The sequence below is a fragment of the Bombus fervidus genome, chromosome 7 (genome assembly GCF_041682495.2).
Source record: "Bombus fervidus isolate BK054 chromosome 7, iyBomFerv1, whole genome shotgun sequence".
Classification (NCBI taxonomy): Eukaryota; Metazoa; Arthropoda; class Insecta; order Hymenoptera; family Apidae; genus Bombus; species Bombus fervidus.
This window is the reverse complement of record NC_091523.1, coordinates 7,552,611-7,696,789: the sequence shown is the minus strand read 5'-3', so window position 1 is coordinate 7,696,789 and position 144,179 is coordinate 7,552,611. Positions and strand designations below refer to the sequence as shown.

At 42.7% G+C, this 144,179-nt stretch overlaps 1 protein-coding gene and 1 long non-coding RNA gene across 2 annotated transcripts; both read right to left on the bottom strand.

Annotated features, from left to right (window-relative positions):
- Positions 1–43,650: 43,650 nt before the first annotated feature.
- On the bottom strand, positions 43,651–80,901 carry LOC139989174 (uncharacterized). The gene is made up of 2 exons (XR_011800278.1): positions 80,660–80,901; positions 43,651–45,872 (listed from the first exon to the last, which is right to left on the bottom strand). It is a non-coding gene; the product is annotated as an uncharacterized lncRNA (long non-coding RNA).
- Positions 65,044–66,784, bottom strand: Sgf29 (SAGA-associated factor 29). The gene is made up of 2 exons (XM_072006476.1): positions 66,624–66,784; positions 65,044–66,145 (listed from the first exon to the last, which is right to left on the bottom strand). Exon 2 carries the CDS (start codon positions 66,056–66,058, stop codon positions 65,183–65,185), a length of 876 nt encoding a protein of 291 aa, XP_071862577.1. The 5' UTR covers positions 66,059–66,145; positions 66,624–66,784; the 3' UTR covers positions 65,044–65,182.
- Positions 80,902–144,179: the final 63,278 nt, after the last annotated feature.

Below are 144,179 nucleotides of genomic sequence, written 5' to 3'. Positions count from 1 at the left end.
TGACATGACGAGATCCTCAATTAAAACGTCAAATAGCAACATTGATTGGTACATGAATAGCCTTTGCTTCTTTCAATACATATATTTCATGTACCTTTACTTGTTATTCCAAATTTTTATTTTCTGTGATTTTGGTAAAGCAGCTTAAAAATATACAATTTTACTACTGAACATACAATTCCGCTATACCTTTTCCAACAAGTATATTAAAATTTCTTGCTTGTTAAAATTCGTCCCATAATGGTAGAGAGGTGGGATGATGCAGCATATGCAATGATCAGTATACATCACGTGTGCAGATCACGGACCTAAAGATAACAAGAATTAAGTCTCTATGCATACTTATGTACCTTATTACAGAATATTCGACTCAAATACGGTGCACTTGCAATCAGATGGTATTTCAAGTTAAGTATCACTTGCTGAGTTTCATGGAAGAATGGGAATTACTACTGATATTCTTCACCGGCATTCTAATTAATTTTAACGCATTAATTGCTTGAAGTGCCGTAATAGTTGGAAAATCTAAAGCTAGTCAACTATCCCTTGACCGATCGACTATCTGTTGTGAATACTATCCACCCCACGGGTCAGTCAATAGTTAATTAGCGGTCAGTCAGTGGTCACTCTGTCTAAAATGATTTTTGTTGATCGATTGACAAATATATGCATTTCTTAGGGATCTTCCGGTTTTAATTCCTATCATGGACGATGCTTATCTCGAAAAGGCTTCAATTAATTTATCAACTTACATATGATATTGTGACAAAATTGATATTTAAAAGAAATTCTATATTCTTCTTTCAATAAAGAAAGAATTCCTATAAGGAATAAAAAACAACGAGAGAGCTCTAAAAAGAAGCTTTATGAATAAAAAAAAGCAATGTAAAAATACCAAAAGGGGATTCTATCAATAATAAAATAATTTTGATACCAGAAGAAAATTCTATCAATAATAAATAACGTTTTAAAAATATAAGAAGAGGAATTTCAGTACAAAATATAATGAAAGTGCACTGCTCTAAAAAAAGTTCACGTAATACAGTCGAAGAATTCAAAGGAAAAAATTCGAAAAAGAAAACAAAAGGGGCAACCCCTGGGAGTCGACACGCGAGGGAAATTCTGATTGACGCGAGACCACGTTCCAGCGGGCCCCGTACGCGTCTTGTAATTTTAAGTATCAGCGCACTTTCTCTCTCCGTCTCCTGGCTCTCCCTCCTTTCTGTCGCTGGAACATCGTGCGAGCCGCGAAACCCCTTTGCGACCGGTTGACATCAGTCTACCGAGTTCCAGTTGTGACTTGAATTCGAAATTGCACGGTCGGTCTACTCGAAATCGACACATTAACGATTTATTTCGCGAATCACGCCGGACGAACTGCGACCGTCCAGCTGCATCGTAAATACAGTCACGCCCGGTCGTTTTCTTCTTCCCCGTCAACTTCCCCGCTACGTAATGGTAACGATGCGGTTGAGACGAACCGATTGTCGATTCTATAGGCGATGATTCCTCGATCACCTGGACCTAAAATTTTCCAGAGGCGAGGCTTCGTCCTACACACCACTCCGATGGACTTATCCGAGAACATTGTACTGTAACTTTGTTTGAAAAATCTTTGCCGTTGTTTTTACCTTCTACTTATTGTCAATCTAGTTAATGGGTTGCACCTTGGGAGTTTTATTTCTCTTCTTCTTGTTTCGAATAAAAAGTTGTAAAGGAGAAAATACTAGTAAGCTTGAGCGAGATAAACTAAATATATAGCAACAGATACGATCGGGTTTTTACACGAATGTTTTTGTTCCTTCTGCTGTGTCGAACTTTTATTTTCCTGCGCGAAAATAAAAAAAGAAGCAGATGAGAAAAATATCTAAACATCCTGTTTGTTGTTCGGTCAAGCCCCGATAAAACGGCGGGATCCTCGAAACAAGTCGCGTTCACATCCCCCTGGTAAATCAACGCCAGACAAGCGGCAGACTGTAGTAGGTCGTGGACTGGTAGTAGATCCGGCAACCCGCTCGAATGCAAAATCTACGGCGTATAATAGAGGGAATTCAAGCTTCCCCTCCCCCCTAACATTCGCAGTCCCTCTCTCTCTCCTGTCCGTCCTATGTCGTCGTCTCTCTGTTCGTCCCTCGCGTTGCTAGCAACGCGTGCACACACGTACGCGCATCGAACCAACCGCTCTGAACTCTTCTCGCTTCCGCGTTATAGCTTTGTGTTCTCTTTCTCCCTTTTTCGTCTCCCTCTCCCCCTTCTATATGCCTCTCCCTGTCACCTATCCTCCCCCTCACCCCTGACACTAGGTTCTGCACCCTCGACCAACCTTCCGCTCGCACCTTTTGTTGCAGCGAGAACAAAACGCGTGTAAATTGGCACACCCACCAATACACCCGGGAGAGACACCCCGTCACACGCATGTACACACGCGTCTTTGCCTTCTCTCTCTCCGTTACCCTTCCTTACGCCTATCTCCCACCGTTTCTTTCTCACGTTCTTTCGCCCCTCCCCCGCGCGTTCTTTCTCCTTCGGTCCACTTAGTCTCTGTTTCCATGCTCCTTTTCTCCTGTTCGCTCACTTTTCTATGTGACGACGTGTGTACGTGGCCGAGAGTGCGAACGGGGGTGTGAATTCAGCCTGCTCGCTTCAACCCTTGGCCATTGCCAAGCATTCTGCGCAGCGTGCATACAGGCATCCCGTCGTCGGTGCACTCCTCTTCCTCCCGCGCCTCTTTCGAATCGCGCCGCTCCAGCAACCTGAGACGACGCGCCTTTGTCGGAGCCCTCCTTCGAATAATTTTTGCACGGGAAATACCTGGGATTAGAAAGAGAGAGACGGGGAGAGATTCACTCTGGCGTGTATAATTCGTAGGATTCGTAAAAATTTACTTGGTTTTTTTCTCTCTTTTAGATGTAGTATACTTGAAGAAAGTTTTAGCGAACATTGGAAAAGTTTATTTTAGATGAATTTCGTTGTCGTGACTTTTACAATGAGATGTAGGTTCTCGTATGTTTACTTCTAGGGTTTACCAGTTCTCTTCGTTTCCCTAAAGTGTAAAACGAAATTTCGGATGTAAGAACAGAGGAAGCCCGCAGGGTTCGAGCAGGGTGGCTTAAGCCGCGTCCAATTGTTTTGAGTGGTTTCAATTATGCAAATCAGATGGCACACCGCCGAATTACGGGCCAAGAATCCACTTAGTTCCTGAGGATTCCCCGTTCGAAATACAGGGATCTAGTTTCCAAGTCTCCTTCCTTACGAGAAAAATCATCTTTCCGTCTTTATGATCGTCATATACATGATGTTCTTTAAATTTGAAAATCCACGCTGGACGAAACGCGTGTAGCATTTCCAAAAGAGTATCGCATTTTAATAAAGAGACTGTTCGTTAACATTCCCGTATAACGTATACAGAAGCGATATGACAGTGATATTGAATATCAAACTGACAATTTTTATTCATGTGACACTTTTGCTTGGTGAAACATAGTTTAGAACAAATCCTCGAACATCCTCGTTAGTGTGACGACACTGTATGACCAGTATTCACCGATTTTGCGCGTAGCAGGGCAGAGTAAAAAATATTTAATTCGACCCTGCATGTCCATCAGGACGTCTAAATTAAAATTTTTGACGAACGACGGACAAGAGGAGCACGGAAAATGAAATATACATCGTTCCCCGTATCATTTCAATATTTGAGTGCGCGACCGCACCGGTTATTTTGGAAAGTAGCCGGGAGGAGTATATTTGAAAGCCAGATGGATGGCCGGACACGCAGTGAAAAAACGTATTCATTATCGAGGATATCGAAACGGAATAGCGAAAGGACAAATATTTACCTGACGTTTCATTGCTTTGTTGCAGATGTACTATTTTTCCGCGATTAATTCGTCTCTCGCCAATGATTCGAAAGTAAACGAAAAGGGGACTGTTTGACATCTGTCCGGAAACCAGATCGTTCCGTTTTATTAATCGACCATCCTGTTTTTCATTATTGTCAATATATCTCGTATTTTTTTTTTTTTTTTTTTTTTTGCAGATTCAAGCGTGAAAACAGAATGAGTTAGAATATCATCGAAAACGATTTTTTACCTTGTAAAATTATTCGTTTAAATCGAGAGAAGTTCACGCGACACGCATTCGAATAAACCGAATTTTTCTGGTCGTAAAGCGGACAACAGAAATAAGGAATTTCTTTTCGCTGGTCGAAGATGAAGCATCCATTGTATTCGCAAGACCTTGTTTGCCGTGACTCTTTCCCGTTTTCAAAACTAAGAAGTATCATAAAGGGAACTTACTTTTACGACGTGTACGACGTATAGATAAGGACGACTAAGAAGTTTCGTGAAAAATGTTAGCCAGTAATGTTACCAACAAAAAGGGGATGAAGAAACTGTTCTTTCAATTCTGCAATTTCTATGTTGTTACTACAATACATACTTTATTTATCTTATACTTTACAATTCTCGTTTGTTATTCGACCATTGTTATCGATTGTCATCGACATACAGACCGAAAAATTTATCTCAACTATAATAGTATATTATGATGGTAAATTGTTAGTTAATCTCGAGGTGTATCGTTAACAAAGTTGCCTAGTCACATAATTCCAGCAAGGCTTTAACAACGCCGACGTTGCCGCGAAATCATCGTTGCCGCTGATATTATCGACAGTGTTCGTGAAACTTCGTAAATTTCGTATTAACCGGGCCTCTTTAAGGAAAGTTCGGAAATCACTTGAAAGACTCCGGCACCAAAGTTTAAATCATTTGGCCTGGAACAATGTAGTCAGTTCGACGAGCCGATGAATTCATAGAAATTTCACAGTGGAAACGTTTTATCGATTCGACTAAGGAAATTTTCATGTATTTCATCGTTACCATCGATCTCAGGGATCGCGGTGACGTTTTCGAACAATTTTCGACCCTCGCCAACTCGTTGCGCGTTCTGAGAACCCGTTTAGAGCTGGTAACCATCGCGACAGCATTATGTCAGAATCGTAGCCATCACGAGGAAAGACCGACAAGTTTATTGTCATGTGAATTCGCCACTTCCACGGACGTCTGCAAGTTGCCTCTTGCGGAAGCAATTTCTCGTGGAGGACATAATTGAATTGAGTCAGCTATCTACTATAAATACCACCGAATTTCAATTTCTTTCATAATTCTGTGGGAATATATTCTATTAATCAATGTTTTGGAATTTCGTTTAAATACAGTATATATATAAATACAGTATACAGTATATATAACAATTTTATTTTTCTGTATAAAGAAAGAGATTGGATGAGTGAAAAGCTAGTGGATAGAAGCGGAAGAGTGTAAAGAGAGATTAACACGGAGAATAAACGCTATCCGAAGCGTCAAAATCCATTTGGTTGGTGTGGCATCGATAAATGGGATAAATAACAAAAGCAAAAATAGAAGAGAATAGAAGCTTTCACAAGAGATATACAAAACTTCTGAATGTTTACTGTTATTGCGATTATTCCATCATCCATTGAATTTGATTGTTTTTAGAGATATAAATGAAACATTTAATTTTTAATCGATGGAGAGTATTCAAATTTCAAACGATACAAGAATCGTATTCTACGCGAATTTAGGAAGTCTCGCGGAACGACGGAGCAAATGAAATTTTCCAAAGTACCGGAAAATGGCAGCTCCCTACGAAACCTCAGAGGACCCTTTTCGAAATACCGTGCACACCCACCCACGCTCTGATTTCAACCGTTCGAGTCTGCTCGCTAACGAGCCATAGATTTTCCTTTATTCTCTTTACTCACGAATTACGAGAAGTTCCAATGAAATTAGCTTTCCCCGATGGGGAATCTTACATACTTGGTTATTTGAATGAAAAATGCTCAGATGTCTATGCTTCGAGCCATATAATAATTGATAAGCGAAGCAAGTATATGAAATCTACCGAACGAATATTATTTTTGCTTTTGTTACATTTTCTCTAAATTCGAGATAGAAATGTAGCATAGTAGAAACGATAGTTTGCAAACGTACGACACGGTTTCTACGAACGGTTTTCAAACGGAATATGCTTTTTAATCGAGTCTCCGCGAAAACCGATACGTGACTGATAGTTCCAAATATCGAGCATCTGAAGTAATCGCAATGAATACACGGAGTAATTAGAGAAGCAAAAAACGTGGAGGATGAAACAGCACAAATCGTAAATCAGAAGGGAGAGGCTGGATCATCAACGATAAACATAGACAAACAAACAAACGGAGGAAGAAATCAATTGCGGGTGTCAAGGAGGTATAGGAGAGATCACTGGTGTCAAAGAACTCCCGATAATTACAGGTCGGCCGAGAAGAGAAACCAGTGAGTTCCATTTTCTCCCGGGCTAACCCAGGATGATCAACCAGCATGCGCGATCGCTTCTGGAACGCCGCCCTCTCGTCCATCGATATAATATATCGCGCGCCACGTTTCGCGTCATATGTGTACACGTCATGTATATAAACGCGCACACATGAAATTCACACCAAGAACAATTGACGCACGCATGCATTTTTATTTTGTCGGGGTAGGCCGCTGCATCACCCTTCGCCAGCACCTCTCTCACCTCTGACTATTCCCTCTCCTCTTATTCTCTACGGCCTTTGCCACTCTTCTTCCCTCTCGCTGCCTCTCTATACGTTGCTCCTGTTCTACGCTATGGTACTGCCAATCCCTGGTGCGTGGTTCGTTCACGTCGTCGTCGTCGTCGTCGTCGTCGTCTCGTTTCGCACGGTCCCGCACTCTTTCACACCCTCCAGATATTCTCCTCCGCGTATGCACATATGGTTCTCTCAGTGCACTCTCGTCTACCCTCCCTCTCTCTTTCTCTCTCTCTCCTTTCTTTCTCTTTCTTTCTTTGGTTCAAGCGACGTGGCGACATCAGCCTGCTCGATCCAGCAGCCCCTGCGTCGCATACGAGATTCCCACACGTTTGTATATTTGTGTGAGGGTGTACGCATACGTGGCAGTCGTTTTCGATGAATAGGTATACACATGGTCGTAGCGAGCCGTTCGTTCGACAACGATGGCGACGACGATGACGACGAGTAACGCAAGTGATGTAGACGACGACGGTAACGACAGGCAACGATGACTGCAGGACCGCGTCGAGGAGTACAGGGTTCGGTGACCCCGTAACGACCGCACGAATTAACACCTTGCTTTTCACTCTCGCCAGGGCTGATGGTTAATACGTAAGAACTTGACGTATACCTATTTCCGTAGCAAGAGAACTATTAGTTCAACGGCGGCCGTTCTCATTTACTCCGATACGACTGACGTCGGGTGAAATCCAAGCCCGACGGGGATTACTAACGGAGGAGGGCTCCCCCGAAAAGTTTCCGTAATGGGTTCACGATTAGCAAACAACGTAACGTTTGCTTATGTGCGTAATTTAATTGATGGACGTGGCGTGTTCCTTCTCTACACATTGGGAGTTAGAGGGGTGATTTTTGGCTTTATCTTTTGGGAGAAGATCGATGCTTTTTCAAGAAGGTTTCTTGCCAAATGGATAACTTCGAGGGTATACCTTTTAGTGGGATGAATGACATGAGGTACATTAAAAGCAGATTGAGTGTTTGACGAATATGTGGTATGGAGAAAAAAAATTGTTGAAAAATTGTATGAATATCATAAATCTGCAAATTGACCGGAATGAATATATAGAGAATTTATTCGGTTCTGTACAAACGCATAAATCAATCGACGTCGACATTTTTCAAATGAGTCAGTTTCTTTTCAAGCGATATTTGTTTCGATTCGTTTATTTTTTTCTTTTTTTTTTTTTTTTTTTTTTTGACATGAATAGTTTCGAATATAATCGGGGATATACGTATATTTGCGAGTACGAATTTAAATAAAACTTATTCAACGAGTTGACGCGAGCGCTCATCCCTGAAAACCTGTGCCTGATGTTTATTAACAAACCAACTATTTTTATTCACGGTTCATCATCGAAATAACAGGAGTGTTATAAACTCATATCTCTCGTTGTCTCGACAAATGATCCTGCAGGTGCATATAGGCAATTTTGAAAACGGCCTAGCGCTATAGCAATCGATGGGGACGGACAACTTCTGTTTCCATAACAGTAATCCCATTGTGATTATACAAATTTTAAACTGTACCCCTGGAATATAATGCGAAACAGAATAACATCTATCGTGTTTCCATTATTGCAGAACGGAATTTACCATACCAAAATTTATTGTATCGTATTTGTGCCAAACTCCTTTTTTAATATCGCAAAATATTAATATATATATAAATCTCTGCTATAATGATCCATAATATCACGATATTAAACCATTAAACGTTACAACTTTTTGAATTGTTATATGTACTATATCTTAGCATAGAAAAGAAAAATGTCGAACAAAGAATATACTTCATAATTATAACGTAGATAGTACGTATCTATTATTCTGGACGGCAACATGATCTAAAACGAGTATGATAGATATCCTTTTCATTTCCATTATCCCCCATGGCTTTTAATGATAAAGAGATCACGGGGAAAGCGTACCAGTTCGCGGGAAATATGTCGGGGTAATTAAACAAAGTTTGCGGCTACCTAAAGCTAGGGGTTGCAGATAGAGGGATGAAAAGGGCGGCATTGTTGGGATACAGACCAAGGGCGTCATCCAGTCGAGATTTGTTTTGCCATCGAAATTATGCGGAACTAGTTTCTGAGGGTAGTTTCCAATTTGCGTCGCCTCGGATGGGATCGAATCCCGATTAATTTCGCGCCGGCCGCCTACAATATACGTCGGAAGGCTGTCGCACAGAAATTGTGACACAAGCCTACCCGGACAGGCAGCGCTGCCCATTCCGGGACGATTTAATCGGAAAGAAACGTGAACATCCGTGGTCCATGGCGTTGATTGGCTGAAACACATTTATTCTCTCCGATCGGACCCTCCCCGTAGTCGGCCTCCGATCGACATTCTCTCCTTTCCTCTACTGCTACTCTGTTCACTCTGATATTCGCACCGTTGAAACTCCATTAACCGCCAAAAATAGATCGACTAACAATGGCGGCTCGATGAACCGGACTATCGCATTATTTTCAGCAGATATATCAAAAGTGAAATAGCATGTTTCTAATAAACATTGGGGGACACTCGAACAAATTGGTACTGAAGAAGAATAGCTACGAGAAACGGTATGGTAACAAAGTTAAAAATCCAATCATCAAGACAGCCATTTGTATATATATATACAGCTATATATATACCATAGTAAATTTTGAAGTTTTCTCAGTGTTACGTCTAAATTTCGATAGAGCAGATTCTACTTAAAAATTTTCATAGAATCTTGTCCACTGGACCTGGGAAAACCAAATTTATCAATATGTGAATTCTTCAAGATTTAAGAATTCCAAGAAAATCCGTTTCTTGTAACCACAATATCGTCATTCAATGATATACAGTACATTAACTAAAAGACGCGGAAACATCAAACGAAGCGTAGATTCATTTTCAAAACGAATGCGCAGCTGTCGCTAGTCATTCGAATGACACGAAGTCGCGGGAATTCGAATTCATTAAAATTAAAACGTCATTAGTGGCCGTGGGGTTAGGGGCAGCATTAATGCTCTGCCGATGATGTTTCCCATGGAGCCAGGGAGCCAGGGAGCCGCGCGCGATCGTTAATTAAAAATAATGATACGCGCGGTTCGACGCTCGGGAACGTTAACAATGCAGCTTCAAGATGCCCACTGTCTGCGAAATAATTTCGCGGGAAGGAAGACGGGACTTGGCGCGAGCGAGTCGCATGGTTACGGTTAGACTACGCGTGAATCCACGTGGCAGGGAGAGATAGGCAGTATCCTTTCGCCACGTGAGGACAAACGTGTTGGGCAAAGGGGTGACTCCAACAAGGGAGGGGATCGAGTTGAACGGAGGGCGCAATTCTGCTCATTAAAACTCCGGTAATTAACGGGCGCAGCCCCACGATCTGGCACCCCACATGCTCGCTCGTTTGTCTCTTTTAAAGCAAGAGGGTTGCCGATGGGAACGGTCAAGGGTTAAGGCAGCGAAACGAGAAAAAAGTCGGGGATCGAGAATCGTAAAAAGGAAACCAGAAGACTTTTGATTTCGTTATGACGTAAGACCAAAGTTTCGAGGAATTTGTACCTACAGAGTAGTTGGGGAATTCTCGGATCAATGTTGAAGATCGAGGAATTGAGAGATAAAAATCTTGATCAACTTTAAGTGTCGAATTTGCATCGGGCGTGCCCTTTAATTGACCGATATTTAATGAACGCGATTGGATTATTAGATTGATTTCGGTCTGATTATTTATTGAATGGATAATGGCCCTATTAAATTTCGATTGCGATAGTCACGATGCCGCGGCGTGTAACGCGCAGACGCGCGTGCGCGAAACACGTTTACCGGTAATCACGTCATTTGCCGATGAGTTACTTATTAAAAACCGTCATCGGCATATTCCAACGTAATCGCATTAAACGGTGATTAACATGGCGCGCAGTCGGCTCCGTGGCTGGAATGATTATTCGAACAACGGAGTTCAATTGCTTTCGTTGTACCGACGAAATAGAATTAAAATTCAGATCTACGTCAATCATAAGGACATAAATAAAATACAATATGTATTCCGATGTAAACGAATCTTCACGAAGTAATCCTCCTTTCAATAATCGTTATAATGTGAATGGAACTGAAATTGTATCTATGTAATCAATGGTATCTGAAATCGTAAATGACTTCACGATGCCTAATGTGCAATTGTCACGGTAGTGGCAACGTTTCTCCAACCATGTGCTAATTACCATCGATTACGAAGGCGTAACCAGCTCCCGCTATCCTAAAGCCGGTTAATACGGAGGTCTAATTAAAAGAGAGGGAGAGCCGATGATGAAGCAATAATTAACACGATGATGAAGCAATAAACCAGGACCAGGCGAGCCCTCCAATCTCAAAGTTGCTTTTCCGTGCCAGGTCCGTTCAACCCCCTTATAATTCGTCGGACCAAGAGGGGTTGTGACTTGTAAGAAGCGATTTGCCGTCAAGAACAGATTCTCTAAACTGTTGCGAAGTTATTAATCGATTCAAGCTCCCCCTTGTTCAAAAAGTAACATTCGACCCCCCTCCTTCGTTCCGAATGATGCAAAATGAACAGGATTACGCAGGATATAAATGGCAGTGGTACCCTGTTCTTGGACTTCCTCTTCATACAACGTATAGTGGTGCGATTCGTTCAGGAGCAACCCCTCATTATTGGACCGGTACTCAACCAATGACTGGAACCAACGAGAGAAGTCTCGGACATGGTATCTATTAATCGACGCTCGGACTTCCCTTTAATTAGCGATCGGCCCCTAGATAGATAGTGTAACGACGCTCGTTGACTCGCATCTTTTCCGTCCTTGGTTTCATTGGCAGAAGAGATTTCAGAATCGTCGGTCCAGAACGAAATGGGAAGAAAGGGAGGGACGTTGGAGGAGCTATATAACGATCTATGTTATCCACTGGTCGAACGACGTAAAATTAAAACCGTTTCAACCGCGTCCGAAGCGAAACCATCAATTTCACCGCTTGCAATTAACGTGTAACTAGCGGGAAACGCGTTTGCGGTACGAATAAGTAAAGAGGCCAGCGCCGGAACGGCGTGGCTAGTTACCGGAGCAGCCATTCCGCGCTTCCCTCGTCCCTGGTGCTACTTGATAGTACGTTTTTTAGCGTGATCCTGGGTCGGTTATTATCATGCTATTCGCCTTCGTCCCGTATGCGATGAATCTCGTATATTCGGATCAACACGTGGAAATATTTGCCAATCTTCATCGGAAAATTTATTTGTTAATTGTTGTAGATATATCTTAAATGTATTCAAGGTCAGTCTTGAATTACGATCAAAAACAGGATTTTTGTATCTCGCATATTTCTCTCTTATTATCACGCACTCGCTAAATTGAGATTACTGTTAGTATCAGATCTGAATGTTTCTTCGACTGAAACACAACGCGAACGAGTGTTTTCCTAATACCTGGAAAATATAACACGAAAGATAGAGGAACACGATTAGCCAGCACGATCTCTTCCCTTGGTTCTCTTTCAATTATTTGTATTAGCTTAGCTAACCGACTGTTTCTTTTCTATTTTCAGGTAAGTAGTTCGGCCAGAGGTTGGCTCTCAACTCCGTCCCAAGGTGGTCGTCCTGATGCTGCGTGCTATCACGGTACCCTCGAACCACAGCATCGTGCCCTCCCCATCGGCTGGTTCACCCTCGTCGTCCTTTTTCGAACGTCTATATTCCCCTCTCGACTTCTTCCTTCGCCCCTAATGCTCCTCTCACTTATCCGACCGCCCGTTTTCCCTGCAGCTCCCTCGAAAGTCTGGCCATAGTCGACTGGTAAGTTTACCTTTCAATTAATCGGCCGCCATACCGAGGCCAGGCTAACTGCCAACTATCCGGCCATTATCCACTAGAAGAGTAATTGGGATTGGAAGCCGGTAGGCCTTACACCGCGTACACAGTCGCGAATAAGGACGGAAAGCGGCGAATACACGCGATATTTCTGAGCTCTTTGATCCAAGATTTATTTTCTACCCTCCAAAGCTGCTGTTCTGCTTCCCAGTTTGTTCCGCTTCTTTATGGTTTTATTTTTTATGGCAGCAGGATGAAAGACGACGATGACAATGGTGACGGTGCGGTGTAACGAAGTTAATAAGGTTAATGAGGATAGCGTAACGTTACGCGATTAAAGCAGCCAGTTTTTAGTTGAAGTTTATTAAGGAAGTGGTAACGTTATCAGGTTCATAGACGCCGGTGTCACGAAAAATTCTTCTTCCTCCCGACGGGACCAACTTCCCGCCAAGAAATATTAATTATTCCGTCGTTTAATATATAATGATAACGATACCACCGTGAGCGCGTGCTACAGCTAGTTTTCATCTCGAGGAATTTCAGGAAAAAATTAATGGCACAGCATGTATCGCACATTTCAAGCTGTCTCATGTGCCAACATGTTGATTAGGATTTGTCGCATAGTGAAATGTGGACGTTTTTAATCAGACATTTCGGTTCCTAGGAACACATGCGCTCTTGACATATTGCGAAAAGTCGCAAACACAAATCGCAATATAGTTCGAAATTGACGTAACTCCTCGTATATTCGATAATTAAAACTAATTGTGCTACCGATGAAAATATTAACTAGAAGATACTTATCTTTTATTTTTCAATTTTTTCACTCTATCGAGATAAAATACAAGTCATGTGTGTTAATACACCACCGGCCATAAATATTAAGACACTTAATACAAATTGAATGCATTTCATAGCTTTAGTTATTATCTTATTTCATTTATATTATATGTGCTTTATAATGTGAAATACATTATCAAAGAAGATAAAATTTACTGCAAACGAGTCTGAATACTTATGATCAACAGTGTAGCTATATAAAACACCAATTTGTTTATGATAGAGATCTCACAAATGGATTTTGCTGGTATCATCGAAAATGACAATTTTAATTAGTAATCAAGCTGCATCGATATTGTTCAAATACAAATAATTATTAATTACACCAGCTAATTCTCACACTATGACGCTGTCTTTCTCCCTCTCTTTCGTTTATTTTCCTCTATCTATCACTGTTTTCATTTTAACCTAGTCCATGGACCAATCGATTGGTTAAAAGAGCCGAGGGGTTAGTTTATTAACTAACCCCGTTTAATTATACCTAATTATGTTTCTGGCAAATCAGTGAAACACGCCGCGAACACAACTGTCACAGAGATATTATCAAATCGCTAAGTAGATATAGTTGATAAATAAACAGCGGGAATTAATGGACACGAATGTTCGATGCAGTTTAATACATCTATATTACTTTGGCGAATTTCAAATGTAGATTTCAAGGAAATAATCGATTCGCGACTATCGCCTGCAGCTACGCGAAATGTTATGCACTGTCCATTCTTGAAAATTGTGAAAAGAATCTTTGATAGACATTGTGAACATAATTTAATGATACTCGATAGCCTGATGAAATGTGATTAACACAGATTTTTTATTTCCGCGATAAAAGTTTTTCGATAGTCGCGCGTTAACTTACGTCCGCTGGGACACTTATCGGAAACTCTATTTCTCGGGGAAATTGAAATTTCGCGATGATTAGAACCAGGTCGATTACGATCGGAATTACCAACCAATTAAACGTACTTCCCCAGCTGTTCACTGCAGCGGGAAGTATTCGCCGCGGTTAATAACTCGTAATAGATTATAAGGAGACTCATAAATATGAGATGCGGATTTTACAACTGTGAGCCGCGGACGTGACGGATCTTTTCTCTTTCCTCAACACTCGTTGGTATCCGAATAAAAAGTGGAACGCAAAAAAATGATGGAAGAAAAGGTGCTTCCAGGACGAAAGGGTCTAGGGAAGAATGAATCATTTATCTTCCTTTGATTTCTTCGACGTTTCTCGGTAAAGCTCGCAAACCCTCTCCTCGTTCCACTTTATTCTTTTTCCTTGCACGAACTTCAGTTCGCCTTTAGCAGCTCGAACTCGTTTGATTGTAAAAAAAAGAGAAGCATCAAGAAGGGTGGAAAGTGGTTGAAACAAAATCAAGCCCATGAATGGGGGAGGAGGAAAGAGGTAGGAGAAGCCTGGCGGCCTTCATTATTATCATAATCTTATTCAGCAACGAAAATCAGTCGCGTGTCCCGTGAACTTGCCTGAGAGTAGATACACAATGGGGGTCGTTCTTCTATTGTGAGCCTACCCCTTTCGTTCTTTCGCGTTCTTTTCAGGCATTGGCCTGTCCGCCCATTATTCGTGGCCAGGCAGCGTCAAATTATTTTATCAGCGCCTCTGCGGGTGCCGATAAACGCCGAAGGATCGATCCCTTCAGTTTCGGTCGGCCGAGCACGTGTATCGCATTGTCCTCGCCAAAGTATTGTCAACTACTTCCTCCACGATATTTTCCACGCTCGAACGAAAAATTCGACTGCATCGAACGTTTTTCACGCTGTTTCCTATCTACAAGCAATCGGGTATTCTTATTGTATTGCGTTTTCCACAAGAATCGTGATCGAACTCTATCGGAAGCTCGTCTCGTTTCTCAAACATTTCCTTTTAAACCAAAGCGATTATCCAGAATAATACGAAGAGTTTTTGTAAAGATCATATTTATTACTGGACGGAGAACGTACTTCATTGTCAATTCGTCCAAGTGTACGGCAGACGAAGACGGAATACGTATCTATATGCTCGGTTCAAACAAATATCGAGAACATTGTTGGTCGATAAGACGCAACAACGCCGACGAGGCAACTGTTTAATGGGGTCAATAAGATCTCCCGAGAGCGTACCAGTGATGTAAACGGATCTAGGGGATCCTCGGGCGAATTTCACGAGTAAAATGTAAATATGATCGGAGAAGGCGATGCCAGCTGAGAAAGTCGGAGAAAAGGACTATCCCGCTCGGGGCTGCACGTCAGTTCCTCTTGCTTCTTCGTTTCTCTCTCCGACGCGCACATGCACACGCTATCTCGTTTCGATCCTCCGTTGGCCCCTAGGAATTCCTTCGTCGGTTCTTTCGTCTCGTAGTTTCTGCCTTAGCAGCCTGCCCGGAGCATTTACCGCCACTTGATTTCAACCCGATTTGCCTTTCTACTCCCACAAACCCCGCCGGATATTTGCTTGGTTCGCTTGCTGAAAATTTCCTTTCCGATCGGTTGCAGAGGTTCGGTTTTTTTAAAAGACGATTTGAGATACGCTTTCTTCTGTTCTAGCGTTAACTCGCTTTTTGTGTCTCTTGTACCGAACCTCTCTACTATTCAAATTACCCGAGTGTTTATGCAAATTCATATTTTTATAAACATACATAGAGGAATGGAATTTGAGTATGGATATGCCCTCTAAATACTACAACAAGTATTTTACTTTGACTATTTTGTATAATTTTGCATATCGCATACGTTCTGTACATTTTTACACATTTAAATTTCCCATACATGCATAAACAGCCGTAGTACATTAATCACTTTTTACTACCTATGAACTATCATCTACGTACACTCTTGTTGTTTGAACAAAATTTCACCTACACTGCCAGTATTTTCCGCATAGAAGTTTCTTAACAGTCCACGACTGGCCTACACTAATGTACGCAATAGACTTGCACTTCGTGCTGCAAGATATATTTCAGGCCGCTTTATCACGGCCGGTAATACGACGGATCGGACATTGAAAGCCTCGTGAACGTTCCTCTTCATCCCCTACGGCTATCGTCCAGCCTGATATATCGAAGAAACGTAACCGTAGGAAGTCCTTAGTAGAGAATCCATCCTCTAACTTTCCCGCTAGCAGCCAGCTATCGCAACGAGACGGACAGGTGGGTGGACGTCGGTATAACCAGGCGTGAAGGGAGATTCTTGAGGCTTAACGTATCCGCGTAATCCTTTCATCCCTTTTCCCATTGCCACCGTCGTCCTTGGACGGTTCCTACGTGAGCTGTACTCAACCGCACGAGGACTGATTTCGAAGCTGTTGCTCAATTCAAACGCTCTATTTCCATCTCTGACCAGAATAATATACCTGCTCGCATCGGTCAGCTAAAATCAAGCTAATGAAGCGACGATTAAATACAGTCCACTTCGAAACAATGGTCGTTCCTCTTCATCATTTTTTCGCGTGAAAGCGCCCGTCGCGGCCAAACACCGTCCAACCAACTGGACCTTCGATCAGCTCGTTATTAACAGCATATCGCCACATTTATCTTTCACACGCGTTTAAAAACTGTTGACACTGCGCTCGAACGCACCGCACGTTAACATTTCACATGCGCATATTGCACTGAATAATGCAACGACCACGTCTAGAGCACCGACCACCAACGATTCATAACAGCCGGCCGGTTATTTTTCTCCGCTTTTCGCTGCTTTTGCGTGTGTTCAACCACTTTTTCCTGCTCCTCGATGTCTCTTCCCTGTCCCGCTCAGGGAAGATACCGGTTTGATTCATCCACATCGATTATTTATTATTTCGTGGTTTGCTGTTGTTTGTAGTTTCTGTCTCTCTCTCTTTAATTTATTTATGGCCTTCTCGGTATAATAATTTGACTTCTACGTCAAGTTATAAATCCAAATAGCTAATCCAATATTTCTATTAAATTTGACAGTATACGGAGATCGAAACACAACCGGAACTGTTTTCAATTTACTTGATCCATCATTGACATCTAACTATCTCTAGGTAATAGTCCCTTGAATGAAAGGTGTCGCTATTACGGCTTGCAGCAGAGATACTCATCTATTATTTCATTAACGATGACAGAGACCGGCGCCGCCACGGTTCAAAAACAGTCATCACCTAGTCAGAGCGTTAGCATAATATAATACACGCTATATTGGACACGAGGAATGGCACGCGATTCATGTAATGGCGCGGCCATTGTGGGCTCGATCAATGCGCCAATTGATTAATATCGTGTTGGGTTACGCGAACGTATGCATACGCGTGCACGCGTGGAACTGTTCACGTTCACGAATTTCAGCTACATTGTCTTGTTGTCAAATCGCTCCACGCATTCAATGAACAGGGATGAAAAATATAGGATATCAGGAATGCAGGGAAGAAGATAAGATTTGAAGGGATGGCAGAAAAGAGAAAAAAAGAAATTTTGAAGAGTGCAAATTTGTTCATCGAAGAGAATGAAATATTTATTTGACGGAGATTTGATAGATTCAATATCAACGTAATTGAAAAAATATGTAACTGTATGCGTTGTTAATAAAACGGGTATTACGATCAATATTCAATTGGCCATTCAACATTCATTGAAACTTAATATTTGTGTATCTAATTGCGCTTGACCTTCAACCGTTCGATGCTGCTAGGTTTTTATGATTGGAAAAGCGTACCTATGTTTACTATACTTACACAGAGTGGAATTCAATTTTTATATTTCTCCGATAACTTTTGACCAGTACTGTATTTAATATTATTCCAAGTAATATTACTCGTGACTCTGGAATCAAGAAACAACCTTAATCAAATAAATTTCTGGTTCAAGATTGTGAAACAACGAGAAATAAATTTCATTCGTTCACGTGCCGGTCAAAGGATCACGGAATGCTAGATATATCAAAGCTGAACTAGTCAGAACGGCGTTAAGACGTTGAAATGTTACGATTAAAATTCCAGCAAGGTTTCTATAACAATCGACTTCTTTTGTCGAGCTTCATGTCGGCTGGCATCGGCTTATTTTCTAGTCACGAACGTTCTATAACGAACAGCCTTATTCCGGAGTTCATTAAAAGCAGAGAATTGCCTAGTTCATACACATCCCTGGAAACTATTAAAACTATGAAAGCTATTAAAATCGCTGGAAGCGGAACAATATTCTTCTCTTTCTATTTTCAATATCAAAGAAACGAGACCGGGAGAAAATTGCTTGTGTTATATCTACTGTTATTCTGCCAATCGTACCTGGTAAACGAGCTCATTCACCAGAAATAAGTGAGATTTTTTCGTGGAAATAGACATATCGTTTATGACTTACGGAGGCAGAAAAAGAACGTATATTAAGTCCATACTCTCTTCCTTGTCCTTTCTACAGAATAATCAAGTGTTACGCCTACCGAATATTTATTACTTTTACTGTGCCGAATAACTCACGACAGAATTAAATGTGCAATTGACAGGCGGCCTACTGTTAAAGAAGGCGCTTGTGAGGCCACCGGCAGGGTAACCCTTGTAACGAAAGCGACCGAAAACTTGGCCCATTCGCAACGGGTGGTACGTCGCACGTGCTTAAAATTCGTACACACTTCGTCGTTCACTCGCGTTCAAATAACAATTCACTTCCCCTCGATAATAACACGACGCACGTTGTCGTCTCTTCAAGCAGTATCATTTGATTTCTAACGAAGGATCAGATCTGTATGGTGGGAAACATCGGACAAAATGGGTAGGAGATTAATCGTGATGAAACGACTCGAGACTATCGTGATGTTCTCGACTTGCCATGTCGTCGTTTTATCTCTGGTTCCTTGATTTCCTCTTGTCGAGATCGTCTACCGGAAACGCGTATCAGAACCGACGACTTGTTACATGAGAATTCGATCGACGTTTATCACGGTAGGAAGTATCTCGATCTCGAGGTGAAAATCTAACGTCGGTGGATTCGTGGCACGTTTATCGAGTCTGCGAAACCTTCGTGTTTCCCTCGGCGCAGACAATGCAAACATTCTATTCACGCAAGTCACTCGATTCCGGCTGAACCCGGGGAGCTCGTAAATGTCTTCATTAAGGCGTCACTTTGTAATCAAGTTGTCTGCTCTGTAATTAAGATAAGCGTTGATGCCCTAGATGTTTGCTGAACGTTATTAAGTTCGGTAGCGAGTCTATCAGCGAGATGCCACACTTCGCGCCTCATAAATTTATTCAGGGACGTGAACGCAGTCATTGCGACGGAGGTTTGCATAATGCGACAGCTTCCCCCGAAAATAAAACGAACGAACTCGATGCGATGAGGACCGACCGAACCCTTGGGGATAATTGAATTGTTCGGTATTCGTGATCGTTCAAATTCGTTTGCGATAGCGGAAATTTTCTCTTTTAATCTTTTTTTTATCAAATGTGATATACGCTTATTGAAGAATAATATGACGTACAATAAATACGATACGCGTGACAAAAAATTTTCCGCTCTAAAGGTTTGAAAACACATATAAATTCCAGTTTTATGGTGAACTAAAAACAAAGACCATTTTTATTGTACAACTGCTTAACAATGATGTATTGTAATCTATTTAATCGTCAGACTCGAAAGTCGTACTTTGAAAAAGAATTAGGTAAACGAGTGTTTAATTCGTATCGATATTTTCCAAAATTCCTTTCTTCTTGTTCCACACATTGCAAACATTACAATTAATAATAATTCTCCATTTCTCTAAGATTATACTACATATAAAAACATTTGATCCAACAGCTTGAGGTGGATATTATTATTAAACATGTTGGTTGGTTTATTAACGAGACGAGTGATAAAATTGTAAAATGATTATATTAAAATCACTTTAAGTACAAGTACAGAGATAGGATATGTCGGTTGTGATCGTTGCTCGCTCAATGCTATTGTTCAACTCTACGCTCGCTATTCGACTGTATGCCTCGCTGTATGATGACTGTCCTAGAGAGCACGTTCGTCTATTTGTATCGACCGGTGTTATTACAAAAAGTTCAAATGTAACTCCGGTTGACGATTACAAATAGCGGCGACAATGTTTTGTCCGGAGTTCGTTTACCTTTGAACCTAGCAAACCAAAACAATTGGATTGAACAATACAATGGAACCTTCCATTGACTGATGTGCCGCTACAAACTTCTATATAATTTAGTATTATTAACAAATTGTAATAATGAGTAATTAGTATAATTTACTGTTAAATTGGAATAATTTAATTATCCAATTATAATACTTTTTAGTTTACATCTTATATCCTCCTACATTTGTAACTACTAAACAACCAGCAACTAGGCAAACATTCACGTATGCGGTAAGACACAGGATATAAGACAACACACGGGAGGACCTGTTCCGCAGGTAACCGGCAACAGGAAGCCGGTATTAACGACGTGCCCCGCGGAGCCATCGAATTAATATCATTATTTATGCTCGGAACATAAATGTGCTTCGTGACATTATCACTGGCGTCGTTAGTTCGATTCGGTTATCATTACGCGATCATTATGCCGACCATGCTGTTTATCACGCGACGAGAACTCGTTATTTTCATAGGGTTCAACGGCCTACGGATTCTTCTTCTCGGATTACTCCGGATCTTGTTTCTGATCGAGATCGAGCAGCTGACGCGGTCATCGTTCGCACTTAATAAGCTGGAAAACGTTGATTTCGGAGAAGAGCGAGCAGAACGCATTGAAATTATTCTTCGCTGGTGTCGCAGCGTGTCATCATGAAAGATACGTCTGACCATTTTGAGGCGCTACAGAGCTTGCTTCTTGTTGCCGACTAGAGATACAAGATCGTTTAACGAGCTTGTTGTAAGAGACTCGCCGACTCCTTTTTGGGAAAATGCCTTCTTCCTTTGTGTTTGCTTTATGGAAATCGCGTTTTGTGTTAACAAGTAAACGTGATGGTGTTTCTAAGCTGCAGTGATGTAATTTTGATATATATAGTATGTTCTATGTGACCCATAAAATATCTAGTGTTCAAGGAATTAAGTAGATATTTATATCGAATTAACTTAGATAGATTTGGAACATACATATTTCGACAGAGATAAACGTAACTTGAGTGTAACTAGAAATTTCGAATTATAAATTTTTTCTCCTAATATTTTACTATTATACTACTAGAAAGCATTTACGTTTCTATTTTGTATCTTTAATCGAACATTTCGAGAAGTATGGTATCTATTTTCAATCGATATTGGAATCCGCCTGTTCGTGATTCTTGTCGAGAAGCGAGCATCTCAAGCGTGTTTTTATTTTCCCGCCACGCGTTGTAATTTATGCATTGAATTTCAAATTGGCTTGTACTTCTTCGATAGAATCCACCCGATGCTTCGACAGGCCGTTAGATTTCATGACTAACAAATGTTTTATTGGTTGGCTGTGTTGCATCTATAGATGCCAACGAACTTCCACGTAACAATTCACTGCTCAATAGCGTCTGAACTGTTCCGGGGAAATAAATGATGCTCTCTCCCCTTACCTTGTAGGCTTAATATCTTTATGATCTTAATCGAAACTTTAATCCAGACATCAAACGATATTTTAATATTAATTTCATAGGAGGAATATCTATTTTTCTTACTTTAACGAATATTCAAGGTATTTTTCATTTCAAAGTTAAAGGTAGAGAAAAGAATATTCATACGCTGTTCACATATTTCTATACTCTGTGCACAAAATTTCTAGAGTTACTTAAACCGTTGAAGGAAAAAATCCTGCATATTATACATCGACACTGCGTTCGCAGACAATTTTCCAGTCTATCCAGAAATCCGTTTTCATATCAGCGCAACGGATCCGAGCCGGATGTTTCTCTCATGAATGGAGATAAGATAAAACGTCCGGAAAAAAGAAGGTTCGATCGAGGTTGGAATTCCCAGGGGACGTGTAAGGAACCGTGAAGCTTTGAGGTGAATAAAAAATCGGTGGTTGGTGGCCGACGTCGAACGTCTCGCTCAAATATGCACCCCACGATTCTTCACGGGTCGTCACTAGCGTGGGACCTCTTATAATTTTCAAACGAAGGATTAATCGACTGGCAGAAACATTAACTCTCTCCGAAACCGTCGGGTCACCCTCGCATAAATAATAAATGTCTCTTTTCGTTCCAGGTCGCTTTTAAAAAAGCTATGAGAAAAACGCTCCTCGCGACTACAGCCTCCTCTTGTCCGCCTTGTATCTAATGCATGAAAGAGTTATTACGCGAGTCTAACAAACACGCAACCGAACTGACGCATTGCTGCTACATTTAACGGGACGATATATAATTCATTCTATCGTTAATCTTCCTATTTTCGAATATCTTACGAATGAAATGTATTGATTTTCATCTAGTACACTTATTTAACAACCCTGTTTATTCTCCTATAAAATCCAGTCGACCCCTATACACGAAACATGGGGTTTCTAGAAATTTCATACGCGTAATCTTGTATGTAATTTAGGCAAATGAAGCCGTGGAATGAAGCTTTCATCGTTACCGGAGGACACGTAATGCGGCCCATTTCGACGGGATTTAGCTCGTCGCTTAACGAGGTATATTCTATTCCACGCGAATGAAATTACTCGTACTCCGTCTAATAAAACACCGCGTAACCCACAGCGCCTGTTTTAATCGCCACGTCAGACGGCACCGAAATTACCGTCGGCGAGCTAAGGATTGCCCTTGAATTGGATCAACGACACGACACGCGCACACCACCGCGTGGCTGCACGCTGGAATCGTAGCCAGAAGCTTGAAACGTATCAGTTTCGCGTATCTGTATTCATTTAATTTGAAATCCCCGCCGGAGAAGGTCAAACGCAAGGGAAAAGGGTGGGGTGCGAGCATAAGGGGTTGAAATCTGAATTGCAGATGGCCGGTTGCTCCGTCCTTTCTTCGATTCGACTCTGTTTCCTTTTCCCTCTTTCCCACATTCACCACGCTATGCATCTTCGTTCCGTCCGTTTGACAACCCTCTTTGCTCGTTCGTTTCCCCCGCGCGTCTCGCTCCGTTTAAATCAGTTCCACTTCAAGTTAGAACCATCATTTACTCGTCGAGCCGTGGACTGACAGCCGGATGAATCTCTAGCAATAATCGATTCAATTTACGCATTTATTACGGGTACAGGGAACGTTAATGGTATATTCATAAGGCAATATTTTGCCAATGCTAATGACAAATAGGTAATGAACTCGTTCGGTATAATGGTGTAATAATTCTTTGACCGCAGTCCGCGGCAGGGCTGGTTACATTGTGCCGTGAACGCAAACTTTCGATGCACCTCCGGGCTATCAGTTGATAAAGTAGCTCCGATATATCATGCGATTTTGTTCGAACCGCGAATTGACCAACGCGCCATGCGTGACGCGCTGTCCCACTCGTCTCGCCTGGGATTGACCCCTTCTTGCTAATTTAATTACATTCTCTGCTTCAACATCCGTGCCCTGTGATTTTCCATGAACTAAGAATAACATCGCCAATTTGTGAAATTAAAGCTTTGCCTTCCTGGTGTCTTGTCCCTTGTGTAATTGCTAAATGCAACATAAAACAGTAAGAAAATAAACTGATGCTTCTAATTCTAGAATAAACTAGTTCCATGTGTAGGAGACTGTTTGGTTATCCTCGTTCAAACGTATAAAGTCTGCATAATGGAAGATTATCCCGTTTCTAAAAGCTCGACTACGTTCTACGCTATTACACTTCCAACAATGGGCGATATTCCAGTGTCTGTTCATTCATCAAAGCTATTTTACACGGTGTTCTTGCAAATCAAATTTTTACTATTGCAGGATAAGAGGTAGAAACTTCTCTCAGCTGTGTTGGTCTTTTATTCAATGGTTCTACGTCTACAGAGAACAGACTTTGTCTGAGGACACATTCATCGTCGCGAAACGAAAACTATTCCCCGTGGCTCGCGAGCCACTTTCGATCTCTGGCGCGTACAAGCGCGGGAAAAGCTCAAGGGAACAGAGATGAAGTCGAGCGAACGATCGTGCGAAACGTAGCACGTGCACTGCTCGTTTCGAATTTCCATAGACTGCGCTGATAGAGAGGTCTCGCCGCGGGACCCAGGTCTCGTGTGTCGTGAAAACGATTTCGCAAAAATGTCCGGATTAAAGTAGCCGGTCACGTGCGAATGGCCACGTAACGAGGATGGAGATCTCGAGCGGATCGCCTCGAGCTTTCATGATATTCTCAGGTTCGATGATTGAAATTGACCACTATGTTTTTCGTGTTAAGCGATTTTCTGATTGCTGACGTTGCTTTATAAGATTTTTCAGCGACGGCTTTCATGTTGCATAATTTAGTAATTCTTGAAATTTTGCATCGTTTCTTCCTGTGTTTGGAAGAATTTATTGAAAAGTATTCGAATGAAAAACTAACTATAAATATCGCAATATAACTTGCTCTGTTTTTCAAATTGAATAACAAAGATACAACACTCGTTGTCTAACAAATGATATACTTAAATAAAAATAGATCACTCGTATGTAAAAGTAGAAATTCATCTAATATCTCGTGTTTTAGACGATTTTTTAGCTACAATATATATTTAACATCCAAATTAATAATCAATATTTCAAAGAAGAAATTATCTAATAAAAGATCGCAATTATTAGATTTGATATTCTCTTTAAAATTATTTTTTACAAATATTCTTCTCTTCCATAACACGGATCCTATTTCCTCGAAAAAAGGAAGTGGAACCTTTTTCCTATTTTTCCTGGCATCTTGGCAGAATTTTATACAACGCAGAGACGATAATTCGCATCAGATAGGCAGCCCTAGTCAAGGCGATAGGATCGACCGAGAATAAAAAGGAAAAGTCGAAATGACAAGAGACATATGCACCCATACAGATAGGACGTGTCCACAGACGCGTTCGAGTGGCGGAAAGGAGCGGGATAAGGTCTCCGGAACGTAATCCAACTTCAGGGATATTTCCCTTATCTGTCGGAAGCCACTGTAAGGGTGAAGGAACTCGCCCACGGCCAGCTGCGAGAACGAGGAAAGGGTGAGACGGTACTCTGGGTATCGAGTAAATTTAAATTTTAAATAGCGATGTTTACTGGCGAGAGGGAGTGGGGGCAACCAATCCAACATTTACCAGCTACGGGATTAGCCTTTCCTTGAGCTTGTTCCGTAACGTTTTCGTCCCCTTCTATTCGTGAGAGAATGGGAATCTTGATAAGAGGGTGTCTTGTGTTTATAAAGTGGTGTCGTTGGGAAATTAGGATGGATCGTAACAAAATTCCATAGAATATATTTTTAAGAGAAAGATTTATAATCGAGAATTCGATAATTAAATTTCACGTTATCTAAGATGTAGTTCTGTTCTTAAGTGACGTTGAGTTTAAAAAATGTAAACGCGAGTACAGAATCCGAGGTGTTAACTCTGCATAAACATCATTAAAACTTTGAGAACCACTTCTGCTTAGCGTCTACTTACAATTAGCGAAGCTGAGTAAGTACGAATACACTTTCGTGTTGTTATCTGTCTTACAAGCGAACGCGTGACATGAAAAAAGTGATGTACTTATTATTTTCTAACGAATATAAATTTTATTTTACTTTATCTTTATTAATGGTAATTATCATTGTTATCGTATTAACTCGTGATATCGAAAAATAAACTACCCGTAGCAAAGCAGTATTCAGTTCCTTACCGTAATCTGATTTACACCGCATCGCTCTGGTCGGTTATCAATTACCCGAGAATCCGCTTAACCTAGAACCGAGGTAGCAGCTTGTGACGTAAATCAGTCATCGGATTTCCCGGCGATCCTCCCCTAAATGTACGATGCTTCGAGGAGTCGTGAAACCAGCAGCGTGTTCGCGTCGACGTGGACGGGCTAGAAAAACATTGGGTTGGTGAGGCAAATGGCAGAGGTGAATAGGCAACAGAGAAGAGCATTAATCCCATTGCATCCCCTTGTCGTGATTGGAATCCGCAGGAAGGAACACGTAATCGGTATCGATAGGTGGAACGAACCTGACCACAGGTTAGAAAACTAGCAAAGCCAGATATCGCGTCGGTTTTTGGATGCCAAGATTCACCGCACGTATTTCCCCCTGACGAATCCTCCCCGTTGGTCCACGTGTTGTCGTTGTCGTAGTTGTTGTCATTATTGTTGCCTCTCTCGTATAAACGCGCCTCTCGTTCGACAAAGATACGTCTGTATGTATTTATACGTACGTATACGCATCCTTTAACGTGTTCGTTTATCCATGGCATCCTACACCACCGTCGAACTGAACGTGTGTATCTAAAGGGGTGGAAAGAAAGGGTAGTGAGTATAGAGGTGAACAGAAATGGTCCGCAGCTAGCTACAAATAGAATTCAGCCTCTCTCGAATGGAAGGATACACCATGCACCATGATACAGCGAAGTTTGACCGTGAGTGGAATCGGGGAAAAGTTGGAGGATGGATACGTGTATTAGCCAATCGTCGAGTCATTCGATATCACAATGCGGTTCGTGTAAGAGATGGAACAAAGATATCTACGTCTGTTTGCAGACGAATGTAGAGGTGACATAATTGCAAGATTTTGGTTTGCTATTCTCCTTGTAAGGGTTGGTAATACGCGGTGCTGCAAATATTAGTACGTGTTGAAGTGATCGATACTTCTGAGAAAACTCTACATCTGGTCTTCGGCTTTCACAAGGCGCCGATGTCGTCGATAGCGCATAGACAAAAGAATATCGTCGACGACAGACGATAAGCGGCACACGTGCGACGTCTTTTTTCGGCGTTCCTTTAGTCTTAGGGTAACACTGCTAGCGTGCGGATCTGGACCAGCTTACATATATATTCCTACTTGTATTTACGCTTCTATATTAAATTATATTTTCTACCTTACAATCTATCCACACGTTTCTTTGTTCACACATCTAATAACCTCAACAGTACGTACTCGAGCTTATCACGAAAAGTGGAATAGGCGGAGAATCATCATCGACAATCGACACACATCACCAGGAACGATTATGTGTCAAATTTTCCACTTGACCTAGCTCTCGGAAACCAAGTGAATAGTCCACCGGCAAACTTGTTCGGACCCTTCATTATGACGATAACGAGGGATCGATACGGGGATAGTCATCGAAATTTGGGTCAGCCTAGTCACGCAGTCATCGACTCTCGCCCTGTCGCTTTTAACACTGACGCACACTGCGAGACACACTGTATAAATCTGCATCTGTTTGAAGGGTCATTTAGTCAATAATTATCGGGATCGCGTAATTCTTTGAAATTTTATAGCCTGCCTGACATGCGAGTTAATATCATCGCGCCTCCGTTCCTGCAAATATTTTCAACGTTTGATCATAAAACGCAATGACGCGTTCCTCCTCGATGTAATTAATGACCATTTTTCTCCCCTTTTTTATTTACGTTGCTTCTTGTTTCTTTTCTAATGAATGTTTACTAGTTTCGACACGATATAAAAACATCCAATGGCTGAACATTGGTTCTGTCAAACAAAGGAAAAAAAAAAACGAACATCAAAGCACAATGAGGCGCAGAATTTTTTACTCTACCTTTATTCGATGCGCGTTGCATTCACGACGAGATCAGTAACCATCACAGTACATGTAAAATCATATCAAATTCGTTGCAACGTCAAATTAACTGTCCCACGCTCGAAACTCTATACGTATATCAAAAATCCGTATTCGTTAATTTTCTATCAATTTTTGTTTTGAGATTAAATACGACAAGACGCGAACAAAAAGAGAATATATATTTGGATATGTGGAAAAAATAGTTTGACAGAAAGAGGAAGAAAAAAACAGTATGAAACAACAAAAACTGAAAGAGGAAAGAATCGAGGCGAGTCTAGCGAAAAGATCGATGGAAATTTATTACTTTCCTGTTTATTGGCGGCGGCCGCTTCGCAAATCCACGTGTTTAGTCCTCGCAATAATTTTCAAAGGGAAACAAAGCCCGCCAGAGTCACTTTATTGTTAACGTAGTTGGTGCTTTTATCTAGGACCGTTATTGCACGAACAATGAAAAAATAAAGAATGCGGGTTAATATTTGAACGAATATTACTCACATACGGTGGCCATTGTTGTCCGCGCCAAACTCATTTATTGTCCGGCGCTCGGTATTTTCCCTCCGGTGCCGCGGCGGGGACGCCATTATTAATATTTTTAATTAAAGCCTCAACAAAGAGAAAACGTACGCACGCAACCCAGGTGAAGGGTCGCTAAGCGGAATGAGATCTACGCGTGTTCTCGCTTCATATCTTCCTAAATACCGAATTTCATGCGTGGCCGGATGCGAATTTCATGGCGGAAACTCGGATCCATGCGCTACAAAAAGAGCGACCAATTTCGTGCAAACGGAGTTTAATCAGCGAATATTGACCAAAGGACGAGGAGCGCACAAAAGTAAACGCGGACAATATTATCGGACATTCCTTTGCTTTGCACCGACCTTCCGTTTTCACCGTACGACTTAATAATCCATTTCCTCAGACAATCCCATCGGACTGACCGATACAATTTATAAACAATTTTTAGTAATACATCTTTTTTCCTTTATACCCGAATATAAGATTAGATAGATAACAGACCTTAATTAAAAATATCAAAGTAAAATTTCAGAATTCTCCTTTACGTTACCAATATTCTATTCGTAACACGAAATGAAGAACATCATGAGATGGTCTGTTACTATTGATAAATAAGAAGATCGTTCATTGTCGTGAGATACCAATGCAGCTAACATACAAGCTCTGTACATAACAAGACCGGTCTCTTCGAGCTTAGAAGCGCTATTACTGGACGTTAATGGAATGTAGTTCCATATTAACGGGTCCCGATTTCGGATCTTCCGTATAGGCTACGAAACAGCCGTTCCGTCGTTGAAACGAGATCGCGCGAAGGACCTGGCATTAATGGGACAGAGACCAAGAGAGATCTGCGAATGATACTGTAACGCGGCTGGGATTATAACGTGGCCTGTAGGTTATAATGAGGTGCGTGGTAGTCTCATGGCTGGCCACGAGAGATAGCGGCCTGCTGCCCACTTAATTGGCCTCGACCTTCCTACCCGTTCTCGCGTTTCCACCCCCGTCACCGACCCCTACTTGAGCACCGCGATAAATCCTGCGAGAGCTCAGTGACGTTTACTGAATTCTGAATTCTCCGTCGCTTCTAGCTTTCCTCCTCTCTTCCCTTGGCCTATTTAGTCCGAGATCGTCTGGTACTCGAATACGGAAAGCTTCGAAGGTTTAAAATGGAGGAATCATTTTTTGATCTTTCCATCTCGATCGTGGCAAATTACACAGATCTGAAAGGAAATCGTAATGAGTTAGGTGATGAATTATCATTGCAATAAATGCGTGTTCAGATGAATTAGCACTCTGAATGAAATATTTGAGAAACAAAATGTATTCATTCATAGGAATCTATATATATATTTGGTTGCTCTGATATGCATCCACTGTAACCACAGCCTTAGATTCATCTCAATCTCACATGTATTTTTGACCGAAATGCTAGTTGCATCTACCAATTGAGTCGTCCGATGAATGAAGCAATTTTCCTTGCTTCTATGTTTCTCTGCTAGTCTTCTTTCCATAGTCTTCTTTCCTATGCATAGTACGAGTTCGTTTGCATGAAATAACAACAGGGAAAATTAATTCAAATAAAAATCGAGTGCTCCTTCCAGAATTTCTGGGGACAGAGAAATTGCTTTTCGTTCGATACGTGGTAACTGGAATCCACTAAATGAATCGTTTGGTCAAAAACCGACGTGGAATTCCGTTGGAAAACACAGTATGAACAGCGGAGCTCGTATCCGATATAGAAATACCGCGCTGCGTTTTCGATTGGTTCGAACTATCGGTAATACAGGATGGAGTTTGTTCATTTTCTCTGTAAGGGCGTGCAGAGTTTTTCGAGGGTGTTTTAGGGAAGACTTTACATCAAGAATGAATATTCGAAGAAGTAAGTTGATAAGAGGGGATGCGGGTAGGGAAAAGAAGGAACAAGCAGGCGAGTTCGTGCTCCTGTCGACGACAACATCGGAATGCATGCATCTCCCGCTTTCTTTGCGGCTCTTGCCTCAGGAAAGAGGAGAAAACGCGAACAAAGCAACGAGCAAAAGGCCGAAACTGCGGGGTAAAAATAAAAATGTTCGTCGCCGGACGAAACCGCATTCCGGATTGCCGGGTCGCCGGACAAAGCGGCTCGCTGCTCGTCGTTCGCTTGGCTCACGACTCGAATTCTCATCCTCCAACGAGCAGTCCAGCTTCTATTCGATGCGCTCCTCATCGCCCCTTTCGTTCGTTCGCCGGCGTCTTTCTTCTTCATCTCATTCGATTTCCTCCCTCTTCTTTAGTTCCGCTATGCTTTTCGTCGAGAATCTCTCTCTGTTATCAATCGTTAACGATCCTATTCTGTCTCGCTGTAATCGAATCGTTATTTTTCTTTGAATATATGCAAGTCTAAGAATCTCTCTCTCACACATACATACAGCATAAGTCAATGAAACACTTGTTGTTTTTATAAAATAGTGTTCTACGTTTATTATTGTAAAAAGTTACATTTTTCCATGAAAACGTTTTGTGGTAGAAAGTACTGATGATACATTCAAAAGTTAGAATATGTGATTATATTGAACTTCTTAAAACCTTGACTCACACCACTATGATTTTCTGCCCGCCATTTGTTAATTTCGTAAAGGTATGAAATACAGGTGAGATGATTTAAAATAGGAATACAGAGTAAATAGGAACATTTCAAGACGCTCCCTTCTGCTTAAATTATTTCCTACGTATTCTACATTCTTTACATTTTTTCTCAAGGTTTATCGTTTTCGTTTTACCGTTCCATTATACTTGCCGGACCATAAAGCTGTTTCGCGCCTTTCAAGCGTAACACCAGCCCCGTTTCAACATCCAACACCGCGCTTATTAACATTTCAGCTACATTAATGTGGCCAAAGGTTATTATACCCTTTATAACATAGAGTATCGCTTACAGCGTACATGTGCCGTGTATAACATGAAAGTTTTACATTCTCGCGTGAAAATCTTCTCGCCGTAACCATCGAGCAACCCGTATCCTCTCGATCGTCAAATGTTCTCGTTTCTTTCATTTACTCGCTGCCTGAACTACTCCCAGCTTGACACCAGCTTTTCCTCTCTTCTTCCTTTATATAATACATTATCTATTTCGTTTTCGACGTCGATCGATCACGAAATCGCGAGACGTTGTTCGCTGTATTCGAGCGTGGTCGATCGATACTCGCGTTCGAGTACCAATCAGCTCGTTTCCGCACGAATCGGAGAATTATTCGAGCGACGAGCAGAACGTTCTTCGTAGGGTAACGATTGAGGCTCCGAGCGAAGCTTTCCAGCGTTCGAGACGCGCAAACGGTCGAATCCGTCGGTCGTCGAGAATCAAGCGGGAAAGGAAGATGGAGGAGTGGGAAGGAAATGACGTAGAAGGAAAAAAAGCGTGAAGGAAGTAAGCGAAACGAGAGGACGAACAGGAGCATACGGGCTCGAAGATTTTCGCTTCGTCGCCTCGTTGAATCAGCGACCGAGTCTTGATATTTATTCGTCGATAGCATGCTCGATCGTAGAATTTCGAGGCGAGAGGTGGTGAAAAACTCTCGAGGTACGTAGGCTTATCGTCGTCGTTTTCTCACCCCTGTAGGCTAGGCCTCCCCGGAGGATTGGAATCTTCTCTGGAATTAAATCTGTTCCCCCGATAATACAAACCATCCTCGGGTAGTTCCAATTGCGAACAGTTTACTTCGAGAGTACGTACAAACGTGGCTTCCTATTGCATCCGCTGATCGGGGTAATCCGTTCACTCGCGCGACTGAACGGTTATCGTATTTCTTTACAGGATCGAGTATTGGCAAGGATCACGTATAAAACGATTTATATAACGTTACGACTGCGTTGTTACGGAATACTTTTTGTATAACTGATAGCGGTATTTCTTAATTATCAGTACTTGTACTTTTAAATCTAGTTCAATTTCTTTTTTAATATTAGTACTTTAAATACAAATCACTTAACACATTTGAAATTTAGTGATTTGATCTTTTAACTATAGTTTTTTATAGAGTGAAGATCTATTTTTTATGAAATGTACAATATATACGTTATATACATCAAACTTTCCGCGTTCTTCGGGTCATTTATACGAGAGATGTTTTAAAAATATTAAGTGTTTTTATTGGCGGAAACACTAACGAGATTGGAATATAAAAATTCGAGAAACGCAGTTGAGTGAAGAAATCAATATTTAATATACGATTACAAGATTATTAATTATATTTTACAAAAGCTTATACAATTAAGAACAAAGATCTCCTGCAACGAAGTCAACTCACCGAACGCCATCGATTCGACGAATCCGTCGAGCCATAAAAATAATTTTTCACCCTCGTGTCCAACAGAGTCAGCGCTTCTAAAAAACGCACTCCGTAACCGCATCTCAAAGTTGCACAAAGCAAGGCGATATTTACGACGTCGTCGACTACGAGCCGTGAACGAGAAGCCGTTCTCCTCGGTACGCTTTCGCAACCCCCTCGCTCGCAATCTCGAGGGTTGTACCCTCGAACGAGCACAGCTCGGGTCCCGTCTGGCCGCGACAGAGTAACAGCTCCAATTAATCCTTCGAACTGGAGTTACGAGCCAACGAAATGAGTCGTTATATAATACGGAGGTTTTAGCCGTGGCGCACTTCGTGCGTAGAAGCGGCTTTCGCGGCGTGTTTGCGCTCGGCGAAGCCACGCATTAGGCCCCACGGCCGGCATTGTTCGCGCTTCTGCGCTCCCGTCGATCGTAAAATCTCGACGAGGCCTCGCCAGAGCTTGGGATATCTCTCGGGGGTGATTTAATGGAATTTGTCGAAAACGATTGCCGGGACGTAAGAAGGCTGACGCGAGGGCGAGCCGGTTAAACGGTCTCCCTCGTAAAATTTACCACCGCGCTGGGCATAAAGTGTATCGCGAGCGGTCGCAATTATTTGTCCAATAATTTATTTTCAGACAAAAAGGGGGTCGAGCGGCGCGGAGGCGAGCGCAACGTTTACACTGCCAGCAAAGTAATGCACGGTCGATGTAACGGTGATTTAGTGGTAAACGAGCAGGGTATAAAGAAAAGAAGTCGTCGTCGAGAAGAGAGAAGAGAAGGGGAGAGGGAGAGGACACACGACGAGAACGGAGTTTTGGCCGGTGCTCAAAGCGCGTATCACGTTCACTCGGGAAAGCAGCCTTTCTCTTGGAAAGGCTCCCCGGTCTGGCTGGCAAAAGTGCAACGAGCGTGTAATGCACCTCCTGCGGTTTCTACGGGATTAAGTATCCAGATGATTCGGTTTGCTTCGCTTTCGTCCGGCTGACGCGCCTCATCTTCGCCGCTCGTCGAGCAGAATTTAGGCGCACGAGCACGAAGTTGCTCGCAGTCACCGGCTACGTTCCACTGGCTTCGTTTGTTCCTCTGACCATGCCACCGTTACTTGATGCTGTGTCCAAAAGTTCCTAATCGAATATAGCACGGTTCTCCGAGATATGATAATTAACGCTTCGATGCGAAATTAATTCAGCTTCAAATAAACGGAGTTAATTTTAAGAGCAAGCCAAAATGTTTTGGCTGCGAACTATCCAACCAAATCCTTTTTCAAAGGAAACCCCATTTTCAGGAACCTCTAACTCCGTTTTATTTGAAAATTCACGAATATTTCGATTCTAATTGCCCTCCGTATTCAGAATGCTAGCATGAATACGAAATGCAGAGAAAGGATCCCTTAAGCCAAGTACGATTCAGAACAACCGAAACACGTGGCTATATCGCGTTCAAAGTCGCATGTACTATCGAGGGAAGAAAATCGGTAACGGGTATCAGGATTCGCGGACCAGGAACCTTGTAGACAAGCTGGTATTTCGACTCTCCTGGGTATGGACCACTCTATTGCATACTTTGAATTCAAACGTCTCGCCCATACATTCATGGATGCCGTATGCAAAACACCGATTCGACCAGCTAGGTCGGCTGCAAGGCGATGGAGGCAGGAAGTTTAAAGTAGGTACAGAGAGAGTGCGGGATTTCAGGGGTTGGAGCGCGGCAGGGGGGTGCATTTAGCGCTTAATTCAGGCCACGATGGTTGGTTTCCCGATGTGATTCAGTGGAACTGCGCCGCCCCTAGCCGACGCCTAATGAAGACACATGCTTCGAGCGGTGCAAGCCAAATGATACCTGCCCGTGCATACGTTCCGCATGTCGTTGCGTTCGGTTCCGTTCCATTGTACACGTTAATGGCGTTCCGCGTACAGCTCGGTTGCCTGAAAATTCAAGGGGTTTCGACGAACGAGTCGCTTTGGTGTACTAAGTGCACCGTAAGAAATGACAAAAAAATTGCACAAATTTTTTATTCCGGGGTAGAATATAATATCGCGTACGTTCCTTTCATATATTTACCTGCGAGCATGAATATCTCCGAGAAAAATGTACTATATCATTAAATTTGTTTATAATACGAGGTAGCGGAGAACGCTAATTTCCGGAAAGGAATACCTGAGTTCAAAGTTTTTTACGAAGCTGCTTCTCTATTCTTAATGTAGCATTAAGGATTAATCAGTAGCAATTGCGGCTTTAAAGCAACGAAAGATCTGTTTGGCTCTATTATACTTCTTAAGAGCGAATCTTTCGGTTGTGGTTCCAACCCCCGTGGAAGGATACGAACGACACGCAGTCAGACACAATCGGAGGGTGGTTTAATTTACAGCGCGAGGGATCTGAGATTCTACGGGGGATTACCACCAGGGAATTTCGCACTCTCAGAATATACGAATCGAGAGTATTGGGTATTAGATAAACGTTTCGGGACAGACCACATCGAGATTCCAAGGGGTTCATTTAGTTCGGACACGCTCGAGTCTACGAAACGGTAAATCCTGATTGCCAAATGAGAGACGAAGATACGAGAAACCTATAAATACCAGGGGTGATGTCTGACAAATTTTCTGTGTCTCTAGTTCCCCAAGGCTTATCGGCCGTATTTACATCATTTGACCAGAGACCGTTTATCTGACTTTGTCAGACTTAATCTACTTCAACAGCTTTAACTTCTCCGAAGTTCCAGTTAAATTGGCTCGTCAGGAATTTTCAGAATATTATTTTCTATCTCTCGTAGGAAAAAATATCTCGAACTTAGCGTCCAAGTACATATCCTGAAGTACATTTTCTTTCTCAATTTCGCAAGAACATTTTCCTTAACTTCTGTATCAACAAATGATCCCAGAATGTTAACCCTTTCATGTTATATATTGTGTATACGTAATGTTATATATATTTTTTTGTAAACAAGTTTTTGGTAAAATCTTGTCTTCAATTCTAGTGTATTACATCATCTATCTAAAAATACTAGAACGAATTTGTGTTTGTTACGAATTCTCAACTAATTAGCGATCAATCAGGTTGCAACTGATCGGTTGATATCGCGTACCATAAACGAGATTAACGCTCATGGTGGAATTAAATTAAAGATGCAGAGTAGTAGTATGTTTAGTTTATTTATTTTCACTCTTTAGTATATACAAAAAGAATGACTAACAAGTTAAAACGCAGAATAATATTATGTTTAATTAATTTAATTGCACTGTTGAGTTAAACGAAAAATATGACGCTCTGATGAAGACTATTTTAAGACTGCCTCAAGAAGCTACGCCTGATCCTTATATACTAACTTTCCGTCCCCGGGGTTTCCTTCTAAACTAAAAATGATTTTTATAGGACGAGAATCTATTAATTAAACCAAAACTTGTAATTATATACTCTAATGAGCGCATATCCTCTGATATTATTGATTCATAGCAGATGTTTACTTTAGACCTGACGCATCGGGCACTTAGGGTGTTTATTAACCTCTTAATGAGGTCTTAATGAGGTTTACAACTTGGCAGGTAGGAAATTCGGTCTTCCCCAAAGAAGACAGATATGTTGTCCGAGTCATAAATAGACTGCCACTTCAAATCCCGAACAGTATTTCTTATCAATAAATAATAAAAGGATGTATCTTAAAACAAATTCAATGCTTGAATAGTTAAATTCATAATGAACTCTTCGATTTAATAATTGCCATTATATCACAATACCATGATCTATACTGTGAAATGCTTACTACGTTCATATCTATATGTATGTCCTGCAGTCTGTCATTGACCTCGCGCCTCGAAAGGTCACGCGAGATCGTTAACGACAAGGAAGGAACGTAAACGTGACACGGGGGACTGTCCAGCGAACTGGACGAAGTCGCGACGCAAAGAGTTAATCGGATGCAACGGTCAGTTTCAATTTGGCGCAAGTGGCACCCGTGGGAGGTAGTCGCGGAACAGGTCTGCGACTTCATCGAGCGTCCCTTTCGCGATACAAACAACAACCATGGTTCGACGATATATCGAGAGTGGTAGTTGGAATGATAGCACCCGCGAGACTTCAGGCTTCTCAGGAAATCACAATATTCAGCGGTCGGTGGGCGCATCGTCGAACGCGGCACCGGAGGCAGCGTAGTCGGAGCCCGCATCCGGTAATATCTCACGATACGGAAGCGTGATAAGGTATCACGAGGAGCGTGCTGCTCGATGCACGATTCTCTCTTCCCGCAACGTTACGTGGCCTCTTTCGTCCTTCCGGATTTCCCGTATTTCTTTGTCGCCGGCTTTATAAAAATTTATAGGCCCGGCCAGATTCGCCTGGATTAAGCGATCGATTCGGGATCCAGGTCACCGAGTGACGTAAAGTTCCAGTAAATTATAATACACCAGAAGAACCATGGCTTATCTTCGAAGTTGAGAATTCGTGCATAAGAAGATTTCGATAGAAATTTTTTACTTTGTTTTCGATATCGAGGTCGATCATTCTTGTCGAGCCAGTAGAGAATTATCATCTTGCGGGAAAGGAAATTGAACTTACGATCTTCCGGTTTTCAAAAAGAGATTCATTCTTCTGTAAGAATTTCCTATTTAGGTAATCCAATGATGCATGGTCTATAAATTATATTACACTGTTCAATTTCCTTGTATGCACGTTGGAAATTCAAGAGGATTTATATATGTACATTTGACGAAGTATATCCAGAAAAATGCCGTGCTTCTAAAGCTTGTCGAACACCGGTAAGCCGCACGAAGGATAGCATCGATCGTATTCCATAATGCGACACCCCGCTGCGCGTTATTTCGTCCATGACGTGCTGCCTTTCGCGCACCTTGACCTCTCATCCATCAAAGCACGTCTCCGTGCATCTACTTTTAACTTCATACATCACAATTACGCTGGCTTCCTTTCGGGTCGGCCATTTGCATGTCGAGTCGCCGCCCGTTCCACGGAATCGGCCCAGCGGAGAAATTATTGCCCTCCGTTGGAAACGCGGAAACGTAATTGAGAATCGGTCGAGATTCATCCTGCGCTCCTAATGCACACCGCTCCGAATGCCAGTTATATGACGAGCTCGGTCAGTTGGATTTATTTATTACCAGGAATAATTAAAATAATCTCTGCTAGCCAGGCGCCATTGATAAGGAACATTAATCGCGGTAGTGCGTTCTCGCGTGGTATGCCGAGCGGAGGTTCGCAAACGGCTGATGCACGGATTGCCCAGGTAGCCCCGTCCATTCGAATAAATCATCCTTGTCCGAAATCTGCGCGGGAGAAAGTGGAGGAGTCCATCTTGAAATACAGCTCCCTTGGGCGGCTCTGTCGGACCTTGGAGAGCTCCTTCGTACTGCACGTACATTTTTATTCGAGCGTGGCTAACTGCGAAACGCGACGGTGCACACAGGAGAGAAGCTACGAAAAAGAAAAGACGACTCGTCGTCGACTGGTAAATGAGAAAGAAACAAAGAGGAACGGGAAACGAGGTTACGTCCAGCGTAAAGAGAGAGGCAATGGCTGCCACCGTTCTTTCTTCGGTTCTTTCTGAAGCATCTCGCGCGTGACGGAAGCTTCAAACGAAATTTACTTAACCCGTCTGCCTCGCGTCTGCTACAAAGAGCACGAGGACACGATTTAATCGAATCGGGACACGGTGCTCGAGCAGAGCCAGCAACGCCGGACAACTCGTCAGCTCGAGTGCTCCGGTGCTCCCTTTTGCCTATCACTTGGGAGAACGCGAGCGTACTTCTATTCGGGAAAAAGGGCCTCCACTCCGTTTCGCGAGGGCTCCCCTTCTCTCTTTCTCCCGCTACGATAACGACGTAATCAATCTTATTCTCGGAGAGATATATTCCGGCTGATACATTAAGCGCTCAAACTTCAAGTAGCAGAAGAAAAATTCACGACGTGCATTCAGATTCTTCCCCGTCCCGATCGTTAAGGTTGCCCGATTCAAACCGGTTTAATAGGATTTCTGGCGAACGCTGAAAAGAACATTTTAATACGGCTACTCTCTTCTTCTTTTTCGCTTATTTTCTTTTTCGCCTTCCACCGCGGAGAAGTACACCGCTCGTACGGCAAACATCTTCCTTTTAAAAAGGGAACCGTACGCGTGGCATCTATTGAGCTTTGTACGTTCGAGAATGGAAATCTTGGCGCGTAATGTCGCCTTGTCTGGATATATATTGATATTCGATACTGTGTTTCTTACAGAAACATTAAAAAACATTACAAGCCGTTTTTTCCGGGTATCGAAGGCCAAGGATGAATACGCTTAACGAGAACATGAAACGAACGTTTCGTATTCAGAAGCCACGACCATCGTGGAGCACAGAGTCAAGAGGATTTCGACGTGAAGTGACACGACGGAAGTGCGAATCGAAAGCTAGGGATGAATACATTTAAGGACGTTATCGTGACGGTTATACCTTCGAGGGAAATTCCTTCTAGCTTGCCGAGAAGTCAGATATATACGCATCCTATGTACATACCGTATACATATGAGAAATACATCGAACGACGGTGTATTATCGCTTTTCAGAGTTGATATATCGTGCATCGCGTGTCGAACGAACATAGAGCGCAACCTTTAGCATTGTACTATGATTACGAAGAATTTTCTGTTAATTAAAAGTCGCGAAAAGATATTCGATTGTTACTTGGATATACACGGAGAAAATAATAAGCTCTAAAAGGTGAGGAGGAAAATAATTAACCGCAGGGAAAATAGGTATTTTCTTAATTGTTCTCGATTACGAATATCGGGTAGATCTACGTAAATTCTAGGTTCACTGACGCGTACCGATCAACGTCTATCGATCATAGCGTAGATGGAAATTATGACGGAATACGTGTCTGCTTGAAACAGGTCAAAGGGACCTTTAATTGCACCTTATCCGATTCTCGATTCCTACCCAACCCTATTATTACGTAATACAGCCTTATTAGATAAGCTTTAGATCCATTACCAGCTAATATGTACAAGGACCTGCAGAGATCCCCTCCATCCGTTAGATTGAGGAGCCAGGAATGTCGATAATTGCGGTATGAACTGCCGATTACCGGCACTCGATGATGCCGCATGTCATGAATTTCACTTTGAAGTCCATTTGATCCGCCCTGTCTGTCAGTCTTTCGAGACCGAACGTCCGTCGACGTCTCTTCCCGTGGTCAACACCTAGGAATCTAAACACTCGATCTCCCGATGAAAATTCGTCTCGCACAAAAGAAAAGACCCTGTCACCCCGTGCATTGAATTAAATCGCTTTTAAACAGATCTGTCCATCACAGCATGATTGGCCGTTCGTTCGTTCGTTCGTGCATTACTGGAGCCTGGCTCTAGCTAACTCTATTGAAACCCCTTTAAAAGGAACCAAAGATTTCCGACAATCTGCAGGCGTGCCTCTCTTTCTCTTTCTCTTCCCCTTCGTTCCTTTCCTCGTTTTCTGCTTCCGTTCTCTCGTCTTCCGGAATTTTTTTCTTTCGTTCCTTTGCCTTGCCTCACTATGGTTTTGCATTTGTAATTCTCTCTTTTATACCTACCTATTAGCTTTTTAATCGCTTCGCAGTCGAACTTTATTCGACGTCTTCTTCCTTGTTCTCTCTTTCCTCCCTCCTCATTTTTCACTCCCATTCCGTCTGTTTTTTCATTACCGCCCATCCCTTACGTCGCTTCTCGTCTTTTTTAAATTCTACCCTCTACTGGTTAAAATTCTCTACTGACTTTTCCTCATTCACGTCCTTCGTTCCCTCTTTTCTTCTTCGTTCTTCGCTAGAAAAAAAGAATTCCTTTCTTCTTCACGCTCTCATTCTCCCTTCCATTTGCATTCTAGCTCCTAGCAATCGTTCCACTGTCCAACTGGCTTCCTTCTCGATCAATCGGTACACCCTTTGCTCGTTCTTCGCTTCGAAATTCATTCCACTGCTCGCTTCGTTCCTTTTCAACTCCCGCTCCCCTATTGGACTCTATTTTTATACCCTCCGCCTCTCTCCTTCTTCCTTTATTCGCTTAGCCAATATTTATCGCTGTTTATTCTATTTTGCCCTTACGTATTAGCCCTTCGATCCTTTCGTTACCCATTTTGTACTTCCACCGTTTCTCGCTCGTTCTTTACTTTAAATTCTATCCACCTTCCTCCACTCCTCCTCTCTTCTGGTCACCGCTTCTTTTGAACTCAACCCCATCTCGTCGAGTTCCTCTCTTGTCCTTCCCTTTTTCACATTCTCCCCCTCCTTTCTTGCTGTATCTGCTTCTGTTGCTGTCTCTGCGCCTCTTTGTCCGCCTCTCCCACGTTCGTACCTATTCGGCCAGCTTTACTTACTTAGTTACTTACTTGTTCGCTTCTATCGAGACTCGGTTTGCCGTACGTGCCGCCCGGTCGGTGACTGGCCTCCAAGAGTGGCGGCTTGTCTCCACCAAAGGAGCACAAAACCGACCGACGACGGTCCCGCCGCGCGACTAGTCGGTCCGGCTAATTGGAATTGCATTAATTCCTTTCTTCGCCGGTTGCTTGCGCGTTAGCCTAATAAGATTGTGCCTCTCAGTATGCGCGACAGATATCCTTCGTGAAAATCTCTGTCGCTTCCGCGTCCCTGGCATTCCGCGGGTCTTTCGATTGGTGAGAGCCGATCCACTCTCCTCCAGTTACTTGAAGATCTCGCGATCTCAAATTAAAGGCCAGCGATCAATTTGCGTTTATCGAAGCTCGAGAAATAATCAGGTAGCTTTTGCCGGTGAGTAGAGCGCGGTAGAGAAGAAACAAGGGTGAAACGGGTTCACGGAAATTGACGTCGTTAATAAAGTTACGCAGAAAATTGGCTTCACGCGATCTCGTGCTTAACCGACTGCTGGGCATGCTAATATTTGTTGCTCCCTCGATTGATTAATGCTATCGATAAAGCATCTTTTTTGGTCTAGATCGTATCTATCGTTTCTCTGTTACGATTTTAATTAATTATCCAACGCAGCGAAAATTAATAGCAAAAGATCAATATGTTAGATTTATTGAAAAATTATTTCGACGTTGAGGCAAGGATCAGAAAGTTCATCACACTGGCTTCCAATGAACGAAACTTCCGACGACTCTCGACGCTTGTGTATACACCGCGTCCCGTTTCAAAGGGGCCGTATTCTCGGCCGCTTTATCCCGCAGAAACGTATTACGATTCCGAATGCTTTCGAAGAGGCTTTTGTCATCTCTTCAGGAACTTGCTCTTTCATTAAGATTTCTCGGAGCGTGTTTGCGATTCTCTTTCTTCCGATGAATTCTCTTCTCTCCCTTGAATACGTGCCATTTAACCGCCGCCTAAGAACGACGTACAATGTACATGGTACCGTTCGTCCTTGTATTTTTCCCTGTTACATCGTTCCGTTTCTCGTATGACCTGGTTTTAATGTTTCAATAAATTCTTCGAAATCTAAAGATAAGAATTTTCTTGGAGAATGAGCGTTTGCTTGAAAAGACAAACGTTGACGTTTTAAGGAACGTATGCGAAATCTTTTTGTTAATCGTTGTGACCTGATTGCACGTATAATGTGATTCGAATAATGTGGTTACGGAAATGTTACCTACTTTCCTCGTTCTGGAAAAGGAATATCACAGAAACGTGGTGAGTTTTGGCATTTTATTTAAACGAGACTTTGCAACAATGCGTCGTCTTTTACACGAACAATATCTTAAAGCGAATGAATGTTTTAATTCCGTTTAAATTCCAATAATCCGTGCAGATAATGAAAGTTGAATTTATGCTTTGCTAGGTCACATTTTTTTATTATTTCTATCTCATATCAAGTAACATGTTCGGTTAATTTACAGAAAGTCAGAAAATAAGGTTTGAATAATCTATAAGTCCTTTAGTAATGCTGTCTATAAATTATTTAAAAATTCATATTGGAATATACTTCATTGTCATACAACATCGAGGACATTAAATAATTATCAAAGATACAACGCAATGATAAATTTGAATAAAATAGCTTGTAATAAAAAAAATTGTTCGTTGCATATACCGTTTCATTCCATCGCTACCTGTCCCACACTCAGCCAATTCAAATGGGCTTTGAGGCTTCCCTGTGTCTCGCTGTTCTATTTTCCTCTCCATTTTCTCTAAACGAAGAAACATTGCACCTAGACCACGCACTTTAAAAATACAAGACCTCGATCACGGCAATTTAGCTTCTCGCCTCCACGACTATCCGTGCACATTAAAAAAATGTACAGGCCGCTCAATTCGCTGATCTATCTACAAAACCGAATCTTCAAAACTAATCGAAAACCATTTTTAACACCTTCGAGAGGCTTATAATTATATGTATGGTACTTTAATTTAACACAGATATAGCCCAAAGTAATACTTAAGAAGATTTATTCCCCGGGTGCTACTATCGGGCCAGTTGATCGGAGATTGTCATCCAAGTGCACCAGTTGCACATACTGTAACACGATTTCCTTGCTCCTCGTACGGCATCCTCCTCGAATCGGCTGAAAATCGGTACCATTATCGCGATAAGATCGACCGCCTCAACGGACGATTTATTCGTCCCGCAATTGATTCACGCTCCGTACACCGTGAGGCGTAACCAAGTCCATTTTCATTGCGATTTAATCACTCGGTCAAACATAATAAATCCGCTCGGCCGGGTTAATAAATTCCCCGTCTAAAATCTCGCGCCTATAACCAATTATGCCGGCGTTTAATTATTTATCGCGCTCTCCGGAGCCGGAGATTCCCCGTAGGCTTTGCAAATATCGGCCGCACACCAGATGCCCTGAACGCGAGACAGCCTCGCGGTATTTAATGCCTGGATCCATATTTAATTACGCGATATATTTGTACGAATTATTGCTACAGAATTAAAATTCCCACATCATTAGTACGAGTACATTAATCGATGACCGGACATTAGTTCGGGGCGTTTGCATTTCCTGCACGTGCTCGCTCCTGTCGACACTTTGATTCTATCATCGCTATTCGCGGAAGAAAAACGATTTGGAAAAAAGTGGACTGTACCGTTCGTTTATCGCAATTTATCATAGAAGAATGTGGTAGATTCCACGCGATAATTCTTCAATGGTGACTTGTTATATGTCGCTTCACTGATGTGAGCTTCATTCAATTTGACCGCGCGATACAAACCTTGAATTGCTTGACGATTATAGGGAAGATCATATTATTAGACAACAAACTGCAATATACAGGTTGTGATGCAAGATATAAACGTATGTGTAGATGCATAAGCAATTGATGTGAATGTTGGATTAACCAACATACACGTAGATCATAACTACGCTATTGACGTTATTTTTTTAATATTACGTTTCTGATTGATAATACTTTAAATGCTGCTGCATCTATCGGTTTTATACACAGACTCACGAAAGAATTTGAGCACCTATCGTAGAAAATTTATAGTCTATATTGTATGCACTTCGTATAAAAAACAATATATTCACATATATTCATAAACGGTATGTACAAGTGTTCGAATACTTTCGTGAGTCAGTGTATATTTCTTCAACTACGAAGATTGGACATGCTTCTACCTAGCAAATGCTTTGTCACTATTTTGGTACGGAAAATGAACATTGGTTAGAAGAAGATCTTTCCTTACTATTGTGTCATTAAGCACGCATTCGCATTAATTGTATAGATAATACGTCCTAGCCACTAGGTTGAGAGACAGCTCAGCTAATGGACCGTCTCTCTCTTCTTCTCTCTCATCAACGACGGCTATTGTTGACTTCACGCGTCAGCCACCGTGACGGCACCTACGCGAATCGTACCATGCACGTCGTCAGCTTGTATCCTCGCATTTCCGCTAGAATCGTCGCAAACTCTTGTTGGAAATTCCTTTTATTAATGTAGTCGCATTGGCGCCGACCTGGCCGAGTCGATATGCTCGTGTAACGCTTTTCTGCTTGACTAGGGCGAGGAGAATATGCTGAATGGAATTGCGTAGATTACGAGGCTGTATTACGAGAAATCAACTGATTGGAGAATCACACGTAAAGTGGGTTACATGCAGACATTTCTGGTGCACATGAACCTTCTTTACTGTCTCGATGTCTAGAATCGTTCCTGTAAACAGTGTTCATATATTATTTAACAACCTATACAGCAGATTAGTATAACATTTGATCATTAAAACGAAATTCAATATCTGTCATAAACAATAACACTGACATATGAGCTGTTTAGAAACCACATTGATCAACGTCATTGATAGATTCATATTTGACAACCGTGCTAAACAACCAAGGTTCGTCTAATTATCGTCCAACTATACGTCCATTTCCTCAGCAATAACAACAATATTCTACAACAACGAATCACTATGATGTAGTAGCTATCTTCTTGGACAAAGCCGAGTTTCTTGGTGCTGCTCTTCCACGACTGCTTCACCGAGCCCGCTAACACTCTAGATACGTTTGCATGGCCAACAATGGTATGTCAATTTACTCAAGCGAGAGGTCATTCACCTTGCAGCGGAAAGCCGTCTGTTTCCCCTAAAATCCAACTAAAATTACAAGCCATTGAATCGCGTTGGTTCCCCGACTCGCGTAGCATCCTCGCCTTGCAATATCTCACTCCTCCGGTGACCTTTCCTCTTTTTCTCTCTACGTTTTGCTCTTCGTTTCTTCTTTCCGCCACGCCGGCAAACAGCAACGACGTTACGTGACGTGGCTACGTTTTAGAAAGGGAAAAAGATCGGTGTTGCAGCGTCGCGGCTGGAGATGCGTGAATATAATGATAGAGCGAGGGAGAGAGGGCTAGAGCCGTGCGGATGGCGCTCGAGGGTCGTGGAGGAAGGACGAGGGTGGAGAACACGGTAGACGAGGGGAAAAGAGTTGGACAGGCGGAGAGGCGGACGCGAGCGAGGGTAATGTACTGTTCTCACCTCCGACAGGCCCTGCGGGCTTCCTCGGCTATCCTTCGCTGGCATACCGAACCGAGCTAGCGTGCACGCCCGTGTACTCTGCACCACCCCGTGTATGCATGCACTTGCACACATGCTCTAATCGACAGCGTACGTGGATGCACGGACGCATGCAACGCGTAGAATCGCGGTACGTGCGATTGAAACGCTCACCTTGGTATCTGTTCATCGGTGTTCCTATCATATCCAGGCGATAGAGCAAGAGAGCCACTTGCCGCCGCTTCTATGAAACACCCTTTTTTCTTCTCGTTCGCGCAACTGGATTTTCTAATACCTAGAAAACCCGTGGTTCGAGTCTGATCTAAAAAAGAAACAGTGAGAATTCGCAGATATTGTTGAGATTATTAGATGTATGTGAACAAAGGAACGCATGGATAAATTGTAAGGTAAAAAATATATATTTTAAATACTGAAGTGTAAATATAAATCGGAATATAATTGAGCTGATCCAGATCCGCATGCTAGCAGTGTTACCCTATGACTGAAAACCCCGAAGCCAACGTTGCCTGTGTACTGTTTATCTGCCTTCGACCCAGTCTTTCATCAAATGGCTTCAGTGCTTGAGAAAACTCAAAGACCAAATGTAGAGTTTTCTTAGAAGTGATGACCACTTCAACAGATATTCGTGTTATTTCGCCTGTTTGATAGATACCTAATTTCCTTCTTTCGAGTCATATAGGTTTTGGAATTACAGCAGTTTTGTAATTATCGATGCATATTGATTTGATCAGTCGATCTGTATGACTATGTATATGTTCACTTATATTAAAGAATACAAGAAATTAGAAAACGATTTTAGTAGCCCGGTTAACGTACAGAGACACAGATACCGTGTCGTTAGTATGCTATATATATGGTTCACAAATTGGAAGGTTATTTTCGACCTAGATTGCTGCCATTTTTATTCCACGTACTGCTCTGTTTCCAAAATATCCGAAGGAATGGTAGTTGCAGTCAATTGGATCATACATGCAATGTAGAACGAGTCAGGCGAGACACTCTCCTGCTTGCTAACTATTCGAAAACGTTGAGATATCGGGGAGAATTCTCTCGATTCCTCGTCAAGATACGGGTTATGTGTGGAGAGTTCGCTCTTGAAGAATACATTAGTGCACTTCGGCGAATACAATTTGATGGCACGAGAGTTTCGAGTCGTTCCACTTAGACTTTATCTACATCGAAGTAGAACAAGTCAGATAATAACTACGCACGGGCAAATTCATGGTCTCTTCCACTTTTATTAGATTATAAAAATACTATTGTCGGGTACTAAAATAATGTTAAAATTGGTAGGTAATTACGTAACTTTCTAGACCTAATTTATTAAACCGCTGAAAGCGTAATCACCGGATTTAGTGCAGAGAAAAATTATAGATTATAAAATCAATCGGCATATTTTCAGGTTGCAAAATTCGTAGCATGATTCTTATACAAGACGTATAACACTGTATTACAATATTGTAGGTAATACTATGTACAATAAATGTATGATAACAATACATATAATTTAATTAATAAATTTAAATCCTTTAACAAATGTCTGCTTCGTATATGTTATATTGTGTCGCAATTTTGCGCGAATACAAAATTCTGATTGATTACTCGTTTCTTTGGTATTTTAAATTAATCGTCACGTTGATGTCCTAATGCTTATGAATGAGAGTAAATGTAGGTATACATATACATGGGTATTCGTGAATTATAGCAATCAAAATCATACATTCACCAGACAAAGTTGATGCGAAGGCGGACGACGGAAAGAAAGAGACGAGCAGATGCCAGTTCATCCAGAGCGGCAAACAAGGGGGATGAAGAAGAGAGAAAAGGGCTGCTGACAGACAGTGACGGGTACCACTTTATCCGCGACACGATTCTGCGCTTACCACAGCCCACCCATTCACCATCGGCGTCACCGATGCCACCCACGACCGATCTGATCTGATCTGAACCTACTCGATCCGATCCTTTACTCGCGCGCTCCGTATATCTGCCGCCTTCTTCTTCGATCTTCGTCCTCTCTTCCTTTCCCTCGTTACACAACACGAGTCTCTGTTTACGCAGCGCTCGTGTTGCTTATTTTTACCGAGAAGACAGACACGTTCACGTTCCAGCGAAAGAGAGGCACAACTACGATTTGGGAATAGAACACCGATCCGACCTTATTGTAGACCGATCGTACTTAAAAGATACACAACACCTATGGAAGTTTCCTGTAAATTCGGGGTTAATAGGAATCGATGGTACATTTATCGATGGGAAAAGTGTTTTACCACGAACGAGATAAAGCGATATAACACGCGATGTACTTTTACGTTACTTCGATTTATAGAAGAGTAAGATAGCTTGTTAACTAATCGAATTAAAGTTAATGCAAATGTGACGGAAGAACATCACAATAGTTCCTTTGTATCTGAACAGTTAAATTATCGAAATAAATCATTTTTATCATTATCATTCGGACAGAAATAACGAAGCTAATAATACAAAAGCATAAATTCAGAAACCTGTGAATTTTAATTAAGAATTCACATTTTATTATATATATATTATACAATAGAATAATTCGCATATTGTCTAAATTTTATTTAAAACCAACATCTCTAAACATTCAATAATGTATGATCCTCAATGAGAATATTGAAAAATTGAAATATTTATTTCATACCATATTTACGATTAATTCTCCATTCAATAGATTTAAATCTCCCATTTATGAATTTTACGATATACATTTTTGATTATTTTCCGCAATATTTCGAAAAAGTTTTATCGTCATCATTATTTGTTATTATTATTTTTTATTATCATTTCTAGCAGAAATAAGCACTGCAAATTCACGAAGGGTTCAATTTCGATTTTGCATATTTGTGTACATTTCTCGCCGGTGGAAATGCGTTGCATGAATTTTTGCCAGCAACTTTCGAGTCAATTTCCGCGCAAGAAGTAATCCGATGCATGGTAACATGTATCACGCGTGCCGCTCTATATCCTTCCACGAGGATTATGGATTTCTGAATCTCTCGGAGCGAACACACGTGCAATGTGTATACTATATGGTCCCTTGCATCCGTAAATGGTATGTGCATCACTGCTCCTTCTTGACGCATCGACGTGAATGGATAATAAGTGAGATACGAGCGAATCTATTCTCCGTGAATTTTAACGAAAAAAACCCATAAAATGTCGTCGATCTCTGTAACTAAATATTTTCACCTTATGATTTTTAATGCTTGTTTGATCAAAGATTTACACAGATTATTGGATAATATACAAATTTGTATTCTTGTCAGAGATCGAGTCAAGACTCATAAATGCCGCGTTTCTCTTGTATTCTGAATAAGCTCGAGCTTCTAGATTCGATGAATACTTCAGCCAAGATTGATGGTACCAATCTGATTCATGCTCTTGATGAGTTGAAAAACTTTTTCTCGGCGTTCTTTCGCAATTGCGATTAACGTTGAGGCACTATCAGCAAAATGAAACGTCAAAGCTAATTCGAATCATGACGAGGTATTCGAGTGAAATCTACCGAGAGAAAAATGGTTTCGAGCTTACAGTCCAATATCTTGGCCCAGCCCGTCCGCCTGATTAAACTTCCCTGATTTTTACCTCTACAGCTTTTCATGTAGGCCGCGGCTTTCCATTTTATGATCCAACTTGAGAATTTGATTCTCCGCATAATGTCCAGGACAGAGTATATTTTACTCATGTAAATGTGAACTATTCCATGAATCTTTGTCACCGATGGCAATTCACAGTGGAACTTTATAAATGTAATGATACTTTATAAAGAATCGTTTTACAATTTTTACTTAAAGATATTTCGTTTTACCTTCACAGAAATAAATCAAGCGCAGCGTACCGTGATTTCACAGGAAAATACCGAAATGTTCACGGGTCACAGATTGATTCCGTTCAAATAAAACCAATATGACATAGGCAACACAGCGTTCGCGATAATGAACGCCGTAGCTATTCATATCTTGCATTTATTCAGGAACTTCGTACCGAATACCAAGCTCCGTACGAAGCATCTGGTGAACCGCGATCTTATCTCTCATAAAATATTATCGAGGCACCATCTGCCAGTTACGCAAAATCTGTTGGGGAAACGTTGCATTTATCTATTTCGCGATGTTGCAGCCACGCGGAAGTAACGCATTCGTAGATTAAAGAAAGTAATCGCTTAGGAGTATGTATCTTCGAGCCGTTCCACCGTGACTCCACCCATTCCTCCCCTTTCAACAGCGGAAAATGACGGAGTTTCCTTTTTCTGGGGCACAGTGAAAAATTTACGGATTAATATTCGTCTGATGCAAACGGTTCCACAGCCGAGAAAAGGAATAACGTGCGAATGTCTGAGAGGCCGAGATCACGAAAACGATGAACTTGGTAACTTTTGAAATCCTAGGACCATGTGAATAGGAAAAGAAACAAAGATACGATCGTCATTATCCAATTTTGGATTGATTTTATTCTGCTCGAGATATCAAATTTCCGAAACACGTGTCTCCTAGGACTGCTGTTTAGAAAACACCAACGTTAAAAGAAGAAGTGACAGAAAAACGTCAGAAGAAAGAATAATTGATTACCGAGTCTAAAAGGAGTATCACCATTCGTACAAGTGTTAAGGGGAAAAAAATGAAGAAGCTCAGGGAAGGATAAAAATTTCCACTTGGCAAGTGACGAGTCCCTAAATACTACCCTCGTAATAAATAAGAAACAATTTCGTAGCCATTAATTCTAGGTATTTAATAACCCATCTCCTGAAGAAGAAAGTCGATTCCAGATAGTGGAACACACCCCAGTGACTCGGTTCGGCGAACGAGCCCGAATCCGTTCTGGCCAGTCATTTTGGCTCGCGGCCACTCTTTTCCCCAGTGTCTTGCTTACTGCTGCTCGATGAACCTCCTAACGACCGGTCTCTGTCGACTAATTTCAGGGCTTTCTAATTAATACAAATAACCTTGGCGACCGGCAGCTCGTAGTCCACGCGGATCCACGCTTTCTCCTCGCGAATTAACCCGTCGTCCCACTCTGCTCTGTAGGCTCGTTCTCGAGGCTCGAGCCGGCGATGCACAGTGCAAAAAGGACGGGGCCACCTCGAAGACCTCCAAATTACCGGCATTTATATCCCGCGCCGCTAATGTCGACTGCGGAATAAACGCTTCGGAGAAGTCGCGGCTCTTAATTACCGGTGGCCCACCGTGAAACTTTGTCTTGCTAAAATAGTTATGAATATTTATAGTTTAATTGTGAAAGAGAAGCCGTGAGCGTGCTCGCGGCCCGCTGCAACCCCGGCCGTGCCTTTGCAACCCTTTAGCCGGTTTTGTTTCCTTTCGTTTGTGTTCCACTCTCCGTTCCTCCTCCTCCATTACGATCTCCCTCGTCCTCCGCCTCTCTTTCGTTGTATACTCTTCTACGAACGCGTAACCCGGAATTCGTGAAAATATATTTTGAGGGAGAGAAACCTTCCGACTGTTTTACTAGTCTTTCTTTGAAATTTCGTCTACACGTGCATATGTATATTACTTTCTTGCGTATCTATGTGGCAACAGACCTTCCGACAATCAAACCAACCGTCTACCCACGCTTTCATCCTTCGCATCCGCATTATTAGTTTCAGGAACCTTCCGCGGGAAGGAGATCCGACAAAGAAGTTAATTAACTTCCACGTTTCTTCGTCGCTCAAATAACGAACCGAGAAACGCACGAAGCGTAAACGGTGTGGACGATTTATAATTCATTCCGGCTCAAAGTAACGGGGGAATGATCCGGTGCTAGCGTTTCGAAGCAAGGAATGAGAAGAGAAGGAAGCAAGGGAATGATGATGCGGCTGTCGAAAAACGTTCGACGTCCGCGACCCTCTTCACGTCGTTTGAAACCCAAAGCGGAAAGCGGCATCGGGGAAAGCGTTTGCTCGTGCCTCTTCCTTTTCCTCTTCCTCTATGCTCGGCTCCTTTCGTGTAAACAATAATCCTGCCGTGTAAACAGTTTGATAACGAGAAGGGTGCAAGCCAGGGCCCTTTCTCGCGTTCGCTACGCCCACGAGAGTGAGGTTTGAGAGTTCGTCCGGTGGAAAGGATCCGGCGTGCACGCGCTCAGACGTACGCACGCGCGTTTTCGCGCTGCGTTTATTTAAAAACATTGTTTATATAAAGCGATGCAAATGCCACGCTCTCGTATTTGACGTGCAAACAACCGCCGTGCCGCGTCTCCGCTGCGGCTAATGACGCTCGTCTGCCGCTCTTTTCGGAGCCTGCCACTTCGACAACGATTCGCGAGCATGCATGCAGTGTCCCCGCGTGTTCTACACGGCCGGAAAAACCGCTGGGAACCGCGTTTCGATGTTGGAAACTCGGATAGCGCCGCCTGTAACCACACTTATCGGATTCACCACACTTCATCTCGATGGGATATTGGAATTTACGTCTCGCAGCGATACGAAAGAGATGGAATTCATTGCACTTTCCACATGTGGTAACATAAAAAGAGAGAGAAAAAAAAATATAGCAATTTCACGATACAAGAAAAAATTCGTAGAGAAGCAGCCGTGATAGTAGCGAAAAAGATATGGCATTATATTAGAAGATCATAGAAAAAAAACATGATACGTCATATCTTGTTTATCGTATGAGTACAATTTGAGAAGACACTTTTATTTTTTCCTGTTTTCCAATGAATTTTTTCCACTGTAATTTTCATTTATTAGAATAGAAATATGTTAGGTTTAACTTGAGCCTATAAATACGATCATGATAATGAAAGCGTATTTGAATAATAGGTATAAATCTATAATGAGATTGTTGTTACAGGTGAATACTACGTAATTGATGATTTTAGAAAAGTCTTTCAACCATAATTTCTTTAAAGGCAAGATAGAATTTAATATAATCGCAATGGGTGGGTTCTATGTTGTTCTCGATGAATCCAATTATCAAAATTCTATATTATTCCTTTTGATCCTGCGCTGAGCGTTTTAATAAAGTTATTACAGCATCTTGAGATTGTTATGAAAACGATAATTAATTAAAATTTAATTTAGATGAGGTTAAAACACGCGGAAAATCAGTATTTAAATTCACAAGTATCACAACTGTTCGCGTAAGTCAGGAATGCTCGCCGATGTTAATATAATTGGAATGATTTAGGAAAGTCAACGTACAATAATATAAACTGTATGGAATAGATCACAATTTCAAGAACAAATATCGATGACGGAGATAATTAATCGAACGTCAACAAGGAAATAGGTATGAATCGTCTAATGCCATAATTAATTTCTGGTTAACATCGTAGATACAGTACAGTCTTCAAAATTGGTTGGCTCATTTAATTAGGTAATCCTCTAATCACTCGGAGCAGTATATTTCAATGATACAATCTGTACACGACGCTCCCTGCATTTATTTCCTCATCGTCCCCTGATTTCATCGCAGTGCGCCCCTCTCAACAGCCAAGTTACAGGATGTTGAAATCCACCACCATGACCATGCTCCCCTATTCGTTACACCTACCCTCGCGTAGCTTCCACCCTCGCAAAGGTGTTGAAATTATCGATCCTCGGTGACTTTCATTTAAATGACAATTACGAGTGAGCGAATAGTTCCGCCATTTCGTTCAATAAATCTAAAAGAAATCGCCACTTTTGGCCCAATAGAATAGGAAATAAAAGTTACTTCGTAGTTACAAAGTAGGAATTAACTCGTCGAAACAGTTAGAGAGTCTGATTCGTGGTACAAAGCAGATGAACGGCTGCAAAAAATCATCGCATTGGAACACTTTGAAAATCGGGAATGCGGAAAGAAAAATAGCGACGAGTGGAAGAAGAGAGCAACAGGAAGCTGGTGTAACAAAGAGTAAACAAGCGGGTCAAGCTTTTAATCTGAAAATTCGAAGCGCGAGTTATTTCAATTTGTAGCTCCAACGAGTCGGACGAGCACGAGAAAATACTTTCTTAAATAACATTACGGCGCGTTTCCTCGGTATCGTGCACATTCGCGACTGTAACGTAGAAAAAGACGAGGAAACACTGGCTTATGCAGCATTAAGCTTAGATCTCTTGGTTTTCATTCGAAAGATTCCATGGATTCCAAGATTTTCATTGCACAGATGCTCTTAATCTTATTCGCGTGTCGCCTCGTTGGCTGGACATCAAGAATCGCCAGGGATAGCATTTAGCAAATAAACATTTCAAGCTTAATTGCACCTTAAATTCACTATTAAAAGGGACACAAACGTTTTATTTCCATTTCCTATGATCTTACTGTATTTTATACGGTTTTCTTGCAAACACAATATTTATTAATGTCCTGTTTAAAGATCGAGCTCTGATAATGTACGAAAAATATCTATAATGTGTACGAGAAGTTAATTTATTAATTTCCATTTGCAAGTTAATAAACTGCTCATAGAGCAATGTAAATTCTTCTTGTTAACATAATGTTCCTGTATGCAAATTAGGATTTGAAATTAATAAAAATGATCCACTTTATTAAAACATAGTCTTATAGCTAATCTAATTAATTTTAGATGTTTTCTTAACGTGACCACGCATATTTCACGTAAATTCTATTTAATTTCTACAGCTTCCCTTCCTATGAGTATCGAACAAGAAATGTGTGAAACATACGCTATCAACTACCCTTTGGTCGATTATGTGCCGCGGACGACGCGACGTTCATACTGTGATCAGTTTCTCTAAAATCGCTTCTACAGACCATCTGACTATTGTGCGAGTTTCTAAAGAGTTTCTTCCAGTTCTAACAATTTACTTTTATGGACAGCGTCCAAGTCGGAACAGAAGAGACAATAGAAAAATAGGAACGAGCTTTCCTTTGACAATATCTTCCTAGGACTACTGTGACGAATGTAACATTGCAAAAAATTTCCACATTCGTGGAGTGCCTCTGCTATAAGGTGGAATTCATAAAGAGAATCCTAACAACGTGACGATCCTACATTTTAAGCGTAGAGAGATTTCAGTGGCAAAAAATAATAGAGTGAAGACACCAAGGAAATGTTTCCGCAATAGAAAACACTGCAAGGACACTACAAAGAATATCAAAAGCAGGAGAAATAAACAAAATCACCACAAAATGAAATGCGCGGCAGAATATACAAGATAACTCCAACACAGAACAAGAAGTAAAATTTTAGGTAAATAAGAGATTTCTCAGTTGTGAAGTCGTTTGAAAAATATACTACTTCGGAAATTGGAGGAACATCTTTAACTTTATCAATTTAGGATAAGTGTCACGTCGCGTGAGATAATCCACGCGCCGTCCCTCGTTGTCTGGTCGCCGAAGGTCCACGTATCGTTATTCAGACCCTCGATAAACCTAAGAAACCACCATAAACATAATCTATTTAATGTAATCTTTATAACTTAATCTTATTAACTTGAAGAAATCTCTAATCCTGTAAATGTTTTCGGTTTATGGATAGTCCTTAGAACAGTCCTTAGATTTATTGTACGCTCTTACAAATTACGAAAAAAAAAACGGGTATATACCTAACGGGAAAAGCGGATTTTTCCTATGAACAATGTCACCCACGAGCCACGTTGGTAGGAGGCTTCCTTCTCCTATCTTCATTCATTAACGTTGGCTATAACCAATGGGCATCGCGGATCGTTACCCTCACTTTCCTAACGAAAAGTGTGAACAACGAATCCGTTGTCTTTGTTCAAAAAACACACCCATACCGAGCTTTCCTCCGTAATAACACGAGAACGGACTTTACTTATTCTACAATGATAGATCCATCGACATCTCTGGACTGGATCTACGACATTAGGACAGTCAATATGTCGGGCTGATTCAACGACTACAGAACAGTCACTACATCTCTAGACTGATTCTCCAACTTTGAAACAGTCAACATATCTGCACTGATTCTCAAACTTTGGAACAGTCAACATATCTGCACTGATTCTCCAACTTTGGAACAGTCAACATATCTTTACTGGATTCACCCGCCAATCATTCATCTACTTCATTCATCTCTACGCATCAGCGTAACTAGCTTTTATATAAAGTCGTTGGAAATATATAATATCTTTGAACTCTTAATCAAGTGCTACTCATTAAAACCACCTCTATTATCCTAATCGAAATAGGGGATCGGTCTGTTCGTGGCGTCGATTATTCTAATCGTAACGGGACTTTACGACTCCCGTTGACGCGCTTCCTCGCGATCGCGTCTCCCCGCAACTGCTCGATGAAACAATAAGAAATTGCTGATGTGGAAATCTAGCACGATATACTTATACTATACCTATATATTCCTTGTGAACAACGTCATCCAAGAAATCCGTCTTATTTTCGTTTACGTTTACAACCGATGAACGTCGTATTCCGAGACAATCGAGAATCTACCGCATCGAGCTTAAGATTATCTCGATCGTCGTTGCGACACGAGCAGTCTCGGTATACGGTAGGGCGTCCGGAATTTCCCGGATAATTTGGCCAGGGCGAACCGCCAGCCTGTGATTTGCGAGCTCCCGATGGATAAAGACGATCCGCCATGGATAAGACGTCCAACCCAGACAGTTGCAAAGAGCGAGGCGATGGTGAGGCAGTACGAGAGACAAAGGGGGGTTGGTAAGAGAGAAACGGATATCAAGAAAGGGATAGGAAGAGGGCAGAGGTAAGGAAGAGGGTAGGCAAGACTCGACAATTTGCCATCGAGTTTGCGAGCGACTTCCTGGCAGCCTGAAGCTTCGTCTCCTAGACGAAGCGGAACAGAAACTACCTGGGTTAATCTATGTGAGAACCTAAGCAGCTGCCTTTGGTAGAAGGAAGCCTGTCCTTCCCTTATTTCCTTCAAGTTGACGGCGAGGAGAAACAACGGGCTTACGAAGCCAGGTTTCTTAGCCCTGCCGTCGGCCTCTCGATTACAGTTTACGCGGAATGTCAGGTGTTTGTGTATTATTACTGCAAGCAATTTACCTGGAAATCGATACCTCTGTCTCGCGGATCCCGCGAAGACAAGCGTACCACAGGTAAGAGGCCCGTGGAGTGTGCTTATTTACGCACCCCTGGCTAATGCATGCGACGACAGCAACCAGTAATAGCTTCGTATTAATTTAATAATCAACGTTAATTATACCGTTGTTGATTCTCAAACAGAACGATCGAACAATGTATCAGGAAATAATTTTCTTTCCTACAACGATAAAGAGAAATGAGTTGGCACGATATTAAGACTTATTTCCGAAGTAAGAAAGTTGGAGAATTGGGATATGTATCTCATTTTGAAGAAAGAATCAACGTGTTCAAGAGACATGATTGTTCTCCCCTACATTTTTTTCATGATCAAGCCAGTACTTTTAAAAAATCCATAAGCTCCCAATGCAGCAAAGTCAGACTTTTCTACAGAGTGGTAGAACTTCCTAGCAAGATGTATATATTATGCACAGACGCTTGCAACAAATTATGGCTCAGGAAATGACGTGTTCGTGTACTCCTGCAAACGAACCTCACAGAATAATGGCTGCAGCTTATTATCTTCGTTAAATATGTCTGACATGTCTGATACGACGTCCAACTTACACGAACGTATCAAAACACATTCTAAACCAACATAGTCTAACAAAGAGTACTTTAAAAAAAAAAAAAACATCCTCGTATCTATAAAACATTATAACAAGTACTATATCTGAAATGTCTCATACGTTTATGCACTTTATTCTCATTCTGTGTGTTGGAATACAACGATATTTCACGCATAGGCACAAATACCCCTACACAGACAGCCACACAGGCATTTGAACAGGACACTTACACAGGTCATACTCATTACTGTATAGAGAGTGGGGTTCAAAGTATTTAAAGGATCATGGGTCACTACCTAAGTCTAGTCTGAGAGTAACTGGCCAACAATCAACAAATGTTGTATACGTTGTTAATTATATCACTCGCTTATATACATCAGGTTCTGTAACTCTGCTTAATAAACATCCCTGAATATTATTTCAACACAAACATTGTGTCTTCCACAGATTATTAATCTTAACTTCAAGATTCAATTCTAACACTGTGTAATTCTGTGCCTTTAAGTTACCCAAAATTCTTAAACATTTGTAATTTATAATAGTAAGCAACCTCATAGTTAACACGTCTTACGTCTTATTATAAATAATAAAAAAATGCCAGTTCAATAAAATTGACCAAACTCTTGTTCTTTCTGTTCCAGGTAAGTGTCCTCGCGGCTCCCTTTCGTCGATAAAATTTTGGGTGTCCAGCGGTGCGAACGCTGCGTGACAGGCCGGCCAGACGCCGATGAAGAACGCGGTAGTCGAAAGAGAATGGCATGACTCGCGGCCAAATTGGACGCCGGAATGACGAATCGTCGCGATGCTCGTATACGAAATTCAATTAGGCCGGGTTCAACGGTTAGCCCCGCGGCCTGCCTTCGAACGAGACCCGCGAGACTACGAGACGAGGAATGGCCAGTCAATTTCAACCGGCCGCGATCTCGAACACGATCGATGTCGCGGCTGATCGAAACCCGGCCATCTCGGTCCACTCGTTTTCCCTCCGTTTCTCGATACTCCGCACGGCCCTTGAAATATTGACAATCACGCTCCTACGGCGTGTAAAGGATTAAGCGGATGATGCACGACGAGCTGGATCGTTCTGAGGGCGTTTCACTGGCTCCGTGGAAAAAATTGCGCTCGCAAGCTGGTACGTCGCCGCTTTTTCAGGCCCGCGTTATCGACGAACGCCGTCAGAAAACGCTCCAGTAAAATTAAGCGTCAGGATTTCTCGGGAGATTCATGCTAATTCTTTGTTTGCTTTTTGCCTGGTGATTGATCGTCGACACTCTCGACTGTGTTGAAAAATAGAGGTGGGGAGTAGAGGTGGAATGGATGAAATACTGGTTTCTAGCCGTATAGTGCATGCACGCATTATCTGAGTGTAATCGTGAAGTCCCGAATTCGTTTCGGCGAAGTCCATTGTACTTCAGCTTTGTACTTCAGCTTTGTACGTCGGTTAGTAATGGCTCGAAGAATTTTAGTGGATTTATGAGAAGGTATGGCCAGTTTGCATTATCGTATACTGCTCTGATATCGATGAAGATGTACTTCATGACAAGAAAGATATATCGTTTTTGTTCGTCGTTGTAAGAAAGAGGAGGTACGTAATTCGTTACATTGTGATTTCACGAAGTTACACGTAGCTTGACAAATTAAAATGAGTTGACCATTCAAAGTAAATATGTGGAGAAGTTCGAACATGGGGTTAGATGATACCTAGAACTTGGTCGCTTTGGGAAATTTGCCGAAGAAGTTTAGGTATTTGGGGACCTGTTCGTACAGTCGAAATTAGTTTGCCGGGCAATTTACAGAACACGGTCAAATGAAGAAATATTATTTTAGAAAACCATATAATTTTGAATACACTTCTGGGAATAATGGAGTACAGAAATCAATAACAGGGAACAATTTAAATTAGAACCACAATCTAAACGTAACTTCTCATATTATATTTCTGGGAGCTCGTTTCACGTGATTTATCTGTTAAAAATTATTTTCCAATTGATTTGGAAGATAGCAAAAACTATGATTAACTGCTTTTCCAACTTTTACGATATATCTATATACTTGCGAATTCGCGTAAACGTTGGTTGCAGCTAACAGTTCCTCGAGAGCAAATAGGATTATAGTATAGCGATGGACGACACGGCTGGGACGTCGTCGCGTCCTACAGACAGCTGGTTCGCGCGGCTCCGAGCTAATTATTATAATTCCCACGACAACGATGGCGCATTAAAAACTAATATCCCTGATGGGAGGTCAGAATTAATCATCGCCGGAACTGGACGTATCCAGTGACCCACTGAGACCGTGGACACGGTCCAGAAATAAGTAACTTCTCGAAAGGCCATCGGTCTCAACTCGACCTACGTGTCCGGTGAAAATGGCCAACTTGCGAATCGAAACGAACCGAGTTTGTTGACCTGTAAAAGGAATGCGCTCGTCGGTGATTAATGGCGAACCCCCACGATATTATCATTAAAGGATTGTTATTTATTTCCGGTGCAGCCGACGCATTTTTAAATCGAGACACTCCTTCCTTAGCGGTTCCTCAGATAATCGCCTGTTCGTGATACTTTCAATGGCACGATCGGTGAAATTGGAACGTTTATCGCGAGATAAAATGAATGTAAAATGAATTTTCATGCAATTTATACTTCAAGCGTTCACATCTTCGAAATTGCTTTTATGTCGTAGAAGTTTCAGTTAAAATTGTTGTATCAAACTTTCGATTTTGGAAATTTCACATTTCGTTCCTTTGTTCAAAGGAACTCGAGGAGTTTAAAATTGGCTCTCGCAACAAAAATTTTTTTCATTTGGATTTAATAACTATTAATATTTTGTACTTTGTACTGTGGCACTGTTACGATCAGCGTTGATAGTTAAACCAGCAGTCCTTGTTTAAGCGACAACGGAAACGTGTCACAGAGGCGACAGCTCCGACGAAATTAAAATTCTTTCGGCGGGAAAGTCGTAAAAGTGTACGCTAATTTCCGGGACGATCGCGCCGTAATGCGAGATAACGACCGCGATAACCGATTATAGGTCTGAATTATGATGGAAGTTTTAAACTGCCCCGCCTTCAATGGTAAATGCAATTAATTAACGAGAAACCGCCCGCTTATGAATTATTCGCCCGCCCTCTTTGCCTCCTTTCACCATCGCGTGGCTCGTGTTCGTAACATCAACGTTGAACAAGAGGTTGACGATTCCGTATGAGAACCCGCGTGCCATGAAAAGACAAATGTCCTCTGGAAATACGTCAAGAAAAAGAAAATCGTTTCGCCTAATGCGGCTCGTCTCTTCCTTCAATGCACGCTTCCGCTGTGAGAAAACATAATAAATTGTCACGTCGGAAGCAATCCCTGACAAAAGAATGGCTTTTCCAATTGACATTTGATGAGCTCGTATTACTGACAGATCGTTATGACATTGCATTCAATTACCCTAGATTCTGGCAGAACGCCCCTTTCGATTAGACGAAGTAATCGAATTATCAACTTCGAATTGGATCTACTAGCTTCCTATTAAAACTAGTTCGTTCCCTCAACTACGAAATTTGAAAGAAAAATTGGGTGAGTTATCGATCGATCACGAGTAATGTCGTTAGTGTTTATAACTGTTATAGAACTGTTTATAACATGCTATATTCCTGCTTCCTGGTATTCGATAGAAAACTGTCCAATCCCATACGAGCCAGGGCAGATAGCAATTAGATCGATACTTCCAGATGCCTCGTGACCCTTATTTATTCAAGGAAGCTTGCTTGGACTTGACCAGCGTTTCGTGGAGGTCAAACACCTGATTCTCGTGGCGATACCGTGTTCGAGGCTTAAGCGTGCAACGAAGTGGGACTCGTTGGGACGTTTTAAAAATGACTGCGCCACTCGAACCGCCTACGTTCACTGACTCGCTATCGTTTCGTCTAAAGTGTCGTTGCTATCAAGGAGGAAAGGAGTAGTGGTACACGAACTGCTAGCATTGTGCTCTCAAGACCGGGAATTGCAACCGCGCGAGACTAGATAGCTTTAGATCCGATCAAAGCCTAAGGTAGAAATTTATTCCACGCTTAAAATCCGGAGTAAAGGTGTCCACGAGAAGCGAAAGGCAGGCAAAGAGGTGTTTTTTACTCTGTAGTCGATCAACAGTCGTCGACAATCGCACAGAATGGCAATATTTCACGCGGTCGTTTGCGCGTTCGAAGGCTAACAGTTAACACCGGCACTTTCCTTGATCGGAGCTCGTATTATTCTACAAGTGTATATTAATTTTAAAAAATAGAAATCCGTGGACTATTCGGCGTACTGATCTAGTATGTCATCTCTTTTGCGAGCTCTTCTTTCCTGGATAGGTAAATGCACGATCGAGCTCATTGGTTTTCGATTTTCTCACCGATACCCGATTATTCAACCGAATCAAGCTCGTTCTTAAAAATAAAATTTCCTCCGGTGCAAAGCGCCCACAGCGTGGAAATTAACGTTGGACCAGCGTTTCGTGTTATTCCATTTGAGCTGCCCTATAAAATACATCGTTAACGAGTTTTTACTTAAACGAACATTTAATAGAAAAACAAGTTTGCTCGATGTCGAAAGCTTTCGAACCTTTCATTTCGAGAAACAATTGAATTAAAGCATGAACTCCACTTATTTCCTTGGCCGAGAAAATATCTGAGGCAACGAAGGTGACACCTCCTCGCCGTTCGCATATTTATCGAAAGGAAGACTAATGATCGCCCGGGGAAGAGGCGAATAGCAATAGCTCGGGCGAGCCTCGGTGACAGATACCAGCGTCGGTGGATCGATCGACTCGGAACGAAATAAAATATGCTCGCGGGAGCACGGTCGTAATTACGAGCGGCGAAGAAAAATACCGCGTGTCATTACCGGAGGGTTAAGCGAAACTGGTCTGATTGGTTTGTGCCACGAGAACAGCAGGTTGGAACGAAGCAGCATGGAGAGAGGGTGGAGAGAAGAAGAAGTTGGAGGAAAGACACGAAGAGGTAAGAGGGACGAAAGAAAGAAGGGCGAAACGATCGAGAAGAGGAATTACTGAGATAACTGAGAACGTGGAACGAATGAACGTAGGGAACGAAGCGAAACGAGCAAATCTGTTTGGGAAGGGGCAAGGATGGAGGCTGCACTGAAAGCTAGGGTGAAAGGGACGGCTTGCGTGCCCGAGCACGAGTTCGGTTTAGCTTCCGGTGGCTTGCATGTTACGAATCCACTTGTATTAGACTGGTCGTACGAACTCCAGGCTCGTGGAGCTTCGATTACGTCGACTTTACGCCGCGATAGCAACAGAAACGTGTGTCTATAAGGGAATGCCTAGTACACGTGGTCGCGATAGAAACCGTTCCAACCAGAATTCACCCACGTCGCGAAAGCTAATCGCGTCGGTTGAATTAATTCCGCGGCTGAAAATGGCTCCTACCGACACGTTGGTGCTCGCTATTTCGAGGAGGATGGCTATCGCATCGAAACGGCTAGTCGCCTTTTCCTCAATATACATTTGGGATAGGTAGTACGTGGTCGCTCAGATTTCGATTATTGCCCCCCAGAGCAATAGTGCGAATCGTTGATGAGCAATTCGGTTTATCGAGCGTTATCGGCAGTATGCTTGGCGAACAAGTTGATTTTGATTGTATAGGGAAGTGCTTCATTAGCAATACAAGATTAGCTAAATCCGTTTCTGGTATGTTTTATTTGTAAAATTTCTTAGAGCTAAATCTATTTAACAAATTAGTACGAAGACTTGAGGAAAATAAACTGCTTGTATTTTATAAGATTAATATTATTATTGCATTTTTTAAATCAGAAATTACACGTTACTTTTTGTGTAACAATGACAGGTCGATAATAAAGAAAAAGTTTACAAGTGAATTTTATTAAAATGTAAATTACAAGTCAACTAACTGTTCTATTCAAGATGAAATTATAAACTCGTAAAAGTAAGCTACTTAAGACAACTTGTCTCTCGTCAACTCACTGATGTTATTGATTATTAAATTGGCTTAGAAGACCTGTTTATTCCTCGTAATAGATCGAATGTTATGATTGTTTAGGATTGACTGGCGTTTGCACGTAGTGTGCCGACTAATAAAAACTAACTACCGCCTATTACTGTGGGAAATAACTATTGGAACGATTGCTAAGAACTAGAGATGATGAGAACTATTAGACTAGAGATGAAAAGTAACTATTAGTTATGACAAGTGACGACTACCTATGACGAGTACCGACTCGTTGATGAGTGACGACTGACAATGACAACTAGCAACTACGGAACATGATTAACTACAACTTCTTTCTAAAAGGCGATCAATTTGCAGTCACTCCCTTCCAATGCATCCGTAGCGTGATATTACCCTTGAACACAGGTAAAAAAGTTGGTTCCTGGTGAATAGCGACTTAGCAACAGGGTGATTCCCGCCATTTCAAGACTTGTCATTATAAAATACCGAGAACCGTTAAGCCTGGTAAAGTGTTAACACTTTACCGACCAATAGCCCATTAATCGGTTTTTGTCACCGACGCTTACCGACCGATAGCCTATTAATCGGCTTCTTGTTACCGACAATTTTTCTCATTATTTGAGCAGTAATTTGTTATTTAGTATTAAGGTACCTTGCTCAGTTGCGTCAGTTGCGTTGCTTTGTGAGTTCCCACAATTTTATACCAATTTGAAAAACTTACCATTCGCGATGAACGAAAAGAATGGTATTGGAGAGTGTAAACCGAAACAGAGCCGGCGCCAGGAAGAATCTGCACCTGAGCTGCCGGTCGGACGTGCGTATGCTGTTGAACCGCTAGCGGTCGGTAAAGTGTTAATTTCAGAAAATCCTTTGGAAAAACCTTTATGATAGCTTGCTAGGAAATGAACAATGGCTCACATGTAACAGACGAATTTTCGCTAAGTGCAGCATATGGGCTGCAGGCCGGCTTGTTAAGAAAATTTGTTGAATAGCGAACAAACAATAGACAACGCTTCGCTGTATCATTAAGTCATCGCAATACATTTCTTAACAGTATCTATCGTGTAGTTAGGTACGGTATTTTTATTCTTATAATTTGCTCGAAATTCATACGCTTACTGAACATACTATCCATTCAACCCTCATCTCTAACGAGCAAAACGCTGTTCATTGAAAAGGATCGCCGAAGTAATTCGGACAATTTCGAGGAAGAAACACGGACGAAGTACGTGTCGACGCGACGAAAACGGGCCCGCTTTTTTATGATACTTCGAGCAGGGCTAGTTAAGTTAAATAATAAATGAAGATTGGCCCGAACAGTCTGTGCCGAGGGTTGGAACCGAGCCACTTTGATGTCTGGCGGCAGCCACCGATTATGGAATCAATTATTGCACGCCACTCTCTTTCGTTCTACGTCCCTTTTTCGCTGGAGTACCGACGCGGCTCGCCTTTCAGCCCGCCTCGCGTCGAATTCAGCCCCTTCCCTTTCCCCAGTCCAAAAGGCCAACAAGTCCTATCTCTGTCTTCCACATGTCAGCGTGAAAGAAGAAGATTTATTCCGTACAGGAAGAAATTGCCCGGTCGAACGGAGTCACGGAGATTCGATTTCACGAAAGGTCAGACCAGTGCAGGTTAAGGTCCACCCGCGTGTACAAGGATGCCGCTATTATCGTCGTATAATCTACGCCAATTACCTTCAGCGTACGAGAGTATCGCGGAAACAGGACCCTAACTGTCAGTACGTGCTTATTTCTTTCAGTCGTGAACCGATCGATCGAATTCCAGCTTAACAACAAACCGTATGATTTCGATAAAAATACCGATATAAGCAATGAAGAAGTAATTATATCGAAAACAAAGCCTATAGTACTCGAATAATTTGCTGTTCAAATGTCGAGTAATAGAAGAGTATAAAGAGATGAATACGATTGTTGTTCGCATGAACGCAATGATAGGGTATTTATCCAAAAACATATACTTTATTACAGCTGATGAGCGTCTATAATACAAAAGCGCATGGTTGTACTCTATCAGTAATGTACAAACGCGAGAACAATATCGGAAATAATATTGGCGCCATTTTATAATAAAACGTCCGTCAACACTGGCTTTTATTCTTCTTGCTCTCTTTGATGGAGATCACGTAACGTTGAGCGACTTTTAAAGGTGGCGAATACCCATTTGCGTAATTCGCGTCCTCAAATAAGACTTCGTATTCCTCGGTGGCTGTAGTGGGTGGTTGGTTCACGACTGCCTTATAGAAACAGGTCGTTTGGGGGTACAATGCCATCACGATGGATCCTTTGGGGAAAAGAGCATGAGGATCTGTTTCAGGATTAGCCCTCATCAATGGAAGAGGCACCACTCTTCGTCTCGACAAGGTGTGCCTGTCCTTTTGCTCCTCGTCGATATCGTCCACCTCGTATTTGTTCGTTGTAGGATTGAATTGAACCACTTCTGCCAAGATCCAATCCTCTTCTTCGGAACCCTTTACTAGGGCAGCCACCATGTCTCCCATTTTCGCGATATACGTAGGCTCTGCTGGGATTGCTCCACAAAGAGGGGGTGGTTTCGCCCCTGGTGTCTTGCCTACGTACAAAGGGAGCGTTTGCGCGGTGCTCAATACCATCTTCATGAGAGCACCTCGACGGATAGTTTCTTTATTTCCTGCATTCCGAGCCTGTATCCGTCGTTCGTTTCGAATTGCTCGAATTTCGTTGATTTTTCCCAATGCTTTACGCAAAATCTCCTCTTCCTGCTGAGAGTCGCCGATCGCTGCATTGAGATTCTTCAGCTTCTGTTGATAATACGGGGATACCTTGTCCTCTGGTGTTACTTTCTCGTAAGTTTTTATAGTATTGTTCAAATTATGCTCTGAACGAATCCTTTGTGTTTCGATCTCGTGCACCAGGTGATACAGGTTCTTCAGCCGTTCCTGTATTTGGGTAGCTGCTGCATCAGCTGTGAATGGCATTTTGGATCGTTGAAATGAATGTAAAAAGAACTCATGCAACTGGGTGTTTATCTTTCCATCTTCTGCCTGTGCATCTGAATACGCGCTCTGTGGATAGAAATAATAATTCTCCTTTGTTGATGAAAATATTCCAGTATAATTTAAAAGTTTATAATTATACGTTACATCATACGCATCTAAATATTACGAAATACGTAAGATACTAGAAGGCTAATATAATTAATTGAAAAAAAAGAAAGACCAGGATATCTCCCATCACAGAAGATTTGAACATGCGACCTCTACAACTAAAACTTTACACGCTATACGCCACGCCACAACATTTTAGTTTTTGTCAATTAAATTTCGACGACATCTAAAGTATATAACGAATTATCCTATTAATATATATTAATTTTAATAAATATCACTACACAGTTGTAATTCAACGATAAAATCTTATAAAAACAAATTTATTTCTTCTCGGGTAATTGATAGGAAACCGGTTAGACAGCCAAGTTGATGAATCAACACAAACATAAAATAGCAGATGGTCGTAATAAAATGTATGGAGATATAAACGTACCTCATTCTGCAGAAGAAAAATCAGTGTCCAATTCTTTGTAGTAAACTGTTGAATATTCACCTTTCTAACACGAAGTTACAGACAACACTAAACCGTTTCAACGTCCTACAATCGACTGTCGGTTCGCTTCTGCGCCATACTACTTCTCCCACCATTCTCCATTCTCTCTAGCACACGAAGCTTGGTTAAGGCAGTGCTGCCAGCTCGAGGCAAATGCTTCAACCAACCAAGCCGCAATAATTTTGTCCGTTGCAATATATATGCCTTTACAGTTGAATTTCTCGTTAATGATTTATATGAAATGTATTGTAAAACCCGTACATGCAAGATGCCAGTTATAAAATGAAATGTAACGTAAATAACGTGGGATTAACAATACGATTTCACGAATCGACAACAGAAATAACGGTTATTTCAATGCACGAAACGAGGCGCTCGAAACAAATGTGACGTTATTGCAGCTTTCGGTGCAACAGACGGAACCAAGAGATTGCAACATTTCCCGAATATTTCAATGTATGCACACTTTGACAGGAATCTGCACAAAGCGCGTGCGGCGTCGACTATTCCAATTTCGTCTTTTTTGTCAATGTTATATTGGTTCCTTCCTCAAGAAAATGAAACAATCTCGCAGTATTTTCAAACAAGAGGATTTCTTAGTAGTATAGTGAATAGGAATTTCTGTAGAAAACACAACTGCCACAAGAATGAGGCGATGTTTATATGTATATATTTTATATTTCTTTATATGTCTAATAATCTATATTAATTTCACAAGTGAAACTGCTCTCTATAATGTATTTTATAAACGTAATCATGAATTACACAAAATCAATGACGGAGTACTCGTGATAACCAAGTAAAGACTTCGATAAACGACCTGAAGAATAATCAATTCGTTGGTAAATTACACGGCCAGCGATGGTCGCGACAACTCGCATAAATCACCTAGCGCGGAAAAGCTCTCTATCGTTCTTGTTAGGTGGCGGATGATGTAGCGCCTTGACTCCGGTCTGATCGTGCATCAGAGGCGGTGTGCATCATCGCTAACGGCCGATAGCGATGCGAAACGCTTATAGTGGCTTCTCTGCGAAGAATCCCATGAACATCGCTGGGAGAAACTGCGTTCCAGCGTGAGCGCACCATAAACGTACATAAGTGCAAGGCGGCCAGGTTCTTACGAACTTCGTGACCTATTCGCAATGAGATGCGTGTCACGCGTGCCACTGGCGCGTACGTGGCCCTTACACACACATAAGCTTGAAATCACAGCCGATTCAACCTGTTCCCAAGCGGTGTGAACAATGAGCCCGCAGAACGCGTGGGTTGAAATGTTATTTTGTTATTTTGGGAAATTTCCATTGATATGCCTGCGTGGGTTGGTTAGCAGCTAGGTAAGAGGAATATAATTTGTTTGAACACAGAAATGCAATTTCTTTGTTAGTCTCTTTCGTCTTTGATATAGGCGAACATAATTGATCGATACTTTAAGCATATGATTTCGCAATATAACTACCTTTTCTAGGTAGTTGCAATAATCATTAAGTGACATGGCACTATAACCGGACAAAAGGGCTATACATAAAAGCAATAAATTATTTGTATCTGAGCTATTTCTATAGAACAGAAGGCATTGTTCGCTCCGATTCTAAAATAGCCAACAACTTTACATACGCGTCATTAAAACTATTTTCAGCGGATGATAAAAGTGAGTATGAAAAAAGAACTCAAATCGTCTGGCAAAAAAAAAGTCATTTGTGACGATGACTTTGACGCATGGAGTACGTTAACTCTCCAAACATCGTAGTCACACGTGCTTCAGTCTTGAGAAACTCTCTCTCTCTTTCTCTTTCCCTTACCACTTTGTAATTATTACTCCTTTTGATTTATCCCTCTACCACGTCCATTTGTAACGAAGCCCCGGGAACAAATTATTTGCTCGTAAACGAAGAAAACAATAAATGATCCGACTTTATTATTACTGGATATTAAACTCTAATAGATTATCCCGGATTCGGTTGATCGATAGCGTCTGTCTTTTAACTCTCGCATAGTATTAATTCCATTTTATTGCTGGTACCACTTTCCCACATACCAGCATGACGATCACGTTTCACCGAGCTTACGTGTACAGATAATATCCGCGTGCAGAGACCACGAGTCTGTCTCACACGCAACGATCCTAATGATCGAAGGACGTCGAAATTCAGCGGGACTCGTCAAACGCGCATTTGCACGGTCGTCGTGGTTCTCGTAGCCTATAGCATTAACGTTACAATGTTTATTGCAACACCGTGCGCGCGCGTGTTATGCAAGACAGATACAACGCTTGAAATCAGCAGGATATTGCGGGAGGGATCGTCTAATCTTATGGAGAGTTCGTCGTATATATCTCCGTTGCTGCTCGTGCAATTAGTGTACATTCGTACATACACGATGTATTATCAACGACTATCGTCCCTGTCATTTTGTTTCTAAGCATTGATTTATTGTCGGCGTGGTTGGCAGGGTAATTATTGACTACCATACTGGCGTGCTCTGCGTACTTTTCCTTGGCAAAATCGCGAACTGATAAGCGTTCGAGCGTTCGCTCGCGTCCCGCGTGTTTTGCATATAATGCTGAGAAATTCATTTGTCTTTAAATATGATTCATGGGTTCTTCTATGCCTCGATGCCATTGAATCGTTCTGTACATGATAATTAGACATCAATGGGCCGGCGTTGTACGCCGATTAACAATTCAAATCAGCAGACGTTCTTACGACTTACTTTGCATCAATTAGGCATAAAATATTGTTCTAATGGCCGGGCCAGTACTGGCTACGTTTCAACAAGTACGATTTCTTCGTTGGAACAATTTCCTTCGGAATCCCCGTCGTTTTCTTAATTACCTAGACTCCCATCGACTTTTCACGGAATTCTGTTCGTGTAAATATTTTACAAGCTTCATTAAGCTACTCTAGTGTACGGAAAATGTCTAGTAAAGTAGGAAGGTTAAGATGTAATTCTATTCTTAGAAATTCGTCGCATTAATAACTACGCATCTACCGAAAAACGATATTCGGTGTTAGTTACTCATTCGTGGACTTCATCGTCGAAATTCACTCGTTTCTTCGTTGAGTGTTCACAGGACACGGACGTGAAAATCAATTCCTTTTTGCTCGACAGCCACTGGGCGAGGCCCAGAATGGGCCATTAAAACCAGTATTATGAAAGGCGACGAGCTTACCACTCACAATCCACGATATTACACCGTATACTCGTACGTGCGTTTTCGAAGCGCGAAACAAGGCGTCTAACGAGGCGTAAGGAGATGTCGGGCCCCGGGGTACAGTCGCGCACAATGCTATTCACTTTGCCACCCTGTCTGCTAGCTGATACTCATTCGAGCACACGGTTAGACCAACGAATGTGGATTTCTAGATCGTCGCGTGTTTTTGAACATTCAATCTATTCAATGACGTTCTAGAATCAAAATATCCACGATCAACTTGATTTTCTAAAAGTTTCTTAATTTTATTACTAGTCCCTGTGATTAGCGTGTAATTTCCATAAATCAAACAATTGACTTCCATGTAGTTGGTAAATTGAGTTTCCGTGTAATTCAACTGTTCAAGTTTCATATCGAAAGATATTCCGTTTCCTTTATGTAAAAAGTTCTATCTGTGACCATTTTTCTGAGAGATATAAACAAACAATAGTATTGTTCGATACGATATATTTATAGACAGCAGCATGAAAAAGCAAGAATGACGCGGGAAGGCGCACGCGCGAAATTTATCATTGCACCCGTGACATTTATGCGCGGAGCACACGAACGAGAACAGTCAGAAAACACGAAGGAAAACAAAGAATCGCATGGCAAAGGACGGAGGGATGCCGCATAAATCGAGGACGTTCGTCGAACAAGTCGATCGGTTCGATCGAACGATGCACGGATCGCGTATAGATCGACTTTCGATTTTCATTTAATATCGACGCTTTACAACGGCTGACTTAACGACCTGTTGCAGCCGTTAATCCGGCTACGATGCCGGATAGCAACCGGCATAAACGATATTTCAAACAAATCCTCGGCGCGGCTCGGAATGGAAATGTCAAACGCAGTGAACGTTGTTGCCGGTCGTTTCGACGTCGAGTGCGAGGCCTACGAGAGCAGGAAGAACGAAATCACGAGGAATTCAGCTCGTAAATCGAATCTCTGTTCGATGGCAGAAGGGAAATCGGTTCTTCGTGACTGGCATCTGTTTTCTCTCTTTTGTTTTGCGATCGGCTCGTTTGTCAAACGATGTAGCCGAGGAAACGAATTCGCGATCGAGCGGCTTTTCACGCAGCTAACTACTATACGTGCGAAAGGTGAAGAAAATTAGCATTCGGAACCTCACGATTTCCTCTTATCCTTCAATCGCTGTGAAACTGTTTTCTGGCGCTTATTTATACACAGGATAGAACGTCCTTTCTCAGGATTAATAAAGTTCGTTGCAGAGTATCAAAGGCGAATACATTTGTTTCGGAAAGATAAGAACAGACAACCGTATTAAGAAGTCATAGGGAAATTAAATTCGCGTACAGAAATTGTCTTAAAGAAGAATCCGCGTCATCTGTTTTCCTAGCGCGGTATTATCGTCCTTCTAATCGATTAATCGCCAGAAAACAGCATGTACCGCTGCCTAATGTTGGCACAAATTGCATCTGAAATCCAACAAATTACCATTTTCTATATCGAGCTACATTATCGACCATCTGGAATGTCTTATTCGCGATTCCGTGGCGTAATAACCGCGCGAGGTGTGATGAAAATGAATTGACTGGGCCGTCGAATGGATTTACATTTCGCGAGATTGTAAAACACGAGGAGAACTCGTGGAGATCATTTAAACAGAAACGGCCTGAGTCGTTTGAAAACACCACTGTCTGGTTAACTCTTCGCTATCTTGTTCGTCCTATCAAGTCCTCCTAAACAGGAAAAGAAAGAAAACAAATATGAAAATGAATAAAATTAAAATGATTTTTTACTCGATACATATGAAACAAGTAGATTAGCATAAGCGTAGCTTTAATTTGCACCCTTTATCTGGATTATCTCGTTTCCGGCCTGCAACGAGCGCAAGGAACACGTTCCAAATGAAACGTTTCCCTTTACGTAATCCTGTGCACGTGCCCTGATAAGATAAACGGTAACGTTTATCATATCTCGTGGAGATTTCATGTTATAGTACAACGTTGATAGGGAAAAGAGCAGAAGATCGAATCGCTGATTCTAGAAACGAGTTCCGTAGGATCTTGGTGACGTTTGATTTACGACAACGTCCGGTTGAAGGTGCCAGAATTCTAGACGCGTTTCTTTTATTCCTGTGGAGACAGGATATGTCCCCCGGACTCTGTATAATTCAAGAACACGGGCATTAACGCGATTGAATCGATGCTGTCTCCACGTCGATCCCTTCGTCGTCCCTCGTCGGTGGAAATCGATTTCCCCATGTTATACGCGTTTTTCAGCGCAGGCAATTGGTCGTACGGGATTGGTTAGTCCAGTATTTATATACGAGAATTTCTACGAAAGGTATTATTGAATTTCCAAGATAGCTCGACAATATTCGTATGTACAGTAGATGAGTCACGTTGCAAATCGACTTTTATCTCTGGATGTGATAAATTACCTACGTGAATCCCTTCGAAACTTATAAATATTGAGGCGACGTATCTCGGATCAAAAAGCAGGCTGTGTATAAACAAGAATTTTATCCTTCGATTAGCTTGCGTATATTATTCTCTTTATTCACCATGGTACGTGCAATTTAATGTATAAAAGTTTTTATTGATCTTGTTTTAATTTAACTTTGATTAGATCTTTCATTTTCAAACTTTAAACGAAAATGCGATCGCGTATATGTCACAAGGTGAACGAACGGGAAAAACTCCGAGGGTCGTATTATTTTAAGCGGTGCGGTGCGATAGCTGCACTTGAATAATTAAAACGGCCTTTCCCACTTTTCTCGATGTTGCTTTTTTTTGCTGGATTGACACCGGCAAAGGCGAAAGAAGGGAAAGAGTAAGCGTACGTGTCCGTCCGAAAAGTTCGGAGGCAGCGACAAGAGAAGAGGGTCTGAAAGAGGGTTTGAAACTGCGCCTGACTGACACGTTCGCCCCAGTGACAGGTCGACGAGCGTATTAATAATAAATGCAAACGGCTAACATCAATTTCTCTCTGACTTCCTCCAACCTAGCCTCACCCTCGGCGACTACCTCAAACCACCCTTTCTGAAATTTGCCTCCTCGAACCGAAGAGAGCTCATCCACCCCTTTATCTAGTCGCTCGTTTTGCTTACTTACACGCCAACCTCGACCAGACGCTTGTCAACCAGTCGACCCTACCGAGACCCGGAGAAAGAGCTCGAGACACCGGACAAACTGCAAATTGGTACGAGCCTTGTCTTTCTTCTCTGTCTGTCTGTCTCTCTCCCTCTCTCTTTCTCTCTCTGTTCCTGTTTCTATCTGCTATATCTCTCTCTCTCTCTCTCCCCCTTTCTGTCTCTCTCTCTTTACGCTATCGTGTAAGCTTTTCCATGGTTTTGGAGCGGTATTAAACTTTGGTTAGGTTGACAATCAGCCCCGACCCGCGATACTTTCCCCTTCGAGTTTGCTGATAATTCAGACTAGCTTGTTAAAAGCCTTGCCGCTTATAACAGAGCGTACTCGTGAAGTTGACGTTTTAAACGATTTGCAAAATTTAATACGCAAGTTCAGAAGCTGATAAATACGTAGTTTGAAATTTTGTTTGGTTTATGGTATTTTTTAAAAGAAGGTCGGCGTAAAAGCGTCTGTTCGAGTATGCCACAGCCATTTTTCAAGGGAATTTTGTGGCCGACAATAAGATTTGTCATAGAAGCTACGGAGTATTCTCCATCCGAGTTGCAAAACGAGGAACAATCTTCTAGGTTTGCGCGATCGAGAAAAGAGGAACGACACACGAGAAGAAAGCGACTGCAGATGGTACGTCAAAGGAAACACGGTAGAGATTTCCCTCGTTAAATGGCTCTTTCGAATGCGATGAAAGGGGTGGGGTACACTGGAAAAGAGGAGCGTAGTTGCGACATGGCAAGCCACCTTTATCGGTGGCCAGATGCACTTCCTTCGTGGACAACCTCCTTTCCTTTCTTCTGCTGTTTTCCCTTTTTTCTTTTTTTTTTCTTTTTTCTTTTTTTTGCTAGTCAGACCTTAACAGCGTTCGATGTAGAGAATCTTCGTTTCGCATACTCCTGGATAAGAGCCAGGATTGTCGGTTGAGACCAATTCTTTATCTCTCCTTGGTGTAAATGGCGGTACGGATAGGGGAAGGGATCGAGCTGTACCGCGTGTTTCATCGATTAAACAAGACGAAGGGGTCCGAAACTGTTGGAAAAAAGTTTTCGAATACACGGAGACCCGGTCGATAACCGGGGCTTCTCATCTCCCTAACTAAAATCACGGTTCTCCACTTAGCTGGGGATTTATACGAGCCAAGTTGAAATCGAATCCTGTACGGATGGAATTTTAAATTCACCGCGTCGGTTATAAATGGTCTTCCTGCTGCTTACCGCGTCGAAACTTACGTGCACTTACCGTACGGAGTAAGAGAAGAACTGGAGCGTACGATCGATGAAAGTAGTTACCACAGAGATACTGTTCGACGAAACAAAGCCACGCCGAGGACGGGAAACCGAATCGGAACGGCTCGGTCGAGAACGAGTTAACGATGTTCATCAAAGTTGCGGAAACAGGGCCGAGCACGAACGAAAAGACGAGGCGAAGCCGCGGGATACGGGGGAACGAATTAACAGCGAACGAGATTTATGATAATTCCCGATCGGATCGCAACCACGACGAAGTTAGGCCGCGGTCTTAAGCCGACCAGTTTCACCGCGAAGTATTCAATTACATCATTTCAATAAACCCCACAAAGTTGTAGTTAATCGTTCTGCGAGTTTACATCGTGTAAACGCCAATAGAAAACTGGTCTGCTTTATGCGTTTCCGGCTCATAGATAATTTATAAGAAAATCTTTTTGCCACGATTAGAGACAACTGGCAGCGTAAATGGGCGAGAAAAGGAAGGAATAATAAGATCGTGGTAATTTCGTTGTCAATACTACGCGCGCAATTACCAGTCTCGTAGCGGATGAGTCGAGTTGACGGTAATCTATGGGAGCAATAGGAGAACTAGAGGATCGTTTCGCAAGCAAAGAGGACAGGATACAACCAGCGCGGGAAGAGAAATACGTATAACTAAAAACATGAAAGCGTAGCGTGGACGAGAGTTCCCGGTGAACACCGAGATAAATAGCATTGTAAACCGGCCAGGGATACGAGTACGTTGCTCGTTTACAGGAATTCTTCAAGTCATATATACCTTAACGCTGCCTTCTAAGCGACGTGCCGATCGTCGATCGAGAGTATCGATAAGTCGATCGATGCCGAATACCATCCCGGAGAAAAGCAGGAACGTGAAGTAGAACTAGGATGAGGGAGGAGGAAGCGAGCGAAGGTCTGAAAGAGAAGAAAAAATGCGTAGAAGGAGACAAGGATATGGAGGAGATACGGAAGGTGGTAAAAGAAGCGACGATGAGAAAGAGGGGTAGAATTAGAAGGAAAAAGTGTAGAGGAAACGTACGCTGGAAAGAGAAGAGAGAAAGGAAGCACTGGCTGGTATTGAGATGCCTGTATGCAAAGCGGAGGCACTCGTTCTTCTGTAACGAGCCACGACACGGTAATAAGAAAGCGAAAGGATCCCGTATGCGCTGCGAGCGCATGTTAATTACCGACAATTACAAACCCAATAAATACCGTATTTATGACTCCCCACGTATAAGCCGGCCGGCCGTGGGACGCACACCTACCAATATATCGTACGCACAGGTCGCACGCACCTACGACGCGTTGCTCCGGCTCTTATGGTTACAGGGCCGCATCGTCTTCCAATGAAATTTTCACTGAAATACCTTTTTAACAGTTGTACAGATAATATGCGATTTTTTGATACTATAAGTATGTTGATTTTGCCCGTCGCTATAATTGCAGTTAATTAATCCCCGAAGGAACGAGATATATTACATTACAAATGCAATTTGGAGTATGTGAAAGTTGGGCGGGTTGTTCAGATGTTATAGGAATCTCTCGTATGTGTGCGCAACGTTTTGTAACTATTTTGTTTGGTAGATAACAATATTTATTGAAATAAATTGCTCTGAATACACTCTGCTTATTGTTTGTTTTGAATAAAACTGATGGAAAATGAAAGTTAGTGAATATATTGATGGAAGAGGTATAATGTGATATTTCAACTTCGTTATGGTTTAAGATTCTAGATAACCTTTAAAGTCGTATAATTCCATCAAATTACTTGTATCCAGTGATGCGACCTTTCTTCGAAGCGTAATAAGTTAACGCTTAAAGATCTGTCGAGATAGCTCCAATTATTCGTTAAAGGAAAGTACGCAGGTTCATTAGGTAAAGCAAAATGAAGACTGCAAGATATTTTTCAGCCTAAAAAGTCAAATATAATGACGCGTCACTAATTTCGAATGAATTAAATCTCGAACGATTCGTGATACGTCCCTGGTTGACTCGCGTGTATTACTCACAATCAGAAGCTGATGCTTTTGCGCCCGCTTTATGTTATGTAAATGCAGAGTGTCGCTGGATGTAGCCAGCGCGGCGCGTCGCAGCTATCGGTCAATAACGTTCGCGCTTTTCTTCGGGCAACCGAGAGCCTGATTTTCCTGTGACTTACAAGCACGACTCTTTCTCTGTGCGCCGGTACCGATCGTACCACCTCGATATCTCCGCGACTCTCGCATTAAACCAGGACCAACGTGTTTCTTTTTGCGCGGCGGACGTACCCGCAGGCGAGTCCACCGTGAAAACGAACAACAACGATCGGAGGCGCTAACGATCACCGAGATACGGTATGATTTGCGCTCGATCGATTCGCTGCGCTCGCAAAAACCGCCTTCCCGTAAGTGCCGTAAGTCGATTATTACTGCCACACCCCGTCGTTACGTATACAGTGTGTGTCCTGTGACTGGATTTTCAGCAACACGTGTGTCGTGCACGCCTAACAGGGTTGGAAGAATGCGGTAGAAGAAGGTTGTGGTATACGCGGAAGTATTCGTCGGTAGTGTCTATCGTTAGCACGAATTGCATACGCGCCGGTTCGTGATGAGGCCACGATGAGATCGTAATCAACGAATAACGCGCGGATGCGCGGCAAGCGTAGTATTGGAAATTAATTTCCGGTCCGAATATCTCGTAGCTTTTCTCTCTCTCTTAGAGATCCAAGAACAGACGTCTTCCTTTTAAGATCGTTTCTACGTACGCTGCACGAGCCTCTGTGGCTGCTGTTACGTAATGGCCTCTGGAACTACGATTGGTTTTGAACAAATATATTGCTGGTATTATACGTACGAAAAGGTTTGTCTGCGAAAATTTATTGAAAGGTGAAAACACCTCTTGGTATTCGTATCGTGGTTTGTAGCGTATAAAGAGAGGGTCATTTGTTGACGCTGTTCGCGTTCCGATTAATAATTAGCGCGTCAGTGACACGAGGCGAAATTCGTTACGCTGTCGATGGACTATACGATCGTACCGTATTGTATTCAACTTAATTATACGCCAATAAACTCGTTGCCTGAAACAATGAATGGAATAATAGGCGGATTGAGGATCCTATCGTTAACATCGACGAAACATGATCGGGAGGAATGATTGTATAAATTTTGTTATGTGATAAAAAATGCAAATTTCCAAGAGAAACAAAAGATTGGAAAAATACAAAGACATGCATTGTTCGTGGCTTATCGATCAAAACGTCTAAAACATTCCTCTGCATGGTCAGATCGGAGTTGAATGTCCTAGTTTCGGGTCTGGATCCATATAACGATGGATCGACGACGATGGGGGACAGAGATCGGTCGTGTCGATGAAACAAAATGCTGGAACGCACACAGAGTGTACACATTTCGACGGGAGAATCGAGCTGGCGACACAACTGGTTATGTATATGAAAGACATCGTGCGTGGTATGGGCAACACATGTCACATATTAACAGGTTGTCCCATTAAACGATTTGGCACCTCATCGCCCGACCCCCTTCTTCGTCATCGAGGACAGCCGCGATTCGCTTTATCTTGCGAATTTGAATATACCCAAAAAATAAAGGAGTTAAGGTGCATTCAATTATAATTGAGAGGTTGTCCACGCTACGATAATGTCGACTACTCGTTTCCTGCGCGTCGACACGTGTGAATCCCGTTCGACATGCGTACCAGTGGTATCGCGCACCGATTCATTGATTAAAAAGAAAGGGAAAGAGACGAATAAAATACGGACGCGCTGGCCGAGAAAGGAAACCGAAAACGCGACCGTGTTATTGTTAATACGCATTTTGACAGTACGCACACTCCACGAGACATTCACGAAAAAGGGCAACGGCTGGTTTGTCGGTGCACCAAAAGGAAACGTGTCGCATCAAGAAAGTGCAATTAATCGTTACACCGTGTTATTGGACGTCGATATGTACCTGGGGAGATGCGTGTTTATTTCGCAAGAGTAATTATCTCCTGCGTTTGTGCATCGTTAGGCGACTCGTAGAGATCGAAGATAAATATATTAAACGGTGAGAAGGTATCGCGAATGGGGTACGCCTAAATACGTTCTTCTTGTGGTCGCTGTTTCGTTGGCGCGGTTATAGTTCGGTGATTATTAAATGGATAAATTCGATGGGAACGGAAAAAGGACGTGAAGACGCCAATCGGTTTCGTGTTGAATTTCATTTCGCTTAAGCTTGATCGTCGGTTGTCGAGCCACCCTGTAGATGGTAATATCGTGACCGCAATATAAGAGTCCGAACAACACGCGTGGCTATCTCGAGGTATCTTAAGACTCGAGTACCAAAACGTGTTCCTACCCAAATAAAGGCCACGGAGCCAACGGAACGAGATATGATAAAAATAACGAATGTTATTGCTAACTGCTAACGAGTCAAAGCACCGAGCGTGGGTATCGTCCTCGATAAAAACCTCCTGGCCCACGGAATTCATTTATTGTTTCTCCTTTTTCTCGGGGCGTTCCTCATTCCTTCGCATCGAGTCGCGTCGCGGCCCGGCCATTATCGCAAATTTCCGTTTCGCTGACGCCACTTGTCAATTAAGGCGTCCCCGCTACCTCCACGCTGTGCACCTGCGACGTTTATTCGGTCGAAGGCGATCCGATTTATCGGCCAGCTCCTCTGAAATTCCTTCGTTGCGCTTCGATTACCGTCGAGCAACCGCTCGATAAATATCGGCTAGAACATACATAGCGAACAGGACTCCGGGTAACTACTATCACGATACAGCGTGTTGCTCGTGCTGTGGTATTATAGGATTCAGCCGCGTTATTAAATTTATCGTAATCAAGTTATCTATCAGGGTAGTCGATTTATGACAAGTATCAATTAATTCTCGAGCTGCACACAATTATCGAACTTGTCGTGCTGGAAATCAGCACATCGTTTACGGTAACCGAGATATACTTCGGAAACATTTCCTGCCCATTACAGGATAATTAATATGCAACACGGCCGCTTTGTAGGATATCGACTGCGTAGAGCATTAAATTACTTCGACGCTTTCCCAGCTTCACAGGATACATGTCTAAATTGCCAGGGAACACACAGACATTCCTTCCGAATTAAATCGGGGTAACTCCGACGCGAGGCTGTACACCATCCAACTATAACTCTCTCCACCGAACCGTATACCGTTTCTCTCTCGTAACGAACACATGCCGCTACGACTCGAATCGAAACCCTTCTCTGCCCGGCATCAATTATCGCCTCGTTAATACGTAGTATTAACTATGTTGCACACGTGTCAAGTCGTGCGCGGCACGTGTTTCCACGTCGCGATACAGGTGTTCGTCACGGTACGTTCTCAGGGGGTCGGAGTCACTTCATGAATTTGGGAATAATAACCGGCTAGGACGCGGGTTTACGGTTGAACCGCAGAACAAACAGTCGCGGAATACTCTGCATAGCGGCTCTGTTTGCACACCGCCAGCGCCCTCGTTCTCTCGCTCATGCCACCCTCGCGTTAATGTAACACACGAATCTCGTAGCGAGTTGTATACACGAAGGTTCCTTCTGTCTCAACGTCGCAAACCGCTGGCTTCGAGCGTCGAGTGTAAATTAAACACACTTTTCCTATCGAATCCTGGCTATCACAGAGTCGATACGAAACCTTATACCAAAGTTATCGATTAAGTATTTCATTAACTAAAATCAAAGTAACTTCGATGATTGACTTTTCGATAACTTTTCTTCAAGTTTCAGGGACAATGTAGAACTATAAGAAATAGTTAATGCGAAATATTAACTTTTGTGAAATACTCGAGGCTGCACGAAGCAGAATGTAAAAGCTGTTTCTGTTTTGAAACCCAGTTCGAAGCGAACTGAAAGCATAGTTCTATGCTCGCTGTTATTGCGATTGTCTCGGGCACAGTAGCATCCGTCGATGTCTTTGTTTTGCATTTGCATGCAGTTCGATTGCAAGTCGGCGGGTGCATTCGCGCGGAAAGGTTATTGGTTTTCTCGTGGCTCGCGCTGCGAACGAGCCCCTGAAAATGATTACCAATCTCAGACGGTGGCGGGTAGACATTAGTAACCGATAGATCGGATGAAGAAGGTACCGGGGTTAAATTAACTCCCTGGCGAAGGTAGCGGCGACACACAGGGGCGAACGAGACCTGGAAACCGAAACGACTGAGGGGCGTGCAGAGGTAGCAAGTAGGTATTAGCGGAGATTAATCGAACAGCATGCCCGTACTCTACATCTACAGGTGCACGTAAGCCGATGGGTTGGGTATCTTCGGACCTGGAACGAGACTCCGGAGTTTCAAATAGAGGAAGAAGGAAAGAAGGAAGGAAGGAAGGAAGGAAAGGAGGGAGAAAAGCGACTGGAACTTAAGTGGTGAGAAATAGAGAAGGATAGAACACAGGGTGCTCGTGATTAGTTACATACCTAGTTACTCTGTAGAGGTACCAAAGTGGAAGATTTCGTCCTTTCCGGTAGGAAATCTTGGGAAGGAGACATCGCCGAGGGACCACTATCTTCGGTCTATCTGGACGCATCGGTCTCTTTTTCCTTCTTCCTCTTCTGACTTGCGGGAAACGCAATCGTTGTTCGTTTCTCAAACCGTTACTCGAAATTAGATGTTTCTCAGCGAACGATACGTTATCTGAAAACGAGTTTACGATCACTCTCGCGAGGTTGAGTTTATGAACTGTAAAATGGAGTAGGTATAGGTATCGAATGCGTCGATAATGGAAATCGTCGAGGTTTTATTCGATTTTATTAACGCGTCGATGGAATAACCGGCGTAAGTGGGTATATAATAGGAGGATGAAGACGAGGATACTCATTGCGTAAAATATAGCGTTTATAATCTCGTACACGCCGGGAAATTTACGAGCGGCGAATCAAGGTATCCCTTGTTCTCGCGTTCCTCGCACACGGAACGGCCATTGTTGCGGTCATCGAGCTAATCTGTTATCCCCCTATTTTATACGCCTTTCGCGAAACCATAGGATTACCGATCGCGAACGTCCCTGCGCGTGGCAAGAAGAGACATCGTTAAACCTGCTGACTCGGCGACTTTATATTCTTCGAGCGTTTTTGCGCGTCCATACGCCACGCTGTTGAAATTACCTCGCGAAGAAGTTCATCCGACCAGAACAAAGTCCGCTCGTGCGTTTATAGTTCACCCACGTCAGTTACTGATGAGATACGTACCGTTTTTCATTCGGCAGACACGCATACTCGACGAAGGGAAACCCGAGGAACCGACGAGTCTGACAAACGTATGCTCCTATACGAGGAAACGTACGAGCCGAAACGGCGGTCCCGCGCGCCAACCAATAGCGCAGACGTAATAATTCAAAGTTTGCGCGTAACCGTAACGACGCAGTCTGTATCGACGAGTCTTAATTGTCACGATTGGTCTCAGGGCTCCTTTGCAATTTTCGAAACGAGCCGTGGGGCGAATTTATGTTTCGCGTTCCAATCCGGCTGGAAATGAGATCGTTGCACAGGCGTCCGAAATCACTTTCGTGCAGACTCGATCACTTGAAATCAAGCGGATGTCGTCGATTAAATTAAACAGGTTCGAATTATTCTGTGATGGTTTCCAAAATATTATTTTCTTGTATTTGAAAGCTACACTGTACGTGTTAATTAAACTTTTGTATTGCTACAGGGTCGTGTCCGAAAATAATATATAAAATAATAATAATATTATATATTATATAATACTGGACAGAGTGTAATACCGTAAAGATCATAAAATATAGTAAATATTTATACTAGTTATAATATTATAGCAATCATCCCTTTCACGATGATGAATTTCACGATCTGAGTTGGGGAAAATGAATTATCCCAATGGAGTCGTTCTTTAATAAATAAAAATGTAGGAAAATCATCTCATAATTTTCTCGTGGTCCTCGTAAATAAATAAAACGACTCTGTTATACTTGTATGTAACGTCCGTAATGAAAAATATTAGCGGGAGAAGACAAGATGTGGAAATTCTAAGATCGTTCATTGTTATGGGGTTCTTTAAGTTATTGTATGTTGTCCATTCTACTTGTAGCTGATATCTCCACGTTCTTCCGTTCGGACGCCAGTATTCTTCCAGCTTCCCGTACACCCGGATAATCTGCTTTTTATGCGACGCGTAAACGAGTCGATGGAGGCGGAGGTAAGCAGTCGTTTTCTTGTCCCGTGAAAAATGTCCCACTCGTAAAACGTTCACTATTTTCTCAGTGTTTACACGTTGCTCGGTGAATTTCGGGCTTCTTAACCCATAATGTCAGAATGGTATTTTATTAAGATCCAGGATAAATGTAACGAGGCTCGTTTAGATTCCCTACAATCGCCTGGGCGTTCTTATCGTGCGCGAAAGGTCCTCAAGGAAATTACCTGTATCCGCGACGATTATTTGTAAGATATTGCTCGGCCAGATCGAAGTTCGTAATTTCGACTTAAGAAGATACCGGTTAAAATATATCACGAGTTTTCCTCGAAGCCTAAAGGCATTTAAAGCGCCTAATCAAAGAAATATCAGGTCTCTGTCGTAATTCTCGGCTGTTAGGAGAGGCCAGATTAAAATATGTAATATTCTTTGGTGCGATAGTTCGGCAAAGATGTATATTGCCGCATGTACGTTCGGAAGGTCCGCGTTAAAATCAATTTTTCATCGGGCCATCATGAAATCGTAATTTTATTAGCCGCGCGTAAATTCGTACCCGCTTAAAACTCTCCCTTATGGCCGAGTTACGGACGGCCAAGTACCGAGCGTACCTACTACGCTCGACGGGGTGAAAGAGATAGGAGGGAAACGATTCATAGCTTTTTAATGTCGTGCCGAGCGTCGAGATAACGCTGGTTGGAGAAAGACACCGAGCATCGAGCTCGATGGAAAGAGAACGGTCCATAAAAGAGGTGGAGAGACATTCATGAAGGGTGTGTGGCCCAGAATACTTTCGGGGAGGGACAACCGTGAATTCCATGCATTTAAAATGTTTCATTAGAAACCGTCTAATAAATATTGACCCCCTCTTTAACTGGGTTTAAAAGATCATTCGGCAAGTAGATGCTCCTGAACGCGGTGTTCCCGAAGGTGAACAGAGGAAGGAGAGCCCCAGGACCACGTTGCGGTGCAACTCGTTGACGGTACCTGTGCTTGTAACAAGATCTGATTTATATAGACACCGTCGAAAATTGGTTTCATCCCCGGACCATCTCCTGGGTGGCATTCTGGGAGCCTCAGCGACAACATGCTCGTTTGGTATACCATAAATACTCTTCTCCCTCGTGACTCGTCTCGGGACTTACGTTTCAACCACGAAGGTACGAAGTTCCGCGGAAATTGATTGCCGTAACTCTTGCATGCGTATAAAGCACAGCCCGACAATAACGAAAATCCTAACGTTACCAGTTAGCTTTGTAGCCATGAAACGAACTTGTCTTGCACGTCGGACAAGTTCATACGGATGAGCACCGAGGGCTGTTTATGCAGTTCGTGAAAACTGTTTCTCTGATCGTTGCGAGACGTCTTAAAGTTTTCACATCGTCTTTTTGCGAAAGGTTAAACCATTCTCCATGATAAATTCCATAAATTTAGGTAATAAGATATTGGAATTTCTCGTTGAACTAGAAAATATTTAATATGAATTATTTTGCAAAGAAGATACAATCAACGATTATAACGTGTTCGAAATTGATTTCCTCTTTGTACATGCAACATCATCCCTTACGATAGTGACGTCGATAGCCCCCGAGGCAACTATTTCCCAAGCAACTCGGCAAGACGCGTACTCGTACAGAAGCTGTCTTGCCCGGAAATTCGAATGAGCTATATCGATCTGGTGATCCGCCGATCCGGGGGAATTACCCTGTTACCTCTCCCGGATGTCACAGAAGGGATATTAAGTGCCATATTCGTAGTTAACCTAAAAGATACATAGCGTGGTTAGAACAACACGAAAATGTTGCTCCTCGAACCAGACCTCTCGGGTTTTGCGCTTATAAACTGATGTGACTGTTCTCGTGGAAGTAGTTTTAGGTACGTAGAGGAGTTTTAATTAGCGTGTCACCGTTACGTCGTGTGCCACTCTTACGTGGTTACGACTTCATTATTACGTTCTGGTTCGTTGCTGTATGAAGTGTTGTTTGTCGTGTACGAACCACGCAGTAGAATTACGAGCATGTTAGGCAGTAAATATTGAAATTTGAAGCACATGTAGCTATCATGTGTGCTTGTAATTACTTATACCCGTAAATGACAAACGCTACTCTTTCTACGTTCGCCATGTATTCAGACAATTTTATCGAATAAGAATTATAGAATTTTGGACTTCGATTAAGTTGGAAATCTGCCGAAGCCTAATCTCCGCCAAGTTCCTAATAGATCCGTGATAATACGTGGTACGAACGTCCAATATATTGCAACTGACTTTCGAATTATCCAAAAAGAGAATTGGATATATCGACAATAGGAAACACATCCCAAAGAAGTTTTATGGCAATGAAATTGTAAGCCTTTCGCGATCCTATATTCCAGGCGCCTGTTCCTCGATCGAGAAGAACGAATTAACGGCAACATTCGTCATGGATCCCTTATATACACGATCGAACGATGCGGTCGGAGCGTTTCACGAACACCCCATACGTGGCAGAGCCAATAATTTTCAAGGAAGGAATATGATCGAAGGAGATGCGTCTGCAGGCGGTTATACGCACATATTCCCGGATTGGTGGACCCTTCGTTGTTACGTGTGGGTGAATACGTGTACGGGTCGCTTACTCGTAAACGCGAGGGTATTACAGAGCCCCGAAGATGGTAGATGACTGTGGCGCGGACGGGAAGAAAGGAGAAAGAAGGGAAAGAGAGAGTATGCAGCCCGAAGGGTTTTAAAGCGGCGGCCGGTTTGCGTGGGTCGTACAGCACCTCCGTTCGCCGTACCAACTCCACTTGGCCCCTCTCTGAACACCCTTCTCCACACCACCTTCTTCCGTCTTTCTCCTTCTTCTTCCATCTTACTTCATCCAAATTCTTCCCTCCTTGTTTCTCTTCGAACAACTACATAGACATGTTCGCGCACTTTGTCCTTCCTTTTCGAGTTCCTCGCGCCTTCCCTTTCATTCCTCGGCTCCGTTCCTCTCATTCATCACGTTCCCTTCGAAACCTCTTGCTCTCTTTCCGCGTGTACCATTTCTCTCTGGCCATCCTTGTTATTGCAGCTCGGTCTTTCTCTTGCCACGTATACGCTACTTACCGTCATAAACTCATGCTCGGTCAATATTTCAAGTTGGCCGCGGTGATTTCGTGGACGCGTACTTCGTACGTGTACGTGCGTGTAAGTACACGAGCTCGCTCACTCGCGAGTCTCAACGGGAAACACTGCGTTGTTCGCCTTCTTTCCTCGAGAAAGGTGCGTTCCAATTTTATTACCCACCGTGGTACGATCTCGATAATGAAATACTTCGGGGAACATTTCGGCCCCCGAGTGAACTCCATTCGACTATAATCGAGATAAGAGTGGTGCACGTACCCCCGAAACGGATACGCGTTCACGTAAGCATGCACGATCGAGGAACGTTGGCAAACCCCCGGGTTACAAGGAGAGACTCCTCTTCGCTCTTTTTTTTTTCATTCTCGTTTTCTACGTTTCCTTTCTTTTCTTTTGTATGAGGAAACGAGGTAGTACTCGACGGTTTCCAGTAGTTTATAATTCATCCGTTGTAGACGAAAATTTCAATAAACTTGGCCGAATGACGTACGAAGTTGCGAACGATAGCAGACGGAAGCCAGTCAGGAATTCTCTTCTAGCAGTTCCGCTTTTGTATCTTACGGACAATGTATGAATATTTAATGCTCTGCGTCGGGTAGAACTCTCCTCCGAAATTAGAGGAACATCTAGACCATGAAACGAGAGGGACGGTATAAATCGCGAAACGTCGAGGAACGTCTGCGCCAACCGGAAGAAACAATGAACGGGCGTTTACGGGCCTGTGGACTCGATGCGTGTTGCATTTCGGAGCGTAGTCGTTAAAAGCTCGTCGAAACTCGTTTAATTATTTTCACGCTGCTTCGGCCAGCGCCTTGTTAGATCCACGGCTAGGATAACGGATGATGCCCAGGGAAAAATTCATTATAGGTTTGCAGTTCTGAAAAGTGCCGACCTGTTAGCGATTAAAAAATGTCGGTAGTCGACGAACGAGCACCTGAGTGCATTGGGACAGATAATAAACCACCGGCAGCTTTGCGCGTTGTTGGAAGTTTGTTAATGTCTCGTTATTACCCGGCGAGTTTATTTTTAACGGGCGTATCGATTGTATGACGCTGACACGGCTGTTTTGCATACTTTGAACTCTATCTCGTGAAGTCGATACGCAACGTCTGCGACTCGGTACACGACGCCCGTCTCCGGAGACCAACCAATCAAACTTTGTAATTACATTTCCATAATAGGTGTCGCGAGTCAACAATGGCCACCACCGTACTTTTTATTTTCTAAGCAATATGTGTATACGCTTGCTATGTTTCATTTTACGAGATTCGTTTGTACTTTGCCTATGTGTGTACGCTAGGTATCTAGAGAAATCAGGCTACCGTGAAATTGAGAGAAATTAGTTTTATTTGTTCTCCACTACATTGCTTACTTAACCTTTATTCTGTGATATTTTCAAAAATATTAGAGCACGTGGCAGAAATTTAACAAATCGATACATATTCTTTCTTTAGAATTTTCCATAAAATCACATGTTTCCAATTTTACTTACGTTTCATCCTCTTACATACAAATCGCGTTGCCTGTACTACAAGCAAAAATGTTACACGTGTATCAACGTATAACCATGATAATCTCGTTGCAACTTGTGCGAAATTGCACAACGTGGGCCACGTCACTAGTTACGAAGGTTCTTGAGCACAATAAAGACTGGCTGTCACAAGATATACACGATTTATTCGCTGTCGAGGCGAGAGCCGTGTTAACTAGCCCTTTAAAAACACCTTGGCCGCGTGATCACGTCGGTTACGGGTGTTCATTGAAAATAACCAGGTCACAAATTGGTGGAAGGTGCGTCTTCCTCCGTGCCTGGACGTTCCCTTCTCGTTTTCAGCCCCCGCTTGAGACGAGTCGACTCGAAGCAAAGGCAGCCAGCTAAATTATTGATCGCCAACGAACGAGTTAATTCCTCGAAACGGAACAAATCGAGCGGACAAAACATTCCAGTCCAAACGAGGTATCGCTGGTTTCTTATTGACGATTCAAGATCGTTGCTCCAGTTGTCCGCAGTTGGAGCCTCGTCGGACAATAATTCCACGGGTATGATGCCTGACCGTATTCCGGTCTCCGAGCGTCCCTCGTTACACGGTGTAAAGATCTCCCCATATTTGATGTCATAATTATAATATTTACGAGCTGACACTCGCTACGTTTAAATCGTTTACGCGTGATGAACGACGCGAGTGAGCCCACCGGCTCCGAGTTTCTACGCCCTATATGTTACGCGCCAGCATTTCTAGTAACAGCGAAGACAGGGTGATTACGTTGCAGATATCGACTATTTCCTATAAATATTCAAGGAAGATATTCAGGAGCACAGAAAAGCGTCGAAGCGATTACGAAATGTCATTACGGTGAAATCACCATGCAGACAATAGTAGGAGGCTTGAGTTTGTCGGCAGAGGCGAAAAATACCGTTTACGAAGTTGCATAAGCTCCCCTTGCCACTTTCACCGCCGCTTTCGCTCCCCTTTCTCTAACATTAAAATAATTCCTTTCGACAGGGATAATATAACTTATGAACACGTTCGACGAGACTGTAGGGGGATAAATGGTTCGGCTGTTCTCCTGAGAGAAATTATAGTAGCAGTATCAGCGGAAGCTGAGCTTGAGAAAGTTTCGTGTTCGTCGCTTCAACCTGTTTAGACCATCAACGTCGATGAACGTCCAGTTGTCCATCACCTGTTTCCATTAGATTTTTGCGAAGCTGTGTACAATCGCGAGGTCGTGAGATTCGACAGGTTCCGACATTCCGTTATAAGCAAATGCACGCGGCGAGGGTGAACACGGTTTAGTACGAAATGATAGGATGCCCGTCGAAAGTGCGGCCGGCCACGAGAGAGCTTCTCTTTACCGGCTATCTCGAATAACTATGGAAATCACAACGAGCCTCGGTTCTCACACCGACTCGTTGTGTTCCTTCCTCTGCTGGCCATTTTGTTTCCTCTCTCGCCTTCAATGCGAACACCACAGCGATGAGGTGTCGGTGCTCCTTTCCTCCATCCTACTTCTTACTTCCCCTTTCGTATTCGTATATACGTACGAAGTACGCGGCGTAAACGCGTTCACGTGAGAAAGCATACACGAAACGATCCTACGGTTTCGTTTCATCGCACTGTTGCTCTGACCACTCCGCTCCAATCGGTCTTTTCCTTTACCCACTTTTCTCGCCGTGAAATTATCACTTCCTCGTTTACGTTTTGCACGCGTGAACATCGTCTGTAAACAAGCTCGTTCGCAATTCCAGGTTCCAGCTTCGAGTTCGAAGGATATCGATGATCGAGAGCCAATGCAGGCTCGCCGTTCGCTTCAGACAAGATTCATATCACTGTAGAGGATTGTGTTGGATTAAGACCGCGGCGGCGTAGTTCCAGATGATTACGAGGCTTTTTTTTCTTCTTATGATCAACCTCATTTCGTGCTTTGACTCACGACTGCCGCTGAAGCTGATTCAGGAAGTCGAGTTCACCGATCGATTTAAAGAATCGTATGGAATATTGAAGAGGAGCGTCGAACACTGAAAGTAGCTGTTGGCTAAATTACGCGCTTCGAGGATGATTTCTACGATGTAGTTTCTTCGAGTTCGACGTAATGAAAGTTTCCAAGTTGGAAAGAAAGCTACTACTGTTAGAATGATGAACATCGATCATCGATGTTCGAAGTAGACGAAGGTGGAAACCTCAACCATAATACAACCGAGCCTGCAAAGTAGGACTACGGTTATAAAATTATCTCTGGAGATTTATAAGGTAGTCGAATGGCCATAAGCCGATACGCTTTATAACAATTTGTCACGATACGGTAATCGCGTCATATACCTCCGACTGTCGAGCCAACAATTGCAATAACCGTGTATTGGTTCTAAATGGAATGGAAACGCGTAAATGTTTAGAATTTCTCCGATCGGTGGCTAATGATTGATGATGCAGTTTCGCGAAAGCGATAAGTCCTTCAATAGCCATATGGCTGTTGTATATTCCGTAACAAAGGTACTGTTTTATTACACGACGATATCAGAGATACGGGATACGGAGATCGATAAACGAATCGGCATCTTGTCCAACATGTATTATTCTCCGTGTTTCGTACGCAATATATGTATATATATATATATAAACATATATCGATACGTGTCCATGAAAACATGATATTGTTGTTACGTTCCGCATCGATTCATTCGACATGTTGCTGCTGCTGCATCGGCTAAATACAACCGCGGCGGAAACAATTTGCGATCGTCAGCGTGATTTGTCACCGTGACTCTCGCGAATGAAGTTCTAACCAGAGAGTGTCTTAATGATTCACTTGAACTAGTATCCGAAGTATCCGCGTCCCTTGAGACACGATGATTTAACGTTACAATGACGATTACATTGGCGACCGTCTGTTCGCGACGGGCATCGGTACACTTCGAATCGTCGATGAAAAGATTTTCTTAATAGACCGCTCGAAACGGTTCTGCTGATGTATGTTCTATTTATGTCCGGAGAAAACCGCGGCGTACGAGATTAATCGTCGACGTGTAGCCACGGCAATCGTTCGATCGCATTTAATCCCGCATTAGAGGAGTTTTTCAATCGAAAGGTAAGATGCAGGCCTTATCTGATACATTTCTTGCAGCTTCTATTTTCTTCTCTCGCGAGGTTTGCTCGCATCCCGCGACGATCACAGAGGGGAGAGAAACTGCGCAAGAAATATCGCGCTGGAAAAGGTTACCGTTTATTTCGTAACGCTCCTTTTTGCGGCGTTCCCGCGCGAAATTCCGACCGATAGATACCGATTTATACGGATCGATCTCTCGTTTGTTCTTATCGTTGCTCGAACACGTTTCATCGGCTCGTTCAATCCTCTACGCTACTCCTACCGTGGGATTTACTTTCCAAACGAAATTCGTTACGTACACTGTACGGGACGACGGACGCAGTGCAGTTGATTGCGCTCGAACCACTTTAAAACCAGGGAAATTTTATAATTTACGCCGCGGCGTGCAACTTTGTTTGTCCTGCGAAATTAACGAGCACGACTGCATAATTAAAACGTGACCGCGCTTTCGGTAATTACTCCGACTTCGAGGCGTTCGATCGATAAATTGTTAAACTGTGTAATTGAAAAAAGTTACAAATGGTTTAGTGGTACGATCGAAACTGTTTTTGTTCGTGCATCTATAGTAGACTATTAAAACGATATACATAGACTGCCGCTTAAAAATATTTCAAGTGTGTCTGTATTGTCTAAATCGGTCTCACAGAAACACAAAGTATCATTAGTCATAAAACGCAACGGCTTATTCAGAGAAATCAGATACGCTTATGCTTAAGGGTGATTTCAATTATAGCTTACATAGATCGTATAGGTATATACTCGTAAAACTAGCCATAAAGTAGCAGGATTTACGAGCGTTACTTTCTATGTCAATAAAAATATCTCAAATATCGAGTACCTAACTAGTTTCATAAGATAGAAACCCTCACGAAGTGTTAAGTAAGTAGATAGTACGTATACTGTATGGAGAAATCTAACGAAAAACCACGATATTTACCGAAGCAACCGCTGGTTTAATATTTATGAATTTCTTTTTAGTATATTAATTACACAAACGTCACTGCTGTTACTACATAAAATAATAATTCAAATAAGTGAACGGTAAGAAACAAGAATTAATCAGGAAACTTAGTCCTTTCGAAACTACATAGATGACCAACATAACACGCGTTTCTTCGACGAGAACACACTAAAACACATACGCCAAAGTGAATTTCTCATCAAGAAACAGAGTACAACTACAAGACTGGAGATTATAAATTATTTCCACGCTCCATTCTAGGTTACTGCGAACAGGCGGCGTTCCAAGTCAATCGACAACCCTTGTTGCAAAGTTGACACAGAACTGTCCCCGCCATCTGTGTCCGTCAGCACAACGTATTTATTGCTGTCCTCGCGGCGACTCGCGGCGACGGCGCCGCGCGAGTAAACGAGTAATGCGCTAGCAACCTGGTCTGGAACAGCGGTGGGACTTAATGAGATCACGTGTGTACGGACACGGTGGTCTACGCGTGGTTGTGTGTCGTGGCAAGCCTTTACGAGGCTCGCAGACCGTTCGATCAGTACGAGATATCATTCACGGCAGAGCAAACCGCTCACGGAAGCTTCGAACTCGATTCGATCCTGGCAAATTAATGCCGCTCGAGATATCTCATTCAGACGTACTTACACTATGCATTCTTACTGGGACACGCTGTCTGCGTGCATGCCCCGAGTACGCGCAATAACTGGCCGCAAGCCGACTTCGAACTGGTATCGTGAGTCATCTATCAAGCCGCGTCCGTATATGCCAATTTATGACGGGAATTTCTATTATGACGATATTACCATCGGAGACTTTCAACGATCGCGAACGCGGATAGAATTTCCAGCTTCTCTTTCCTCGCCGATATTCGCCACGATGTCTTCCAGGGGCCACGTTAATGGAAATTATGTTCCTCCGTTCGTTCGATTCGATTCGACGTCCGGCTTTGGAATTTTATGCACGGCCGTAAAATTCCGATTCCATCCGCTCGACTCGGTATTTCTCATCCGCGCCGAGGCCTGCGAATACCACACGACGAAAGAGAATCCAGGCTCGATGGATCGACGTCTCGACGGGGCTAACGATCTTTCTAGAGTTGCGCGGGGCGCAAACACGAGCCGCAACCCCGGCGAGAAACTCTGAGAGCCGATATCAAACGGGTAATTATCGCTTCGAGAGCGGCAATCACCCGGTGTTTCGTGCAAACGGAAGGCGCGACACAGACGCCTCCACGACGACATATAGACACCAGAAGCGATGCGCGTATGCTCGGTTACCTACACACGGGTATACGTGAGCCGGCCCTCTCAGGTAGATAGTCTCGCACTCAAACGTTTCGACGTGTAAACGCGGAGCTCCTCCGATTCAGGAGAAGTGAAAACGGTCACGAGGACAGCGACCGTCACGAGCTGCACTCTGTGTACACTAATTTCCGGCCTGTTTGATAGATCTTGGGTGATTGTTAATTATGTTTAGAGAACCGAATGGAGAATCTCGAGGACGGTTGCTCGTGACGCGGTGACTCGATACGATACGCTTCAAAGCGGTATTAAATCTACGGTCACCCGTTTGCTATCTCTCTTCCTCCTTCTCTCTATCTCTCTCTTTCTCTTCGCCCTTCCTCGTCCGTTTCGAGCTGCCTTTACGTTGGAGTAAATTAGACAAATACCATTTAGACGCAAACGATGGGACGGTAAATGTTAAACCGTCCTTGCCTGTTTGCCGAGCCACCTCTCGGATTCGGCACACGTACATCGAGAATGCCGGAGGTAACTTTGATACATGGGTCCCGAGCGCGCAACTACGGATTCGTTTCTGGGCTACGGAGCACGCCGTTGCTACGATTAACTGGATACGTTTGTTGGTTCAGTAACGCGATTCTCTTGGCCTGGTTTAAGGAAAATTCGAACTCGGTCGCGATTTACTTCGACGACGCGTTTTACCGTCGCAGCATTCCCGTTTGTTGCCGGAACGATTCGTTAAGGTAAATTGCAGCAACAGATTTTGCTAACCTCCGCTTGTACGCAGAGATTTTGACGTTGTTTGATATCATTACAAACGGGCGAGTCCCACTAATTTTGAAATTATTACAAATACTAATTTTACGACGAAGGAGATTAATTTGCAGAAAACAGCAAGTATTGAAGCGCATTCTCGATAATGAAAGAAATACTATTAGGATTACATTTTCGTACAATACGTAGCATAAATGAGTAAATAGAATAAATCTTCAACAATAATTTAATCGGTCTAACATGATTTTTTCCTGTATATGGGTGTTTTTATGGAGCTGTTGTTTTAAAACACTATCTACGAAACGAAAGTTTATGATATCGAATTATTGTTGGAGCAACCAGTATATTATCGAGAAAAGATTAGACTGCTGCCATGTGTCTACTTCTTAATACCTGGAGACCGATACGTTAACGTCCGGCTACCTCTCGCATTATTTTACTTTCTAACTTCGCACCGTTTATTATTCGTTGATATGCCTTGTGAAAATGCAATGATAGGGCCTCCGCGAGAACCAGTCGCCGTATCAACTGACGCGGTATAAACGGTTCGTGAAACTTTGATCTCGCTACTTCAATCTTGCAAAGAGTGTTATTACCACGTGGGCAGACGAAAAGAGCTGGAAGAATGCGGCGAGAAGCGAATGCGGTATTGCATTTAAACGTGGGTGCTACTTCGCTGTAATTTTCCCGACAGTTAAACCGCTGATGGCAGGCCACAAGTGGCTAAATAATTATGAAACAAAGATATCGTCACGGGTTTCGTAAACTTCTCGCGGCAAGTCAACCGCCGTACAATTGCAATATTCTTTGTCGAAAGAATAATTCAACGAATAGCTAATTCGAAACGAATGGAAATCGTTTAAATGGAAGAGTAAATTCCATCAGGTAATGGTAACGAGTGGTTCTAGAATGTAGAAGAAAATCAATTTATCCTAACACTCGTGATTTACGATTCTCTCGATGTCTAATTACGCGTGAAATGAAAAACCTAGAAACGTAAGAAATTAAGTCTACCAGCGATGATACAGTGTTGGGACGATGAACCAGCGATAGAGAAAAGTTCGATGACTCGATCCACCTGGTTATACCTTGATCTCGTAAAATTTCACAGAGAAGATGGTGGCCGAGTCTGTTCGTGAAGGAATTACTATCACCGGGTGGGTAGGCGAAAAGTACCTGAAAAAAAGAACGCGAAGATGCGACGAGGCCGTGTTACTGCTCGAACGTAGGTGCTATTCCGACGATGGTTTACATTCCCCATGTTGGAGCCGGTTTTATGATCAGCGAACTTGTACGGGATAGGGGATATTTTTTAGCGATCTGTTCGCAAGAAATGGCGAGATCGAGGAAAAACGAACGCGAATAGATATCTCGAAGTTGAGGGAAGAACGTCGCGATTGCTGCGTGGAATTTTGCGTTTAGAACGACAGCTCGAAATATTCGCGAAGGTATCCGCGATGAGAGAAACACTCTGCGATTCATTGAAGTTCGCGGGGGCGTTATCGTGGGTGAAAAAAAAAAAAAAGAGAACGCCACGGAGATGAGAAGCTGGAATAAAATATTTTGACGCAGCGCTATTCATTCCATAGTCGTTGGAATATTTTACTAGCGAGGAAACGCGGAGATCACGGGTCCGCGAACGGGAGTTGATCTGAATATTTCATCATCGTAATATTACCCACTACTGCAATCTTCTTACTACGTTTAAGAACATTCTGTTTTAACGAGATGCTTCTTTCCTTATTGTATCACTCAGCTTCTTCGAACGCGTGCGTCTTAACTTTTCCTCTCCACTTCGTTTCCATAATTCAGGTTGCACTATCACAATGCTATTTTCACTCCGAGTTTCTCCTCGGATCAAAAGTAGGAAGAATAACTAGAGGAATACGAAGCTATGCTCATCATCATAGTAACCGAGTTTTGAGTCGAGTTTCACGTTGCCCCAAATATTCGAAGGCTTCGACTACGAAATTACAGAGAAACGAAAAGTTCGTTGTTCCAGTAGATCCGCCGTATCGCGGCGATTCTGAGAGTATCGCAGAGACGGATAGAGAAAACGAGAAATAGGGAAAGGAGAAGCGAGTATTATAGTAGCTTAGAGGCAAATAGGGAGATTAGGAGTTCCCTGCTAATTTCGCCCAATAAATCGCGCGTTCGCTCTGTGCCGATGCAGCACGCATGCGAAATTAACCGGGGGATGCGGAAATTACGGGGGCGGAGAACTTTATCGGGTAACCAACGTCGACTGGCTTTAATTTATCTCCTGTCCTGGCCTCTCGTTCTCTCTCCGTAAAGCGGCACGCATAATCTCGGTTTCGCGGAGCCTGGACGTTATCGGTTGCACCTGAAGATCGGGTTGTCTTTCTACGATATTTGAGATTTATCGTCTCAATTTCAATGGGCATGCTCGGTCGAACCTATTAAGTTATCGCTTGTTCTCCGGTACACATACCCTTTCGTGCTTCGACCTCTTTCTTTCCAGAATTCATTTACATTGAATCTTGTGTTAAGCTTTAATATCTGATTATCTACAATCACGACGCCTTGTAACACGCTTGTAACGCAATCGCGCGTACCACGGCAAGAATTTCCTTAGAAATAGTGAGAGGAAAAGGTGGTGCGCGTCAACAGTAGCGATCCAGGCGGATTCTAGCATGTTCTCTGGCTTATTCTCTCGGGGAATCATAATTGGGCTACTCGAACGGGGGTATACCTACGGCTGGATCACGATCCGACCCGGTGAGAATGGCAGCCATTGTCTATGAAACGTGTACGGGATGTTTATCGGTCCACGAGATCGCTTTATTGATTTTGGCCGTTGCCATCAAGATAGGTACCCATTGCTCGTACAGTTAACAATGGCCACTGTTAATGATCGACTGCAGCCAGAAGTTACGGGTTTCCGTGATTCATGATTGGCCAACGTTAGCATCTCTCGATCCTCCTCGAAAGTGATGTAGCTAGTTCAAAATCTGTACAGTACTCAAACATCTTGCCGCTTGTGTTTAATGACCAACGTTCTGTAGCCGAGCCAACTTCGTGAAGTTTTAATTACCGATTCGGATGAAACTTCATAGACACCGGTGGCATCGTGATTTACAATATAGTAGTTTACAGCGCCAACAAATTTATCCTCATGTACTAGTTGGAACGCTTTCTTTTGTTTATTCATGTTTTACATGTTTATTGCTTTGTATTTGATTATACAAATTTATATTTGTATTCATACCATGAAATACATACTGACACCTAGCCTAAACTAAACTAAAACTTATCTAGCTATCTACGAATGAATAGTAATAATAAAATGCGTAATTACGTCATTAATATTTAATATTGTTAATAATAATAACCATTAATATTTAACGAATTAATAATTCAACGATGAAACACAAATAGAACATTTGAGATACTTTTAAATGCTGAATTTTAAACAGAGAATTCCCTTCAAATTTCACAAATACTTCCAAATATTATAGAACTATAATATACATATAGAATCTCTTAACTATTAATATCCATTATTTATTAATAGTTGTTATTACCAATCTCTTGTCTAACTTTCTGCAACAGTATTTCTGATTCTGAATGTTCCACGCGATCGATCAGCGATCGCTTTCGCTTGCCTGTTCTTTCCTCGTCTCACACCGAAGTAATCTCGTGATGCATCTGTTTGCGCACCGGTACCACTCGCGTGCACATGGTGTTTTACACTACCATGTGTAATCCCTCCGAATTCCGTGATCCAAGGCCGAGAATAACACCGCGGCCACTCGTAATCGGCGTAACTCATTATTACAGCGCCGACGACTTGCGGTCAGCGCTATCCTGACCTTTGCGTTCGAGTCTCTCTTGCTTCCTTATTGCACTTCTCTCACCCTTCGGATACATTCCACGCCACGACGTATAATGACGAAACTAACTCGAATCGAAATTGAACTGTACAGCGAGGAAACGATCATCTATCGACCGCGGATGAAGTTCAACCTTCGACGCAACTTTTGTTTCTTCATGGAAAACTGTAGACGACGTTTATTGCAGTTTACAGTAGCATTTATTGTGGCTCGCTGTCCTAACAAAGCGTCGATATTTTGGCTTTGCAGGGAAAAGTTTACGTCTACCAGAGTTACTGCAGCTTCGTGGAAACTTTTATCCGCCAGCAGCTTTTTCCGGAGCCAAAAGCGTCACATAGAATCGTCGAAGGACCGTGTTGCGGCTGCAGTTAGCCTCGAAGCGCTTAACCGAAGTTGAAGTGTCGTTTTCTCGTGTCACTGCTTTTTGTTGAATTCTGCAATCGCTCCGCAGAAAAGAAAAAAGCAAGGACTTCTCCTTTAAGAAAAGAAACAGTGATTAAAGTTTGCCATAAATTGACTAGTTTGCTCACGTATCGCTTTACGAGAACCGTACAGGTTTAAAGCGCTGTAGGGATGCTGCTAGAAATGTAAAATAAAATAATAAAAACTATATTGAGTAACAAAAGAATAATGGAAATACAGCAATAATCTAACTCCAAACTGATTCTCCATTATCGTGATTCGATTTTATCCAATTCTATCTCGCATGTGTATCTCAACTCTTCGATAATATATGCAAATCCTTCTCGTTTCTCAATTATACCATTCTTAAAAATCTCACACGGATAATACACATTCTCGCTACACATAGTCAAATCTTCATATAACAACATGCATGCCAGATTTCCTGGTACATTCTTCGAATCATTCTATACTTCTTACCAATAGCATATTCTATATTCAATAGCGTACTCTAGCATAAATCGCTTGCCATCTACACGGATCTATTACTCCCACACATCCGGAAATTTAATCTCGATTAACAAACAATCAGCTCCGAGGAGTCATAGTAGATCAGAACGATCATGCTAAATGACGAAAAATAACGTACCTAATTCGGCGGATAAACGGTGTACGCGCGTAACGGAGGATGTAAACGAAATGTATAAGGGCGAAGTTTATAATTTCTCTTTAAGCCCGTTGAAGCGCACTTCAAGCTCTCTGACCGGTAGTTCAATGGGATGCCATTGTCACCTTCTAGAATGACCATAAATATTCCACACCTCATCTCTCTCCTGGCCGCAAGCACGACCACGAGCAAAAGCCTCGAGCCTGCGTTACGATGTAAAGAGCCGCAAAAGATATTCGCCATCGCGCTCGCGTTAACTCGCCGCGTACGGACAGAAGCGGATCGGCTCAGCAGGTGCAAACCCGATATCTTTTCATCATAATCGTCGCTGATAATGGGCTTTAGAAGTTTTAAATTACCGAAAGAACGGGCTGGAATCTTTCAAAGTCAGCTGCATTCGCACCGGCCGCCGGATATGCGGCTCCTGATATGTCCGGCGCAGTAGAAAAAATCGTTTTGCGCCGCGAAAAGAGTAACCGGCCGATTAGTCGTTGTCAAAACGGTGAATGTGTATCTGGCGGCGGTGATCTCGCTATAGTTCTACGGACCGGTGACCAAGGGTGGTCGATTTCGTGGTCGGATTGTTTCGATCAGCTGCAGCGTTAGAACGCCGGTCGAACTTAATGACGTACCAGGTAAAGTTCGTTACGAAGGGGCGATCAACAAATTTCTCGTTCATTATCAGCCGCAGGTGAAAGTATATCAAACTCGTTTAAACGCGAAAACAACGTACAGTGTCTTAAAACGGGAGATCGTGAAAAACGATTTCTCTTGTAAAGCCCACCGAAAATCAACAAATTACCGGACTCCCCTTGGGGGACGGATACAATGCTGTAGAACGGGCACGATAATCATAAAATATTCGCCGGTTTCGAGCGAAAGAGAAAGAGTAAGCGAAAAGAAGGCAGGGTTCATGCCGTTGCTCTCCGAGTCATTATTTCGTTTAAGACGAAAACGATGTTTCGTGCGGCCGCGGAGACCGTGAAAATTGCCTGGAGCTGGATCCTCTTATCAAATAAAAAGACGGCCGCGTTTGTTGGCACGATGGTGCGAGGCAGAGCGACGGGTCGAGCCCAGAGTGAAGAGAAGAAAAGAGGTGGTGCTCGGGCTTACGGACGTGCGAACTGACAGGAGTCCATCCCAGATATCCAGCAAGAAGGTTCTCGTTTTGCGGCCGGTGCCCACCTTTTTTCCTCTCTTTGCGCCATCACCGGGGCTATACTTACGCCGGCCGTACTCATTATTTCCCATCCGTTCCTCTCTGTGAGACCTTCTTTCATATTTAACCCGTCCGTCGCTTCGAAGCTTTCGGCATGTTTAATTTAATCGGTATCGACGCCCTCGACCGACTGAACCGTGCGAGAGGGCTGAGAAGAAAAGGGAGAGGGTCCAGTCCCTGAATATAACCACCAAGTATTCGGCTTGCAAAACGCCTCTTCCATTCGTACGTGGATTTCACGTGGCGTGCCATCGATGTTCCTCAGTCTGTTTACACGTGCAAGAAGTTACACGATCGTGTCGCTAATCCATACGAAACGATTGGATTTCCACCGTCGTCCATAGGAGACATGTTAATAAAACATAACTTTTGTCGTACTTTCGTACCATTAAAATTACTTAGAAGCTTTACCAATAGGGTTTTTCATGAGTTGTTTCATGGAGAAGTATCGTAACAGAACGATTCTACCGAACATATTACAAATGGATCATTTACGAATTTTCTCAGATAGCGTAATCACACGCAGGAAAAGCTATAGCGTCGTTTTTGCACCGAAGGATTAATCAGTGGAAAGCTGGCACGTTGTTAATTAGTGATTCTGATTTCCGCATTGTAGTATTTTGAAATTTCATTTCATTAAAATTATCATCTATACGCGACGTATATCGCATCGAAATTTAATTATCGTAACATGATATCGCGAGCCTTATTGATTTCAGCTTGTTGCCAGGGGCTTCCCCTGTATACGCAGCAGTTTTTCACGCAACACCGCCGATGGATAGAAGTGAAAAGCCTGCGCGTTCTTCTGTACGTGTGTATGTTTTCCGATTTTAATACCCCGGAGACTGCCTGTCCTCCGTGGAAATGGAAGAGATGAAATCTTTTATCTCAACTTCTGCATAAAGCGGCGACTTTATGACTGTCACTTTAAGGCCGAAGCTTTACGGCCCCGGCTGCTTGCATATTTTACTCTGATCCAACGTAGCGGCGCGAGATCAGGCGAAATTGAAGAGTCGTATATTATAACGAGAGCCACTTTTGACGTTCTCTTTGTCCGCTTCCGGAAATTGCACCGCCGCTCTTTTAACTACCTGGTAGTCCTTTTATTCGGCTGAAAATCAAAGGATGCATCCGTGATCGATACCTTCTGTGTCGTTTAATTAAACTAGTTCATTAAGGACGCTTCATAGTCTCTTCGCTATCCGTGTCAGTGAAACAGACGCTTCGAAACAACACCGATTACCCCAGAAATGGAAAATCTTGCGACAGACCCGGCGGAAACGTTTTCCTTCGTTCGCCGCTCGGTGATCGTATTTTCCGATAAAACGTGGATACCCGAAGGTACAAACGGAGAGAATAAAAAATTGCGTGAAACACGGATGAACCTGTAACTTGAGAAATAAACTTTGCTTTTAAACGGTACTTCCACTATGGTTGTACTGGAACAGCATAGAGGTTCGTCGGTTTACAGCAAAATCTCCCACGAAAATTCGCTGCGGTACTATGGTTTTCTAGCGAGTTGCAGATGTTGATAAGAGGGTAAAAGGAGTTCTGCCGACTTCTTACAGACCGTTCGGTCCATAAAGATGTCCCATTGAATGAAATGGAAGTAAAAGAGGGACCTTTCTCGCCCGTAATATTATTATCTCGATTCTCTTCGTAATATTCACGAGCTATCCGGCGAGTTACCGTGGCTGCCGCGAAATGGAACGGAGCGAATTCACCGGGTAGTCGGTGGATTTGAAAAACGTTCCGACAGTTATTACCGGAAGAGAATTCCGTCGGAGTACGTTACGTCTGTCCCGGTCTAGGGGTCATTGCGATTAATGAGCTTGGACGGCTGCCATCTCAGGAATCATATAAGAAACACGTCGCTTAAACGGCAATTCCGCGCTGCGCCGTTTGTTATCGGACGTGGAAGGAGGGCAAATGAAAGAACGAATAGGAGAGAGAGGAAGCAAAGTCACATAAGCGGCTTCTGTCTCTTCTTTCTGTAGACTGTACAGCTGTACACTGTACACGCTCGTTGGTACACGTCCCGACGAGTACCGAAAGAAACACAGCAAGTTGTCGCGTGTTCTTTTCCTCTTGGAACGATAAGGGTTTGAGTGACTTAGTTGTATCCGATATCTCGCTTTGCGAGGAAGAAACGCGGTCTTAAGAAACGTCGAAATTTGTGCTCTTCTCTTTGTAGTCGTATTACGACGCGCAATTTTGGCCAGAAAAATATCGGGACACGCGATATGTACTCTCACGTACATAAAATATATAGCGAACATAAAATTCTAGAAATTCGTATACTGTAAGATATTCTTCTCCATAATATATTTATATATGACCTATATGAAAAATAATATTAGAAAGGGTTACGTTTAAATCTTCGTACAAACATAAAGTAAATAAGAATACGCGAGGAAATTCTAATATAACAAACGTTATTGTGCATTATATACGTGATAAAGTCTCTTTAACTTTATTTTCGACGCGCGTGTTTTGAAAGACGCGTCTGGGGAAGATGTAAGAGAACGTTTCCAGGTTTTTAATGGAAACTGAGAATTCTTTTTCGACGCTGGCACCTCGCCAAAGTACACGCGAACGAGTAGCGGAGGACGATCCGTAGGCAACGTTGCGTGTAACGCATCATGACAAACTCAAATATACCGATCGTACTTGAAGCAAGCGCCGAGAACGTACGGCTAAACCGTTTCTGGAACTGTTCGGTCTCCGTTTCCGGAACCGCTGCAACTACTATCGCGCGACTATGGCGTAGTTTCATGGAGGTCCATAGACGCTCCCAACACGGTTTTGAACGTAGTTGCCAACCAAGTTCGTCCGTCTTATCCAGGAGATATAACTTTCGGCTCGATGTAAATTATCCAACGGAATTGAAACTCGAATTTGCGTAATACCGCGTGCTACGACCTCCGCCTTGTCGTTCTGGTTCAATTGAAAATGGATCAGGTGTGGAATCGGGCGAACTTCCATAGAAACAAAAGGAGACCCGAATAATCTTTGAATAGTCGTAGAAAGTAACAGCCACACAATTTGAAGCTCATATAGATCGATAGTTTTGTAGATGTCCGAACTTTTTTTGGCGAAAATGCAATTGCAATCTGATAACTTGTGAAACGATACTATTCCTCCTCATGCGCCTTTTGCAATTTCAAATGGTACTTTATGTTTGTTAAGAAAACAATTAACATTTTCCTTGAAACTTGAAGTTTTAATTGGTGACACGAAAGAAAATTTGTGTGGAGAAAATCTGTGACTTGTTCTTTTTAAGGTAGATACGTAAATAATTATTATAAAGATCCAAGTTGCAAATTACGAATCTGTTTAATCATGATTTATATTGATATATTCAGTAGATTGGTAAAGACAAACATATTAGAATTATATTGGGTGATATATTTATGATATTAAACTGCAAACTACATTTGTAATTGGGACTTTAATACATAACAAGAATTACGAGACGTACTAAACCGATCATTTATGTCTACATTTTCCTCGGTTGACATTTGGTTCACTGTTTTATTAGATTAAACCCGGTGACATTGTGCGCCTATGTAATCACGATGGCACTAATTGCCCGAAGGCGTCACGGGTAATTAGAATTCATTTTGCCACCGCCTCCCGTGTCTCAGAGAAAATTACCTCCCCTTCCTTCGATTTATACGTCCATCCGTGAAGCCGTAACAAAGCGTTTCTCAGAAGATCCGTCCTTTGTACCGACGTCATGTGACCCGTAATGAACTTTCCGAATAATCGATCTGGAACGGATAACGCGATCGACTGTTGGTCGATCGTAAATTACGTGGCTTTAATCAAATATTATTGCACAAGCGGACAGTTATGAATAAATTGAACGAATTCCTGACGTAACGAACTAGATACCATGACCACGTTTCGCAATGCTGCTACTCGACTGGAGCACTGTATTTTTCATCCATCATACGACGACAGCATGTTATTTTCTAGCGAATAGAAAATTAGGAAGGTATCTAGGTCCGTTGTCTATGAAATAATATCAATAATACGTTTTGAAATGTAATTATGACGTATGAAATATGTACTGTCGGCGTTGCAACACGATGATAAGCCTGGTTAATATACCATCAATGATTTTCTATATCGTTAAACATCGCCAAATTACTACGAGTCGATTTAAACGACGAAAGTATTACACGGCGATTATACGAAATTCGTAACTATTCGAAGAAATCCAGTCGAAGAAATCCAGTCATTCGTATTTCTCATTAATTCGACCGATTGTCAGTCAGGTATAAAGCGAGCATAGATAGTAGACTGGCCTTTTTGAAAGTTGTTCTCCGCTTTGGATATCCGTGTCTTTTGTGATATCAGCATGGTTGGACAATCTTAGTCGCAACTGCCGCTACAGCGGTTAGTGGCCATACATGCCGGCCCCGTTCACGTTCGAAAGATGTTTTGGTCGAAGCCAATATCTTCGCCATGCATCATTGCCGTCGTCGTGTTTCGTACGGGGCTCGTATAACAAATGGTGGCTAAGGTGTGGAGAGAGGAAGGGGAACCCCTTGTCTCATGGTGTCTTGTTCCATTTTCGCGCGCACTAATCATCTGCATTGACAGGGCCTCGTTCGAGGCAAAAACTTGCTTAAATTCTGCTGCCACTGGCTCGTCCGCTTTCTTCTCTCTCTACGGCACCGCGGCAGGCACGTTGTCCCATCCCTTTGCATGGGATCGAAGGATGCAAACGACAGGCGACTGATTTACTCGTGCGTGATTTTTACCTCGCTCTCGATACCATCGTCGTCGAAGCCTGCGCGCGGTATGAAGACCGGTGCCATCTTCGATAGCGACCGCGCCGCGTTTCAGACTCTCAGGATGCAGAAAACATTTTCGGCGAAAGACTTCGGCTGAACGAGCTGCCGCCTCGACCCATGGAATTCGCCTTTCGAACGTTTTACATGCGACTTGTATCGTGTTTCGAAACATTCGGCCGTTCTTGTTACAGAAACGAGTGTTTTCCGATACCTTGTTTTGATCGACTCGCACTCCTTGTCCTCCAGTTTGGTTCCATAGCGCGCGAACCAATTTCGGAATATAAAAGTAAGGAATTTTAACGTTATATATTACTCGCAATACGAATATGTGTACGATAACGTCGAGTTGGTAAGGTTATTCGAACAATTTTCGAGGAATCTCGTGTATTCGTCATCCTCCCTGGCACGATTCTCGCGTGTACCATATCATCCTCCCTTTAAAAGAATCGCGATCCGAGTTGGATCAGGATGGGTTCCACGGTGCCGGACATGCTTCATGCACACGCGTGCACACGCGTGATCGTGAATCATACGTCTTAGAGCCATGAGTCTTGCCTCGTAGCTCGTTAGATTTATCACCTTTCGGGTTCGCGAGGGATCTAGTTTTCCCCGCGCTTTCGACGATAAGACGATACTCGACCGGTCGGCTCGTACACGCTCGATGGTATATACACGCCGGTATTTACCACCGGCCGTTCTTCTCCTTCTGCCACCAATGTTCCTTGTGTACAGACGGTCGAACCTTTTGTTACGCCCGTTGTGTCTCGATCTGCTTCGTAGGATCTTTGCAACCAGGTAGCGGGCAGCCGAACAGAAGAAGAAGAGGAAGGAGGAGGTGTACCGGCGCGGTGTGCCTCCTATCGAAAGTATCTCGAAGGGCACAAAGTATACACCAACGAACCCGCCAGCGAGCAAACACCGTGACTCTCTCGTTCCACGGCTTCCATCGACGCTTCTCTCCTCGGTGAGACCGTTCTACACCTTCGTCCGGCCTCCCTTGACCGCTCCGTCTTGTAGCGCTCGAGCAATACTTCTGCCCAGCTTCTTGTCCGAGGTGTAAACGCGTCCCGGGCATTGCTGGCCTTTCATCGGCGATCTGACTGATTCCCGATAGTTGTACAAAGTTCTGTGAACGGTGGAATGCTCGTGCAAAAACACACAACGCCGGTGAAGGAACAAGCAGGAAGAGGGAAGAGATGATGGGCGAACAATCGAGATGCCGGTGCGAAGAAGAGTAACCTACGTTGCACATATCGCGTACGGAGGGTGGAAAAGGCAAGTTGAATTAATAATCGGCAGATCGGTCCGGATAGCGGCCTCTCTTCCCACCCTCGACGAACACGTCATCGAAGAGAAGGGGCAGAGGGATAAGAAGGCAAAGGAAGGCAGGCAATGTGGACTTAGGGGAGGGCGAAGCTCTCTAAGAGTCGAGCATTGAGTTGATTTATGCCAGATGGTAGATAGCGCGGTGGCCGTGGCTGCTTTGCCTCGGTACGGTCTCTCTCGTTGAAACACCAAGCGAGTAACCACCTTCAGGCTCGGGATATATCTGAGGTCTCGGATGCGCATCGGCTCCCTCCGTAATACCAGGGACAGCGTGGATACGGCTGTTGCGGGGAGGAGATGAAGCAGCGTAGAAGAAGAAGAAACGACCGTGAACGATAGAGCGAAGTCGAAAGGGGGAAAGGATGGCGGCCCCGAGGACTGTACTTGGCTCGAACAACTACTGATGCTAGGTGAATCCGTAGAGGTCACTCGGCCCGTGACTTCCTACCTCGATACATTTTCATTAGCACCAACCCCTTTCCTCTTGTTCGTCTTCCTTCCTCCCTTCTACGTATACTTGTTGCCACTCCACGCTTAGTAGTCATGGAGGTGCACCTTCGAGCGAGTATCAAAGGAAATCCAGTCCGTTTCTTCGTCTCTGTCTTAGCATCGTGTGTCTGGTCTTTCGCCGAGCCACGACCTCCGTCTCCTCTTTCCTTCACCTTCTCCTCGTTGCCTGTTTTTCTTCGCCCCGAGCTTTTCTCGACGCGGATTTCTTCGGCTTCCTGTCGGCGGGGGACCCTTCCATCATCGTTGCCCTCGCGCGAGAAACCGCTTCGATATGCATTTAACGTGCAATTCCTTCATCCACAGCTCCCCTCCGCTCTGCGTCGTAACTCGACGAAAAAGAAAAACGCTCGACGAATTCAAACAACTTCGAACGATGTTGCATTGTTGTCGACCGTTCCTGCTGGTGTAACGACGGTCCCTGGGGACAGATATACGACGCTACCTTTTGCGAACAACTTTTGTTACCCCAGTTACAGCGCGCCTAGCTGATAGACAAGGATCTTTGTTTACGATTTCTCGGTTCTTTAGCTACGGTCGAGTTAAAAACCTGATATTCATCTATTCACCGGGTAGATCCATTTCTATTACCAGTGAGAGAACATACATTTTCAGCGAATAAATAGAATGTAAATTGATCTAAAGTCGCTGGAATAAACGGATACGTACGATAACTGTGGCATATCTCCATGAAAGTAGCGAATCGTAGCAGACGTCCTGTCTTGGTTTCACGCTTTTCTGAAACGTCAGAATAGTCCGCTGTCGTTAGCCTTCTGGAACACGGATCGGAGCGGCACGTACACGGTGACGGTAGCAGAAGGTGGCGAACCGACAGGAGTCCGAGAAGCCGGCTAAGAAGAAGTAGAAATACAGCGCAAGCCGAAGAGACGATGGCACACGAGAAAGAAGGTCGAATAGCTGTCAACCGGCATTGAAAAATGTGCTAAGTCAAGAAAAAGCGGCCCCCGTGCCTCGGAGCGTTCTGCTCTCGCTCTCTTTGCCTCCTACCATCTTTCTTCCTGCCAGGTCTCGTCTCATTCTATTCCGCCGAGCTCAGGCTAACTGGCCCTCTCTCCATTACTCCGCGATCCTTGCTTTCTTACCTGCCTGTTAACCAGCGGATACAGCAAAACGGTACAGGATCGGGGAATGTGGAAGACCGGCCAAGGCTACCATCGTCATTAACATTTACACGCGTCCGTGCCGGCTCTTAACGCGATCTCGACGTATCCATATGTATGTAAATAGAGGCGACGCTGCTCGGTATTCGTTCGTGCGGATGCAAACGAGCGACCTTGCTCTCATAGGATTCTGTGGGCGAACTTTCGTACGGTCTTGGTGTTCGTATCCGTTCCTCTGTGTAGCATCGAGGCAAAAGATGCTCGAGACACGATTACACGTGTCCCGATGACGGGCGAACACTATTCTTAAATTACCATTAGGTGGCTCGTTTGCATCTTCCTTTGACAAATCGAAGCCGTTTCGGTGGTCAAGATCGAGTCGATTCGCCATTCGTTACGGGATTGAACGTCTGACAAATGAGACACTGCCGTGGAACGACGTGTTCGTTTTTTGTCTACGATGTCTTCGGAGCGTTGAACTTTGGCCTTCGTTGTTTTGAAAGGAACGGAATATGCATGGAATATTCTAACTCTCTATCTCGTTCGCGCCCTCCAGCGGGGATAATGAACGCGCACGAGTCTTTTCATTTCTCTTTTTTCTTCTCTTCATTGAGGCAGGAGAAAGTTTTTCTTTGAATTAAGTAGTTTTACGGCGAAATTAATTTCACTTTACAATTATTCGTCAGAGGGAGACTGAACAACGTTTTTGCCGGGAGACACAGAGAAATGATGAGGCAGAATGTGTCCTGAAGTAGACGCTAGTTCAATTTGGAAAAAAGCATTGCTCGGCGGTTATTAACAGAAATCCAATGTCGATGAGGGTTATAATATCAGAGATGAATTGCAAGTTTTATTAATATAATTTCGCTGAACGACGGATAATAACATATTCTAGCTGCCACTATGGTTCCCTGCTACAGGTCAAAGGATTTTCCGGACAACGATCCGCGCGATGATTATCGAGAACCCGTCTGTACTTCGCTCATGAAGTCAATAACTGCCTGTTCGATGTACTTAAACCATCTAACATCTCGTCATCTCATTCAGGTGCATACGCAACCTCTCATACACCTTTCTAATTTCCCAAGAATTTCAAAGAAACAACATACCAGAACCTTCTGATAAGTCAATTAATCTCGCCGTCTCTTTTAAATCGCGATAATTCATTCTTCCATTTCATCCATGATTTAAAAGCCCACAAACGACGACCAAAAGAACATCCAAACGTATAAGTCACCCCTAATCGACCCAAGGGATCGTGTACCACTGGAGAGACCCTAATTCATCTACAGGCCCGAGCCGTGGAACGGGCCGCAGGCACCGTATCGACCCTTGAATTCGCGAAACGCGTGCGAAAGAAGAATCACGAGGGGCAAGATTATGAAAGGAGCAACGAGCGCGTTCGATCGGGCCGAAAAGGCGATTAACACGAACGAAGTTAACGCGTTAGGGTAATTATGGCTGTTCGTTCGGTCGAGGTGCCATAACTGTTCGGGCACGGCGGGACGCCACGAAGAATATCGTCGGCGAATCCGAAGGCGCTAACTAACCGACTGGTTAGCGGTCGAAGGCGCCTCTTACTCTCTTTTATCGCCACCTTCGCTTCACCCGGCTCCTCGGGGCTCGCCCGCACACGCACGCACACGAGGCCGTTCGATAATTGAGTCACACGTTTAGCGGGCAACACGACAATTGATGTATCGGCCAGCCGATTCGTTTCCACCGGATATCGGTCGGCCGAAGTATACGCCGCTCTCATACGCGCGCGCATATATTTTCGGGCGGCTGAATTTCAGAAGGAGGCGCGCGTTAAATCATTGCCGTTGTCCCGATATCCGGGCGCGAACCGTGGAACAGCGCGCTGATGTCGGTCAAAGATAGCGGCACAAATTTGCTATGCTTTGCGGTTTTGCAAACAAGTTGGAATGTCGCGGCATAAAGAAGTCAGGGTAAGTAGAACGGTCCGTTTGTCGTCTGACTATTGTAAAATTATTCACTTATGTCTCCGCTATGCTCGCTGTATACAGATTTTTCGCAAAGGAGAACGAGATAGTCAGCTGTCAAGAATGAAGAACGAGCTTATTTTGAAGCTTTTTCTATAACTGTTCTTGACCCTATTCTTCGCCACTTATAGGTCGATAAATTAACGAATTAAGCAATGTAAAGCGACATTTAGTGTAATAAGGAGACAAACAGTTATTATATATTAAAATATTATAAATTTTGCTTTTTTCTTCAAATAAATTTGTACAGAGCTATTGTAAGCAGAAACAGACGACCATGATCTACTTAAAATATAGAAACCGTATTGCATTATTTCATGTTATTTCCCTGCGGTTTTAAACTATTTTGCGAGTATTTACACAAGCAAAGTGCATTTAAACGTTCCGTCAAAACCAGTAGTGGAAACATCGTTATAGTACCAAATACGAAAAGCGATAAGTAATAAGCCGGCGTCAGACTGTTTAACATTTGAAACAGGAATTACACATTACACGTATTTTAATTTTCGCGATCGCAACCAGTCAAAGTAAGCGTGAATTCATATAATATTCGAGCTACGCAATGTGTCGTGCGCGGATTTATAATTTGTCGTTTCCCTCGTGTAACTTTCCTTTCCTTTGCTCCTATAGAAAGGTGAGAAAATGTACACGTGAGCGGTCGTGGCATAATTGAGTCACGAGTTTAACGCTGGACAACAAATGATGTATAGGTAGAACGATTTGTTTCTAGCAGACATTGGACGTGGTAAACGGCGCGCACGAGTGCTTGATCCCCCGTGTAAAAATATCACGTCCGCGTAAATTTCGCGGTGACAAGAAATTACTGTAATAAATAAGTATTTGATGCGATTTCGCGTAGCTATTGGAAAACGCTAAAACTGTCACGATTGTTTTTGTTTCATTCAATAAGAGAAATTTATGCGCCTCGTTTGGTCGCGGTATTTGTAACAATCGCGTCGATAGAATTTTTCGCTAACGATTATTGTTACATATAACCGGGTATCCTTAAAATCCGCAGTAAATATTTCCATCGCGAAACATAAATCAGAACGTTCTACGTCGTTGTGACATCGACACAATAGGCATACGAAATACATAATTGAATACATTCTTGGTAAGCTTCTACACAGAAGTGAATGAAACTTCGCGAGATAGAAGTCATTTCTCATAGTTGTAAACTTCTTCTGCAACGGATTCTTCTACGTGTTCTGACACGTCATTACCATCGGTAGACGACCACGCACTTACATATGTCGGTCGTATAATTGAGTCGCAAGCTCCATGTGCAACTCGACAAATGGTGTGTCGGTCGGCCGATTCATTTTCACCGGATATGTGTCAAAGCAAGTATGCCGCCCTGTACTTCACCTCATGCCGGTGCCATGCCATTCCCTGAGTTTATTAATGGCTCGCAAACCAGATTATTATCTTCGCTATCCACGGGAAAGTCGATAATTACGTTAAAACGCAGGTGCTATGATGACACACAAGGGCGTCGAGATCATCAGAGAATCACCTGGAATTATAAAGCGCTGATCCATATAATATCGTGAATACATGAACGTGGTAGAAATCAACGAGCAGCCAGAAATAGGATTTCAAGAAAAAATCAACGAAATGTTGCAGAACGAGTTCCCTGCGGGCGAAATTTCATCTTCACGGGAACTGACCTTGTTGTTCGACGTACAAGCTATACGGGCGATAAGGCTACTTTGGATATAATTTGCTTTATAAATACCTTTTAAAAGCACTTGTAATTAACGGAGAATGTATAATTAAACGAAACCGTGTAAACGTTAAACGTGTGGCACCGACGGCTCTTCTCTGAGAGATTAACCAAACACATAAGCCGGGTGCTGTGGCAAACGCGTAATTTGTCATCTCGTTAAGAGATTTTCCTCGGTCGCTGCTGGCGATCAGGCACGGACAGTATGCAAATACCGTATGCAAATGCAATAACGCAGGCGTACACACGCGACCGTTTGATAATTGAGCCACAGATTTAGCACCTAATGTGACAACGCGCGGACGGGTTAAACAACAGACGTCGCTATCCTTTTTCGCCACCTAGGTATCTAACCAGACTTCTCTCGTTTCGCTCGCGTAACTTTTTCCAACAACCGCGAACTCTCGCCTAGAACGGGGTTACCGTAATGTATTATGCATTAGCAAAGAGATTATTACGATCCTCGTCATTTTTCTGTGACTGGATAATGTTAGCCATTACAGCGAAACGTGGATTTCACTTTGCTGGATAGTTCTGCGATAAATGTGCCGGAGCGTGAATTCCCTGTTTAAACAGCCGTGAGTAACGGCGGAGGGCGGCTAACGAGTGAGTAGCTGCGTACGATGACTCGAAATGCCCATCATTATGCGTTTCGCGATAACATTCATCATCCAGGCAATCGTTTAAAATAATACACGCTACCGTTTGGAATTTCGACGTCGCTACTCCAGGTCTACTTCCATAAGGAAATTTTTTGCGCTGGCCAGACCACGATATCCACGCTGTACTTTTGTCGAGCATAATTTGTAGCATAAAACGTAGAGATTTCTGCATAGCATAGTGCAAGGTAATATTTATGAGGAAGTTTGACTAGAATCTAGTCGAGCTATTACATATAAATACACTAAAATATTCATTTAGAGTCTAATTCATATTATTTTAGATTTATCGTAATTTCCAATAACCTGCAGTTAGGTCTCTTAACCGCTAAGTACAGACACCAGGGTTCTCGTGTTACTTGGTTTTTTATCAAATCATAATGTTCTAATAAATAATTGAAAAAATACAAATTACAATTCAGTGTTTTAAAATTAAACAATCTAACCCAAACGTAACTCGATCTACTGCGACTTATGACTTAACGAAAATTAATTCGAAAAACAAGTTCAATTATACGTTGACAATTTTCCAAGACAAAATACAAAATCCACCGAAGTACGCATACAAATGAATAAGACAAAATCAGTACATTAAAAGGAAGACAGCCGCCAGTTTGACTAATCATTTCGCATGATATTAGTCATGAAAAGCGGTAGAGGAGGTCAGGACGTACGCGCCGTTTTCGTAAACGGAATGCTCGATCGTTTACCCGCGGCGGCGGCCACACGCGACTGGCTGTACACGGTCGTGAGCACGCACACGCGTGTAACCGATAATTGAGCCGCAAGTTTAGCGCTTGCCGCGGCAAATGATGCATCGGCCGGTCGATTCGTTTCCCCCAGATAGCGGATCTATTCGACGCGCGCGCTGTTTCGCGGCCACGTGTGCGCGTGCACGCAGCGAGCTTTCGCGCCGCGTTCAAAGAGCGAGTGAGAGAAGGAGAAAGAGAGAAAGGGAGAACGGACGCTATTAAATCGAGCGGTTGTCAACCGGCGAAAACTAACTGCTCGCACCTCGCATCTGCATACTATCGAGATACGAGCACCGTACACGGCAGCGCCCCTCTCCCTTTTCTACTTTCCCCTCTTTCTCGTGCGAGTGTCGACCGTACGTCGAAGCGGAGGACGCCGAAGAGATGTTCATCTACCCCGAGCTCTAACGTATGCGGCCGTTTGTTTCCATAAGTACGCGCGATTCGAGCAGTAAGTCTCGTAACGGTTCGGTGGAAAGCGCACCGGGAGTACAAGTTAATTGCGCGGAACTGCGAATAAGGTATTCCCGAGCTGGCGGTGCGCGGCCTCTGAATTATCGCCACGACGGCGAATCGTTGTTTCAATTAGGCACCAACAGTCTTGGAATTTATCGAGGAACGGTCTGATCGTAGGTTTTGTCGACTTTGTCGACTATTCTTGCAACCAATTGGATAGGAATTTTTTCTTCACGTACGGGGGCTGAAGGAAACCGCAGGAGTTAATTATTTTGGAAAAATTATAGACGTGGGTGCTTAATTATTTAGCTAATGTGCGCTTAAGGAGCGGAAATCTTCATTTTGTTTCGTTTGATTCTGAACAAAGAATTTAGTGCTTCTAGACGAAGAAGCACAATATTTCATTTAATATATCTAACACTTTCATTTAATATATTTAACACGTGAAGTTTACCATCATCTCTTGGTTCAATCTCTATTAAATGTCGTAGAGTACTGAATGCGGTGCTAAGTACATCTTTATTAATCGTTATTAATAGGTACACGCTACAAAATTACTACACGAAGTGGTATTAGCCAAGAATTAATGACTCTCGTAAACACGTCTTTGTCAGGCGTGCAAAACGGGTGTCGTGATAATAATTCCGCTGGGGTTATTATTCAATACCAGTCGATCGTAAAAGCTAATTTATAGAAACCTATCGGCTCAGTTCAATTGATGCACAAGTCATTGGTGCGTCGTGTCGAACCGGACAGACCAGCGCGACTCGTACATTTCGAGCCATTAAGATAGGCTATCGATCGACCATTGAACGACCTTATCGAACGTTGTTGAGCTTCATATAGCTTGTTTTCTAGCCCTGTGGATGCATTTTACCGCTTGGGACGTAAGTTTCAAACTTTTGCTGATCGTTCGTCGCAGCTACGCTGGGGGCAGAAGATATTTAGGAAAGCATGACGACCTCGATCGCGCAACGATCGATCGCGTAATCTCAGTCATTACCCTTTCGCGTTATGGAAAACGCCATTTCATCGGTAATTTTACTGCAGATAGAAATATTCAACGAACACCCGCGGCAAAATCGGCTGATCGTGATACTACGTTCCCATATCATTACGACCGCTGTCGAGACAATTATTTTCGCGCGTCTTTTCGATCCACAGGCTTGTGAGCTTCGCGTCTAGCAGCTTACGTGTGCAATACAACGTAACTGGGATCCTCGAGTAGATGTATTCGTAATCGTATGTATGCATATACGTATGGGAAATGGCGGTGCAGTGTATCATCGAGTTGATATCGAACACTTTCTAAAGTTCTTTTGTTGCCGGATACACGACAAACACATCTATGTTTTTCTCAATCGAAGGTGTCGAAGCGCGACTGCTTCCCCCGGCGATGCAATTCTGTTGCATTTGTTACCTTGTCGCATGGAGAACGCTGTGGTTTATCCACTTTAGATGCATCGCGCGGAGCAGGTGCGCGTTTCATGAACTGCGAAAACTTTCGAGAAATGCGAACGCACGTCCGATCGGTTTATTGAAGTTTATTTAATGCCATTGCACAGGCTATCGATATGTGTTAGAACGGAGCTTGCTTTAACCCCCCCGAAAATCGCAGTTGATCTGAGAGATACATCTGTGAAATCTTGGAAATATTTTCAAACAGGTGTATCGTAAAGCTTGCTGCGAAGACTATTCGTTATATGATATAATAAATCTGTACATATCCATACCTTTCGGCTGAATATAAATGTTTATCGTTCGTATTTTGTAGATTTCTGTGAATATGAAAATATTCTGCACTTTCATCAATGGGGAGTCCTGATTATTTTATTTAACTGATTCTTGTTTATTTAGTACTTCTTATATTTTCATAGATTAAATTTTTATGTATATATACAATGGAATTTTTTAAACTACCTTCTTGTAAGACTAAAACGACGAATATGAGATAATTTCTCTATATTTATACAACATAAACTCTAGGTTTATGCTGATATATTTGTTTTCAATGGAGTCCTGGTAGAAATTCTACGTTTCCACGAACGTTGATTAATTTTCATTATTCTGCAAATCAATATATACCTCATAATCTCCACCATATTCGGTATATCATTGACACGTTCCTCGTTAATATACACAAATTATCCCCAACTACGGTTAATTATCGAAATAAAAGGATGCCGAATTACAACGCCACGGTTGATAAAATTATCATCGACTCGCACGTCGGACACCGTGTTGCGGAGAGCAAAAGGCCCGTGCCTTGGAGAAGACGGAGCCGACTTCGGCGGTTTTTGCCACGAATCCCGAGGTAAACGGCTACCCGTGCACGCCATTAAGTAATGCAGTCTGTTTCTTCGACTTGTCGCCGCAAACAGGACGCTTTACCCCCCCTTTCTTTCGTTCATAGGGGACAGTATATGATGGTACGAACTTGTTCGCGCACGTTTTCGACTCCATCCACTTTCGTTTCGTCCCGCTTCTTTCCTCCGATCGTCTAACCCGCGCGGTACTTTTTACCCGCGAATTTCTGTCGAGCGCGCGCCGCGCCACGAATGCGACCGGTGTTTAAGAGGGTTGCTAATGGCGTCAACGCAAGAATATCCAGGGACCAGATAGAACTATCTGTTCGCTTTAGGAATGTGCAGCAACGTTTAAGGTTAAGATGACATTCGTTTAGTCTGCAGGATCGTGCTTGTGGATCGTGACATTCGAATGTTCATTTAGATTTCACAATATCGGGAAAGGAAATAATTGTGCGCTAGTCATGAAATCTGGGATCATACGATGCGCAGATTTAGGTTTCGATTCGCGAGTCATCGCTTTGACTGTCTCTGCGTCTATAGACGTAGGCTGTCGCCGTACACACAATATGCTCACCCATAACCTTATCGCTTTTCTTCAAAGTTTCCCGAGGATGCATTCCACAGTCCGTGAAAGGTTTTGGCCCAGAGTCGCTGCTTCACTCCTGTAATGTTATCCGTTGTCGAAATGTCAGTTATCATAGACTCCGGTCTGTGGTTTACGTTAACAAGCGCATCATATTTCTAAAGCCACTGGGAAACCGTTTTGCGTGGACGGGCGGCGATCGATTCAAGCGCCGAGATTGTGGAAGAAATCGCGAGCCAACCACTCAAGTAAGTCAGAGGAGATTTAATTAAGCGAGAAAGAGGAAGAGAGGGCATCCATTCCGTCACGTGGCGAGCGTCACGTAACGCGAAATTTTACGCGGTTAAGCATCCATTTATAGCCGTTTCGATGCACCGGCACAATCGCCGGCAGATCGTTCCTACAGGCACGATCGACCTTTGGGCAACTAGACGGGACGAACGGCATCCTCAATTGCGAGAGGTGTGTCATTACATGCAATGCTAACTGCGCGTGCCTAATAGCGCCGCAACCAGGATTGTGTTCGTGCTGCAATGCTCACCCGGACCTCGTTGCCAGATAATCGATGTCAGGGTCGGCTGTGTTCGAACGATGTTGCTAAACACGCGAAAGATCTAGCCGTGAGAGTCGATCAGACGAAATTGGTCCCTTTCAGCGGACTTCGTGAGATACGTCAATTGTATGGTATACTGTCGATGATTGCTTGCTGTGCATGAAGGTGGATCCGTTGATAGTACGTACTAGAAGGTGTTTCAGTTATGTTCTTTGATAATTACAGTTGAATCTTAGATGCTTCATATAAGCGAACATAGTCGATAAGATAATGTGAAATGTTAAAAGGTTGCTTGTGTTAAGTCTTGGAGTTCAAGTTTTTGGATAAATATCTTAGTATCGAGGGCTGGTTAATTTAGAAGAGATTCGGCTACATCGGAGGTTACAGTTCGAAATATTTCACAAGATAGATTGTAATTCAGTGAGCGAGTTAAATGATATAGCGTTTCTAGCCGACTGGACTTTCGACGAACGTGACAGGTCGGATTAAAAGGGCAGCAGGTACCAGTAAATCTCGGACGGACGGGAAAATAGCGTCATGGGAGTAAGTTCAAATATCCCTGGTTGAAGAATCGCGGAAAATTCGACTAACTTGGCACTCGGATGCGGAAAGGGCGGAGTCAACCGAGCGACGGAGTTCGTCTAATTTATATCCGGTATGCCGACTCCGTACCCCAGCGGACTCTCCGAATGGTGTCCTAGATTAAATTCCCTAAAGTTTCGTTCCGTACACGTACCTGTAAATAATATTCGATAAAATATCGCCGATAAAGCCAAGCCGAATGCCGTCTGATATATGCGACTTCTACCGAAATTGTATTCCACAGGCGTGCGCTCCGTATTTCAGTCGCCACGATGGAGACCGTAATTAATTTAACGCTGGAACTTCAGCCAACGTCGACCAGGCTATCGTTGCTTCTTAACTGAAACGACAAATTCGTAACAGTAAAAGTTGCCGGTAAAAGGTACGCGTTTCTTTTTCCTCACTTCCTTCTGTTTTTACATATATTCGTTTTTGTTCGGTTCTTTTTTTTATCATAAATTCGACTTGATATTCCCTTCCACTTCTTGTCCGATTTCTCGGTATACGACGAACGACAGAAATGCAATCTTCAGGGCATAAATACCAGACGCAGAAGGTACCGAAAGTAAACTTAGAGAATAAAATTTCTGACTTTATGCTCATCTTAACCTTTCGAGGCATAAATACGAGCGACGTCGGATAATTCCCGCGGTCGAAAAGATAAACGAACACCTCCCTGTCTGTTAGATTTACGTTATGATTCCAATAATTCTGTCGCGATACGTAAAAGCGTTCCGCTATATGGCTAAAGACGAGAGACATGCCGAAGTGGATAACGTGTTTCTGGACCGAGCCGTGATAAAAGAGCGGCCTTTCGAGATTGAGATCGCTTCGAGTTCGCCACAGAGAGGAGGGCCTTGTCGGCTCGCAGAAAGTAACCATTTTATTGGCGTATTGGCGGTGATTCAGGCAGAAGAGAAACGTCTTGAAACCCGTGGCGATCTGTAGGACGAAAGGCGGCGAACAATAAGAATCACCACTTTAAAATGCACTTTAATCATCGTAAGTAAAAGGATTCTTTATCCGTGACTTATGTCGTTTTGCTTGTTTGCTCCTTACATCTTGCAAAGCTTGTTCCACATTTACAATTTAATACTTTCAATTAGTTTCCAAAAGAAATTACTTCTATTTGATTTATTAGTTGGACAATTGATATCCTTGAAAGCATTCGATCCACTCAGCCAGTGTTTCAGAGGTATTCTCGGCGTTAATGATTCGCGTTACACGCGTTTCAACCGAGTTCGTACCTCCAATACTGGTCTCTACCTAAAAGACGATATTAGGATGCATTAACCTCAGCCAATACCTCCGACAATAATCGACTTGTACGTGCATTAATTGCAATCACGTTTCTATTCATCCTCTTAGCTGTTACGTGACCAGACCTCCATTAAGAAACTATGCCTTGAGTGTACCTTCTCCTTGACGTCAACCAATGGATTCGCCTTTGCTGATAATAATTTCATGCATCACATATGTTCTTATTTTAATTGAAATGATATATAGAAGTATTTATCGTTCTTAAAAGAGCCTTCTTCAACGTTCATTTTTATAGAGCGAGAAAGATCTTCAAATTTTGTAATGTCAAATTCTTGAAATAATATAACAAAACTAATGTTCAATTGAGTACTAGAACGGTAGGAAATTTAAGATAAAATAAAGAGAAAACTTTGTTTCGTTTTCGCTGCTACGAAATAGATGAAATTAAGAAACGAGTATCCTCGAGTTAGATTACTAGTGGGTCGAAAGGTGGAACATCGGTGGTCTTGGACTGCTTAAGGAACGACGATAAGTGGCCAAAGGCGTTAAGGAACCACTCCCCTCGGTCAAAAGGCTCTTAAAGAAATTGTCTTACCGCATCCTTGCCGGTGAACTCTCAAACGCGCCGTTTATTCCCGCTTGTCCCCAATGCTTTGGTCCACCTGGACGTTAATAAATGATATCGAGGTGCACGTTTGTCCCTTTGTTTCATCACAAACTTGAATAAATCCACTTGAACTACCGAAGGGACAACGAGTAGAGCACACTTGCCACAACAGAGAAGTGGATCCTTTGCGCAATGGATCGTGCAAAGTTTCTCCTTCTAGAAACTCTGCTCATCTCCTACCATTACTATTTAAGTACATTTCATAAGAGGAACTAAAATTGAAATCAAGAACCAGGCATGTGCAATTAGGAACGTAATACATCCGATGACAATGAAGATGTTATAACGAACAGCTGCGAAAGGAGACCTGTAGGGCTGTATTTCATGTTTATTAACTTGCCGCGCCGTGGGGTTAATTTTCTATATGCCACGATAATTCCCCGATAATTAAGGTTTGTCCCTGAAAAATCATAATATATACGCTTGCAGCGGCGCGCCTCTCGCACATTTTAAATTACCCGAAGTGACTTTCCGAATATTAAAAGGCTATAATTCAACTGGCCGCCTCGCAGCACTCCCGTTCCTCGTTATTTTAACGCGCCCGTGCCGCACGGCGCCAGCCATTACCCGCCTGTTCGTCGCGTACAACGCAAACCTCGTGCGCGCGTACGGATTCTCCTCGTCGTTCCCTCTTTTTTCGCCCTGTTTAGTGTCTTTGGTTCCTTTGGTCTTGCGCGCGACTTGATAAATTCGCTCGATGATCGAGAGGCGTGACTAACTGGTAGGCGCTTGACGAACAGGCGTACGGTGATTTTGGAACTGGCATCGTTTTGCCCTCTAATTAGAAGTTTTCGTTGGATGGACTCGCTCGCGCTACCAAACAGCAACGAAAACTTTTTTCGTTCAAGCTATCTGTAAATCCTTAATGATGTGCTTCTGCAGCGATTTTAATTGGCGAAACGAGTCACGAGACGTATTAAATATTCTGGAGAAACGTCGATGCCAACGGAATCCCGTTAATTGCTCGGCGCGTCGACAATGTGTGCACGTCCACTTAAGGCTTCGTACACGAAACGTTATTGAGCTTTCCTTCGTACCGGATCGCTGAGTATTACTGCCGCATTCAGACCACCACCGTGTCGCTTTCCTGTATTATTCTCTCTTGTAGCTCGAACAAATGCCAGCCGCTTAACGAAAGATATATTTTTGGCCGGCAAGGAAACACTCGTTTTGCGTTTGGCGTAATTAGCGCCGTTGCTCGCCGCGGAGACAATCGATGCGGATGCATTATGGTTCTATTGTGAGGATCGCTGGAATCAAAGGTCGATGGAAATAGGTTCTGAAACGGGGAAGAGTAATGGCTTTTCGAGTGGCGGTATTGTTGTAGGTGCTGACGCTCATCACGTGCTCTGAGCTTCTGATTTTCACATTTCTATACAGAATAGAAGTAGATATACCTGGAATCTACTAGTGTTTCTGCGACGATTCCTAGTATAGTAGGTCCAAAGGAACAAATGAATTGATTAATTGAAGTTAAACGCTACATCGTGCAGCCTGCCAACGATGTAACCTCAGACAAAGCATCCTAAACATCGCGTTCCACAATGAGACGCAATATAAATAACATCATCCTCCCAATCTTCCTCCACGTAGTCCTAAAACAAATCCAGCCTACCCCACGACTAATCGAACTACGATATCTCGCCTGCATCCTCGGTCGCAACTATTCGTCTCGCCGCACAAAAACGTTGGCGTTCGTTCGTGTCCGCCCATAGGACGTCCATAGGACACCCCTCGAATCTTCTCGAGTATCGCGTGCTCGATTCCCAGGGCGTTACGCAATTAATTAGACTGCGGCGTATCTTCGATTTTCAGTCTAGGACGTTGAAAATTCTGGACGGGGAAAGGAATCGTCAGTCTGGTCGACCGAGAAATGCCGAGACAGGTCGTTCTCGTTCGCCTTTGATGCACCGGTAGATTTGCGGCTCTATTTTGCATTCCACGTGGCCGTCTACCACGCGACCGCCTGCCTCTCGCGTTTTCCTCTCGTCGCATGTGTCCGTGTATTCGTCTCTGCGGTTCCCTGCGTCAGCAATGCTCTTTATCCGCGTTTAGAAAATTAAAACGAGCTTTTGCGATGGCGACAGTGACGACGACGCAGCGGTGGCGGCGATGGTGGTACGCGGGTGCATTGTCAAGCGTTGTTGTCGGGCAATTAGCTCCGGTCTTTGTTCGCTTTCTTTCTTCCACGCTATACTCGTGCACAAATACTCAAGCAACGTCGTTTATCCGGGTTCCTTCGTCTCTTTCTGATCGAACGCGACGAAAAGCGAGTCGCACAGCAACGCCGTGGAGACTAACGCGTAGGATTTGCCAGTCCATCGCAGTCGATCTCTCTCTGCCAACGATTCCGTTTTCCTTCATCTCTTCTGTCTCGACTTTCGTAATGCTCGTAGCTTGCAAAAGTCGAGCCAAGAAATCCGCGTGCTCCTAGGTAACGGCTCGACGAACCTGGCAGGAAATAGATCCGTGGACCGCGTGGTGTCTACGGCGCTCGACGAAATTAGAGTCCACGCGGATCCGCGCCGGTTATTTTCGCGTTGGCGCGCGCACCGCCTCTCGGTCAGCTCGTCGCTCGTCGGAAACACGCACGGCCGCTTGTTCGTGGGGATTTCAAACGCGACAAGTAGACACGCCACTATTTGGAACGACGAGACACCGCCCGAGCACCCATGGTTGAGTTTAATTTAAATTTTAACACGCCGCGAAATTTGCATGACTCCGCACGAGTCGGATATTAGGATATTGGATGTTTCGTTATCGGTGAAGGTAACGGGGTTTTACCCTCTTGCTCCTACTGCATTCCACTGGTGTTGAGTATATAATTAGAATCCATGTGACCAGAAGTATTATCAGCACGGTCATTCGGAGGACAAATGGATTCGCTTCTGTGTACATAAAATGAAGGGAGGACGCCTGGATGCTGTAATAAAGCGTACGTCGACCTCTATTGTATTAGAGAGCTACGAGTTAATCTGTTGATCGTCGCGTTTGTAATCAGAACCAATTCTCGATTTTACGATTCATTTGACCATAATGCATGCCAGAAATTTCGCTCCGTTTAACAGTTGCCGTTTCATGAAACGTAGAACATTCCTCAGCGTATCCCAGAATAGATTTAATCTAATTAGGAACTGTAGGAGTCTGACGTCGTGTCTTGGCAACTCTGTTGGTCAACTTTCCAACGATCAAAAGCGCATTTTGCTTTCCTTTCGAGTATATTTAAAAGCATGACATCAAACTTCGTAAAAATAACAGGAGAACGTTCTGTGAAAGCGGTACGCTTTTAGAATATTAAAAAACAAAAAAGCTTCGTCTTTAATAATATTATTAATTCATTAGACATAATATGTCTCTTTATTACGTACCTATATACTTAAATCATAAAAGACCCTTTGCTTTAACTGTACGTACAGCTACCGTGAATGCTACTTGAGAGGTTTTTAACTTTTTAACTTAAATTTGCAGATTCCCTGTCCTCTAACTTCCATGATGTAATTTTCATATAAGTTAAAAACGTTTAGAGAAAATTCTTATTACTTTGAATGTTTCAACTATCATACTATAAAATTGCAATGAAAAGATCCATTTACTTCATACCTAATTCAATATTAATAAAAGTCCATGATCGCTTCTTTTCTACTTTGAACCACTGCACGCTGCTCGCCTGCTAGTCGACGAAACGCGAATACAACTAAATAATTGCTAACTCAGCCCAGTATATCTGACAAGGCATCTACGAGCTAATTAAAAGGGATGTTCGATAAAACGGCGGAGATTCACATTATCGCGGTACGGAGGCGACCCGTTGGTACGTTACGGTTTCGTTTCTCGCGCGATAAAACAAAGCGGTGGACAGTTTTCCAATAACGAGATAGAACATATCACGGTACATTTGTAATCGTGCCGGCAATCGATTGCCACGGGACTCGGATTGCGCTGCGAAAAATGCTGCTTCGCTGGAATAAAATACCCGCAACCTCGGCCTCGTTATTAAGTATAAATTACGTTGTCGCGAGCGGAGAAACAGAGAGAGAGAGAGAGAGAGAGAGAGAGAGAGAGAGACAGGGAGAAAAACGAAAAAAAGATTGGGAAAAAAGGAAGAAACGAACGCGTACGGGACGAAAAGAGGCGCGCGCGCGTTCGACTGGAAATACGATTCTACGCTTAGCGATGTTCCACGAAATTTACGACCGTGGTAATAGATATTGGAGCCGTGGATTCCTTATTACGTGCTGCCGTTAGATTGTAGATAATGATGATTCCTAGCCGCGAACTTTGGCACCGGCTTTCGCGTCTTATACGAACGCGTCTAGCGGGACTATCGTCTCACGCACGATAGATCGAACCTCACTGATTATTGTATTTCAATATCGCGTGTCCATAAATTGGTGTACGCTACGTGTAGATAATTGCGACAGTGGAACTTGACTCAGAATAAATTACGACTTCTGTGTGGGAACGGGACTCGATTCCATTCTCTCGCGTAAGTTTCATTATCGTTTGTTACTCTTTATTCCGCAACTTTGTCCTACTTTATCCTCAAATTACTACGAGTAAGGAGAACTGATAATTTTAGTTAGTTGTAATAAAGTTACAGAGAACCGCCATGAAATCGCTAATAAAAATACGTGATGGGAAATCTAGCGAGTAATTAGAATTATTTAACTGTTCAATTATTTGAATCGCTACGTTGCGAAAGGAGAACACAAAACTCGTACAACTTTCGTACGATTTCCAAACTGTTTCTAGCCACGTGATTCCCTGTCTCGTTCCATGGAATACCAGTCAATCTTGCTACCAACCCGACTAATCTATTCCAACTAATCAACGTGCTTACGCGTTTAAAAGGCGAAAAACGAATAGAATGACGTAATGGCGCCAACTTGCGTTCCTCTTTGCATCCTTATGAACGTACTTCGTATCTGTCTAGACCTAAGTTGTTCTAACGAGAATACCAAAGGACGACTGGAAGAGTATACGTGGCAATCTAAGAGGCGAACCTCGATCGTATTCGTTCGACGACGTGTCAAACAGTTTCCAACGCGTCTTGACTACGATATAGCTTTTTCCTTTAGAATCTCTTTGTGTTTTATTGAGAACGATATCGAGTATTCGCGAAGCGGTGTAGTTGACATGTTTATCGCCATGATGCGTAAGAATATCTGAGTGGTCTGCAACCAGCTTTCTAATTATACTTCCAACCTATCAGCTAGACCTCTGTTTCTCACATTTGATCCATAAATCGTATCACGAGTCTCGAGAGGTTAAATTATGAAGAGTTAATTCTAAGTCGATTAACTCGATCAGTAATCTTGTATTCAATGGGGCTAAGTGAAATATATAACCGTTTATCAGTACAGCAGATCTCCATTCATCTAAACTCCATTTAGTGAAACAAAATTTTAATTGTTGTTTGATTCCTACCGGTTAAATTTATTTTTCCAAATATGAACGGAAAATTAGAATAATCGGTAGAATTGGCGAATTTTATCGCTACAATACCTTACGTTATTGTATCTACATGCTGAGAAATACGACTAATTGCAATATAATTACATCACTCCCCTTACCTCACGACTTTCCCTCGCATAATAATTTCATCGTAACGAGAATAAGACCTAGCCACGGTGTGCAACAAATGAGAAATAAAGTAATAGCTCGTTTCACTGGTAAGAAACAATGTCGCTGACCCGGTTGTGCGGCATGTTACCGGTCAAGAGCAACCGTGCCGCACAAAAGCGTCTAGAGAGCGGTAGAGGAGCAGCGGGTCTAGGATTCAGTGAGTTTAGTGCGTGTAGAAACGTCCGCGAAAAGAACGGCGTCGGCGGGCGCGTGCACTCGTATGCGCGCCATTGCACGCTCGCGTGCACGTACGTACGGTTGACATTTAAATACATTATCATAACAATGCACACGGGTGCATGTTAAGTTAATATCATCATACCTCCTCGTTCCGCGAGCAGCGACCGCGCAAAACGGTAGTCCTTTCCGGAGAGAAAAGCAGAAAGAGAAAGACAGAAAAGTTTTGCTCGCAGCCATCCGCCTCTTTTTCTCCTCTCTACACACTGCGAACTTGGAGCTCTACGTGAAAGCAGGATTTCTTCTTCGTCTTGCTCTCGTCTCTTCGTCTTTTTCTCCTTTCTTTGCATATGTATATCGCTGTTGGCCCGCGAATGTGTCCCGGATTTTTTCGTTTGCGTGCACGCACCGGCTTCGCATCTGCGACGCCTCGAGGATACGGAGGATAATATATCTCGTGGCATGCCGACAATTTGTTACCATCGAACAAAGTAATCGAACACGATCGCACTGCCATTCCGTGAGCCTCATTGTCGATCTTTAAGAACCAGTGTCCTCGACCGAAGAGATCCTTCGCACTGTTTTCTGGTTCGCCTTCGAAGATCATTGGTATCCTTTTTTCCCTTTCGAAACGATCGCTTAATCGTTACATCGAGCGTCTTTCAGTCGCGTATACTTACAAAGCAGCCGTAGGGATGAAAGGTGCGTCGAATTAGTTTTGATATATATCAGAAATGCAATATCGTTGAGAGTGCGCATGGGTTACAGATCAGTTACGATTCCACAGATTAATATTTACGATTTTCTAGATCAACGCAAGATATACTTAGTGGAAGCGAATATTCGTAACATTAACCTAACCAATTATTATTAAAAAATTTCGATATAAGATAGCAAATTTCCGGCGGTATTCTCCATGGCGGGTTTATTATGCTTTCCAAGGCGTTTCCTTCAAATTCATAGCTGATGAATATTTGATCCGACTATGTAAAATATCCGCAAGGAAAATTGCGCACTTCGAAGTGAATATATAAAAACATTTCGCTGCTGCTGCATCTATTTCCTTCTCATGTTAGCTTAAGCGTCATTAGAAATAAAATGCTACCAAATTTGGCAGCATCACCGCTACAAAACCGCATCGCGTCGTATGGCACTAGACACGAAACGATTAGCCACTCACGTCAGGTGCGATCTCAGAGATATTGGCCGCATTAACGACCACGTATAATTTCTTTCAGCAACCTGACTGCTTGACTCTTGACAGTCATTTCCCTATCTCCTATCCGTCGGTGTGTATAAAATACGAGTGCATTCAGCCTCGGCTCCGAACTTATATCGCCGTGCACGCTCTAATAAACTAGTCGGGAACGTCTCCATTCACCGCGGTCGGGTCCTCGTTCCTTTTCTCACGACATTCCGCCGATTGGTATCAACTAGACTCTCTCTTAGAGTAGACCAACTAGACGGAGTGCGTGGGTCTTTTCCAGCCAAAGAATTCCCCTCTACTATAATACCGCGAAACTGTCTCTGTCTCTGTCAGGGTAAAACGGGGCTAGTAAACGGAAGACGAAAAGGGATGCAACGAAGAAGGAAGGTGGAGGAGGTAGGGAGGATAGAGCAAAGAGAAACGTACGCTCGCGAGTACAAGCATCTTATAACCCGACAAGCTCGGACGTCTGCCGCGCGGTGTGTCACAAAGAGACCGCAAACGGCCGTAGCGAGAAAGGATTTTTAGTGCTCGAAAGCGAAAGGATGAGCGAGGAGAAAAGAGAAGGAGAGTGAGAGAGAGAGAGAGAGAGAGCAGCGGTAGGGGTATAGGAAATATATTGATATTTATTTACGACTGGTAATAATAATTGATCTCTGGGCTGCAACTCTATGGAGGTAAAGGCTGGTACGGCTTGGCAAGGGGACGAAAAAGGAGAAGGCGAAAGAAGGAGCAAGGCGGTGAATGGAGGAAGAGAAAAGGGGGCAGGGTAAAGCAGGCTCAGGGTCTGGACTGGCCCAGGGCCTTACGACTTCTTTATTTCGTCCGGCCGTATATCAGCTCCAAACGAAAGGGTTAAAGGTGTACGCTCCACTAAATAAATTCGCGACCATCTCCCGTCTTCCAACCCCGTCTTCGTCCCTGTCCCCCGTTTTCTTTCTCTTTTCCACTCTCTCTGTCTCAGTCTCTCTGTCTGTCTGTCTGTCTTGCACGCGCGCCAGGATACTTTCGACGCCACAGCGAATCGAAAATTCCACGAGCAGAAGGAATTCGCGATGCCGCGCCGAGGTTTTATAAAGATTGCATCGCGTTGTTCGCGATGAAATATGAATTAATGTAAATGGGCAGCGTGCGTCGTACGAGGTTCGGGAATGACGACCGTACAAAAGGCCATGATTATCAAATGCATGTCGATGGAAAACGTAAATCTGCTGGATGATACGTGGAAACGAGTATTATACGGATTCTGCTATCTAATTATAATATTTCTTTAAATAGAACAAAGAGTCATCGTCGAATATATCCGATTATAGTTGAATACCTGTAATATCTCCTTATTTCAAAATAGGAATTAAGAAGATCAATGTATTAGGTTGTACGAAAAGTTTCTTTCGTTTCATAAGATGATGATAATTACCTTAGGTTCATAGATGAACAACAATTTCTGTTTTATATTATTTTATTGAATTACGTATGATCCATTTCGTTATATTTCTATTATTATGTTCGCGCATAATTGAATAAACTAATATAAAACAAAAAACATTGTGTCTCTATTATTTCCGTATGAAACAAAAGAAACTTTTCGGACAACCTAATAGCTTCCTTCCAGATACTGAAGAATATTATGTCAGACTGATTTTAACCACCGAACAATTTATATTCATGCAATGTTTTCTCTTTATTTCGCGTTCTGAACTTACCTCTCTCGGTATCGATAGGCAATTAAGAACCATCTGGGATAAATTATCGCTTCGAAAACTCCGTCCGTGGAGCGCACTCGAAATAGTGCGCCTCGTTAGTTGGACAGCGAACGTTAGCCGGCCTAAACTGCGCCGTTTAATAAATACGTCGATCGTAAACTATTTCGCAGGGGATCATTAAATATCAACATATTACAAAAGGGCCCGTTCTAGCCTCTCTGTTTCGAGGCCCGTCTCGCGTACGACTGCCCTTTCTTCTCTTTGCCATTTCGTTCTCCGCGCCCGGCACTCGCAATAAATCTGCGCCTCCTGTGTACGTATACACGTGCACGTATGTACGCGAGAAGAGAGATCCCTTGCACCGTGTGTTTCGTATCTACTATTATTTCGAGAGGGCCGAGTCACGGAACTGCGATGTACAGCGGCACGCTGACCGTGTTGAGGTGAAAAATTCCCTGACGCGCCTCACAACTACGCTAGAATCTCGCGCATTTAAAATTTGTTCGCTCTATCAACGTTGCTGAAATTTTCATCGAAATGTTCTCAAATCGATCTTCCACTCGGTTGTGGAAATTCTAATATTTAATTTATCTATGAAGAATAATTCACGCAGCAATAACCAGTGATTCGCGTCGAATGGAAGAGAATGTTAGAAATTTATTTGATATTGGATCTGAACAGACAGATTTGAAATAGAACTTTTTCATTCGAAATCGGATACGAAATTAAATTAAACGGATTTCGAACGCACCCAATTTTCTCTGCTTATCTACAAATCAAATTGTACAATCTTCCTCGATTCACCAATGCCATCGTTTAACCAAAAATTTCTCGAATCTGCTCTCGCGAATCATTGTAATTCGAATTGATTGCACCGATCAGGATATTAACGCGGCCTTGCATGACGGAAAAAAAAGAGAAAGGAGATCGATATAACATCGACATAGTCGAGCGCGTTCCCTCGGTGCGGTTCTCTCTGAAAACGGAATGTGAGGCAAAGATTCCGGGGGAGATACGTATCTTCCATCAAGGTGGTCGCCAACGAGAGGTTCGCCGAGGGATCGCGAAAAACGAAAATTCTGGACCGGGTCCATTTGGTCCTGCGTGGCCTCCTATACATCATTCGAAGCTCTCTCACGGGCTTACAATACTGCTACAACTGAACATATGCATACTCGGCATCGTAACTTGGGCACGTGAAACGTGGCGTTTCGCGAAACGCATGTTGCGCCCATGCAGTCACGCGTAAAAAGTTGAAAAGTAGCCCTTCGCGTTAGAGAGTTATGCGCGAAACAGCGCGCTTGCCTTTTGGACGCTGATAAAACGACGCGAGATGGAGATCGCGGTGGTTCAACGCCGAGAAAAAGATTTAGCTGGACGGCGCGACGAAATGGCCTGGCCGTAAAAGCCGGAGTAAATACTTGGTCGTTTGGAATATTTCCTCTGGTTGGCGTGCGAATTTCGTCTCCGTTTCGTTGTGAATGCCAGAAAAACGACCACTTCGGAAGCTTCGATATTGGCGTTGGATACACAGCGAGAGCTCGCAATTGTCCCAGTCGTCCGAGAGGAGAGCCGTGAAAAATGATATGTGTATAATAGCGGTGCAAATCATTCTCTGGAAGTCTCCAACCGCCATTTTCTTGATTTATTTGCTGCGATATGTGTCGCAGTAATTCTCGCCGATGGAACGCAAAGAATGATCAAAGGAGAGTATTGAGGGGAGCACTGTGTTTCGGTAGAACGGGACATTGTGAACCAGACAACCTCGTTATTGTGATAAAAACGTCGGTAAAGCGTGCGTTAACTCTTTGCCTTGTGATTTCTTTAGAATTTAGTTCCCTTAACGAGTAATTAGTGGATATCTTTATTTAATAATTTCTGAAGGATTGAAACTTTATTACGAATGAAACTTGATTTTATTAAATCAAAGTTATGATTGCTATCGCAAGATCTATAGTACAGTTCTATATATATATATCATAAGATAAGAACAATACATTTCAGAATCTTGATCGAAGTTCCAATGGCACATTTACATCCCTTCTCCCGTTCTTTTTCGCCCACCTTCATAAGAACTATGTGCATACTGTGACGAAAGATACGATGATCGCCATCGAGATAGCATCGAGCAATCGCTCAAAGGAAATAATGAAAGCATTTTAACGTACCTCGGTAACACCAGGGCGTACAAATCAAAAAATAATGGTTAGTTAGTCGCGGCCAGTGCGTAAACGCACGTCCTGAATCTGCAGGGCCGAGTGTTTAACCCCGTGGCCAGGCCGATTAACCGACAAATTGAACGCCTCCGACCCTCTACTCTTCGCTATACTCGCTATCGACGAAAATCGGCCTGGCCAAGGTGCAAAGAGGTTAATGATGGCAGCGTCCTCGGTGTTTGAAGCTTGGAGGGCACGAGAAGTACTCTGGACCATCCAAATCCCTTTTATTAGGAAGTTCTGCCTTGTTTCGCGTATAAAAGGGCGAAACTTATCGTTTATTGAATAGTTACTGCCGAATATTATGGATATTGAAAAATACGAGGTGAAATTGAATTAGAAGAATCTTAGGGGTGATAAGAGAGGTTTAAAATATATTATAAGAATTCGTGAACTTATAGCACTTGATGGAAGGAATAAAACATGTCTAGTCAATATAGCTTTTAAATCTATTGCATCGAGAAAAAAACACGTTTATGAAAGACGTCCGATGTTTTGTTCCTTTCGATATTAATACAAGACCGATATTTGCAAATTTTAGATCAACCACTTCAAAAGTATTGCTTGGTGAGTACTATAAATTCAATCTGTTTTAAAACATCGTATTATATTGCCTCGTACAAAGTAGCTATGTATATTGTATTTGTTGTATTGTTGTATTGTATTTGTATTGTAGCTATTATACTGTCAGAAGCAAAACAGTACGTTGCAGTTAATACATTGAAAAATTTCTGCATCGCGTGATGCATTCGATTGTGAAACAATTCGGTAATTGAATACTATGCGTGTGGATTATATTTCGAGAATATTTAAGCTACAAAATCGCCTCGACATTATATTCTTGCGAAATGGAGTACCGCCGTTGATCGCAATATTTGTTTGCCGATTCTGCGCACGATTTTTAACGGGACATGTGATGGGTCCTGTGTGCAATCATAGATTCTAAGTTCGGTGGATGTAACGCTGGCTGTTAGCATAATTTTCCCATGCGAGGCTGCGGGCCAGACAGAGTATCAGGATGCGCGCGAACTTTAACACCTCGCGTTTGCATGCATCGGCCGAGTTAATGACGTTTTCTTTCCTTTTACTGTTTCAGGTAAGTACATGATGGCGCACAGGTGAAAACCGGGAAGACGCGATCGAAAGCGTGGGTTCGGAGAAAGGTTACGTACACGTAAGTACGGAGCAAAGGTGATCGAAGAGTCGGAATCCAGTTGGATACCAATTGGCCCTTGGCAATTGCGTCGAACGACGAGTAAATATAGCATGTGTATCGATAATGACAGATTATATCCGTGCAAAATTGCGGCAACTTTTCGCTGTCGGTGAAACGTTCGTAGCACCGAGGATCTATTAGATCAGACCTCTACATTACGGTAAAATGAGAAAGGTCTGCTAACCGACGAGTTATCGGGCGAATATATTCAAGGAAAATTGAAAATTCCGCTACGTAACTGCGTTACCGTAGTTTATAAAAGTTTGGCGAAGGTGAAGCGGTGCTACGGTATTCGGTCAAAATACTTTACAGATTTAAATAATCATTTTATTCTTTGTTGCGTTTGAACGGCAATTCGGTAGAAAGAACCAGCAGAAAAAGTATTCCGATTCTCAAGTGACTAATGATTTCTTTAGCACGAACTCGCGTGAGTACATTTGTACGATATTTTAATCTGAAAGGATTACCATAATTACTATAGAAATTTTATCGTGCTCCTTACCTGCTCTCTCTCCCTACAACTTTATGTTCCTTCAACTGATTAACTCGTTCACACTGATTCTAATTTTCTTTCATTTTTCCTGGCACGTCGTTAGCCACGCATCGCTGCGAATGCACACACAGCCGATCCTTCGGTAGCTCCGCGAGCTAACTATTAAGAAGGAGGGATGTATCTAACTCAATCGCCGGGAACGCAGCGAAGAAGTTGCCAACGAGAAAGAAGAAAAAGGATGTAGCCGGTGCGGCGCGGCGGAGGATACCGGCCGCGACGCCTTTACGCTTGTTAACCGTCCCCTCGCCGTGAGCCAGAAGGGTACATTATCCCCCAAAGGCGACGCGCTAATTATTTATCGGGTCCGTCTCGACCGCAATGGACGATCCTCGTGTCACGGACTGGACGCTGATGGTGGCGGTGTCGTTCGCGAAATTAAACGTACACGCGAGGTCAGACCGTGTGATTCTATCGCGATAACGATAGATCGATAAGATATTAAATATGTACCGCGGCCCTGGTGATTACGAACGGAAGTTACGAGCTTCCGGCGGTGATTACTACCTTCGCGAATCGCTCTTTCTTTCTCGATAGCGGAGGCTAATTTTAGAAAATCACATTGTAGCTTTTATGTTCATTCTGGTTTTCGTTGGTTTATTTAATTTGTTGAATTATAGTCTCGTTTTATGCCCGCGATACCGGTTATACTACGAATATGGAAAATGGAATTTAACAATTGAATTTTCGGTATTGATGATTTTATCTAAATTTTAATGATTCCTTTATATTGATATTTGTAATTACCAGACTGTGGATATTTATGTAAAATAGTCCTTTTACGAACGTCAATAAAAAGGTACCTAAGCAGAAGTTTATTTTACTTCTCAAAAATATTTGATTTTAATTATATATGAATTACATGCATATAGATATGAATTACATGCATTGTGTAAAGCAGATAAATTTGCTATAAATGTATTTAAAAACATGTAATTAAAAAAAAAAAAAAAAACAGTACATCTTAGGAAAAATATTCCTTACAATATTTGAGAAGTAAAATAAAATTCTGCTTAGGTACCTTTTTATTGATGTTCGTAAAAGGACTAGTTTACATAATGTTTATGTAAACATTCCACAGTCTGTTAGTTACAATCTATAAAATTAGCGAACAATGATAAGCTTACTCTGGCCAAGTATTTGTTAACCGTATCTATTTATTCTACTTATTTGGTAACGTGATGTCTTACTGCAAGATACCCTTCTACCGATCTCGTATAAAACCGACGAACGAGCGGATCAAGTATAACATGTATCAAAATATTAACGAATCATGGTCGATATTCAAGCGGTCAAAGGCCGGAATGCTCAATTACCACGCTCAGCACCGTAAATCACGAACGAGATATAGATCTGTGGTCAGATGGCGACCCTTTAAAGCACCTTCAAGGTTATGTCGGGCTGAAGCAGAAGCCCTCGATAGATGCTGGAACAGTAAACAGGAAATGTATTCGATCGATAGGGCGAAGGGGCAGCAACGGGTAGATATATATCGGTGATCGTGGGAGTTCGCCGACCGATTTATAGTTCGACGATCCAAGACACGGAGGATCATATCGTATAACGTCCTCTTCTCGTGAACGAGATTTCTGCATCCCTTTGTAATGTACGTACGTACAACCTATCATGAAAGAAAGTGTTTTCTCAATTTCATACGAATGCACGTAAAAATGGATCTGTCACTTTTGTTCGTTACATATATCGGAAAACAATTATTCCTGATTTGTTGATTTCATGTTTGTATTATTCTTTTAACGATCGTAAATAAAAGAAGTTGAAACGTTTTGTTGCAGTCTAGTATACTCGTGTTTGCCACGCATTTCGATAATCTCCGTTACGGAAATTGAATTCCGGATATCGAAGGAAATTTACACGACCCTTCGATAATGAAACTAAACTGGCACTCGGAGAAATATTATGAATAAAAAGTTCCCGGCGTCCGCGTATAGATACAATAACGCTTATTCCCCAAATACGCCATTACTTCGACCTCGTAAATACACCCGTTATGGCCCATAAAATCGAATAATCGTCGACCGATATTTAGCGAATACAGCGGTGCGATAACGGTTTTGTCCACGGTCAGCAGATTGCTGAATCAATGATTTCATCCATGGAAAAATCGTTCACGTACTACGGTTAGGTATGAAAATCGGCCAGTTACGACTGGATCAAGTATCGTCGTCATATTTTTATATCGTTTACTTCATACCAATAATACAGATATAAAAATCCCGAACGACTTAAAATTTTTATTTCCAATTTACTCTTTATATAGGTAATTATTGCTCAACCTATTTATAATTATGAATCTCTAATTACTTGAAATCGTTGCATAAATTTCTATTTCAAAATTATTATCTATCGCATACATTGTAAAAATATCCAAGAAAAGAAAGGATAACAGATTCGGAGCGAAACTAAAAAATGAATAAATTATTGAAAGGAATATAGAAATGAATTTCTGAGTTGCTCACACTTGAGGCTAATTCAGTCAGACCTCTAATCTTCCATACTTATCCATCTAACAACATTCTCCGGTAATACTTTATCACTAGATATTTCCTCTCGTATATCGTAAAACTTCTTGTTCTTCTTGACTTTCTGATTAAGCGAGGCACGACAAGGGCGAATGCCTGGCACGGTTCGCGATTAATCGGCCAGGTGTCCGTCGATTTCTCCATTGTCAGTCGGCTGACCGGGCCCGGCGGCGCGTCATTCTAACGCTTCACGCTTTACAAACTATATTTCACTCGGGCCAAGGTAATTTTATGTGCGAGCTGTCCCACCTATCTCCGCGGTGCAAGCACAGCCGCGGGAACACCGGCACCGACCAGGCTAGATACCCGAAGTTTATTGCCGTTCGGTGATAACCCGTAAATTGCTGTCCATAGGAAACGGGTATAAGCGATAGCACAAAGCCGTAATCTGCGCCGAATCGCCCGCAGAGTCGGCGAACGGTGAACGGCGAACTTCTAGTGCCGATGCGCCTGGCTAACGCGCGGATGCGCGCGTTTTTCACCGCTTCAACGCGGCTATAATTTCCCCACGTTCAGGCGTGCGCTCCACGTTTCCGACAATAATTATTGCCCCTGCCGTTGATCCACGCCTATTCGACGAATTGTTCTCTCCTCTTTTTCTTTTCAATTTTTTTTTTTTTTTTTTTTTTGTGCTGATGTGCACTGCCTCGAAAGAGGTGCAAAGATTTTCAAAATGTAATATGATATGTTCGGCAGTGACGCCATACTATACCTACGAAATTGCCATTTTTGAATCATAAAAACTAGAATAGCAGGAGATTGTTTGATTTGTATGTATTATAGAAAGAATTTTTTAAAGATTGAAGTACACCAAAGTATTGAAAAAGAAAAAGTTTATGTACAATATTGAAATAACTTTGACAATAAGTATTGTTTTTATTATCATAAACACTCTCTTCATAACTAATTTACTTTAGTATAACAAAATATGTATTTTCTCAATGAAACATTTATTCGTATTCTTCTCTCATTTTTCTGACTTTTACGCTTCACTTCAAGACATTTATATCGACCACTCGACGAAGAACTCGGAGCTAGTGATTTCATCCGCAGAATCGCGTCCCCACATATTTCTATACATAAAGAGCGGCTCGGTAACGCAACCATTCGTGTATGAAAATTTATGCGCCATGTGCATTCAGTGACTCACCGGCTGCCAACGGTGTCTCACCTGTGCTGGCAAAAGGTATGCGCGTACATACGCTCGTGTAACACGCACGTGATCACGTCGCTGTCCTCGAGTTCTCGGGGGTTGGTTCAACCCCCTATCCGCGCGTTGAATTCAGGCCGAGTCATTAGTCGGCGATGCTGTGAAATCGGGTCAAGTATCTCGTGCACCGCTTCATTACATGTTCACCAGTGAGGATTAAGAACGCGTTTAGGGAGCGACGTGTGACAATGGTCGAACGCCTGGCTGCTTAGGAACTCGTACAATCTGATTTTCTTCACCGAAGTGCATGTGAATCTCGAATCAAGGCAGAGGTAGAATGCAGGATTTCGAGTGGAAATATTGGCGGCAGTACGCGAGGGAATTTAATATAGGAATTTTTTAATAATCATGATTATAACGCTATAATAATTTAGTAGGAATTTGTTATGATTGTTATACATATTATATACTTCTATAAATTTAAATTTTTTTTAAGTCTAAATATTTCTACTGAATTTTGTCTTTTTCTTTTTTTTTTTCTTTTTTTTTTTGAGATAATTTGAATCTGCTTGAATTTTTTATGAGGACATTTCAAATGTTTAATCTTACATAGCTTTAAATTAGTTTCCAGCTACTTTTATCCACAATAAATCATACATACAGTCTAGATGGATAAGATCTATCATAGTGATGTAGTCTAGACGTATAAATAGGTACCATCGATAATGTGAAAATAGCGAAAATGAGCGTCACGAAATAGCAGGATGCTTGGTATCAATACAAGTTCGCATATGGTCAGTTGTTTACAGAGAAATTCTCACCCCTGATCTCGCTCGTTGTTCTATTCCAGGCATAGGTCGAACGTCAAAGCATCAGATTGATAACCTGACAATAAGTGGGAGCGCGCGCTTTAACAGCGATGGAAGCTTTCAATAATTTCTGTGGTCTCTGCCAGATGTTCACTCGCACCTCCACATCGATCGTAATTACGCTAATTAGTTACAATGACTTTCATGCGGCGAGCTATCTTATAGAATTGAATCAGGACGTGCGCGCAACCGACCGCAACAAAACACCGGAGTTTCCCGAGCTATACGCGTAAGAATAACGCCTATTCAAGCGAAACGCGTGTACGTTCATGATTCACGAACAAGCAGAGAAAGTTCATAAATCGTCGTTGTGAACGACGTCTTTTACCAGCTTCAGAAACGTGAACTTTATTCAAACGTCTGTCTGCACCCACCTGCGCGCGCTATCGCTATCGTTTTGCTAGCCTCCCTGGAAAAACATGGCGTTTTTCTAGCGAAAAAAAATCACGGAGCGCGGGTATTGAAACGGAGGCTAGAGACTGAATTGAATGCAAGCTTTTCTGCTATTTCACCGAGCAACCGGATGGTTTTTAACACGTTACGCCATTCTCGATGTTGGATTTCTAGCTCGTAGCTTTTCGACCATGCAACCAGAAAGCTTCTAGTTTTGCGTTGTAAGCTTGTTGCGGTTCGACGGCACCCTTTTTCGCAGAGTTGAAACGGAGAAATTTCATTGGTAACGATCGTGACGTAGCGTGAGACTACTTTGTCTTTCGAAGATTTCAGACGATGACCTAAATTCTGGTCTGACTGGTTTGAGAGTTGGCAAAGACATACCGTGCTTTCGAATGGAGCTCGAGCTTTCACGCGGATCTACACCGTGTTGATGTGGGGTTGCTCGTCAGAAGCACAGATGGGGCTAGTGGTTTTACCGCGGCGAATCAATTCAGAGGAAAAGATTTCTTTTCTTCTTTTCGTGGATCTTTTTACAGAACGCAAAAGTTTGTATTTAGAGCAGGTGGAATAATTTCCCAATGGGTGGGAAACAAGTTCGGTGTAACTCGGACCAAGTTAAAATGGTCAAATTTGTTTGATTCAAAAGGCTAGGCTAGAACGACAATTTCAGCTTTATTGTTACCTTCTATTCTGTATTTTTTCTCTCGTGTCACTTTGTGCCTTTTCATTTCTGGGTAAAAATTGAACGATCAATGCTACCTACGATGGTACGTCAGAATCTTTGACGCGTATTTCTCTGCCGTTTACTATCTAACAACCCCTTACGGAGCGTTTCAATTACTGTAATTGGAACACGATAACCAGAGCGAGTGATTAGTTCCACATGAATCAAGCGAAACCGCAACTTCTTCATTCGCTAGAGTACTTAAACGTGCTTCTACTCCAATTCCATTCACATCAATTTACCTATGGCACAATTCATGAAAAATTTAGTGACCGAAAATGTTCCTACACAATTTGATCTTCGAATCGATCTGCCGATTTTGTTTTTTCATTAACTTTGCGATCTTCCACTCCACCTTTACTTACACTTTATCCTCCCGCAGTCAAATTCCCTATAACTATAACCATGATAACTAAGCCATGCGATGACCGACATTTTCCTTCCCACTTCCTTCCCTTTGCAGTCACCTATTTATCTCTTACAAAAAGCAGCAAAAAGCTTCAAAAATGAAGGAAAAAATAAATCCACCTCGAATTCTCGGCACCCTCTCGGCCGGTATCAATTACTCCGCCCGGGCCAGGACAATCGCGTCCGCGAAGAAAAGGGACGCTTGTGCCGTTGGGACGCGTGACGAGCTGCGTAATTACAGAGACGACGGTCCCTATCATTTTCATTTTCATCAACGTTATCACGCTGCCATGATGACGCCTACGCGAAGAAGGAGCGGGAGGAAAGAAGCGCGAAAGGGGAGACGCTCTAATAGATTGCACGTTCGCTATTCGTACGCCCCCTTTTGCACGTACGCGTTGGCACGCGCTCGGTGGAAGCGCGAAATCGCGACGACTCTGCTAGAGGGGCCCGTCGACGACGTTCTTTTTTTTTCTCTGTTCTTTGCACGCCTGGAAGAGAAGGAAACTCAACGGCCAGCGACCCTTTTTTTCGCCTTTTGTCCCCGAATGCAGCGAGAATCTGTGGTCGCGCTTGTCGTACCCTCTATCTTGTTACAACTAGGCATAATTACGCGAGCAGGAGCCGCGTATCGAGCCGCGTAAGTGTCGCCTGTTACCAGGGACGAGTTAAAATCCTTCTCGAACAAGGATCCCTTCAGTAGCAAACGGGGCTCGTTAATGATGGAAGCGCGAGAAAGGAGAGTCATTGTACGCCACCCGCTTACTTTTATTCGCGCCAACGCCGCGCATCACTCGCGATGACGTTCCCCTCTCACGTATGGAAATAATGCCGTAATTAAATTTCTACTGCCCGAGCTACGGCTTTATGCTAACATCACTTTGTCTATCGACGCCCCTTTATCGCGATCCCCCGCCCCCTTTTGGCCCCGCTGTACCTAAGGACGTATTAACTTTGATGATTCATGGTGAAGGTGTAAAGTACACTTAAATATATACGGTAAAGGCTGTATAACGCCTTCTTCCTCCATGTGAATTCGTATAATAGGAAAAAGTAAAAAGCTAAAATTTCTCTGTTTAATCATAAAGTGATTAAAATTAAAATGATAAATAGAATCAGCAATACGTTTATCATGCTTTTCCATTGCGATTTTCATATTATAAAGATAACAACGACAGGTAATGAAAGATGCAACACCTTGACAAGAAAAATGAATATGGATGAAAATATATTATATTCTTCGTCAGTGATTTGATCCGCACTACACGATTTAAAGGTTAAATACGTTTCAATAGTTCGTATTAATTTGGAATAATGCATTTGTGGAAGAATACAGAGGAAATCATGGTTAATTATCCGTCTTCCACTAGAGATTATCTACCTTTATCTTTAATGGATGTCTGGAATATTCAGAATCACGGATATACCAGAACACGAATATTCTTTCAAGCTTCTGCACCTAATCCGAGAAACGAGCTACACTTTTCCTACTTGTCTAGAGGCAGCCTCTTCCGCTTCTCTTGGCCTCTTTACAGCCCGCTACAATTTCCGCCAAGCTCGCTCGAATATTTCTAATCCGCCTTCACTCGAGGAACGGCTGGGAACACTTGTTCCCGGGTTCCCTCGTCCGCCGAGGCATCATTTCCTCGCGTACGCAGACACATGGACGCTCGTAACGCTCTACAAAGCTGTCGAAAGCACGTATCGCGTTTACTCTCTACTTCTCCCTTTCTCTATCTTGGTTGTTTGATACGTACACGCATTTTTATGACGCGTTGCTCTCCTCGCGATATATTCCTATGCGGCGGGCCCACCGCGATATAAAAAAAAGGGGTTGCTCGCAATAAAGTGCATCGCGAAGCGGGTAAAAGGAGAGGATTTCGCTGGCGCGCGCTCACCAACGTTGGTAAGGGGTACTGAGTCAGAGAGAGGGTTGAAAAAGGGAAAAAGGAAACGCACGAGACGAGCATTCGGCTGCATACGATGCAGATTATTATAATAAAAGTCCCTCCGCTTTGTTCAGTCGTCCCGGTACGCGCTATGCCTTTGTCCAACTGGCATTCGCGTTGCTTTTCTATTTATATTTGTCGTGCATCATGCGCCGAACGCCGGACGCGCCACGTCAATAGCCAAATGGTGATGTCGAATCGCTCCTTTCTTCCCTTTGCGCGGATAGGCGTCCTTGGCTAGACGGGAAAAGCGCAAAACCATTTCGTTTGGATTGCATGCTTGCGAACGATAAGCGGTGATCTTGAAATTAGTTAAAGCGGAATGGAATTTCCATAGAAAATATGAAGGGAATAAAATCAAGGTATGCTGCGATTAATGTGTAAGAAGAAATTTAGAAACTTGACCGGTGCTTGATGTAAACTACCATGATTATGTTAACGAGTTGTCACCTGTTTAGCATTGTTTGACAAATAAACCATTCCGTTTATCTACCTCTTTCTAGCTCCCTTCTTTTGAAATAGTCGCAAAAGCAGGAAGATTTATCGCAGTTTTTACGTCCAGAAGTAATCTCCCTCGGTCAATTAATTTCCAACAAATTAGAACAATCCACGTATACGAAATGCTCTTTCAAAACCTTAGTAGAATAAAGATATATACCTGCAGAGTATTAAAAAGTAGTATTAGGTTATCCGAAAAGTGTCTTTCTTTTATAGACACGTCTTTTACAACGATGCATCTTTATACAAACATGAAATCTAATCTGTCAAACATTGCGATTTTTATCTTGATAGAACAAAATGGATCATACATAATTCGATAAAATAATATATTATAATATATATTATAATTGTTGAGGTTATTAGATGTATGTGAACAAAGGAACGCGTGGATAAATTGTAAGGTAGAAAATATATTTTAATACAGAAGAGTAAATACAAGTCTATGACTGAAAACCCTGAAGCCATCATCGTCTGTCTACAGTTTATGGTCTTGTCTATACGCTGTCGATCGCTTCAGTGCTTGAGAAAACTAAAAGACCATATGTAGAGTTTTCTTAGAAGTGATGACCACTTGAACAATAATAATATAAAATAATATATTATACTAATACAATAATAATAATAAGACTTTAAGCAGCGCTTATCGAAAGGAGTAAGGAATGTAATCGATATGAGTCCTAAAAGCAATAAAAATTGTCGATAAGTGCTCTAACCTCTAGATGTCTTCGTCATCATATACCATATGTCATCATATACCAGTATGGCCCGTGGAAACGTGAAAGAAAACACGCGGCGAATGTATTCCGCGATAACCGATCACCGGCGCTCACTCAAGAAAACGGAGGAGGACGTAGTGGCGTCGGGCTTCACAGAGCCGTGAATTTCCGAGTGGCCTGGCATCACGGCGTCGTGTAAGGCGCGCACGCAATATACGCGCCACGATTCCACATAGAGGCTCATTGTTTTACCCTGAATCAATTACATGGCTGAGCTCCCGTCCGATGCTATCTGTCCGCGAGCACCGCGTGTGTCCCTCCGTTCTGCCTCGCGAGTGTGCCCTCTTCTCGTGTGCGTGCATACACGTACGCTAAGCCTGGCTAGGGTACAAACAAAACCGGCAGATTCAAGATCCGAACTCGGTAATTGGAACGTTCGGATAAAGCTCGACTCTGCTAGCCGTCCGTCGCGGCTTTCGTTTATCGATCTTACGTTCGTTCCTCCTCTTCCACGACTTCTTTCTCTTCTTCTCGTCCTTTCCCATCCGCCTCTCAGCGATAAGCGTTTCCGGGGGCCAATCGAGCTCGCCGCGTTTGTTCCTCTCTAGCACGCCCGTTTAATTAAATCGATGCTTTCGTGCAATTAAAGTTTCCTGCCGCGGACGAGTAAATTCGCTTATTTGCTTGCAACATTAATATCAGTTCCTATGTTTACGTAACTTGTTCGCGCGGCCTTTATATCCCTGTCTCATAGGTGTTCCTGGTTATTAAACATGTCGAATGTCTTCATGTCGAATTCCAATAACGTCATGCGAAGATCATTTAAAGATCAGTTTATGTTTATAAACTTTCCTTTTTGTTATTTCTATCCGCGAATAGAATACAGCAAGGAGTTTTCACGTTATCACTGACATTGTAGCGGCCCCAACTGTGTACAAGTGACTAAAAGCGTATTATCTACGCATGAACTTTGTTTCAGCTTTGTTTTATGTATTACAGTTACATGAAAAGAGAGAAGGTGTTTAAAAAGTTATCAACAGATTCTAACATTCCCTACCATACTAAATTTTTTTAATAAAAAGAAGCACTGACTAGAGGATGAACTACTTTTATTCACACTCAACGTCAACGCAAGACTTTCTTAAAAAAGACTTTCTTCTGTTTCCACACGAATACGAGCGATCCTAACGAATACATCTATGTGTTAATTCCAACGACGAATGACACAGATTTTAAACGACCAATCAGCACATTTGCTGAAATCTTAATGATCGTAACGTGCAAGACAACCGACAAGTCTTTCTATTTGCACGAGGTGCGGTGTGGGCACTGCGAAAGCGCAACTCGCCGCAGTTCGTAGCAACAAGCTAAGCAGATCGAACGAGGGAGGACGAAGCTGAGAGGCGAGACGTGGATACAGGCCGGTCGCCTTCTTTGAGATTACAGAAATGGAAGGTACGCTTGGTTTCGCGTTGAAACGTATCTAGACGCTCGCATGTACGTGTACATATACTCGCGCGAGCACCCGTCGTCAATCTGTAAAAGCAGAGTCGACGAGTAGCCGCGACGAGCTACCATCTCGCCTGTCCGTTCACGCGAACCCTGTATACTCGATGTCAGCTGCGATGTCGGACAAGCGGAACCGGTGCTTGACGATTTATCAATCGATACGCGTCGCCCGGAAAGGAGACCACTATCGCCATTATTAACCCTTTCCGCACGAAGCTTTTTTAGGTACAGTTGCCATGTATGTAGCGAAAATTGTAGTGTACGAAGGGAAAGATGTAAGTAAGAGGATTACGTAAAGAGATTGTATGGAATAAGTGTGGATAGATCTGTTACGGAAGATATTGAATCAGAAGGAATACAAAGTTTTCTGATCGTTATTGAATCGCATTTTCGAGAGAATTATAATTCCAATTAAATTAGGGCAAATATAAGTGTAACAATGTTCAGACGGTATAATATTTCTGTAGATTGATATTATGTCATCTAGCATGTTATATTAGGTTTTATATTATGCTCCTTTAATAGGTATGTTAGGTATTATATTAGGTCAGAAAAGTTTCTTTCGTTTTATGAGGAAATAATAGACGCACAATGTTTTTTGTTTTATATTATTTTGTCGAATTAAGTACGATCCATTTTGTTCTGTTGGAATAAACGTCGCGACATTTCACAGACTTGGTTTCACGTTTGTATGAAAGTGCACTGTTGTAAAAAACATGTTAGCGAAAGAAAGACACTTTATGGACAACCTAATACTTAATAGCGAACAGTTGATGCTATTAAAGGAATTGTAAGGCAAGGTCCAAGTTGGTCTTTTACGAGAACAATTTTTCATTTTCAATCGTATATTAAATTGTTTCCATGTTTTATATAAAATTTTGAGAAATAATCAATACGATAATAAAATTGTAAGACATATATTGTACATGAATCTTGGTGTGCGATAATCGCTTCATGTAATCTATGTACATGTATTCATAGTCGTGAAAACGTTTGATGCTGAGAGAAAAATTTGATTGTACGAGCCATTCGTAGTTAAAATAACGTACATACTAAATAAAGTAAGATATATCACGAAATGAAATAATTAAGTAAAATACACTGCCATGAACAGAGGTAATAAAATAAGGAGGATTATAAGGAGAATTAGTCGCAAGTAATTATGACAAAGCGCGTGGTTACAAGTACATTTCTCGTATTATTTTTATCTTTACATGCGTTGGGGAAAAGCTTGAAAAATATGTAGGAGTAGGAAATTTGCAATTTCTTTAAAAAGTATTATGTTACATACTTTCATACTACCCTTTACGAATCGTAAAGCCTTGTTACATTGATGTTATACGCTTGCCCTAGAGAAAATCTTCCTAATAGAATTCGTGAAACTCCTTCGATATTGTATGAGAAAATGTGTAGTGAATAAAAGTAGCAGAAATTGAAGCGCAGCGAAAATATTCAGCATGTCATCTTAATTATAATTTTCTTACGTTTTGCGTTTTAAAATTAACCATTTGACTTCAAAAAAAATTGAAATACCAAGTGAAAAACAAACATAAGCGATAGGTAAGATCTTTACTTAACACTAGAACTACCACGTCAGTCAAATCGACTGGTTTTACAATTTTATTTTAAAATTCCTACTTCATGTTATATTTTTTTCCCACACTGATGTAATGACTTTCGCAACGATAACTAAAAGTATAATATAATGAATTTTATTTTGTTTTCTATGCATTCAAACCCAAAATAATTTTGTATTAAGGCTACTTATACCAACACCAGTCAAAATGGCTGGTACTTGTTAATGTGTAAAAGGGTCCTGCAATCTGTTTATCGAACCCCGATTAACCAGTTTCTTCCGTTTGTACAATTTCCCACACATTTTTCAAATTTTTACTGCGTATCATTCGATATGATGATATCAGACATCAGAAAAGTTCCGGATCGATCGCTAGATCGTTAAATGTCAACACTAAAAATAGCACAGCAGTCAAAATGACTGGTTCTACAATTTTATAAATTTGTCAAGCCTCGTTTAGAGATCATGGTCTCAGGTGGATTAATAATACCAAAAATGTAACATGGAATTCCTTCTATACGAAAGTAATAAATTAATAAATATAAAGATATTCTATTATTACGTATTTTTTAAAGACCAGTGATTTTGTCTGGTTTTGGTAGAAATAGCTTCGTGTTAACTATC

Coding starts and splice junctions, on each gene's coding strand:
- Sgf29 (XM_072006476.1), bottom strand. CDS start 66,058: ATGCCATTCACAGCTGATGCAGCAGCTACCCAAATACAGGAACGGCTG.